The 130,490-nt window shown below is 38.4% G+C and overlaps 5 protein-coding genes across 21 annotated transcripts; 2 read left to right on the top strand and 3 right to left on the bottom strand.

Annotated features, from left to right (window-relative positions):
• Positions 1–9,722: 9,722 nt before the first annotated feature.
• Positions 9,723–26,949, bottom strand: NR1H2 (nuclear receptor subfamily 1 group H member 2). 10 transcript variants are annotated; one of them, XR_005558716.1, is made up of 12 exons: positions 26,787–26,932; positions 25,306–25,441; positions 24,109–24,378; positions 23,637–23,756; positions 21,887–22,156; positions 21,252–21,493; positions 20,784–20,963; positions 19,779–19,878; positions 17,819–18,027; positions 14,965–15,247; positions 11,996–12,086; positions 9,723–10,979 (listed from the first exon to the last, which is right to left on the bottom strand). XR_005558716.1 is itself a non-coding variant. In XM_039360169.1 (10 exons), exons 3-10 carry the CDS (start codon positions 24,146–24,148, stop codon positions 15,101–15,103), a joined length of 1,308 nt encoding a protein of 435 aa, XP_039216103.1. In that variant the 5' UTR covers positions 24,149–24,378; positions 25,306–25,441; positions 26,810–26,949; the 3' UTR covers positions 14,586–15,100. The 10 variants fall into 10 exon arrangements, 8 of the variants coding, with proteins under 8 accessions (XP_039216103.1, XP_039216101.1, XP_039216109.1 ...); XR_005558715.1 differs by having other exon boundaries at positions 9,723–12,086; XM_039360169.1 differs by lacking the exons at positions 9,723–10,979; positions 11,996–12,086 and having other exon boundaries at positions 14,586–15,247; positions 26,810–26,949.
• A 14,955-nt stretch (positions 26,950–41,904) lies between these two features.
• BCL2L12 (BCL2 like 12) lies at positions 41,905–55,186 on the top strand. Of its 3 annotated transcripts, none has more exons than XM_039360199.1 (7): positions 41,905–41,963; positions 43,126–43,344; positions 43,737–44,107; positions 51,151–51,312; positions 51,991–52,097; positions 53,395–53,646; positions 54,361–55,186. In XM_039360199.1, the coding sequence occupies exons 2-7, from the start codon at positions 43,190–43,192 to the stop codon at positions 54,406–54,408; spliced, it is 1,095 nt and encodes a 364-aa protein (XP_039216133.1). In that variant the 5' UTR covers positions 41,905–41,963; positions 43,126–43,189; the 3' UTR covers positions 54,409–55,186. The 3 variants fall into 3 exon arrangements, with proteins under 3 accessions (XP_039216133.1, XP_039216130.1, XP_039216132.1); XM_039360196.1 differs by having other exon boundaries at positions 43,737–44,110; XM_039360198.1 differs by lacking the exon at positions 41,905–41,963 and adding an exon at positions 41,969–42,015 and having other exon boundaries at positions 43,737–44,110.
• A 547-nt stretch (positions 55,187–55,733) lies between these two features.
• Positions 55,734–69,110, top strand: RUVBL2 (RuvB like AAA ATPase 2). The gene is made up of 15 exons (XM_039360195.1): positions 55,734–55,886; positions 58,453–58,501; positions 59,031–59,086; positions 60,010–60,151; positions 60,308–60,437; positions 61,602–61,668; positions 61,809–61,915; positions 62,419–62,512; positions 62,873–62,996; positions 65,051–65,145; positions 65,846–65,964; positions 66,849–66,968; positions 67,128–67,257; positions 68,280–68,394; positions 68,958–69,110. The coding sequence occupies exons 1-15, from the start codon at positions 55,872–55,874 to the stop codon at positions 68,981–68,983; spliced, it is 1,389 nt and encodes a 462-aa protein (XP_039216129.1). The 5' UTR covers positions 55,734–55,871; the 3' UTR covers positions 68,984–69,110.
• A 283-nt stretch (positions 69,111–69,393) lies between these two features.
• On the bottom strand, positions 69,394–87,833 carry LOC120315594 (polynucleotide kinase 3'-phosphatase). Of its 3 annotated transcripts, none has more exons than XM_039360224.1 (18): positions 87,660–87,833; positions 86,507–86,921; positions 85,631–85,770; positions 82,174–82,220; positions 81,587–82,027; positions 80,638–80,717; positions 79,746–79,803; positions 79,551–79,658; positions 78,166–78,237; positions 78,010–78,058; positions 77,487–77,557; positions 76,140–76,232; positions 75,629–75,725; positions 73,880–73,941; positions 73,691–73,800; positions 73,505–73,592; positions 71,043–71,104; positions 69,394–69,709 (listed from the first exon to the last, which is right to left on the bottom strand). In XM_039360224.1, exons 3-18 carry the CDS (start codon positions 85,767–85,769, stop codon positions 69,589–69,591), a joined length of 1,698 nt encoding a protein of 565 aa, XP_039216158.1. In that variant the 5' UTR covers position 85,770; positions 86,507–86,921; positions 87,660–87,833; the 3' UTR covers positions 69,394–69,588. The 3 variants fall into 3 exon arrangements, with proteins under 3 accessions (XP_039216158.1, XP_039216157.1, XP_039216159.1); XM_039360223.1 differs by having other exon boundaries at positions 86,625–86,921; positions 87,660–87,832; XM_039360225.1 differs by lacking the exon at positions 86,507–86,921.
• Positions 87,834–88,420: 587 nt separating this feature from the next.
• Positions 88,421–128,987, bottom strand: TRPM4 (transient receptor potential cation channel subfamily M member 4). 4 transcript variants are annotated; one of them, XM_039360236.1, is made up of 25 exons: positions 128,827–128,987; positions 128,667–128,734; positions 126,752–126,929; positions 126,016–126,196; positions 123,424–123,590; positions 122,832–123,009; positions 120,721–120,785; positions 119,679–119,861; positions 117,650–117,749; positions 115,620–115,735; positions 114,529–114,873; positions 113,418–113,546; positions 110,335–110,464; positions 108,462–108,607; positions 105,928–106,040; positions 105,410–105,508; positions 104,592–104,948; positions 104,296–104,428; positions 102,897–103,071; positions 101,246–101,414; positions 100,223–100,404; positions 99,397–99,529; positions 97,151–97,223; positions 94,852–94,948; positions 88,421–90,726 (listed from the first exon to the last, which is right to left on the bottom strand). In XM_039360236.1, the coding sequence occupies exons 1-25, from the start codon at positions 128,851–128,853 to the stop codon at positions 90,722–90,724; spliced, it is 3,549 nt and encodes a 1,182-aa protein (XP_039216170.1). In that variant the 5' UTR covers positions 128,854–128,987; the 3' UTR covers positions 88,421–90,721. The 4 variants fall into 4 exon arrangements, with proteins under 4 accessions (XP_039216170.1, XP_039216171.1, XP_039216172.1 ...); XM_039360237.1 differs by having other exon boundaries at positions 104,592–104,945; XM_039360238.1 differs by lacking the exon at positions 113,418–113,546.
• Between the last annotated feature and the right edge of the window lie 1,503 nt (positions 128,988–130,490).

Below are 130,490 nucleotides of genomic sequence, written 5' to 3'. Positions count from 1 at the left end.
TTCTGTTTACACTCCTTTTATTTTCTTCCATTTTATTATTGTAAGTTGCCTAGAGTAGTTCCATGGCAAGACAGGTAGCAAATAAATTTAACAAACAAACAAATAAAATAATTATAGCTATAAATTTGGTGGGCTAATTATCGCATTTCAGTGCTCCTGTATGACATCTTTTTGAAAAAGAGGCAAAATTGGCATCATTGGGCACATGCCAAAGCCCATATTTTGCCTCCCTCAGTCTTTGGATATTCTTCTACTTGTGGATCCATATAACCTGGCCCTTGTCTTTCCCTATGGAGAGTAACTGTTTCAGCTATTGAGGGGAAAGAGGTGAGAGATGTGTCGCAGCTCACATCATCCCGCTTAAGGTCTCCAGAACCCACATGAAAGAGGGCAGTCAGAATTTTAGGCAGTACTCAAACAACATCATAAATCACAAAGCTGTAATTCATAAATAAACAAATGGGAAGTACATTTTGAGAAAAGTATAGTGTCAGCTCTTATACTTGCAATATGAAATTTGTCTTTCAGATTTGGATAATCTGAGTGAATTTCTGTAAAGACAATGCTGAGCAATACACTATTTCTTATGTAAACCCCCAGATTGTGAAAAGGCTTCCTTCTTATTTCCCACTTCACACACTTCCTTTTTTTCTCCCCTTTAGGTTTGTATATGCCCATACTTATGCAAAAAAACATAGAACTCAATCATTGTGCCTAACTGGAAGATAAACTGGATTATGTTCTGAAATATTATGTTCTTGAAGGTTATGGATTCAAATTTCTTTATAGTTTTACTGGTTTTTCCAAATCATGCTAAAGATCACTTCATTCTTTTGATTTAGCATACTGTATTAGCCCAGTCAATTGTCATTTATCTAACAAATCTTAAGCAAACCCAGACTTAGTACAATATCTGAATCCAGCTACCATGTGCAGTTTTTTAACAAGTTAGAATTTGTTCTAGTAGATGAGAACCTTTCAATGCTCAGTCATGAAGCATATTGAAAAAATGAATTGTTTTCTCTTGCACTCTAATACATCTTGACTTTTCTTTCTATAAGTCATGCCAGAACTTGTTTTTCAAGAAGAAAGTTCCTTTTGTCAGATTCCATTGCATTGCATTTAATTTATGTAATTCTGCTTTTCCTGTATCCTATGCTGCTCTCCATAGAAAGTTTAGAAGGTGGATGGATTCTATCATTCTATTATCTGATATTCTTTTCCTAAGCTATCCCAAATCACTAGAATACACAAAAATAAACATAAATGTGATTAAGAAAACTAAAACAGTGCTATAAAAATTGGATTTAAAAGATGTGGAAGTTTGGAATTCAAAATCCACAACTAGTTCTGAAATTCAAGGGTGGTCTTGGGAAGAAATTAATTCACTCTAGCATTTAAAATCATGAAAAACTGTAGGTTCCTATAACCTTTTAGCTGGAAAATTAGGATTACACATTTGAGAGAAAATATTACTTTTTCAGAATAATATACATTTGGCAGTTTTCCACAAACATTTAACAGCTGAGATAGTGCTGAATTATATACATTGTCAGAAGTTCAGCCATTATGACAACAAAAACAGAAATATCTAGACATCAAATACTTCCTATATGTTAATGGCCAGGATCCTCTTCTTGTATAGCTGTTTTTGGAAAGCACTTTCCAAATACTGTGATGACTATTAGCTCAGATAGTTTTAAAAGCTGTTGGATAAATTAATAGATTGGTCTATCAATTACTACTTAGCAATTAACAAAAGTGGAGAAGTTGGGATCAGTTGTATAGAAAAGTTATTGTTTTATAATTTAGGGGACTATTAAAAGTGTTTAATATATCTTTTGTATGAGAAATAAAAAGATACTGGATTGGATGGATTGCTCAACTCTTACAGAATTCTTAATTTTTCACACAAAAGGGTATATATCAATATGTCACAGGCATCTATTAGATAATGTCAGTGTGACATTATTGGAAATGTGTAAAAAATCATTTCCAGCCCTCTCGAGGCATTTTTGAATGCCCTGTCAATTTCAAATTGATAATTCTCTCTGGGTTTCCCCTTTGCCCTCATTTCTTTCCTTTTTCCTTTTCCCCTTTTTAGAAGTGATTTGGCTATCTTTTCAAACACCCAAGAACATGCTTTGTGCAGCAAAACTCCCCCCACAAAAAACAGTCACAAAAAATCTGTGTGTGTGTGTGTGTGTGTGTACTGTGATTAAGACATGATATCACTCACTACAGGCTTTAACGTGACTAAGCCACATTTACCCAGAACCTTCAAAATTAAATTTAAAACAAATGCAAAATTTAAGCATGTTCTTGGGAAAGCATGAATGAATTCTTGTATAGTTTGGCTTTCAAATGATCAGAGTGAAATTAAAAATAAATAACAAAACCAAGCCCTTACCTTACTTTATTGCTGGTTTTTTTTTTTTTACAAATAGCATAAAAGTAAAGATTTCAAGCCAGTTGGTCACATGACGACTATCCATGCAGGAGATATGCCGCTCCTGTTCTGACCCCACTTAGCTTTTTTTTTAACCAGCATTGATTGACCAGGGCTGCCACCAACTACAACACACCCTGAATCAACTGATTGGGGGATTAGCTATCACTGTGGCTAATGGTTGCTGCATTCCTATTGCATATTTGTTTATTTCCTTACTCAGTTCATATGTAATAATAGCAATGATAACAATAATAAAATGTTATTTGTTCATTTATATAAAAAGAATGTTATTTGTTCAAATAATCAAGATTTCTCATTTTCCGCATTGGAAATATTGGTACTTGGGCTACTATCATTCTTTTCCAATCCCAGGTTGCAGGCTAGGACAGGGAATTACACTTTCAAGTCTAATTTCCTGGGGGGAAAGAGAAATGTTTTTTAGATAGATATTCAACTATGTATTCTTTGGATATTTCAGGGTTCTGTTTCCATCACTCCCAGCATTATGACCAATAGCTGGAGTGTTAATTAGAGCTCATGGGGGCAACATCTGGAGGGATATCAGGTCAAAAATGGTGCCTCAAAGTAGCAAGCCTTGGGAACAATATGCTTGGTCTCCATAGTAGCAGTTGGTGTACAATAGTTGAACTAATCTCTAGAGAAACAAAATGCTTTTTTAAAAAAAGAACAGAAATGGCAATACTGAGCTCACAAAAGATGGTTTGTTATTGAAGGATTAAAATGTGATTAAAGAATAAAAAGTCCCCCAGATCTGCATTTCTCAACAGTCTCCCTTTTGTTTGGCATTTCGTCCTTTAGCCACCTACACACTTTTATCACACATGACCTGTTATCAAGCCTCCAAGAGATCTTAATCTATTGTGCTCTTCTATAATTAAAATCCCTTTGTACTTCCTTGAACACACAGTATGAATAGATCCAGGCTGCTATATCATGTTTCACTTATTTTGTATTGTATTGGCGAAATATCTAAACCAATATCTAAACCAGTATTAGTAAAGTAGTTGCTAGGATACTGTACTGGATAATTTTAGAAGGAATAGCTTCTTCCATACGTGCCTGCTGAAGAATTTTGCTCTGGTTTGGGGGTCCTTTTTTGTGTTTACATGCATGGAAAGATACATTTCTTAAGATCTGGTCCTTAATTAGGAATGAACAGTATACTTCTGCATGTTGCTTGATTCTTCCCACTTGGCATTTTCTGTTAACAGCAATAGCTAAACAAGCCTTGGGAACCCCTACCATGGTTTGTTTAATATTGTACGTGCACTGGAAATTTTAATCTGTTCTTGGCTTCAGACTTTGACTTATTCTAAAGTGGACAAGCTATGGATCCATTTGGAAGTAATGTTAACCTAGGAATGGAGAACCTAAAGCTTGTGGATTGTAATATAACTTATCTACCATATAGAGACTGTGGTATCAGTACCCAGATTCCTATGAATGCATTTTCCATATGGAACAAAACAAAATGGGATCATTCCTCTGTGTCAAGCATGCACGGTGGCTGTTCTTTCCCATATTTTCCTGGGCCAAATTGTGATTTATTCTATTTCTTGTTTTTCAGTTCTACGTTATGTATATCCTTACCCTATTAAGAGATTGAGTATTAAGTGTAGGTCTTTTGGGGTTTTTTGCATATCTACAAAGTTTATTCTTTAAGACAGAGGTTTTTTTTTTACTAATGACTAAATAGTCATTAGTAAATATCTTACTAACTGGAAACAGTTAATCTTTTGAGTCATCCTTCTGTATCTTTGCTTTTAACATCCCACCTCCAATTCCAGGATTCCTGCTCTATGCTGGCCTTGGAGTCTACCAATAAACTGCTGAGGGCAATGCATTTTCAGGCTACATTGTGAATTAAGTAACCTAAGTAGGAAGCATAAGAACTGAAGACCCACATATCCCAGACATCTGTGCCAAAGAATTCTGATTTTTTTTTTTTAACCTGGAAATACTTCAAGTGATTTACATTAGATCTGGAGTTTTCTTGAACAACAAAGATATTTACCATGTTTGGTTTCTTAGCCTGTGATCCTTGGGTTCCAGCTCCTGGTTCATTCCAAAAGAGGGATGTACCTTGAATAGTTTTTAGTAGTACTGATGTCTTCTGGATGTGATATGCTATATGTTGGCTGGAAATTAGAAGCTGAGAAAGTCGTACACTGATCAATAGATTTGGAGCTATCCATTCAACCAAAATCCAGCACTTCCAGCTTCAAGTTTGGATTTCATTACAACCCATTAAATCCCATTCCTGTGTTACCAAATTCAGGGAACATCGGTGGCTTCTAATGATGAGATCTATTGCCCCTTTTGGAGTTTAGGAATTTCAATAGGGCCATTGACACTGACTTTGTTCAAGGCCATGTAATGGATTGAAATAATGGCTTGGAAAGTCCCTGTTTGTAGAGATGGACAAGGAAGAGGAATGGATGTGGGGGATCCCCTACTTGAGAAAGTACAGTACTTAGGAAAGTAAGAGAGGATTAACAGACTAAAATTAAAAAATGAATTAATAGGCATTGCCACTATAGATGTAAGATGAAATAGAAGCTCTTACAGGATAATGCAATGTATTGCAATGGTGGCTTATTGCCTTGAGGAAGAATCAAAGTGGTCCTAGAAGACAGACTTTTTCTAGTGGTTTGCCAGAGGGGCGGGGGAAAATGAAAATGCCACCTGACTGCCTAGAGCAGTACTGGTGGGAGAATTCTAGGAATTGAGGTCCACACTTCTTAAAGTTCTCAAGGTTGAGAAATACTGCCTTAGAGCTATACCCTAATCTACATTTTTGTTCCATGTTTCTTACAGAATAAAGCTCTAAGGCAAGTATTCGTTCATGATATATAAGCCATGATTGGTTGGGTTCATAGGGTGCTATGCCAAAATAAAACACATTATCACATTTTAGTCTTCCATAGTTCATCCAAAGAAGTGATTCATGTGCCACGAATCTAGTAGCCAAGCCTCACAAATAACTAAGTACACAGTATTTAACTTGAGTGGCAAGAATACACTTAAGTAAAGATGTAGTAAGTGTCTAAAAGGCTGTTCAGTATGAGAGGGGAAAAAAGAGCAAAACTAGAATCATGGTTGAAATCATAGTGGAAATAGAAAAAAAAGTCCTGATGTTTTGGCAAAAACATAGGAGAGTTCCAAATGAAAGGTGATATTAATCTGATTCCCCATTGCAAAATATTTGGAAGTGGCTGAGGCAAAATGATAGAACAATAAAGGTAGTCCTCTATGTACAACAGTTCATTTAGTGACCATTCGAAGTTACAACTGCCCTGAAAAAAGTACCTTATGATCATTTTTCACACTTATGACCAGTGGTCAAAATTAACTGCCATGTATTTATGGTGGTTACAATGACCTAGGATCATGTGATTAAATGCCATGCCATGATTTGATCTATGATTTGATCATGGCATGATTAAAACCAGATAATGCTAGACAAATCTTATTACATTTGACAAAGTGACAAAATAATGGACCAGAGAAATTTACTTGGACTTAAATAAGGCATTTGGTAAAATAGATCACATCCTACTACTTGATAAAATAGCAAAATGTAGGTTAGACACTGTCACCACCAGATGGATTCATAACTGGCTGACGAACTGCCCTCAACATCTAGGCCTTAATGGAACTGCATCTACAAGGCTTTGTCTTAGATCCATTACTCTTCAATATCTTCATCAAAGATTTAGATGAGGGGATAGATGGGGAACTCATCAAATTTGCAGATGACACCAAGTTGGCAGGAATGGCCAACACTCCAGAAGACAGGCTTAAGAAATAGAAGGATCTTGACAGATTTGAAGAATGGGCCCTAGCTAAAAAAAATGAAATTCAATGGTGAAACAATTAAAGTTCTACATTTAGGCAAGAAAAACCTAAATGCACAGGTATAGTATAAGTCAATGGTTCTCAACCTGTGGTCCGGGGATCTCTGAAAGATCATGATGTCTTCACAAAGGGTCTGTGAAGGCTTGAAGAAATGTTATGATTTAAATCTAGAGTTAAATCTTGGTGGTCCATGGCCAAGGTCCATGGCCACAAAAGTATTTAAAGGGGTCTGTAGTGAAGAAAAGGTCGAGAACCACTGGTTTAGGTGATACCTGGCTCAATAGTAACTGTGAGAAGGATCTTGGAGTCCTAGTGGACAATCACTTAAAAATGAGCCAGCAGTGTGCTTCAGCTGCTAAAAAAGTCAACACAGTCCTAGGCTGCATTGACAATAGGATAGAATCAAGATCCTGTGACATCTTAGTACCATTTTATAATGCCTTGGTAAGGCCACACTTGGAATACTGCATCCAGTTTTAGTCACCATGATATAAAAAAAGATATTGAAACTCTAGAAAGAATGCAGAGCAGAGCAACAAAGATGAGTAGGGAGCTGGAGGCTAAAACATAAGAACGATTGTAGGAATTGGGTATGTCTACTTTAATGAAAAGGACTAGGGATGTTCCAATATTTGAGGGGCTACCACAAGGAAGAGAGGAGTCAACCTATTCTCCAAAGCCACCTGAGGGAAGTACAAGAAGCAACAGATGGAAACTAATCAAGGAGAAAAAAAAAAACAATCTAGAACTAAGGAGAAATTTCTGACAGTTAGAACAATTTATCAATTCTAACATCACAATGTTAGAATGACTTGTTATGATGCTCCAACACTGGAGTTTTTAAAGAAGAGATTGGAGAAACATTTTGTCCGAAATGGTATAGAGCAAGGGATTGGACTAAAAGACCTCCAAGGTCCCTTCCAGCTCTGTTATCCTGTATTACTTTTTGCAATCTTCTGACAAGCAAAGTCAAAACGGGAAGCCAGATTCACTTAACAGTGTTACTGACTTAACTACTAGTGAGCCACTTAACAACTGTGGCAAAAAGGTCATAAAAATGGGGCAAAATACACTTAACAATTGCATCACTTAGCAACAGACATTTTGGGCTGAATTGTGATCGCAAATTGAGGGTTACCTGTAAAAATCTCACCAGGAAAACATTCCACATTAAGCATGAACAGATTTGCAAGCAATAGAAGAAAGTTCTTGAATGGATGTTTGTTTCTTGTGGTCATAAGGGAAAGTAGCAAATGAAAGCTCACCCTTAAAGACAAAATGTTCAGTAATTTTCATTTTATTTCTTTCTCCACAGCCTTTGGATCAATTGCAGCTTTCTACTACTACTGATGAGTTCAGCTGACTACGTGACCAAGACGTGGACTTTCCCCAACCAGATTTCTATCACACCGTTCTTCCTAATCAAACAAGTCCTTTTTTCTAACAGAGTTCATCTATTGACAAATATCTACCTGTTTTTCCAGCTCTTGGACATGTCACACACATTTTCCTCCTAACAGAGATTTATTGGTTGGTTTATCCCTCTCCTTGTTTTCTTTGTGTTCGTGGCATCTTCTTCTATAGCCTGTCTGATCTAAATCAAAGTTATTTTCCTTAATCCAGGAATAAGAACTTGAGGACTATGAAATCTGTTTCAATTTTCACAAAATTTTTAAAATCTTACTAAATGAAGTGCAAAAATAGAAAGTGGAATGGTGGATACTGAATCACAGACCAAAATGCTGAATCAGCTTCCAAATTCATTTTTTGATACTGTATGAGAGCTCATGTATAAATAAACTTTCTTTTTTAATTCTTTTAAAAATAATTTTTTTAAAATTAAAATTAAAAAATCTTTTAATTTTTTTTTAAAAATTCAAAATGATTGCTAAAATGATCTTGCTGCTTACTACAAAATTGACCCAGTTAATTTTAAATCCTAGTTTCCAATCTACTCCAATTCATCCCTTCTATATAACAAACTGGAATGTGGCAGTAGCTGCTTAAAACAATGTCTCCCACTGTGAATATTAAATTGGTACAACAGAATGTAATTTGTAAGAAAGGCACGACTACGCTCAAATTTAATTCAAGCCTTGTCTAGAACAAGGCTGTGTATGAAGATTTTCTTTGCAATACCCAACAGATTTCTTATCTTAACCAAGTTATAATTAACAAGCTGATATTCTGCAATGCAAAGCTCCAATGTTTAGCAGGAATCATTTTCAGTTGTAAGAATGACTGTAAGACTCACATAGTCCCCACATGAGTTCCTAGTAAATAAAAATGGCATATGGCTCAGTTGAAACAGTTTAGTTTCCAGGCCTAATTAAAAGGGCTGATTATCCTTATAAAGGCCACATACTACCTTATTAAGCAGGATAGAAAGGTTCTGTTGAAGGTCCTGTTTCCTATAAAGTAAGAGGACTGGTGGTGGACCATAAAGTGCATTTTTAAAGATGTTGTGGAATACGTTGCTGCTGAAGGTACGTTGCTGCTGGAGGTATACTTGACCCACTATCTTTTTATATTTTGCTATCCCCCCCCTTTTTTTCCAGTATATATTTTTTCCAGTAAATTTATTATTGTAATGTGGGTGGAGAATTAATAAAGGTCCAATTCTGTTTTTTACTTTGCCCAGAGTGGATTAGGTTAATATCTCAAAATGTCAAATAAATGAACAAATAAATGAACAAATAAATGTGAAAGCTGTTTCATTTTCCCCAAAACCTCTGAAATCTACTGATTTAGCCCAAATGCAAAAACTGAGGATATCCATAGAAGATAATATACACGATGTAGTTCAGGGTTGAACTGTGGCGTCCTTATTTCCTTGCAGACCTTTTAATTACCTGATAAGGTAAAGTCATCAGTGCTGATGAATATGGGGTCAGCTTAGAAAACCTATCACAGATAATATGTTGCTTTCCCATACCATTTTGTCCATTCTTTACCCCCCCAACCAGACTACAAAGTATAATCTTATTTTATTCTATCTTTCTACATCAGATAACTGAGTCTACAGAGACATATGTTACAATAAATCTAATAAATAAATAAGTCCTAAAGATACCAGGAGATTCTCTTAGTTAACATCACAATGTTAGAATGATTGGCTTATCATCAGTTGCTGCTCTGAATGACCACTATGTTGAGATCATTCAGGTTTACTGAACATGGTCACAATCCTATTTCACGCCTGCAGTTTATTCCATTTTTTTTTCTTATTCTGCCTATTTGCTTTCTGGGGTGGGAGGAGTATAGTTGTACTTCGTTCTCACATGAGTCATTTATTTATTTAAGGAGTAAAATACGGAAAAGTACAACCTGACAGGGAAAATAAAAGATAAAGTGATTGTACAATGAAACAAACCCAGCTTTTGATATGTTGTGGTAATTAAAACAAACTAAACATTTATTTAGTTAAAAAAGTTAATTGATGGAGGGACAGAAGAAAAGACCCATGTGATAACTTTTGGTATCAGCGTAAAATTATTTTAATTAGGCTTTTCATCAAAACTGGGTCATCTGGAAATCTACTTTTTCATGTCATTTTTAAAACAGTGATTTTTCATAAAAGGTTCCCACAAATTGATTAGTTTGAAAGGTTTGACAGCCACAGCAAGATGAGAAATAGGAAAGTGGAAGAAGGTGGGGGGGGGAGTTCTGCAAGGTTTTGAACATGAGTTAATATGATAGCCAGTTTAGTCTAGTGGTTAAGGCACCAGAAGCCAAGAGACCGAGTTCTAATCCTGACTTAGGCCTGAAAAGTAGCTGGGCAACTTTGGGCCAATCATTCTTTCTCAGCCTCACGAAGTTGTTGTAGTGGGGGAAATAGGAGAAGGAAGTAATATTGTGTTCATTGCCTTGAGTTATTTATAAAAATAATAAAGGCAGGAAGTAAATAAATACAATCATCTTTCTGCTCTCTTTGAAACCAGTATGAGATAATTAACTCTGCCAATTCCTTCTGTAATTATAAGCTTTGTTTGAACCAAAACTGAGGATTTCTTTTCAAGTAAAACAAGGGATTACTTGGACTCATCTCAAAAATATTTTACCTTATCCCATCTAATGGCTGTCACCAGAATCACACTTATCATAGCAAGTTTCTTGGTATAACTGCAGCAGTGGCCGGAGTATTTCAAAGATTTTGGAGAGCCCAGAAATAGCATATTAATTTGAATGTTTCCCTGTCAGCAGAGTATCCTACATCAATGTGTTTTATTCACTTCCATTTCGGATATTTGGAGAAATGGAAAAAATAATCAAGTAGTGGGTTAGCAAGCACTTAGAAAGGAACATGATAATGCTAGAAGGCAGCATGGATTTTTCAAAATAGATCATGCCAGATAAATATTTTTATTTAGTTAGTTTTTTAAAAAGTTGACTAATCAGTAAACCAAAGGAATGGTATAGATATTGTATACTTAGACTTCAGCAAGGCATATAATAACGTTGACCACAACTTCCTTCTTGATAAAATAGAACAATATGGGAAGGATGGTTCCATTACCAGATGAATTCATAGTTGGTTGAGCAATCATACCCAATAAAGAAATCTATATCTACATGATGGAAGGTATGTAGTGGGGTATCTCAAGGTCCTGTCTTGGGTTTAGGGCTCTTCAATATTTTCATAAATGACCTAGACAAGAGTATAGAAGGGATGAGGATAGCTAACACTTCAAAAGACAGCTGCAGTTTTCAAAATCCCATGCTATGGAAGGGAAAGAGTGCAAAGAACAGCTACAGAGAGGGTGAGAGGCATGGAGGCTCTGAAGAATGGTAAAAAGAATCGGGTATTGTTTGGCATAAAAAATAAAACCAAGGGGATATTTGACAGCATTTTTCCAATACTTGAAGGACTTTTATAGGGAAGAGGATGTGGATTTATTAATCACAGTACTCAAGGATTGACCAAGAAACAATGCATGGAAGATAAACCAAGGGAAATTCAAATCTAAAATAAGGAAGAATTTTTTTAGTTGTGAAGTCTACAAAGTGATGGAATCACTTGCCTCCAGGAGTTATGGGTTTTCCAACACTGGAGGTTTTTAAGCAAAGGTTGGGTAGCAATTTGTCCAAGCCACTGCCCAAATTGCTCTGAGCAGTGGCTTGCGTTCCCTTCCAATCTTAGGATTCTTGTTCTGTCACAAGTATAATGGTTCAGTAAATAGAAAGATTGAAATTTGGGGGGGGAATCTATTTTAATGGATTAGTTTGATTGCCTCAGATGAAAAATATTGATCTGGTTATTTTGAACACTGAACTGTGCTTTGGATAGGGATTCCTCTCTTGAAATCCATGTGGCCTCAAGCCTGTTGGCTTTTAAGAAGACAGTTGACTTTTTAATTGATTTTTCTTAACTCTTTGGAAGATAACCCAGAATTATTGGCAAGTGGGCAGGCTTAGAAATTAATTACATAAGCAAATGTGTGCAAATAAGCAAATGTGTGCCATTGCCTCCCTCTAAAAGGGTCCTGACAGTAAGGTACTGTCCTGTTATGATGGGAAGAAAAACTTTTGTTGTTTTTAAATAAACATTTTTCCAGGAAGAAAATATTAATAGGGATGTGGCAACATCCCTAGAAGGGGTGGAAGCAGTTTTCCCATCTGGGGGCCTTCAGTGGGTCTGCTACGTCTGTTGGAGACATATCATACCTGTTACAGTTCTCATTTTGAAAGAAATCAGCCCATTGTCTCTTGGTGATTTCCTACTGAATTTCAGCAGCAGGAAGAAACGTGGCAGGCCCTGGGGGTTGCAGAAAAAATGATAGTAAGACCATGTGTGGCCTGCTGACAGTTGATTGCTCAACTTGGTCTAAAAGATAAAGGCAAACATTTTCAATATTTATAAAGGAAAACATTATATTCTAAATTGCTATATTCTTGCTTTTGATAGCCTTTTTCCTGGGTTCAGATATGCTTAACCTGGCTAACAAATTAAGACATTATCCATAATTCACAGTTATACATTTAACACTAGACAAATTTTATTTATTTGTGTTGTGGCAATGAAAGCACTACACTTTAACTGACCTTGTTAATTATCCACTGTGTTAACAACTCTCATGACTTGCAACCATAATGGACAGGAGGCATTACACTCATAGGTGGAAGATTACCTGTATAGTTAGCCCAGAAGAAATTGATTAACTTTATGCAAAACGGTAATTATTTGCATAAAAGGCTTGAACTAAAGCCAACTTGTTTGAGTACTATACTTTATTAAGAAAAGGAACAGAGCTTCCCTGTTTGAAATTCTGGGGTATTTCTTTCCCATTTATTTGGGCAAGGCATATACATTACATTGTACTAATAAACTGCCTCTGCATTTCCTTACAAAGCTGAAGGGGGAAACCCAGTGGCTACAGAATATAACTGGCAATGTAGAGTAGTTAGAAGGTGTGGGTTTTGTACGACCTCTAGTGAACAGTCTTAAAGTTGCACGGAGGAAATCCCCATTTTCCTGACAAGGCTGGGGTTTCCCTGATTGCAAATGGGAAGTTCCAGGCCAGCAGATTTAAAGGCAGCATTGGGCAAATATAATGTTCTGGACCATTCATACTTAACCTGATGTCCTCCATAGGTCTTAGACTCCAACTGAGGATCTAGGAATTATTTATCTGCTTAGTTTTAAAGGCTACTTGCCTACGATATATACTTTTAAAAGAATATAAAACAATGTAAAGCAGAAGAGACTAAACACGTCTGTGCAAAACCTATGGGTAAGGCTCCCAGCTAACCTCCAGAAGGCCTAGGAGAACAGTCTAGTTTTAAAGACTTCAGAAATAACATCAAGCTGACAGCCACAAAGATTTTGGGGGTGGGGTGGGGATACTATTCCAGAGCACAAGAATCATGACTGGGTCTGAATAAATGGCATTGTTTGACAGGACCCAAAGCTCACTAACATAGATTCATATAATGGATACCAGTCTGGTGCCTAGCTCTAAGGACATTTCAATAAACAACCAATTTTATAACATTAAAACCTTTTTGGGGAAACTAATTCAGACTCTCCTTTATATATTCTGCCCTTCCTTCAGAGAACCAGAGAACTATGTAGGATTTTCCCTTCTTTTATGGTATCATCACAATGAACCTGGCTATAGACCTGGCTAAGAGATCATATCTGACCCAAAGCCACTCACTAAATATTTATTAGAATTTATGTAGCCCATAATGTCCAGGAAATGTTGATAAACTAATCCATACTGAGTGCACATTTGAGCCATAACATGAAATACACAGAGATATTCAAGAATGCTAGCTCCCAGTTTTCCTTGGATCACAAAAACCAAAAATTCACTTTGCATGTGGCATTAAATATACAATATATTTTGGCAATGTATGTTTTGTGAACTCAACCCTTTGATATAATAAAACACTGTTAATAACAAGGATAGACAATTGTGTTTTAACTAGGGACTGCATTTTTTTCTTTCGTCATCGCTAAGCAACTACAATTGGGATTGGTAACATGACTGCTAGGTGGGAAATCACATGATCATGACTGGAGCATATGAGCATAACGACCTTTAGTCGTTAAGCGATATAGTCTCTAAGTGAAAAGTCATGTGAATGTCACTTACAATTTTATTTCCACCTTCCCTACTGTATAATATTAACTGCTTGTCACAAATAAAAATACCCAATAGTTGCAAAGCACATGAATAGCAATCATATGGCTGCAGTTATCATTAAATATGGAGATTGGTCACAAAAGTGTTTGTTTTTTTTAGCATTGCCATAACTTTGAATAGTTGCTGTATGAGACAGTCAATAAAGTTGACTGTTTTGGCCTTATAGGGTTGCAAAGGGTATGGAGGACAAACTGGGGGGTTAAGGTGTGCCTCATGAGTATATATTATCTTAAATTTATAAAAAAAACAACAAATTACTCACATAGTTAAAATCCTAATTTTGCTGTCACTAGAATGTTTCAGTGATTCACTCTTGCTTTAGTGCATAGCATGCGACATGGAATCAGCCATGGTGGGGTACTTGTGGGTGCCTGCCTACACACAAACGCGCGCACGCGCGCGCACACACACACACACACACACACACACACTCTTTATGAGTGATGAGTGACCTCAATCAAATATTCTTAAGAACTCTGCTTGCTTTCTCTTCTGACAGAATCCTGGTTTCTTCTTTTTCATCAGCCCCCCCCCCCCAGCATTATAACAATTAACTTACAAGGGAACATTTCTTACACAGGGGTATCAGGAGACCAGTCAGATGCTTCATTTTCATGACCAGTTTATTTCTTCTGGGTATTTGCCCCATACAGCAGGTACTATATATGGCAACCCCTTCTTTTTTCCCACTGTAAAACTCTTCCCTCCTTAAGGAGAAAGAAACAATCCTAGGTTGTCTTGCCACTGGTTGTTAAGGAATCACTGCAGTTGTTAAAAGTTAATGATGCAGGGCACAGCTATTTGCCGTCACAAACAGGAGGGAGTATGGTCTTTGGAAGAAAGTTTTTTTTACAACGCCCCCCTCTTCCCACTCAGAAAGAAGGTGGTGACTGACCTCCCTCCCCTCCACCAAATCTGAAGCAATGGAAGAAAGATGACGACTACATGGGAAGGAGGAGAAAACAAAAGTGCTTAGAAGCTCACTTGACTCAATTCTTTTGGCAGGATCCCAGTCCAACCATTGTAAGGCTTATGCTGAATCCAAAGACTCGCTATGGGGAAGCGTGTCTGCTGGTGCTGCTGGGAGAGGTCAACCTCTTCCCCATTCCATTCAAAATGTCTATTCATGTACGTCCCAAATCTCAGACAGAAGTGGCGGAAGCTTCTTGTCTTGAAGGCGCAAAGCAAAGACCTGCTCTGAGTGCACACTGCTCAAAGTCCTCAGGCTCACCAGCTTCATCAGCATGCGGGGGAACATCAGGTGGTCCTATGGAAGGAAAGGGAGGCAAAAAGAGACCTTGTGAAAGGTGTGATGCCTTTGATCAGAATTGTGTCATTTGAGATTCCAGGGCTATGTGGTCCAGAGCCCTCAAAAACATGCCTTTAAATGTTAGTGTTTGAGAGGAAAACAAACTGGTTAAATACACAGGGAATAAGCATATAAACTACTTTTCATTTTTATATACAGGTAGTCCTCGAATTATGATGGCAGTTGGTACTAGGACTGCAGTCACTAAGTGATGTGGTTGTAAAGCAAAAATTTACGTGACCACACTGCTCGGTGATGGCAATCCAGGCAGTCCCAGTTGCTGTTGTAACCTGAAGACACACAGGACATTAAGCAGGAAGCAGCAGCAGTCCCAGGTAAGGCATTTGGGGTGCCACAGAGGGAGGGGCGGCCCAGTGTGGCTGGGCATGAGTTGGGGAGGGAAGTCCTGTGGAGCGGCGTAAGCAGAGGAAAGATAAGAGGAAGAAGGGCATGGTGTGTACGAACGAAGGGAGGAAGGAGGGTGCAGTGCATGTGAGCAAAAGAGAGGAAGACGAGGACAGAGTGCATGCAAGTGGAGGAGAATGCAGGGGGTGAGAGAGAAGAAATGCTGGGGGAAGACTCACCCAAGCGACTGTGAGCCTCCCTGCTTGATTCCCCGTTGATCTTACTTGTGGCAAAACGGCAGGGAAGATTGCAAATGGAAATCCTATGACTTCAGGACTCTGCAACTGTCCTAAATGCAACTTGGTTGCCAGGCACCCAAATTCTGTTTACATGACCGCAGGGGTAGTACAACACCAAGAACTTCTGGGAACAATTTTAAATCCCTCCGATTTTAAACCCCTTCATTCAGTGTCATGGTTCAGTGCCACAGTAACTTTGAAAGGTTGCTGAACAAATGAACTCTAGGTGAGATGGGCAGCCAAGAAGTCTAATAAATAAATAAATAAATAAACATTAAAGGAAGAATGACTTACAACCATTCATTTAGTGGCCAAAGTTACAACAGCACTGAAAAAAAAGTGAGTCCTGACCATTTTTCACACTTAAAACTACTGCAGCATCCCCATGGTCACGTGATCAAAATTTGGGTGGTTGGCCACTGACATATGATGGCTGCGGTGTCCCTGGGTCATGCGATCACCTTTTGCGACCTTCTGACAAGCAAAGTCAATGGGAAAGTTAGACTTACTTAACAGTCGTGATACAAACTTAACAACTGCAGTGATTCATTTAACAGCTGTGCTGGGAAAAGTGGTAAATTGGAATAAAATTAACTTAAGAACTATGCTGCTTAGCAGTAGAAATTTTGAGCTTCTTTTGGTTGTAAGTCATGGACTACCTGTACTTGTAAGTTGAAAGCGTTTCTACATGAAAATATTACCTATGTTTGACCATGGTCTGTGAAAGAAACATGGTTTACTAAGATACAAAGGAAAAAAGGAACCGGAAGAATTGGGAAGGGGAACAAAGGAGAAATGGGCTTACTCAGGCTCTTAACACTCAGTATCTAGTGAAAGCAGGGCAGAATTGCACAATCCAAAAATGTTTCAGGAAGAAGAATTGTCTCCACACCCTGCCATTCCCAGTCCAACCATTGGAAGCTGTTAGCAACGCTAGGGGCAATATTTCTGAAGGTTGCTATTTTTGTGGTTGCAGGGTGGTGACATCCTCGAATAAAGCAGGAACAAAGCCATTTTTCCATTTGATCAGAATGACAGTTGAACAAGTTTTTAGTTTCAGAGCTAAAGTAAATCTATCAGAGATTTAGCACATTTATTTATTTTTTATTTTAAACTGGCATGGAAGAAAACCATGCCAAAAATTCTGACACTTTGCCATTGATTGTTTGCATTGCAATATTGAGAAAATCTTGGTAAAAAAAAAAAAAAACCCTTCAAGGCTGAAAAAGGCTTGCTTCCACCTTTAAACCCAGCATGTTCAATACATTTTGTGTTGTAACCCTTTAATGTAGTAGTGGGTCTGATCTAGTGTGCTATGCAGTCCCAGCCAACTCTGAAGGAATACGCTTAGAACTGTGGTGGTTACTTGTACTCTTAATGTTAAAGACTAATCTGAAACAAACTTCCTTGGGATTCAGAAAATATATTCTTATGGTTTTATGTCTTCACTTCAAGGACTGTTTCACTCTGCAGTTCCTGCCAGAACAGAAAACTACCCTCTCTCCCTTGCAAACAAAGAATTATCGAGGTGAAAAGGAAAATGGCTAGGTAATACAACCCTCTAGACGTTGAGTTAAACTCCTATCATGCATGCTCAGCATAAAAACAGTCAATGGAGATGAGATATATAGTCCAGCAGATGGAATAAGCTATTAATTTCCCAATCCTGTTCTAAGATTTACTAGGGAAACCCAGAATAATGTTTGCTTAAGGCAACTATGGTCTTTCCAGTCTAAGAAAATCATGAGATTTGCCTTTGGCCTTAGACCAGGAGGAATGTATATTTTTTATCACTTTTCCTCCATCCATGATGATAATCTATCCCCTTTGCTTTATGATTTTGTCCCTCAGCATTCACTGCTGCTCTTTTCCCCAGCCCAGGTACCTGTGGGCGATTGAGGTGGATGTAAGAACTGAGGGCCTCAATGTAGGGCTGCTGCAATGCCTCTACCAGGCCATGGTCCTGCACGTTGGGCCTGTCAGCAGAGAAGATGTTGATCGCAATGAGGAGGGCATATTCGGCATCATCCAGTTGCAACTCTCGCATGGCCCGGGAAAACTCAAATATAGGATTGATGAATTCAACTTGAAGACCTGGTTTTTGGGGTGAGTGGATTGGACAGGGAGAGCAACAAAACATTAGGGAAAAATAGATGTTATCCAACTTTACATGTTCAGACTTCCAAGTGTATTTTTTGTTTGTTTTAGATTTCTATCATACCTCACTTTGACTATATTGCAGGGCTCAAGCTTATGAGTGCTTCAAAGCATAAATGCATAAGAGAAATTAATACTTAGGTTTGAAAATCTTGGCGGGCTATAGATAGATCTGAAGGTTGAAAAGACTCCCCAGAAGATGGCAATGGCAAACCACTCTACAGATGCATCCATAAAATGAGGAGCTAATTCATTATAAGAGTAACTATTTTTAAAAAACAGAAAATAACACTGTACATTCATTAGACAGTGGTATACCCTGAATATAGTTAGTGGCACAAAATAATCTGAAAATCTGGCAGGCAAAATGCCTATCAAAAAAACAAACAAACAAAAAAAAACAGCAAGAGAAATAGGTTGATACAGATTTCCTAAAAAAATTCAGTAATCAGCACAGCTACAAAAAATGTTTTCTCCTTAACTATCCCATCTTGTCTAGCACTGAGATACAATTCTTCAAATAAATTCAGAATGCTGATTGGTTAGTAATAAATAATCTAGATTGGAGGAATTTAAACTATCAACATTTTCAACTAGGCTTGAAAATTAACATACAGTACAACCAAAGCTTGGAAATGCACACTGGAAAGTAACTCTGGCTATAGGCAGAAATAAAATCTGTGAAAACAACAATTTTAAGTTCCTCCAATACAAGTTCATCCAAGTTTTCTTCCAATACAGAAAAAAATCTTTATATAATGTGACATGTAAACAACTGTTCCTTAACAGATGAAGGAAGATAGAAACTAAACCAGAAAGCGTGAACCACTGCACAATAAAGATCCCAGAATCAAGACGAGACATGCAGAAGATACAAAAGACAATCCAAGCTGTTTTCAGGTCATTTAAGTTTCACCTCATAGGTTCACCTTTGCAAAAGCATGATTAGAAACAAATGGAAACTCTCATTAAATATGAAAGCCCAGTAATCTTTATGACACCCTTTTCACTTGAGATGTGAAAGAGGAAATAGGGATAAATCAACCAAAAATATATCACTGGTCTTCCAGGATTTATCCCTTTGGAAATATATTAGTATTCCCAAACATATTTTTGAAAAATAAAATCTACCTCCACCTGGGTAAGAACTTTAAACAAAACACATTTTGGGAAAATGCAAATTATATATTTCTAGACAAAATAGTAATTCTGCTTACTATTCCAAAATATATAGATTTGACTGCAAACTTTGTGCCAGCAGGAAGCTTCTCTGGAATGGTGTGGGAACCAGCATTCACAAATGCTGGGTTCTCAATTCTCCATTTTGTATCTAATGGGAGTCATAATGTGCTAAGTTTTTCAAGAATCCAAATGCCAGAAAAGTAACTGCTAAGATTTTTGCTCTCTGTATGTATATGGGAATGGAGTCTCTAAGTCAGTGATGGCGAACCCTTTAGAGACCGAGTGCCCAAAAACTGGCCCTGCCCGTGCCCCTGCTCTGTCCCACCCTGCCTGCCCGCAGGGCCACTCACCGCCTCCAGAGCCTGTCGCAGATCGCCCAGGCAGCCCAGCAGCACCAATTTTTGGGGAGTAACCTTCACCATTCCACGCTCACTTTTGATTTTTTTTCCCCTCTGTCTGCAGATTTCTTCCCGGCCCCACCCCATCATGATTCACTTTTTACTCACCTGCACGGTGAAAGTCATCCTTGCTGTATGTGAAATCTTTAAGAAATGTAATGCACTGAGTCTCATGATTATAGCGCCGGGCTGTCTCCAGTAACATGATCTAAGAAGACAAGCAAGTGTCAAAGAACAGCTATAGCCCTTCTTTAAGAAACTACCTAACATGCATGGTATGTTTAGGTAGATAACTTTATATGCCATACATGGAAAAGGATATATTTTTTTAAAAGCAAAGAAAAGGAAAGAGAGTTTAGCTTTCCAGAGCATTAATTTCTCTGGAAAGCTAAACACTCTTTCCTTTTCTTTGCTTTTAAAAAAATATATCCTTTTCCATTCTGAGGCTCAAAAAAGCAGAAGCAACACACAATACAGTACATATTGCAATAGTAAAAATAGTGTAACAGCAAGTATCAAAAATAAATACCCACTCTATGTTCTTAGTGAATGTTTTAAAGCACAGCCTAATTTTCACAGACGTCTATATACAACTTCAGAGCTTCATGTTTTAAAATTCTATTTTAAAAACTCTGAATAAATTATTGCTATTTTGCTTTAGGGTCAGGAACTAACGTCTGTGTAATCTGTTTTGGTGCAGCACATATTGTAATAATAGGACTGTTTATACTGTAGTAAAGGAACTCATTTGCCCAACTGATCTAATACTGTGTCTATCAGTGTCTTGCCATCTTGAAGATGTGTGGACTTCAACTCCCAGGATTCTCCAGCCAGCATTTTGGGAGTTGAAGTCCACACATCTTCAAGCTCCCAAGGTTGAAAACGCTGCTCTGTACCAATGACAACAGATTGCAAAAATCCCTTCGGTAGAAAATCTTTTTCATCATTTGTCATCTGGTCCTCTTTTACTGGAACTATTACTGATCCATCTTCTTTGTGCTATTCCAGATTTCACTGAGTTATTACTACCGACATTCTCAGGACAACAGCCCAAACCAACTTAAGATTTTTAGCTCTTACAGCTTTGGAAGAAAAGGAAACATCCTTGCTCACCTCAATGGTAGAAGCCTTTAGCAGAGCAATTTGGTCTTCCCGCGAGAGCTGCAGGAAGCCGGGTACTTGCTTGGCAAAGTCCACAATCTCTTGCACTGAGATGATGGCTAATTCGGTAAAATGGGCAAAGCGCTGCTGGCGGGCTTCCCGGCTGTTGGGGTCACTGCTCATTGGCCAGGGCTGGGAAGTGATGGGAAAAATAAGAGATAAGGGGGAAATAAAAAGGGAATGAGGTTGGTCCAGAGCACTTTATGGCTTATCCAGAATAACAGAGTTGGAAAGGACCTTGGAGGTCTTCTAGGAAACCCTATATTATTTCAGACAAATGTTGTCCAATCTCTTCTTATATGGAAGTCACAGTAAAACCATTAGGACAAGAAAGCTGCTCTAGAAAGCCATTAAGACCATTACTTGCCTTTGCCATAGGCCCTAGCCAAATTTAGGTCTCTTTCTCACACAAACACTTACCGTGACTTTGGGCTGATCGCTAAAGCTCCTCTTGTTGCACTGTTGTTGGGCCGCCACCAACTGCTGGATCATGCCTTCCTGCTGTGGGGTAAGAGGAACTGGCTCAGGCTGGGATAAAGCAGGATCACAGAGCAATGGAGGCACTCGAAGTACTTCATCTCCATCTCTCTCCTCAGCTGGAACCGTATCACCCTCGTGTTTAGAGATCTTCTTCTTGCGGATTTGCTCTTCTGAAAGGACACCTGGAGACAGAGAGGGTCTGGCATGAAATGAGAAGATCTCAAAAGTTCAACAGAGAATTTCAATGCACTTAGCATTCTGAGGAACCATCTTTCTCAACTATGGGATGCACAGCCTAGAAAGATTTATTTTCTGCCTGATTACTGTTTACCCTCAGAGTACAATCCAACTACATCTTATTGACTCAAAATTTTGCACTTTCAGCTTTTTTTTTTTTGATGTTTGTAATTTGACAGTTTCTTGCTGACAAAACTAAGGATGGTTCGGCCTATCAAACATGGGCAATGTTTCTCACTCTTGGCTGTTTGGCTTGGCTATAAGACTTAGTCTTCAGCACCATCTGAGCTTTGCTCTGCATCTCAACAGGCTGTAGTGGCTAAGATTCCACAACTCACATTCTTCTCGCATGCCTGCTTGTCGGCATTTTTTCAACCGGCATTCCTGACACTTCCGGCGCATGTACATGTCCATGTGGCATTGCCCACTGCCCTTGCAGGTGTACTGAGCTCCTTTGATGAGGCTGCGCCGGAAGAAGCCCTTACAGCCCTCACAACTCAGGACATTATAGTGAAAACCCGAGGCCTTGTCCCCGCACACGCTGCAGACTTCATCCCCCAACATCTTGGGGGCAGGTCCCTTTTTGCGTTTGCGGGCTGGCTCCTCAGCTGCAGAGGAAGAGAGAGAAAACCAAAGATAATTACTCTATGAAAAATAGGGGATTCCCTCCACTTTTGATTGCCAAGCACTAATTTCAGTATTTTTAAAGTGCTCACATGACTGGCTATTGCAGAAATAGTGCATTTGGTTTACTCTTTATCCCCTCTACCATCTCTAGTGGTCAATCAGTTGGCAGCATTTTAAAAAAATATGCAACCACGAGCCACAATGGAACATATAAGGCTGACAGGGAAGGGATTGTTTTGTTATGATTACTGTTAAGCTGTCTTTTTCAAACCTGGCAACTTTAAGATGTGTGGACTTCAACTCCCAGAATTCCCTAGTCAGCATATTCCCTGTTGATATCTTATTAGACAAACAGATTTAACCACTCTTCTTCTTCTTTTTCAAGTGGTAGCTAGCTACTAAGTTAGACTCTTTATGTAAACAGCTGTGATCCTGGATCTCCTTCCATTTATTCAATTGTTTGGTACCAAACTAGACAATCTTCAAAAACACTTGTTCAGTTCTCCTAGGCTTTTATATTATGTTGAAAGTGCTTTGATGGTTTTTAGTGGTCTGTGGCTTCTATGTTCCTGTAAAAATATGTGGTTATTATCTGCTTCTTTCAGTTCCCGAACGTCTTGAGTGCAATCTTTATAGCATCTCCATATGTTGCCACATATGAATTATAATTTTTAATAAGGTAATAATGGGCAATCTAGAAATTATAGTAACTGAACTAATTAACCAATTTAATTAAGTATTAATCAATTTTCATTTTTGACCAAACCGATTATTTTTGAGAGTGATGCCTCAACATGAAAAGAGTTTGTGCTTTTGGTCACCCATACCATATAACTACTAGTCATTTCTACTGGATGGAAGAAGAATCAGTTGGGACAGGCTGCATAAGTACTTTACCCCTAAAATAATTCACAGGAGTCTGGCTTATTCTTTCACACAAACTAGTCCTTTTTTTCAAATTTCCATACTGAAAAGCAACATACAAACATTTAAAACATAACAACCCATGGACTTTTGCTCCAAATCCTTACAACACCTATTCAGGCAGTCCTTGATTTATGATTGGTCGTTTGGGAACTGTTTGAAGTTATGACAGACCCTCTCTCCACAACCCCATGACCATACTCAGATGCTCAGCAACATTTACAGCGGTTTACAGCATCTTGCAGTCATGCAACCACATTTTATGCTTTTGCAAAAATTCTCATTTAATTCCAGTTTTCAGCAAAACCGGGCCCATAGTAAACCACTGCTTTACTTAATGGCAGTCACTTAAGGGTCGCTGCAAAAAAAGTTGTAAAATCAGGTCTGTCTTGTGGGTATCCTGATATATGACTATCATAAGTTAAAACTGTGATGGGCATGCTCACTACAGTAGTAACTCGGGCCCACCTGTAATTTCTTTAATAATATTCCCCTTTCTAATATACTTCAGGTTGCTGAATCAATTCTTTTGCTCACCAGTGCTGTGCGTAGAACTTTCGCCATCATCTGTGCAAATTACTTCAATTTTCACTGTGTTCTGGGACTCTGTCTTTGCCACTGACCATTCTTTTTTGACCTGTGAAGTTGGCTCTGTTTCTTTGAAGGAGAAGAAGAAGGAGGTGAGAGGAGGTAGGAGGAGGTAGGAGGTAAGAGGTAGTAAGAAGAAGGAGGAGGAGGAGGAGGAGGAGGAGGAGGAAGAGGAGGAAGAGGAGGAAGAGGAGGAGGAGGAGAAGAAGAAGTAGAAGGAGAAGGAGAAGGAGGAGAAGGAGAAGGAGAAGGAGAAAGAAGAGAAGAAGAAGAAGAAGAAGAAGAAGAAGAAGAAGAAGAAGAAGAAGAAGAAGAAGAAGAAGAAGAAGAAGAAGAAGAAGAAGAAGAAGAAGATTAAACTCTGAAAAGCGTATCCTACTTGTTCAGCAGTGAGCCATCTGGTGGATTTTATTAAGCTTACCTTGTGATAACTGAGGTTCATCAGTGCCTGTTTTGGCCATCTCAGGGCATGAGCCACAGCAGCATTATATAGCTAGCTTTGGAATCAGACAAAAAAACAGTTCCTTCGAGCTCAGCTTCTTAAGTCCTCTTTCATTTCCTTGGGAAAGACAAAAGTCCTACCATTCTCCGTCTTGTTCTGGGAGAAGTACTTTACCTCAAAAGTTGTATTCCCCTGCCTGATAGAAAAAAGTCTCCGTATGCACCCAAGTGCACCCTCAAATAACCAATTCTGCAAATAACATAGGGAAACTATTGTCACATGGATTGAAAGTAGCTACTTTCTGAATTAAAAGAATTAAAAGAAGATAAGCCAGATTTACTGAGAATAGATCAACAGCTCTTATCCATAACCTCCATGGAATATCCATATTTGGAGCAGCACATCAGTGCGTTCTAGTTGCTGGGGGCAATAGCAGAAATGAGTTTTTCTTCATACTCTGCTTGTGATAAGGCCATTTTAGAAATATGTTACTAGATTTCCTTTGCCTTGATATAGCACTCTTCTCTACCAGGGATAGGCAACCTTGGCTCTTTTATGACTTGTGAACTTCAACTCCCAGAATTCCTGAGCCAGCCATGCTGACTTAGGAATTCTGGGAGTTGAAGTCCACGAGTCATAAAAGAGCCAAGGTTGCCTACTCCTGTTCTATGCCAATGATGAGGAAACTGTACTTTCAACTAAATTTCAAAGACCTCAGCAAGTAAGCAAATCACAAACATGGAATGTTTGCCTTTCCCACTGGATTGGAAATGAATGATATAGAAATGGGGGAGAGGGCTGGTGAATATCAAACAGAAAAACAGGAGAGAAATAAAACTTCCACTTACATGTAACTCTGGCTACACCTCTTATTAAGATGGATAAAGTTCACAAGACATAACTATTAATAGATTTTTTCCCCCATGAGGATACAAAAGTGAAAAAAGTCCCTATCTTCATCTTATCTTAACAACTCCTCACATCTTTTATTTTTGCACCTTCCTATGTCAACCCCACCTTTCATCATTTATCCTCTGGCAAAGGCTGCTTCTTTTCCTCCCCTGGCCTTCTTTTCTAAAACTGTTACTGGCCCTCATATAGTTATTTGCTCTACACCAAACATTCCATGAGAACTTTATGCAAAGGAGGGGAAGTTGTCCTTAAACTCTGTCTCACCTTTCCTGCCCCCCCAATAGGGAAAGATATTCAACTAATATACAATCACATAGCAGGGTTTACGGAGGGGGCACAGCAGCAGTTATTAGGAAGGAGGTACAGGTGACCAAATTACTGTATGAAGGTAAAATGTAGCCTGGAACAGAAAGAGAAAGAAGATATCAGCAAATTCCTTCATTGTACACCATAATATAAGATTATGTGAAGGGTAGAAGGCAATTCAACTCACTAATACTTGGTTTTCAGCATGTTGGTAAGGGTTTCTTCTTATATGTTCAGGAGTGTTAAAATAAAGAATGAGTAATCTGTGGTTCAAAGCCACATACAGAGCCTAAAACAGGGGTGTTTTTTTTTTTTTTGCAACCTCAGATCTTCTCAATTATATTACTGATTTTTTTTCCTGCTCTTTCCTGAGATGTGAAACCCATAAAATATTTTTAATGAAGTCTAAAATAAGTTAAAAACATTTTTGAACAGCTAAAAATAACAACAATCCTATCACTCCAAAGTCCTCCCTGCAAAAAGCCAGAAAAAGATTCCAGGTGTAGCCTAGATAATCAATATTCTAAGTAGCTATGACAAAGAAATTTGAGGAAGCAAGTTCACCCCAGAAATATTGTAAAAATCCTTGTACATCCAATTAATGTATTTATTATATTCTTTTGTTACCTTGTGACAAATACTAATGTAATCATGCATCAACCAAATAAACCCTTAAAAATGTAAATTACAATTCCTATTATAAATGCTCCTTTAAAAACAACTCTTCAGGGATTCCTTCTTTAAATCCAAAGGCAATTTAAGCACAGATATTCATAGCTATGATGCCCAGAATTATCTTGACATACAATACTGTCTATATGAAGGCTGATGTAACAGTTTGTGTGAAAGAGAGGTGAAATTAAAATCTGAGATCTCCGGATTTCTAATTTAGCTTATTTTGTAAGGTTTTTTTTTTCCTCCAGTAAGTTCTCAAAGCAAACTTCTGAGGAGACCTGGCATTCCTCCAAACTAACGATCTGCCACTGATTGGAAACGCTGAGGTCTCCTCCCATTTGTTAGTTGCTCTAGCAAACGGTTTAAAGCACTTGATTTTACACCTCTTCACTCGCTCCTGATCCTCTCCTAAAGCAGGGCCAGGATTTCACTTTCCCTATTGGGAAAGTTCCCTGCTCCCCACCCCCTCAACGAGTAGGAGGAATAATTTGGGGATCCTCCCTGCTCAAAAGCCCCAATCCTTTCCAGCCTAGCTCAGAAAACCTTCCCTGGCCCCTCAGGATTTACCCCCAAGAAAACCAACACGGGATGACGGAGTTAACGGCTGTGATTTCTACTCGTCCGCTTAACTGGGGTGCGCGGGGGAGTGCAGCTTTACTTCCCAGATTTGCCCGAAAACCTGCGACGTAGAGAACATGGAGTCGAGCCACTATAATTCCCATTCTCGCTTGATGGATACCACGCGACTTCCCTCTCCCACGTACCATACTTCGAGACCACTCTTTACCTTCTGCTCTCACGGAGTCCCACCACTTGCCTAAACCAGTGAAAACACTTTTTTCGCATACAGAAGCAAGGCGCTTCCGGGAACCCTGAGCAGGCGTCACTTCCTTTTCAACGTGGGAAACCACCCCTTCTCTGGAGGGCGCGTCGTTTTCTTCCTCGGGTCTGCGTTTTCCACCGCACTAGCTGTATCGCGTGGGTTGCACAATACTGACCGGAGGGGGTGGACTTGGGAACCAGGGAAGCTCTTTGTGCTTCCAGAAAAAAAAAGAAGTAGTGCAATTCGGACTCCATTTAGCCACATCACAAGATGCTGATTTGGCAGCCTCATTTATATTGAGTGGCAAGTGCGTGGATTGCACATGCGTTTATTGAAGCAGTCTTAATGATGATTCGCTCTTCAGCCATGGAATGGTTTTGTTTTGTTTTGCGGTCTCTAGATTGCTTTTCACAAATACTTCATACAAGAATAATGCATTAATTAAAGTTCTGTCTTCCTAAGAAGCAAACCTTGAACTTTCTATAGAATCTAAACATTCTAAAACTAAGTCAGATTGAGCTTTTGGATTTTTATTCACATGAATTATATTATACAGTTATGCAATTATGGTTATTTAGGCTCAGATCAAAATTACATCAAACAACTGCAACTATACATATATAATGAGTCTGATATGTCCTATCTTGTACACATTTATAAGTACTATAACACAAATGTTGCAAACTTCGTGGTTCACAGGTGTCTGACTGCTGACAGCTAATTTATCATTCATCTTGATAAATATACATCAATATGATAAATCTTCAGAGACAGTTAAAACCTACAATACAATGGAAACGAGTAAGAAAAATACAGATGGTGAGAGTCAGGAAGACATTAAGGAAGTAAGATAACCATAGAGGTAAAAATAGCTGGGTCTGAGAAAGGAAGAGGAAAGTCATAAAATAGATAAAGTTTTTTTATAGGAAATGGCTAGCCAGAAAGGAAGGTTGAATGGAGAACAGAAAAAAAGGCACATTGTAAAATGGAGATATAAATATATCTGAGTTTAAAAATAACCATAAGAAAATATTTTTTCTTATTCTTATTGTATATGTGAATATGATTTAGTATGTTATCAGGAAATGTGTATAGGTGGACGGAAAGAGTGTAACCTCATACTACCTCAGCCAATGGGGAAAGAGGAGGGCTGTAGCGGCCGGTGATAGGGATGAATAAAAGAAGGAGATATTTTGGGTTAAAACTTTGGAGAGAACTAAGCTTTGAAAGCTTCTCTCCCTGCTTATTGCAATAAACGAAACAAAAGACTTTCACTGTGTCTTGGCTGGTTATTGGTCAGGCGAGCTTGCCTCTGGTCACGAAGGAAAGTAGCCAGGAGCACATAACAGCCTTGGGGGCTCGTCCGGGATTTGCATCCGTTCCATCTTTGGCAGCCGGGGATATTCGAAAGGGGAGTGCGCACCTGGGTAAGTTTTTCCCAGCCCTAAAGTTCGGATTGCCCCTGCTCAAACAAGGAGGAATTGGAGATCCCGAGATGAAAGCCAGGACCCAGTGAAAACCTAAGGGAAAGTCGGCCGACCTAAGGAAGGACTTCAACTCAGCCTGACAGGTAAGATACCAGAGGGGTATCTGTATATCAGAGAGGTGTTAATGGGCAATAAGAGTTTGAAGAGGAGGGACGCCTCCCCGGCCAGTGTGCCGGCCAATAAGGAAAAAGAGGAAAGGTATTTACATTCTGGAATGAACCCCCTTAGGGAGATGGGAATCCCTTAGGGAGAATGTTAAAGTGTTTTAAGTCAATGCTTTAAACAAGGCATTTGAACAAAGGAAGGATGATACATTACAGTATATATTTGGCCTAAGTACATGTTTGGCCAGCCAATAAATTAAATTGGGCTTCTCAGCTTAGCTTGGAGCGATGGGGAATGGATAGGCAGTGGTTAAAGTCTATCAGAAACACTCCTTGTATTTCCCCACTGCCTGGAGAACAAGCTACAAGTGCCCTAAAAGAGTAAAAGTGGAGATTTAAAGTGGAAATGATGTTTAATGGTCTCTGTGTTTGTATTGACTCATTTCTAAAAACCTGGGGGAGGGGAGGGAGAGACCCTCTAATAGTAATATACAAAACAACAAGGTCTTATTCCAAAAGGGAAATTTGGGAAAAAAGCTTCTTGAAAATAAGAATGATTGTTTTGCCTGGGGTGAAGCATTTGGAATTTTTTGTGTCTGGTGTAAAAGCAAGAAAGGGTGAAGAAGGGTAGTTTCTTAGTAATTAGAAGGACAATAGAAGGTGTTAAAAGAATGGAAATAATCAGATGGAAGAAAGAGAGAGAGAGAAAGAAAGGAGCTGGGGGTAAGTTTTATGCCTGGCCAGGATGAAAAGCGAGATCTCTGATCTGCTATTTTGTGCGAAAGAGTTAAGTAGAAAGCTATGTATTTCTTGAGGTTCCTATAGTTTGGAAGGTGACAAGAGAGGAGAAAACCTCTCTCCAAGGGGGGGGGATTGTTCCCCCTAACAGCTTTTGAAATCAGGCAATCTAGGAAAGAATTGCCCAAACTAATAGAAGATCCTATTGAAGTAGGAAAACAGGTTAGAAATTTTTTTAGGACCAATGGAAAGCATGGGAAGGTATTAGGGTACAAATGCAGAAATTAGACAGATGGAAAACTAAAACAATAGAAGGTTTATTAGCAGTAAAAGAGGCTCAGAAAGTATATGCGAAGTGAGAAGAGAGAGATAAACGTAAGATAAAAATCATGGCTCAATTATTGCAAACAGGCCAGTAAAGAAGATGTGGAAGAGTAATCAGGAAATCAGTAAGGCAGGCTGGGGGTGAGGACAGCCAGTTGGCACCAGGGGATATAAATCTCTAGGAGAAAAATTTTCCCCAGTCCTTAAATAAATAATTAAATGTGCCTTTTGTAAGGAGGAAGGACACTGGGAAAATGAGTACCTTAAGAAGAAAGAGGGGAAGGGATAACTATGATAAGTTAATAGAACAGATTCAAAAAGACTTTGATATTTGGACTAACCTACAGCTCTTTTATGGGCAGAATTGCGGTGATTAAAATGAATGTGTTGCCAAAAATCTTATTTTTGTTCCAATGTATACCTATAAAATTAGACAAGAAATTTTTTCAAAATTTGAATAAAATGATGTGTAAATTCATCTGGCAAGGAAAAAGAGCAAGGATTAAATTAAAATTACTACAGGACTCAAAGGAAAGGGGGGGATTTGGTCTTCCAGACTTGGAGAAATATTACCAGGCCGCAGCATTAGTATGGGTAAGAGATTGGATATTACTAAAAAATAGGAGACTATTGTGTCTGGAGGGCCATGACCTACAAATAGGATGGCATGCCATATTATGGGATCATAAATATAAAGTACATAAATATTTTCGAAGTCACTATATTAGGCAAGCTCTTATTGATGTATGGACAAAAATTTGGCAACCAAATTATACCCAAGTACCTAGTTGGATCTCACCGTTAGAAATATATGTACACCCAAAATTTACTCAATTAGACAAGATCATAACATATAAAAATATTTTAGATGAAAGAGGGGAATTGAAATCCAGGAAAACCATCCACGATGAAGGGATAGAATTAGAATGGTGGGCATACCTGCAACTGCAGGCAAGATATCGGAAAGACAAAAAAGAGTTAGGCATTAAATTAGAACCAATAGAATTGGATAAAATAATTTTGGGGTCGGAGGATAAAATGATTAAAAAATTATACTACTATTTGCTAGATCAGGCAACGTACTAGGAACAAGTAAAAGTGACTATGTTGAATTGGAGTAAGGATTTTGGTCTTAATTTTGATCTGCATATATGGCAAGAATTATGGGCAAGAAATAAGAAGCTTACTTTGGCCACCTCTTACAAAGAGAACCTTTACAAAATGTTTTATAGATGGCATCTCCCAACCACTAGATTGTCTAAAATGTATACCAAAGTCTCCCCTAAATGTTGGAAATGTAATTTGAAAAGTGGAACTTACTATCATATGTGGTGGGAATGCACGCGAGCTTGTGATTTTTGGAACAGGATTAAAATATGGTTGGAAGAAATATTAGAGCAAGCGGTAGAACCAAAACCAGAACTCTTTCTATTAGGTTTAACTACGCAAAAACATGACAAAGGCGTATTTTATTTAATGCTACACATTTTAACGGCCTCCAGGCTGGTTTTTGCTCAAAATTGGAGGAACAAGGAAACCCCAACGGAAGAAGAGATCCTGCATAAAATTTTAATATGTGCTGAGATGGACAGGCTTACAATGATTATGAAAGACAAAACGGAACACGAATACTTCGAAATCTGGGGCAAATTTTACCGCTGGTATGAATTAAGAACTGCTCGGACTTCAAACTAATGGTAGAATTAAAAGATATACATAACTGTACATATAATTGTATATATAATTGTATTGTATAAAAGATGAGGTTTATATAGAGGTTAAGAACAATGTATAAAATTTTTTGTACTATGATAGGAACTGATAGAAAAATTCACTCTGGAATGTCATGTTTGTCCATTGTTGTTTTAATTATATTATGAATAAAAATTTAAAAAAAAAAAAAGAAGAAGGAGGGGGAAGAACTAGCAAATTTGGTGAATTTTGAGGATTAGGGGTGTCAGGGGACTAATCTGTTTTTTGGTTCAGCTTTTTAGGAACCCCTAATAAACCTTAAAGGTTGGATCCCTGGAGGAGGAAAGGGTGTACTTGGTGGATTCTGGACCACCAGATTTACCCTGAACTTTTACCTCCAGGAATGCAAATTGGGAAAGGGAAGATTAAGGATCAGGGAATTATGGACATGTAGTAGAAGCAACAATATTTAATCAGCTATGGTCCAGACAGTAGTAAAAGGACCTGAACTTTGTATTGGTTAAAGGGAGCTGCAATTTGGCCAGGAGGTATTTAATTGGTAAATTGGGGATTGTTATTATGGGAAATGAAAGGGAAATAATGGTAAACATTATGGCCTTAAGTGAGGAGGCTCAAAGAAAAGTGAACCCCTCAGTTTGGGCCAAGGAGGGGAATAGGGGAAAGGTTCAAATTAAACCCTTAAAAGTAACTCTTAAATAACCAGGAGAAGCTGTACATCAGAAACAGTATAACATTAAATTGGAAGGAAGAATGGATTTAAAACCCATGGTGGAAGGACTATTGAAGGGGGGTGAAATTTTTGAGCAATCCTTTTAAAAATGTTTAGTTTGTTACTTTTTTTAACCCAAGAATTTCTGCCTTGGAAAAGTAAGAGATGCAGAACGAGGAAGAAGAAAAAAGAAGAAAGAAGAAGAAGAAAAAAAAGGAAAGGGGGGAGGCAGTTTCTGTCTGCATGTTTGTTTGTGTGTATGTATGTTTTTAAAGAACAGAAATTGGGTAAAATTTCCTGACTGTAAGGATAATTAATCAGTGGGATAATTGTCTCCAGAAATTGTGGATGCTTCATTATTGGAGGTTTTTGGGAGGAGGTTAGAAATTGATAGGGTCTGAAATGGATAGAGTTTCCTGTTTCAGTAAGGGATTGGACTAGAGGACCTCTAATGTCCCATCCAACTCTGATATTCTGTTTTTGTATGTGTGGCATGCTTCAGTGATTTTCCTTTGCATTTTAGTTTGGATTTATCCTTAATAATGCATTTGAGGGTATTCTTGTCAAAGGAACAATCTTATGATGTTTTATTTAACATCTGATAAATATGTGTCTTTGGGACTCCTTGCTACTGCAGAAAAGATGATTAATTGCTGCATACTGTGTGTGCACAATTTGTTTTCCTTTTCCTTGGAGCCAAGGAGGGGAAGGGAAATCTTTATAGAAAACCAATTTGGTTTCAGGGTTATAGCCACAGGCTGCAAGGCTGGATTTGAGTTCAAATCCTGCTTTAGCCATGAGGGTTGGCTGAGTGTTTTGGGGCTGATTTATTTTTGTTCAACCCTAGGAGGAAGGTATTGGCAAGCCACTTCTGTAAATGTTAAGGCAATTTTCCTCCTGAGGGCTGTTTCAAGCAAAAGTTTTGTATAAATTTTTACTCTGTCTGGTTTGGTGAGTGGGGGAAGGGGGAGACAATCTTTTGTCTTCTTAGCTATCCTGGCGTTCTTTGATGTGCTGCCACAAGAGTGATTTGAATGTTATTTGTCTGAGACAAAAGGCATTCCAGAAATGTTGGCTCAATGCTAATTGGTGAGCCTATGTGCTTTACCTTTTAGAATCCTGAATGTGTTATTTACAATAGGTTTATTGAGTTATATTTTTGTAACATGGTATCTAATCAGGGTGAAAGGGGGAGGAGAAAGAAAAATGTGACAATTTTTGATAGAGCTTCCATGGACAAGTGTAGTCTATCTGATACAGGACAAATGGGGTTTTTTTTCTTTTCTTTCCTCCCCTTTTAAGCTGTGGAAGCAAATACATTTTTATGTAGCTTCCCAATTTTGTAAGATCTTATTCTGGGAATTATAAAGAAATGGGAAAGCAACTTTTTGACAGAAGAAAGGAAAGAGGGTGTCTAGCAAATAAAGCCCAATTGGTATGAAAGGAGGTAAAATATCTAGAATATATTATAGTTGGGGAAAGGAAAATCGATAGTAAAAGGATTGATAATTTATAAAGTAATTATACAGATTTGGTAACTATAAAGATTTATAATTACCAAACAACAAAAATGGTCTTAAGGGGATTCTGTGGTTATCACAAGGTACTGCAAGAATGGTGATCCAAAAACTATATGAGGGGAAACATTGGGGAATTAAAGCATAGGTAGAAATGTATTTGAAATTCTATGCTACCTTTGGAATTTATGGGATAGCCCAAAGGGTTACAGAGGGATGTTTGATATGTAAAAGGGTTAATAAAGGGTTAAGGCTCCCAAAGGAGGGAGACAAATAGCTAAATGTAGAACAAGTACTGGGGTCTCTGTCTTCTCTTTGACAAGAAGGCTTGGTGGCCCAAACAACTCCTTTGGAATTTCCAGTCCATAAGATCCAGCCGGGACAGTGGGTGCTGAATCGTAAATGGAAGGAGGAACTTCTACAACCAAAGAAAGGAAGTTCCTTATGTTATATCTGCTGTCCGGAGGGCTGAGAAGGGTTGGACTCACTACACATGAGCAAAGGTGGTGACTGGACCTGAAAGAGGGTGGACGGTTATTCCAGGACAAGGACTGAAAGCCACATTTAAAAGGACTTGAATGGGTAGTGGACCAGAACCCCTACCTATTTTGAATATCTTTATTAGAATTTCAGGTGACCCCAGACGAAGAACAAAGATGTTGGTGGTGACTCATCAGAGAAATAAAAGTTTGTTACAAATAAAATGAATAATTAAGTCAGAAGTCATACCATTAGAAACTGAAAATGTAGAATTGTACATTGTAAGAATTAGGTGGTGGATGTGTTACCTCTGTAATAGCTAGTGATTATTGTTATTGTTATTATTGTAATTGTGGATCAATTTGTGGGTGTGAAATACTGTGTAATAATCATGAGGGGTGGATTCTACTTCTAATATTACTGAAGACAACAAACCAGAACAGCCTGGGAAATGAAGGTAAAAATTTGTTTGTGGAATTTGCAGAACAACTGCATAAGGTGTTCAATTTAACCAAATGTTGGGGAAAAGTCAATGTATTTGGACTCACACATATGACAAGATTCCACTTACAACAGGCCCTGTAAACTGTACTCAACTTAAAACAACATACACTAAAAAACAATGTTCTTATGCAGCAAATAGGTTAAGATTGGGATGCTTATGCAGAAAGCAGAATAAGGAGGGTATAGTAAAACAGTTAACAGAATGGATTTGGGGTTGGAGACATATAAATGGAACATTAACTGCAGGATTCACTGAATATTGGAACATTTATAAATGGCCTACAGATAAATGTACAAAGGAAGGGAAAGTATATAGATGTGTAGGAACAACCTTGTGGGCTATGCCTGTGCCACATGGAGGACAATATATGACTATAGCACCAGTTGGATGGGATGGCAATTGGAATGGACCTTTTCCTAAGGGACAGCCAGCAAGAAAAGGTCAATACTGGATATGTGGGTCAAGAGCATATCGAGCATTGCCCCCAAATTGGACTGGAATCTGCTATCCAGGGGTAGTGATACCTGAATTCTTTTTATTAGAAAATGAAAGGGATAATGAAATACAAATCCCCTCATATAAAAAATATAGGGGAAAGAGAGAAATAGCTAAAGCCCCAGAACAAAGTTGGAAGGGTGTATGGTCCACAAATAGAATAATAAAAGAATTACAACCAGTAACCTGGAATTGGTGGACCATAGGAGGATATAGAGGGCTATATACTTTGACCAATGGAATAATAAGATTACAAGTTGTGGTAGAGGTAATAGCTAATCGAACAGCTACAGCTCTAGAATTACTGGCTACTGAGGTAGGACAAATTAGAGAAATTGTAATTCAAAATAGAATGGCTTTAGATTATATATTAGCCTCTGAGGGAGGAGTATGTGGAAAATTTAATTACACTAACTGTTGTTTAAAGGTAGATGATAATCATGAAGCAGAATGGACATTGCAAAAGGAATCAGGAATGTGGCCAAAGCTCCTGAACAAAAGTATGAAAATATGTGGGGTAATTGGAGTTGGTTAACAAATTGGCTTCCCAATTTTGGATGGTTAAAACAAATATTTATAGGACTAGTGTTTATAGTTGTGATATGTATTATGTGTTGTGTTTGTCTCCAATGTTTACCCTGCTGTATTTCATTTTGCACCAAAACATTGAGGTCAATAGCGAGAAACATCTCTGGAGAAGATGTACAGATTCAATTTATGTTATCTAATATAGCCAAAAATGAAGATTCATCAGAGTATACAGAAATACAGGGGGGATTTGATAAATATACATCAATATGATAAATCTTCAGAGACAGTTAAAACCTACAATACAATGGAAACGAGTAAAAAAAATACAGATGGTGAAAGTCAGGAAGACATTAAGGAAGTAAGATAACCATTAGAGGTAAAAATAGCTGGGTCTGAGAAAGGAAGAGGAAAGTCATAAAATAGATAGTTTTTTTATAGGAAATGGCTAGCCAGAAAGGAAGGTTGAATGGAGAACAGAAAAAGAGGCACATTGTAAAATGGAGATATAAATATATCTGAGTTTAAAAATAACCATAAGAAAATATTTTTTCTTATTCTTATTGTATATGTGAATATGATTTAGTATGTTATCAGGAAATGTGTATAGGCGGACGGAAAGAGTGTAACCTCATACTACCTCAGCCAATGGGGAAAGAGGAGGGCTGTAGCGGCCGGTGATAGGGATGAATAAAAGAAGGAGATATTTTGGGTTAAAACTTTGGAGAGAACTAAGCTTTGAAAGCTTCTCTCCCCGCTTATTGCAATAAACGAAACAAAAGACTTTCACTGTGTCTTGGCTGGTTATTGGTCAGGCGAGCTTGCCTCTGGTCACGAAGGAAAGTAGCCAGGAGCACATAACAATCTGATATTCATCAGGGAACATTTTAATAAAGGGCAGAAGCTTCCTTTGTCTCAAATCAGAATAAAATTCACAGTTTAAAAGAATTTGTTGAATAGATAAAATTTCACTTGTCCAGCTGAGCATAAACTTTGTAATATGAGTGTTTTATTAAATATGCATTTTTTAATTGTTGAGACTAAATGTAATGTATATTATAACACAACTAAAAGGAACGTATGCAGCAATTGCTAATGTGTACAGGTAGCCCATGACATACAACAGTTTAGTGACTGTTAAAGTTACAACAGCACTGAAAAATGTGACTTTTTCACAGTTACAACCTTTGCAGTATCCCCATGATCATGTGATCAAAATTCAGATGTTTGCCAACTGATTCATATTTATGACCGTTGCTGTGTCCCAGGGTCACATGATCACCTTTTTTGCGACCTGACAAGTAGAGTTAATGGGGAAACCAGAGTCACTTAACAACTGGATTACTAACTTATCAACTGCAGTGATTTGCTTAACAACTGTGGCAAGAAAGTTTGGAAAATGGGGCAAAACTCAACAAATGTCTTACTTAACAACATAAATTTTGGGCTCAATTGTAGTTGTAAGTCGAGGACTACATGCAATTTAAAATGTAATATACAAATCAGTAGACTTAAACAGGACAAGATTTTCCCTGATGTCTATAGAGATTCTCAATCTTTCAAGGGCAACCATGGATTACACTTAAGCTTTTCAAAAGGCAACTGAACCTTTTTTTTCCCTTGAAAACATTTCGCTTCTCATCCCAAAAGTTTCTCAGTGGAATGATTTGCCTCCCAAACTTGAGTGTGTTCCAGCACTGGAGATTTTAAAGAAGAGATTGAACAACCATTTTTCTGAAATGGTATAGGGCAGTGTTTCTCAACCTTGACAATTTTAAGGCATGTGGACTTCAACTCCCAGAATTCCACAGCCAGCAATGCTGGCTGTGGAATTCTGGGAATTGAAGTCCACATGCCTTAAAATTGTCAAGGTTGAGAAACACTAGTATAGGGTTTCCTGCTTGATCAGTGGGGTGGGCTAGATCTCCCTTCCAACTCTCTTATTCTTTTGAAAAGTACCTTTGGGGTTTTCATTGATGTTGCTGCCATAGATGAAATGTAGATTTTCTTTGTGCATTTTACTGGAGGGAAGTGTTTAGAATGGGAGAATTAATGTAAAATAGTGTACACTATGGCTCTCTCAAAAATCAATTGTCTCTCTTTTCCACATTCTAAAATGAATAGATTAGGATTGCCCAAAGCAAGAAAGTCAAGGAAGGATTTATTCATAGTCTCCTCTGTTGCTTTAGAGTAGTTCCCTTTATTGCTAAAATTGGTTTCTCATTACCATATACCCCAAAACTGTACTATAGCCTCTAAAAGCTATAAAGTATAATTAAACATTGGACTATCTTTAGGGCTGCCCTTAATATTTTGAGGAAATCAAGTTCTGCCTGAAAATAAATCTGCATCTTATATGGGAGTGGAGACAAGTCTGGGAATTTTTTATACATGTTACCTGTTCTAGATCTATTTTAGGGTCTTGACTATAGTTTTAATTTGTTTCCTATGTTAGAATGTCAGGAAACTGTCTTCAGTTTTCAGCACTCATGATCTATATTTTTTGTTTCTGATCATTTTGATCATTTTCTTTTCTCTGGAATTGATTTTAATTTTTCTGAGTACTTCCTGAATTGAGGTTCACAGAACTGGATACAAAACTCACAGTAGGATTCAACTTTGCATCATTAGCCAACTACAAAAATGTATGTCTCCCTGTTTACCAAAATTTCGTCTGTTCCTATTTTGCTCAGTGACAACTAATTGTACTGTCATTGGCGAGATATTTTGTCAGAAACATTCTGGTAATCCAAGAATACAAGGTCAATAGGTTAATTCCCTTACTGATTCCTTCCAAGATATGTATTTCTATAGACTTGGTTAATAGTCTTTATCTCTAAATTGTAGATAAAGTTTAAATTGCATATAATTACCAATATTCCCTTTCACTTGTCCATCGTTTTCTCTAAACATCTGTTACATCTTATACCATCTTAGTCAAAGTTGCTGTGGTATCACATTGTTCAGATAATATCCATCACTTTCTTAGTCACCTTGAATATGAAGTTATCTTTATTGAAAATGAAGAGTTCTGTAATTGGAAGAAAAAGAAATTGTTTAGCCTAACTATTGCCATCTCACTTCTGTAATTAGCATTTCTGTCAAGGACAAATTTCATGCAAGTGTGGGAAACGTACATGGATGGGATGTACTGAAGGAGGGAATAAGGGAGTGTACAGGAATGGCTGTCTGATTTTCATTGGCTAACAAAGTTTATAAAGCAATGCTACTAACTTTCTAAGGTGTGGCATTTCTGGACGTAACTCTGCCAGTGTTCCAAATTGTTTGCCATCCAGCTGTTTTATTTGATCAATTAAAGCACCGTTTCCTCCATTTAGGATTAGACTTTTAATGGTATCTCAAATTTAAATTAAGGGCCAGGAACCTTACAAAAATAATTTAAAAAATAGATTATTTACAACACTAAAACCTTATTTGGCATTTCATCTCAGGTTATATCTAGATAAACATAAAATGGAATATATTAATGGATGCAACTTTAAAAGGTATCAAAGAGCATTGGACAAATACAAACCTAAAAACCTGCAAAGACCTGGCTTTGTGCAGCCATTTGTGTGCAGAGAAGCCCTTTCCTGTTCATACTGAATGATAATTATTGCTTTTACAATTTTCTCAGCTGCTATGCATTTTATATTTTTTGTATATGTTATCACTATCACCTTTTAATGTTGTTAGCCATTTAGGGTCATATATTTTAGAGGGGCAATCATAAAAATCTATGAAATAAATAATTCCATAAAATAGTTCCAGGATCAAAAGAAGTTCTCCTATGACTAACTCTGCACTAGCAAGCATGAGCTTGTGGCACATTGTGGAAGTGGAATCCAAAGTGTGGTTCTTACGGGGAGAATCCTATGTTGCTCAATCCTAGGTGGCTAATAAATATTATTCAGAAAGATATAACCCATCTTTTTAAAAAATCAGTATTCTATACAGGGGAAGTATTTCTTCTTCCCATCCTTTGAAAGCAAGCTGATGGGTGAGAGAGCTGTAAAATTGTCTGTGTCTTCTATGATGCAGCAAAACAGTGTCTCTCGGCCAGGGCAGATTGAAGATGTGTGTACAATAGTGGCCAAAATTGTGGAAATTTTTTTGGAAAAAGTGTACATTTGAGGTTTGATGGCTAATAACACCACTTGTTTTGGAGTAGTACAATAAAGTTATATATCAATGGAAAGATAATTTAATCAAGAATGTAATGCAGCAAAGTTTGTTCAATTATCTGTATTCTATGAAAAGGTATAACCAAATAACCAGAAAAAGGAAGCACAACTTGCTTAAGTTGGTATCAGGTAGCTTTCCTTCGTCTGATTGTAGCCAATGAACATGAGTATTTAGAGAGCCAATCAGGTGTCATCTTGTTTTGGCAATGAGCCAATCAGATCACAGCAGGATTCAGTTATTGATGTCATGTATTGAAGCTGAGAGGAGGACATTTGTCATTGTGTTATGTGATCGCTATCAAGTTGGTTGGAGTTTTTTGTGTTTTTTCATTTAATGAGCTTCTAAAATGTAATAAAATTAAAGTTGACTGGTTGCCCAGAAAGCAATGTAAAATAGTATTATTAAGTCAACAAGGCTACAGTTATAAAGAAATTAGAATAAAAATTGGTGGAAACTTAACCAAAGGTGGCATTTCTAAGTTTCTGAAGAGATATGAGGTGACTCAGTCACTACAAAACCACACTGGTAAAGGCAGGAAAAGATGCACAACAGCAAGTGATAGAAGAATTAAGAGACTGTGTCTATGTGACAGAAGAAAATCATCTGGGTATATACAAGATGAAATGGCACTATGCAGTGTGAAGTTGAATGCAAGGACTGTTTGGCACAGATTGCAGGAATTTGGCCTAAAATCTAGAATTCCACAAAAAAAGCCAATTTTATCTCTCAAAGGTTGAAAAGACTAAACTGGGCTAAAACCCATTACCTGGACAGAGGAACAATGGGACAGTGTTATTTGGAGTGATGAGACCAAGATCTCCCTGTTTGGTAGTGATGGCATAAAATACGTAAGGAGAAGAATCGGAGAAGATTTGCATCCTGATTGCATTACATGTACCGTGAAACACCCAGTCAGTATTATGATCTGGGATTGTATGACATCAAAAGGTGTGGGCAGAATTTGTGTGATTAATGGGAATCTAAATGGCCAAAAATACATTAATGAAATACTTGAGCCCAAACTGAAGCCTTCCGCATATGATATTTTCCAAGACAATGAAGCATTTATATTGCAACAGAATTCAGCTCCATGTCATGTTACTGCTGTGTGCAAAAAGTGGTTTCAAGATAATCATATTCCACTGTTGGAATGGCCTGGGAATAGCCCAGACCTTAACCCAATTGAAAATCTATGGAGCTGACTAAAGAAATGTGTTAGTCAGAAGTGACCCAGCAATAAAACCCAATTAATAGAAGCAATCATTTAATCTTGGTTTCACATTCTAACAGCTGGAGAACTAAAGGACTTGGTTTACTCCATGGGAAGACGATGTAAGACTGTAATTCATGTTAAAGATTACCCAACTAAGTATTAACTGACATGGTGATAATTTTTGTATGTCTCATTTTTTCTACATGTTTCACTTTTCTTCTTTATAACTGCTATTCTAATAGAAAATCCTTCATAAAAGTTATTGCATTACATTACTGATTAAATTATCTTTCCATTTATATATAATTTTATGGCACTATTAAAAAAGTGGTGTTATTAGCCATCAAACCTCAAATATACACTTTTCCCAAACAGTTTCCACAATTTTGGCCACTACTGTACTTCAACTCCCAAAATTGAAATCCGCACTTCTTCAGATTGCAAAAGGCTAGAAAAACTAGAGACAAGATTCAAAATAAATCTTAGCTGGGCATGAAGTTCCCTGAATGGCTTTGTTAGTCAGATTGCATGTCCTATCTCATATGCATCTCTTAACAACAACAACAACAGATTAGGGCACAGCCAAAGATTCCCTTTCCTCCTTATGGAAAAAAGATTGAAAATTAATATAACATATTATTTTAGGATGTCTAAAATACCCTTCAATTACATATTCCACATACTTCCAAACTCAATTAACAGAAGACATCTTTTCTCTTGTGCCATATCAGCCTTTGCATTTAATCAGAAAATCCCATCTATAGACATCTTCAATTCGATTTATTATTTTATCTTCCTGATGGTGAATTTTTTTTAAAAAATTCCCTGATTGCTTCTAGCTGATTCCAGCTTTGACCATTGCAATAGCGACTCAGTTCCTGAGGGGCAATCGGTGGGTGATGGTGGGGGGATTAATCCTAGGGATACAGCGCAGATGGTTTGCATACATCCTTGGCTGCAGCCGTGTACGAGGGTTGCAGACTCCAGGCTCTCAGTCTAGCCTCTTTTCACGGAAGACCGAGGAATGAAAGTTTGTAGAAACTGCAACGTAGCAGCGGAGAACGATGGGCGCATGCGCAGACCGGTAAGGCAAACTTCAAGAGGAACTTTTCTGAAGAAGGTGGGGAGCGTTTCGGGCTGAGTAGATAGACATTTTTTCTACGCTAGTGGATGTGGGTTAAATCTATTCTCCTGGGAAGAGTGATGACTTGGGGATCGTAGTCAATCCTGAAACGGAATTCTTTATCCCAAAGTAGGAAGGGGAGAGGCAAAGTGTGGGAGAAGAGATTCGGGCCGGGAGAGGCAATGAATGAGCCGCGGGAGAAGAAGCTAGAAATACAGGTTTCATCCTGTCTGCTCTTCCCTAGAAATCCCGCCGGACTCATTTCGGTTTGCCTCTTTCAAGAGGTTGCGTTTAAAGTTGAATTTCAGTTTCAGACTGAAACTGAGAACTTAGGGATCTGAAAATCAGAATCGAAAGATTGGATAAAAAAACAACAACACCAGTTCCGGGTATTGTAAATGTGATTTATTGCTGCCGTTTTGAAAGAGTAGGAATTATGGTGACAGGGTTGAATTGTAAAGGAGATTTTAAGAAATAGATGAAGGAGGCAAAAGAAGAGATGTATTGGCTAGAGCAGTGTTTCTCAACCTTGGCAATTTTAAGATACAGGGATGTAGATGGACTTAACTCCCAGAATTCCCTAGCTAGTATGCTGGTTGGGGAATTCTGGGGGTTGAAGTCCACATATCTTAAAGTTGCCAATGTTGAGAAACACAGGATTAGATGGTTGGACTGGAGAGACCTAGGTCCAGATCTCCCATTTGATCACAAAACTGACTAATATGAAAGCTGTGAAGATAAAATCAAACCAAATTATGTTTCCTGCCTTGGTAAAAATACAGGAAATAAATAAAAATCCTAAAAGAAGAATATTATATGTGGAGCAAGGAAGGGTTTTTTTTCCCTACCAACTATTGAAAGTGATTTAAGTGTTGTTAACTGAGTATGTGTATTTGTTTTTGTTTTGCACAGCAATGATTATAGCATGATTTGATTCTGGATCCCACAGGATGGAAGAATAGATATGTTTGACTTCAGGCAGGCAGTTGAATAAGGTTCTTGCAAATTCAGGAGGGAACTCGGGAACATGACTGGTGTGTTAAGGACTGTCCAGGGAAAGAGTGAGAAAATAGGGGCAAGGGATGATGAAAAAAGGTAACCGGCAAAACAAAAGGCTAATACAGTATTTTCTGTCGGTTTATTTCCTTTTTTCTTTCAGAGGTGATGATAGTTTCGAAGAGGAAAGGAGTCTTCTCTGCTTTGAAGTGCATAGTTCTAAGCTCATGGCTGGCAGTCCAGTGCCCCATAGGAGGAAAGTGGTTGAAGAGACACGGCTGGTGTTGGAAGCATTCTTGCAAGGAGCATTAAATAGAGGAGAGGATGGGGCCCCAGGTCATGTGGGCCGTGGCTACCACGACCCCCAAAGTTACATGTCCAGGTAATGGCTTTGCAGTTGAAGATTCGGCTTACTTGCAAAGGAAGGAAATAAATAGAGCGGTATTTTTCAAGCTTGGCAGCTTGACGATGTGTGGGCTTAATACTATATGGCTAGAGGTTTTTCCCCTACCTCAAATATTTAATCTTCCTAGCTTCATTTTTTAAAAATAATTTCCCCACCCTTTTATTATATGTGTTGTTCTGCTGCTCTTCACAAACAGTTTTATCACTTTCAGTTTCCTGAAGTCACTTGGCTTGGCTGCTCTGAGATACCTCTTTCGGAATGAGTGAAGAAATATGTGAAAAAAAAATGACAAAAATCAACCAAGGAGGTTGGGGAATAGAACAACAGATCATGGTTCTCATTTTCAGTGTGCTTTCTTCTGTCCACAGGTCCCCCGTGGAATATTTTCCGGAGTGTCCTGCCTGCAGCCCTGCCCATGAGGGAAGTAACTGTGTGGAAGGGAAAAAACATAACTTCCGCACTAGCATCAAGTACCTGTTGCAGAAGCGGTCCAGTTCTCGAGGACCCTCAGACAATCTGCTCTCCCCTGGAGAATCTTCAAAGAAATCTAAGGCAGGACCTGAGGGGACCCATCGCAAGCGCCATTTCTCCTTCAAGGGCCTCCTGAAGAAGAAGACTGCAGCTGTTTCAGCGGAGATACCTGACGCCAATGCTCTCCCCAGGCGGCCTGACTCTTTGCCTCTCGTCACCTGCTATTGTAAAAAGCAGGCAGCTGAACCAGAAGAGGCCCAAACAACAGGCAGTACAAAGCTTTGCTACTTACTCTGTTTTCTCCTTGTTTCTTTATTATGATGCTCAAGTCTCGCTTGGAAGGATGGATGGGAATTAGATAACGTTATGTTTTATCTTTCCAATGTTCATTTTGAACAAAGATTTGAGTCTGTGCGCCTCCAAGATGATTGCTATGGTCATTATACCACATTGGGCTATAAGTGCTTATTTTTTAATATAATAATAATAATAACAACAACAACAATTGTCAATAAGAAAGACAAAAAAGTCTGGATAGTGGACACGGCAGTGCCTGGAGACAGCAGAATAGACGAGAAAGAACTGGAGAAGATAACAAAATACAAAGACATAGAAATAGAAAGACTGTGGCAAAAGTAAGCAAGAGTAGTACCAATAATCATAGGCTCCTTGGGTGCAATCCCAAAACAACTGGAGCACCACTTGAACACCATTGACATTGACAAATTTGCTATTAGTCAATTGCAAAAGGCGGCCTTACTAGGAACTGCTTCCATCCTGCAACGATATCTGTAATACCATCAAACATCCACATCTGCCTATCCCAAGTCCTGGGTAAGGACTCGATAGGTAGACAAAATGCCAAATCCAGTCTGAACATCTGGCTGACTGTGCAATGATCAATAATAATAATAATAATAATAATAATAGTTGGAAGGGACCTTGGAGGTCATCGAGTCCAACCCCCTGCTCAGGCAGTACTTTCTTGAAGCAATAGGAACTTCCTGCTGCCAGGCTGGATGCAGCCCTCAGGGCCTTCTTAGCCCACTCAGATCAAGGTAGAAGTCCCTCCCACTTTTCATAACCTATTTGAAGGCCAGTTCAGATCATTCTCTGCATATACTCAATTTTTACATTTTTTTTTCACAGAATGATGCACAAAAAAAAGCAGTTTTAAGCCTTTGTATTTGCTTAAGAATTGTAATTCCTCCACCAACCCTAACATTTGAAGTGTTGCCCCCATGACTCAGTGCCCGTAACCCAGCTAGAAAAATTAAGAAATACAGGTAATCCTTGACTTATAACCATTTGTTTAATGATGGTTTAAATTTACAGCAGCTGAAAAAAAGTGACATGACGTTTTCGTACTTATTACATCCTCACAGACATATGCTCAATCTTTGGGTGCCTGGCAATCGGCATATATTTACAATGGTTGCAGCATCCTAGGTCCTGGGATTGTCATTTGCAACCTTCTTAGGGAGCTTCTACAAGCAAAGTCAATGGGGGAAGTCAGGGTTGCTTAATGATCACATTATTCACTTAACAACTTTAGTGATTTGCTTAACCATGGCAAAAAGATTGTAAAATGAAGTACAATTCACTTAACTGTCTTGCTTAGTAACAGAGACTGTGAAGTTCAATTGTGGTTATAAGGCGAGGACTATCTGTAAATAAAATGTATAACCTCTAATATTCTAAAAATCTTTAAAATATTTGTTCTATAGCAAGATTGGATAGGTGCTAATTACGGATATTTCAGGAAATCTTGAGCTACAAGTAATTCTGTCTGTAGACTAAGAATAAAAACAAATTTGATTTACTCCCTAAATTAGGGCACTGATGGAAAGATTTTTGTGGAAGGATCAAATTCTTGGATTGAGGAGGTTATACTTAGGCAATCTTCTCCCTCAATTTCAAGTATATCCTTTCTACCTCTACCTCCTACTGCTTTCCTGGTGAAGCTCGTACTTGGCAATACTAGTAGTAATTAGGCAAATCTGAAGTCATTCAAAAATTCTGAGTATTTCCTAAATGTTGAATTTCCTCCTGACAATATTCATTTAACTTTTTTTTAACCACTAGATTCCCCAAATGATAAGCTATAATGTAAAAATAACATTCCTACTCCAATATTAAGATATTCTTACAATCACTTCCCACCTTAAATATATTTTTATAATAGGATATCCTGCACTCAGGACAGAGTGATCCTTTGTTAAAATAAACATTTATTTTGTTAGATTTAGAACTCAGGCCCATTCAAGAGCTCAAGATAATATATAAGCACATGTTCCTCCTACATTTTTTCCCAACAATAGTTTTATGAATTAGGTTGGGCTGAGAGAGAATGATTGGTCCAAAGTCATCCAGGCAGCTTCTGTAGTTAAGGTGAACTTGAACTGAATCTCTCTCTTTTTTTAAAAATAAATTTTATTGGTTTTTTTAGTTTTTAAAACAAAGTGCTCAAGACACACCGTGGTATTAGGGTAGACAAACATCCAAAACCAAAACATATATACATAATTCAATCAATACATCTAGTATTCCCTCTCCCCCTTAGGTAACATAATTTATTTAAAATAGTCCAATTCTAGCTTAAATTTATTCAACCTATACCTGTTTTTAAAGCTTTAGAAATTTACATTACCATAATCAAATTAGCTTTAAGTACAAACATTATCAATTTGGGTATCCCTTCCAAATATATTCTAATTCCTTGATTTTATCATAAATCTTATTTAATTCTTCTTCCACTAATATCCCTTAGTTAAAATAAAATATTAATCTAACCTATACATATCTAGTCCATCAATTAATCAATCTCTTTAAGCTGACAGAAGAAAATCAAACCTTAAGTTATTTCGATCCATTAAACAGAATTCAAATTACATCCAATTGTCATAACTAATAACATTTGTGATATCAAACAAACAGATCATCTTATTAGATTGACTCAACATTACATAATAATTTTCTTACAAGTAACCCTATCGTCCTAAAAAAGAAAAAAAAACATTCTTAATCAGTTTAATATATATTCCATTAATCATCCCTTTTTCTCTTACTTCTCTGTTCTAGACCTGTCTAATCAATCAATCTCTTTAAGCTGACAAGATAGCATCAAACCTTAAATTATTTCAATTCATTGAACATAAAACAAATCAATCATCTTGTTAAAAATAGTGATTTTCATATAGATAAACTTTATACATCTTCCATTAGTCGCCCGTTTCTCTTACATCTAACTCATAATCTTAGTCCTTAGTCCATTACATAAAACTTTAAATTTCACTTTTTTTCAGTCTTCTTCTGGGTTTCCTCTTACGCCAAGCAGGTTTCCATAGCAAAGCTTCCCTTCCAGCTGATAAGTCTCTCTTTATTGCTTGTAGTATCATTTGGATCAGTGAGAACCGTCTTGACCTCTGCATTGGCCCTCTGATTCTCTTAACCATAAAGTCTTGTTGCTTTAACATTTGAAGTCTCAGACTTTGTTTCTTCTGGTCCTCAGCACCTTATAAGGCAAAATCAATTTCTCTTTATTCTCAGTTGAGTCCTCTTGTGTAATCTGTTTTATAGAAAAATCAAGTGTAGTCTGAAAGTCAATTGTGAAGTTTGAAGGAGAGATTCTGGCTCTTAATTCTGTAGTAAGCTCTTTCATTGTAGCACATATTTCTTCTTTAGCCTCGTAGATCTTTTCCAGAATAAGTTTACAATATAGATTTGAGTGCAACTCCATTTTAAAAATTGTTCAGCTGGATCAAATTATCTTTCTCTTGAAGAACAGTTTGAAGGCCAAAACCATCTCTAAATAGACAAGAGTTACAATATTAGCTTTTAACCAGTAGATGTCCTCAATGAGCTAAAAAAGTCTTTTTCAAAAATCATTCATTTTTTTTCTCCCCCCCCCTTTTTTTTTTCTATTTTTTTCAGGAAAAGGTGGAGGAAGAAATACTCAAAAAAAAAAAAAAAGATACAACAGCATAAACTGATAGTAGAATTCTTAGGGAAAAACTTTTTCTAATACCCCAAAACATATATATATCTAAAAGAACGTAGTCTTTAAAGCTTTGTTCTATCCTTTTGCTCGCCTTTCTTCCCAAGCATGTAGAAGCTGCCTTTCCAAGCCAGGGAAATAATTCCAACAGGGCTCTTACAGGCAAAAAAAAAGCAAAAAGGCATAAAGAGAGAAAGAAAAAAAAAAGATCTCACCCGGATTCACCACGGTGAGTTTTCAAGCTTAGATTTTCTTTGACTTGCGGTTTCTAGTGGCTAGGTGATCGGCCATTTTACTGGCCGATCTTCTCTGTCAGCCCTCAGAGTTGGCCTGGACAGCTGGAGGAGCCGCCACTTCTCCACAGCCAAGCGAAGCCTCTTCAATGGAAGTCGCACCCTCCAGGGCGACTTTAGACCCGCATGCGGGTCTTCTGGCGGAGGGAGGCTAGCCGATGAGGAGACGAGTCTCTTCGTACGACTAGGAGCGGCACAACCCGGAATTGGAAGTCTGAACTGAATCTTTCTATTGCAGTGTTTTTATCCAACACCTGTTTATATAATCTAAAAGATAGGCAGACCTTCCCTTTCCATGCTACTCTAGTTCAGGAATTTAATTCTTATGTTATTGTAACAAGTAAATTCAAAACTGCTTGGAACATTTTACCTCTGTAGCACCAACATGGTATCATCTTCAATATGTATTGTGACATTTGTTTAATCACATACCTCATTGTCACTTGCACTTGCCTTTCTTCCAATTATTTACATTTTCCTCAACATCTCTTGCTTTCTGCATAGAATTCAAAATCTCTGATATTTAAAAGTGAAAATCACCTCTTCCAAATTATCCCCTCCAAATGGAATTTTCTCTTTAAGTTCATCAGAAAAAAATACTATTTTCTCTTACATAATTCTAATTCTAATTGAAATGACTTTTACAATTATTTCTGTATTATCAATTTTCAATCTAGGGTTACAATACTGTTACAAAACTGGCTCTCTAGTCTTCTTCCTGACAGTATACAGTGTTTCCCAAATGTTATATAGTTATTTGACAAATAATCAAGTTACCATAACCTTAGCAGATGGTGATACTTAGCTGGTTTGGTTGATCTCAAAAAGCTAAGATAGGAAAATATTTGGGGGTTATTTTATCTGTTTCTAATGCAAAATTGTATAAAAATAATTATGAAAGGCTGTGGGTCAATATACAAAGAGATTTGAAAAATTGGGAGAAGTTGCAATTATCTCTTTTGGGAAGAATTGCGGCGATCAAAATGAATGTTTTGCCAAAGTTTCTTTTTTTATTTCAAATGATATCTATTTTAAAGAATGAGGTTAATTTAAATGAATGGCGGAAAGGTATTAACAAATTTATCTGGGCAGGGAAAAAACCAAGAGTAAAACTTAAAATTATACAGGACATTCGTGAGAGGGGTGGACTCAAGGTACCGAATTTGAAATTGTATTATGATGCTGTGGTTTTAACATTAATAAGTGATTGGGTTAATTTAACAAATGTAGAAATACTCCTCTTGGAGGGTTGAGATTTACTTTTTGGATGGCATGCCTATTTAATTTTTAATAAAAAGGTTGATAGGGTTTTTAAATCCCATATTATAAGGATTTCTTTACTTCGGGTTTGGAGGAAATATTATAGAAGTGATTTTAAAATTCCATTATGGGCTATATCATGGCATGAGATAGAAGGAATAAGGAGAGGAGTTAAGATGGATAGTGTCTCTTATACACAATTACTTAGATGGGATGGTAAAAATTGGCAGTTAAAATCTTTGGAAGATTTAACACAAGAAAATATTATTTATTCATGGTTCCAGTATAGACAAATAGTGGATAGGTGGAAGATAGATCGTAATGTGGGTTTGCTTAGAGAAGATGAAAATTTGTTAAAACAAATAAAAGATCAAAGACGAACTCACATTAAGAGAATTTATGGGGTGTTAGTAGAATTGGATTCAGAAGCAGAATTAGTCGAAGAATGTATGATTAAATGGGCACAAAATTTTGGTGAACCAGTTCTACTAAATACCTGGGAAATTATTTGGGTGAGGAATGTCAAATTTACACAAGCCCAAAATTTAAGGGAGAATTTTTACAAAATGTTTTATAGATGGCACCTTGATCCACAAAAAATGTCTCGCATGTATCCTGACTTATAGCTTAAATGTTGGAGATGCGGATGTTTGGATGCTACTTACTATCATATCTGGTGGTCGTGTAAAAATATAAAAGCTTTTTGGATTAAGATATGGTGGAATATTCAAAGAATTTTTAGAAGGAGGGTAAAATTTACCCCACAATTGTTTTTGTTAGGTATTGTTACTGATTGTGATACTAAAGAGACCACATTGATGTTAAATTTAATTACAGCAGCAAGGTTGTTAGTAGGGCAATGTTAGAAGAAGGAATCTTTGCCTGCTTTGCAAGAATGGTTTTTTAAAGTTTCTTATTTGGCGGAAATGGCAAAGATTTCGGCTTTTTTGAAGGATCAATCGCAAGAGAAGTATTTTGCAGTATGGAAAAAAATGGATAGATTTTATACAATATAAGTTGGATATAAAAATATTATTTAGTTTTTTAATAACTTATATCTAAAATTTAAAATATCTTATAGACTTTACTTTTTTTTATTTTTACTTTTTACTTTTATTATACTTTCTTTTATCTTTTTCTTTTTTCTTTCTCTTTATTATTTTTCCTTTTAAGTATTTTTCTCTTGGTATTTATGTTTTTCTCTATATATATTATTGTTAATTATTTTATAATTTGTTTAATTAATGTATTTAGATTTATTCATGGTTTATATCTTTTTAAAGATTTTTTGAAGAAATTTTAATTAAGCCTATATTCAGCTCTGGGAAGGTCGGGGGAGGGAATGGGAGGGCTGGGGAGGTTTGGGGAAGGGTTGTTTTGTTTTTGTAAAATTTAAAAAAAAATTTCAATAAAAATGTATTTATTAAAAAAAAAAAAAAGCTAAGATAGGAGCAGACCTGCTTAGTTCTTGATAGTAGCCTATCAGGACATTTCAAGTAAAATAGGAAATAAAAAACATCCCAAAAGTAAGCAATGTAAAAATACTTCCATATTGCTCTATCAAAACTATACAGACTTATTCAGGTATTACTATGAATTGGACTTGATTTGATAGAATCTGTACTTTTATCATGTTAGTACAGTACTGTATTCACCTTTTAATGTTTTACTGTTCATCTTATTTCTGTAACTTCCTTAATAACAGGATTTGATTTTTTTTTTTTGCACCTTGCTTGAATAATTTTGCATTCTTTATTCCAGATGGTGAAGCTGAGGGTGCTGAGTTTTATACTTTGGTTGCTCAGAAACTAGATTACTTGGTGAAACACCAACAACGGGTCAGCCCTACAGCTGCAAAAAGCTCAGTTTCTCCCAAAGATCCAAAGATTACAATTCCCACAGACACAATCTCTGGCAATTCAGGTACTGCATTTTTTTTTCTTGTGTGTTGAAGCTGCCTCATCCAAAAACTCTGGGTTTATAAACAATGATAACACAGAAATCCCTTCTTGATCTCTGAATCAGGTATCTCAGCTTTTTCTGTACTGTATTGTCACCTTCCTGTTTTGATGAGACTTTAATTTTCAAAAATTCCAGCCACCTTTTGGCCAACACATATGGAAGGTACCAGATTAGAGGAAGTACATGTTGGATCATATGGAAGGAAGGATGACTCTAAATTTAAAACAATCTCTCCACCTGAAAAATGAAGCTTAGATGAAACAATTTATCTCCTTTTATAACAATCTTACAAATTTAAACAGATTCCTCTATTTTAAATTAAACTATTAATTTAATTTAATTCAATTTATCTAAATGATTTGGGGGGGAATAGTCTTCCTTTCAGGAATAGGTAGCCACAGGAGGATAGGGATCAAACGATGACAAGAACATTTTGGTATTATCACAAAATGATATGAATAAAATATTTCCATCATATCTTATGATGCATCTGACATTATAAAATTGTACTAGTATTTGTGGAATGATTTTACAACATACATGCCATCACTTTAACATCTATGTGGCTTAAAACTGACGACTGTTCTTTCAGGGAAATATTGTTTATATTTTGGAATCAAAATAATACATTTTTCTCAGTTGCCTTGGAAAAAGGGCCAGAACAATTGGATGAGAAACAGAAAGAACAAATTCTTCAGAAGTTGGTTACCCTTCTAGAAGAGCAGGCTGCTGTCTTCAATAAAAAGGTATATATGCAACAAAGAATTACCGCATAAAGTACTAACATTCAAACTGCAGAACCAGTACTGAGTATTTTGTGGCTGCTGTGTGGAATTAGCCCTATGCCAAAGATATTCCTCCAGGTTTTTTTTTTCTGAATATGTTTTGTAAATCTTAGATTTTTTCCAAGTCTTCAAATAAGCCTTGTTGTCTATGATATTTCTGTTTTGACTGCATTTATTTTTATTATTTATTTATAAAATGTATAGCCTAACCGTCTTATCTCAAAATAACTGGGCAGATTTTTGGAGTAAAGGTTCCTCAGATTTTGTGTTAACAAGTGTATACAAAGTTAACAAGTGTATACAGACTTGCACAGCTGAATCTCCCCACTTGCCTTTCTGTTTTGTGATCTATTGAACTTACTTTTAATTAGGTATGTGGAGTATTGCAGCTTAGGGCATTTCTTTTGGTAATATTTAGGCATTAGTTTCTTTTGGGGCTGTGTCTAAGGAGATTCTCAGTCATCCAGGTCATAGTTATCCCAAAGATGCTTTTTCACAAGGCAGCTGGACTTTCTTGTTTTTCTTTGAAGATGTTTCACTTCTCATCCAAGAAGCTTCTTCAGCTCTGACTGGATGGTGGGAAATGGAAAGATTTATACTCTTGAAGTTCATTTGCATTCTTTTAGCCAGTTGTTAAAGCCACCTGGAGGCTTATCTGTGTCTTCAGGGTCATCTGAGTAGTGCAAATGGATGTGGAGCCTTCTTGTTCATTGTATAATTAGTAAACTTAAATAGATTATGTTTAATATGTTTGCATAATCCTGTATTTTGCTCTGGGAAGTCGGGGGGGGGGGACGGGGTGGATGGGTTGAAGTTTAAGTAGTTCAGATAAAGTAGAAATAGTCTTATTGTATATAATATTAATGTTTTAATTTTGAGAGAGGAACTGCTCCGGCATTTCTCCTGGACCGCATCGAGAGGAGAAGAAGGTGAGAAGTAAGTAGGAAGGTTGAGGTGAAGGAGGAGAGGGGGTGAGTGAAGAAAAAGAGGGAAAGAAGTAAGTTGGTTTGAGGTGGGATGCGGTTTGGAGGGAAATAGGCGGGCAAGACCGAATGTGGTGTGTATCAATTTGTTTTATTTTTTATCTGAAGTATTTGTAAGATTGTTATGTATTGTAAAGTTGAAAATAAAATTTTTTACAAAAAAAAAAGTTCTTTATCGGGGGCACAGTGAATCATTTCTAATTGCAGTTGTCTCTTAAAAAGGTTCCTCTAATATTTGAACTCTTGACATTCATCTCATTTTCTTTCATTGGCAGATTGAAGCTGACCCACTGCTACGTAACACTATTTCCCGCCTCTCCTACCGCAGCTTTACTCACCTGGCTGAAGCCTTCACATCACGTACCCCACCTGGGGTTTCTAGCCCTCAGCTAGCCAAGCTAGCCCTTACTATGGAACTCACAAGGAAAGTGGCTGGCATTAACAGCCACGCAGTACATACCCTCATGGGCTATAGTTTGCAATATATGGATATGTTCATACCTTGGTTGCAGCAGCAAGGTGGCTGGGTATGTGGAGAAACATGTGTTTCCCTGAGTTTTACTTGCTAGGCCAGATTACATTTAAAAGGGGAGCCCAAAAATGAAAAAGAAAAAAATACTGATATTTTGCTCAAAATATAATTAAGATACTTGAGGTTCTAGTTAAATACTTTGGGAAAAACAGTCATCTGTTCTGCAAGTTGTCTGCTTTTGAGGGTTACAAAATTGGAATAAAACACTTATTTAGCTGAAGAATTATACATTGTCTAAAAGCTGCAACTAAAAGCTCATAGAGTACCATAAGAGCATCTTAGTTCTATGCTAGAAGAGAACCTGTATTACATGTATAGTACTTGTGTTCTCTATCCCTGTATTATCAAGTACAATTGTGTTGCTGGATAGCAGCTGACAATTATTTTTTCCTACAAAAAAGGAGAAAAGTTTCATTATTATATTTATATAATTATAAAGGGATATTTTCTTGTGGCTGAGGGACTACATTTTAATATTAAGGGAATAACAGTGATGTAATTACATCACTGCAAATATACTGGGCCATTTTTTTGTCTTCTAAAGCCAGAGGGTCTCCCATACTATATGTCACAATTCTGTCTGTTGTCAGAGTTGGAGCAAGACACAATAGAAAAGGGAGGGAGGGAAGAAAGCAAGCAAGCAAGCAGGGCTTAATGGTGGCATGGAAATGGCTATTCTTTATAATAACATGTTTTTTTTTCTTTATAGGAGAACATTGTAGCCCAGGAGGAGATATTTGACTTGCAACTTGACTAAACAAACCCTTGTGCACCAGTGGCAATGCTCTTATGATGAATCATGTTTGCAGAAGACTGAATGCTGGGTTGAACTGCTAGCACTTAAAGGCCTTTGTGACTTTCCACCTAGGCTAAATCTAAAGGGACTTTTTTTTTAGTAGCCATGACTGGAGCTAATTAAGAATTAGCAGAAATCAACTCTAATCTTCGGTGCTCGGAGTGAATTGCAAAATTTGATCACAGTATGCCAAATTGTTTTGTCAAGTGTTCCTGAAGAAGTATGAAGTAGTTACTTCCTCTAAAACCTGCCAGTTGTCAAAAATATTTCTGAAAGGGCGTTCTTCAGATACCTGCCATCAAAGGCAAGAAAAGTCATGCCCTTGGTGAGAACCCCTGTTCTTCAAGCCCTGAGCAACACTTGATTTTTTTTTCTTTTCACCCAAGATGAACTTTTCTTTCCTCCGATTTTACACTTGAGATTAAATAAATACTCAAATCTTATTTTATTCCTATTTTCCGATGGATAGATGAAATTTTCAGATGTGATATTGTCAATATTTATTGTCTTTGCTTTTGTTCTGAATTTTTTGTTCTGAATTGCTCTGAGAAATGTTGGTTTTGAACAATAATTTCTGACTTGCAGAAAATTAATTTCAGTGGAACTATGATTTATGTTAATATGGGGAGAAAACAAACTTAATATCAAACTCAGGGATATGGGAGTATGTTTGTTTAACAGCAATGACTTCCCTGAAGCACTGTGATTTTTTTAAAATAAAAATTTAAAGATTCTTTTATTTTGGTGTCAAATACTTTTCCTAGCATCTGTTACTTTTCTTTGGGCAAGCCTATTCTTTTGATTTGATGATACATAACCAATTCTCCTTTGGCTGTACTAATGTTCAACTGAAGTCTGGAAGTCCAAGCATAGCCTTAGTGCACCATATTGCAGAAGAAAAGTTAAACTGATGTTATCTAGTGATTTAAAACTCGGGAGATCTTCGAATATAAATGTACATTTATTCAGAACAAAGTGATATGTTCTCCTGAAAGACACCTGAATGATTCCCCCGAAATTCACCTTTCGGTGTATGATTGCCGCTTGCTCCGTTCCTCAACTGATCCGAGACGAGATAAGCAATTCCATTTTTTCATTTTTTTTTCTTCTTCGGTACAAGCAGATCATAAGGCGCTTAGAACAACGTCATTGCTGGGGGCCCCAAGGACGAGCAGGAGGCGCGTTGAACGCAATCGTGCCTGTAAAGGACCAATAAAAGCGTTCAAGGTGCTTCCATAGAGAGGCGATCTAGGGCGGTCGAAAAGCCGCCCGGGAAGACCAAAGTGATCATAGAAGCTCGACTGCAAATTCATCAAGGCACTTCCTGTTTCCGTCTTTTGCTGCCAGGCCTCCCGTGACTTGGAGAAGGCGGAGCGGGCTGGAGCTTAGAAACGGCGCGAGAGGAGGGTTGCAGGAATAGCAGCATGGCAACGGCCGCGGTGAGCAACAGCCTCATTTTCATTCTAGGAAGAGACTCGACTAACCCTCTTTCCCTACCCGAATACACTCCGGGTCTGTGGTCGTCATTGAGCTTCTGATGGACCGAGGCCAGAGTAGCCCCCGTGGGATGCATTAATGTTCCTCCTCATTTGCTCCCTTCTAGAAAACACTAGGCTTCTCCTGCCGGCTCTGATTAAGATGCATTGGATTACAGCTCCCATCATTCACTGCCAGTACACGTGAAGCAGTTGAGCTCGTTGGGAAGACAGCACTTTGGGGACTGGGATACATTTCCATATCGTGTGAATTGCATTTATGTATAACTTTCCTCCTAGAAGTTTACCTAGCTCTGTTTCACCACTTGCTAGTTTGCCCTTTAACTTCGCAAACTAGGCTGGGATTTCTGAAACAATACAACAAGCTTTTTAACGGTGCGCTGACTTCTGTTAATCTGATTTCATTTTGAGTTCACAAAATGTTAACCAAGTTTTGAGACTTAGCAATAGTCTTTGCACAATATGTATAGCTTGACTAAGGTTATCCTTATGAATTTCTGCAAGAGTTTAACAATGGTTTAATGTATAGATTCTGAAGAGGCATTAATTCAGTTACTTGTTTAAGCATGTTGTGTGAATGTAACCTATTGGCTTTTAGGATGGACCACAACTCCCAGAATTCCCTGGTCTGCATACTGGCTGGGGAATTCTGAAAATCCACTCATCTTAAAGTCGTCAAGGTTAAGAAATACTGTTCTAGACTATATATCTACTGCACATTCTCACAACTTCCCTCTTATCCCCTTTCCTGAGTCAGTTATACCACTGCTGCTAGGAGAGAGTTGAGACAGAGTTAATTTGTCTCCCAATGATTCTGATTAGGATTTCTACTTCTCTGTTATCAGAATGGGAAAGTATCCCCCAGCAACATCCAAAACAGTTGTTCAGTAGACATCTGAGAATTCTTTTTGCTCCACCAATTATGGGTCCTGTTAAACAACTGATACACGGTCTGACAATTTTGGGGGAGAAATTGGAATGCTATATAGTATATTGTCAGTTTGATATAATGGTTAAGGCACAGGGCTAGAAATTGGAGGACTATAAGTTCTAGTCTTGCCTTATGTGCAAAATCAGCTAGGTGTTCTTGGCCAGTAACTCTCTTTCAGCCCTAGGAAGCAGGTAATGGCAAATCCACTTTTGTAATCTTGTCAAGAAAACTTGCAGGGACTTGTCTAGGCACTTGCCAGGAGTCAAAAAGTGACTTGGGGGAAAAAATGTCATGTACCTTGCTAAATCACATTTTGAACTATTTAGGAGTAAGGAGTATTAATCTAGATTATCTCTGATACTAAACCACCATGATAATCTAAGCACATTGTTGTTTGCTCTAGCTGTCATGTTTACAAAGTCTTCAGCTTGTGTCCTTTCATTCAGTGATCATTTAAGCTTAAAAATGGATGTAGATCAGTCCTCAAAGTTCTGGCCATTGAAGTACCCCTGTGGTCACGTGATCACAGTCCAGGCACCTGTGTGCTCAGCTTGTGGCAGGAACATGCAGGGATCTGGAGTCATTGATCACAGTTTTCTATCTTCCCTTTGGGCTTCCCACAAGTAAAGTCAGCGGGGAAGGTCAGAAATCATTTCTCACTTTTTCTCCCTCTCACAGCACTTTCCTGTCCTTGTATAGCCTCTCCCAGCCCTCCCTTGGCCTCCTACAACTCAAGCAGAACCTGAGGTGGGCCTCCCCTGCCTTCTGTGACTTGTGTGCAGCCTGTGCTAGCCCTCCCTAGCCTCCCCACTCACACTCCTTACCTGGAACTCATACCTCTTTCCGCTGAGTGATTTGTGTATCTTGGGGTTAGGTGGTATCACCGAGCAATGTAATCACATGATGTCACACTTACAACCACATTGCTTAGCAACACCAATTCCAGTCCCAATTGCCATCATAACCCAATGACTACTTATATGTGCATTCACTCAAATACAACATTTATACAAATGTATGCTATCATTCGTATAGCTACTGTACTGTATTCAATTTTCCAGTCTGACCTCATTCACAGGACAATACTGTTTTCAACTGGTCTTATCTATCTTTGCCCATCTTTCTTTTTCCTCTTTTCTTTCCATGTTCCCATTCCATTTTATTTTGTTCCATCCATTTTGTTTCATTCCATATATATTGATTTTTTTTTATCAAGTGGTTGATTAAGAGTCATGTCTATATATATGTTAGGCACAAACAACCACATCCAGACATGTATACTTTAAGCTAACTAATTATATAATATTCTGTATTTGGAGTGATGTGAGATGATAAGAGAGTTCACATTTGGAATTTCAATACTGTAGCTCATTTTGTGGTTTGGATGCTACAGAGTTAACAATATACATTACTTTATATGAGATGTTTCCAAATGAGATATCTGTTTGGAAAGAAATATAGAAAGCGATCTGTTCTATGTCTATTTAGCTGAAAAATTCAGACCAAAATGTGTTACTTATTTGAGATTTAGGACAGAAAATTTTTGATATATGAACATCATCTTCTCTCTTTTCTCAGGCTACGAAAGTTCCTGAAATTCGCGATGTTACCAGGATTGAACGTATTGGTATGTTTTCATTGCTGCCTCTTCCTAGGATGATTTCCAATTTTACCCCTATGGGTAGTTTATTATTAAATCAATAATTATGGGACAAATCTAATAAATCAATGTGCTGCTGTCTATATCGAAATGGCTGCCAAATCAAAAGCTACTGTAGAGTTAGATGACTTTGTAATTTTGATTCTCATGGTATACAGCAGGGCAGTTAATGCTGAGTTTCAGGACAGATTCTTTTATTTTGACTTCCAAATAAAATGGATAAAACATTATCTCCTTAATTTTGACTGAGGAAAATTAAACATTTTAAATAGATCTTTAAATAGGCTTAATCTACTATCTGCAGAAATCACCTTCCTCCAAATTATCTTCCCAAACTGTCTCCACCTACCTACTTGTGGTTGCCTCATTAACTTTGCAACTGTGGAAATTGCCTTCCCCCCAAAAAAAAATTAAGTAAAGCCTCCAATCAGAAAACTGTCTGCTTCCAGTGTAAAATGTCACCAACCTCTTTTCAAATAATCTTTCATGTTCACAGGAGCCCATTCCCACATTCGAGGACTTGGCTTGGATGATACCTTGGAACCTAGACAGGTACTTGAAAAAGTAATTTCCAGAAAGTTTTTGGATTGATTGAAGTTGGGAGAAGAAGCAGTTTGTTCAAATGAGAGAGTAGAAGAATTGGTGCAATAATTGAGGAGAGAAGTTTAGTGTTTAAATTTAAACAGAGAGAGAACAAAAATTATTAGTCAAATTATTCAGTTAATTGGCTTCACCTATGCGGATGTGTTTTTCAGATAAATGAATTTTATTATAAATAAATTCTCTTTTAAAGATAAAAATATGTGAAACATATATAACTGCTTATTCAGTTAAGAAAAAAGTTGGTAAGTTCTTCAGACCATTGTATTATAGATATCCCATGATTGTTTGGGGGGTGGAGGCAAACTTGGTGTCATAACTTCGAATTTGAATTGTAAGTATCTTTTAGAGGACCTGTCATAACTTCAAATGATCACTAAGTGACTGATCATAAGTCCAAAACTACCAATATTATGATCTGTGTGTGTGGAGTTTTACACACACACACACACATACACACACGGGAGTGAGTTTTTTTGTTATCAAGATAAAGATTGGTCAACTTTGGATTAGTTTTTCTCTGGTCATTTTTATTTACAAGTACAATGTAAGTAACTCACTACTATTTATTACTTTAATGTTTTCCATGAAATTATTCATCTTATCTCTTAACTGTCATAGAAAATAAACAGGATAGATAAAGTTCTTGATTGTAATTTTGCAGTTTACAATACAATCAATATAGGCCTAAATCTGTAACCCATTACATGCAGCATTTGAATAATGTTAAATTATGTATTTTAGGAGAAATTAACAGGTTAAGTGTTAGAGTTTGGGAATGCAAATGTGAGAAATACGCTTTGTGAGGATTGAAATAAAGGAAAAATATCATCTCCCATGTGTCCATTTTTCTCCTCCCCCCCACTTCCTGTTAGGTATCCCAGGGCATGGTAGGACAGTTGGCTGCTCGTCGAGCTGCTGGAGTGATTTTGGAGATGATAAAGGAAGGCAAAATTGCTGGTCGAGCTGTCTTGATTGCTGGCCAGCCAGGCACAGGAAAAACAGCCATTGCCATGGGTAAGGGCAGATTGCTAGAAACCAGCAATGAGTTTCTGATATCTTGAAAGATGATGGGTCTATCAATATGAAAGTTCCTCATTCTGAATTTCTTTTCTTGAATAATTCTGGCTCCATTCTCATTATGTAGTAACTGTACTGTTGTCTCTCTTCTAGGCATGGCCCAGGCACTGGGTCTTGACACTCCTTTTACAGCAATTTCTGGAAGTGAAATTTTCTCTTTGGAGATGAGCAAAACTGAGGCACTAACTCAGGCCTTTCGCCGTTCCATTGGTGTTCGCATCAAGTAAGAAGTTGCCACAAATTTGTATTCTCTGAGAGCGGATTAGGGTCAAGGGCTCCAACAGAAAGGACATTTCTTAAGAGCAGAGAGCTAAACAACATGAGGAAATCAACAGCCAGGTTTCTTACTATGAGGGCAATTCAGAAATAAACCTCCATTTGGTTATCAATGACAGACACTCACAGATACAGAACTTTTATTATATACATTAGAAAATTACATTTCATTACTTTTCAACATAATCGCCATTCAAATTGAGGCACTTGTCATAACGACTTAACAAGGTTTGAAATCCCTTAGTAGTTGCTCGGCGCGAAGTCTGCACTATGGGAGTGTGGATCAAAAACATCTCAATGGAACTACTTCAAAAGTTCTTTCGGTGCGTCTAGCGGTGTGCGGGCAAGCAATATCGTGAACCAACACCACACTGGAAGTGGTGCCATAGAAAATCCCGCCAAATGTGAAGATGCCAAAGGAGCAACGCTAGGGAAGTTCATGGAGTGTGGTTCGACCATCAGTTCTATGAAACGTTACGAAAACTCAGACGAGCCATCCATAACAAGTATCAGGGCATGCTGACTTCTGGTGTGGTGTTAGTTCACGATAATGCTTGCTGACACACCGCTAGATGCACCCAAGAACTTTTGAAGCAGTTCTGTTGGGATGTTTTTAATCAACCCCCCCCCCCCAATAGCCCAGATTTGGCACCGAGCAACTACTACTAAGGCATTTCAAACCTTGTAAGACGTTATGACAAACACTTCTATTTGAATGGCAATTATGTCAAAAACTAATGTAATGCAGTAGTTTTCTAATATATATAATAAAAGTTCTGTATCTGCGAGTGTCTGTCATTGATAATCAAACGGATTATTTCCGAATTGCTCTCGTATTTATATTTATGAAATGTTTATACACTGATTTTAGCTTGTTAGCTGCAATATTTTTTGTGTTGCTTTCAGTGGCATTTTAGCAATTACTGTGATACAATAAAACTAGAGTTATAGCTTTAGCTATTTAAATGGGAAGTAGAAACAAATTAGTAAAAAAAATTCTTGATTGACTTTGAAATTATATTTCCACTTATGCAAAAGGAATCTTTCTGTAGTGAGACATGCTACTATATGTCTTTATTTTTTTAATGACCATTTTAATGCCTTTTTACAGGGAAGAAACAGAGATAATTGAAGGTGAAGTTGTGGAGATTCAAATAGATCGTCCAGCAACTGGAACTGTGAGTTGATGCCAGAGTAGAACAATAGGGGAACGATGGAGTTGACTTGTTCAGTTGCCCAGTACTGGTTGTACTTACAGAAGTATCTTTGTTAAGGCCACGATCACTGGAGAATGTTGATTGCTCCCTTCCTGTTGCAGGGCGCCAAAGTTGGGAAGCTGACCTTGAAAACTACAGAGATGGAGACGATCTATGATTTGGGCACCAAGATGATAGAGTCACTGACCAAGGAGAAAGTACAAGCTGGGTGAGCTCTGGGCAAATAAGAGGAAAACAGTTGTAAGAGAAAGCAACAGACACATGAAATCAAGAGCTTGTACTAGATAAGCAGTGGCAAAGAAATTTTTTATTTGTCTGGTTTCTGGAGAGTGACTTTGTCAAAATCACTCAGTGAATTCATGGTCAAGTACAGACTTGAATGTCAGTCTTTCTGATCTGATGCTTTTAACTCTTCTATGTCCGGTGTTCCAGCTGTCATTGGGATGAGTTGTCATTGCTATCATTGTGGTTAATGGAGATCATACAATGAGAAGTGTGTATATAATAAAGCAAAAAGGATAGCAGACAGAGAACAGAAAATAAGTTTCTCCTTAAAAAAAAATCTTCATTCTTCTTTCAGTTGTGAGTAGAAAAAAGAAATTAACTGATACTTCTGATGTCATAGGAGACATTGAGTTTCTTAATGAAATGCCTTTCATTCAATGTTGAATAGCAGGGCCAATCCAAAGTTACCTCTGTCTGTTTCTACAGGGATGTCATTACTATAGACAAAGCTACAGGAAAGATTACCAAACTAGGACGTTCCTTCACACGGGCCCGGGATTATGATGCAATGGGCTCTCAGGTATTGTCATGAGGCAGAAGGTAAATTTGGGAGAAGCTATAAAGAGACCCAAGGTTCACTATGGGGAGAGGGGACGCAGGGATTGGTACAGCTTTTACAGGCACTGTAGACTCTGGCCAAGATGTGGAGGGTTAGCTTTGATGGCAGAAGGTCTCTAGTTTAGGCTCTGCTAAAGAATCCTGGGAAGCAGGAATCAGAAAATTCTAGGAGAGTAGATAGTGCTGGATTAGTTAGATGCTATAACAGCTTTACATGTATCCATTTTTCAGATACTTTCTGCCTGAGCTCAGAATTAAAGGGTTGGGCTGGGAAGTGGTAAGTTAGGGAGGATTCAAGTTTAACTACATCTGTCTGATTTAGACAAAGTTTGTGCAATGCCCTGATGGAGAGCTGCAAAAACGCAAGGAAGTCGTGCATACAGTCTCACTACATGAAATTGATGTCATCAATAGCCGTACCCAAGGATTTCTGGCACTTTTTTCTGGTAGGAAGGTGGAGTGGGAGGAAATGGAGATTCTGTATCAAAACTCTGGTGTTTGGTATTTTCAGTCAAGGAAGAAGTTATAGTTATTACACTGGATTCAAGATGCTAAGATACCATAGGACAGTGGTGGCAAACCTATGGCACGCATGCCAGAGGCGGCACTCAGAGCCTTCTCTGTGGACATGGGCACCATCACCCCAGCCCCACCTCCCCCTGTGGCCTTCTCCTCACCAACAGCCCCCCCCCAGAGGAGAGTCACCCACAGGCATGGCCCGCGCAGAGCAGTGCAGCGAAGGACATAGCAGCCGGGCAGCAGGGACAAGACTCCACCCTCATGCCCCATCGCACGTAGATGATGCTGCAGGATGCGGGTGGAGGGTGTGGCCGCCATGGTGCTGCAGGGCCACCTGGGCGATCTGCTGCGGTGGGCCCGTAGGGGCAGTAGGTGGCCCTGTGGGCAGGCGGGATAGGGAACAGGGCGATTTTTGGGCACTCGGTGTCTAAAAGGTTTGCCATCACTGCCATAGGATATATACATATGATATATGATATGATATATGATATGATTTATGTATATACAAGATACATAAAGATGTCTTCTCTAAGTGACTTAATGTAGCTTTTCAGTTTATGCCAGTTAGATCACAAATCCTATTATTTTATGGTGGCTGGAGATTGTAGAAGTTGTAATTCACTATAGCTATATGATTGGCAAAAAATGATCAATAAGTTTAATACAGGATAGCAGTTCCTTTATAATTTTTATGTCCTATAGTCCATCACAAATAATAGCATTCCAATATAATGTAAATTTTGAATGGAACAACCTGGGGGGGGAGTTCCATAGCTTATAATTTTTCTAACTTTAAGCCTGTGGAATTTATAGAATATTTATTGTTATTAATCATGTTTTTGGCAGTTTATGTGCAGATGATACAGGATACATAAAGATTGTGATATTTATGTAATGATAATTAATAGTAAGGGTTCAATAACCCAGATAGATTGTGTATTTTAACAAATATTGAAATTATATCTGATAGTTAGATATATGGGAAATGTAAATATGTGATAACAGAGGGTATAATCTTCATCATTTACTCTTTTTCTTTTATTTATTTACCTAAAAGTATTTTGGATAGTATTTTGAGAAATTGTAATTATTGAACCCTTATTAAGTGAGAAAATATCTACCAAGCCGTAAAACAGAACATGGCTTTTGGGGTGGGGTAGGGTGTAATCTTGCATTTCTAAAAAAATGCTTGTTAACATTATTATATTACCATATTTTCCGGCGTATAGGACAGCTCGGCGTATAAGACGACCCCTGACTTCGGCGCTGAGTTGCATGCCTAGAAAGTCGTCTTATACGCCAGAAACTACCGTAATTTCCGGCGTATAAGACGACCCCCAACTTCGGGGCCGATTTGCTTTAGAAAGTCATCTTATGCGCCAGAAAATACGGTAATAATGTTAATAAATTTTAGTATGAAAAGAAGTAAGAAGCAAAGGGTAAATGATTCTTATATATCAATGATGGCAAATCTTTTAGAGATTGAATGCCGAAACTGCAATCCAAAACCCATTTATGTATCATTGGGTGCCGGGTGGGCATAGTCCATTAGGTGGCTGTGGCCAATTGGGTGGGCGTGGCCCATTGGTGAGCGTGGCTGCAGTGGTAATGGCAGATTGGATGGGACTAAAAAGTTCAATCAATCAATTCCAACTTTGCGAGATCTTTTTTTTTCCTGCGAGAAGTTGAAATTGATTGAACCTTTTTTTTTGCACATGGCGGCGGAGGCCTAAAGCGAAAAGGTTTTATAAAACCCAGCTGGAGGCCTAGGACTGGGGCAATGGCGCGCGTGCCCATAGAGAGGGCTCTGCGTGCCATCTGTGGCACGCGTGCCATAGGTTCGCCACCATGGTTATATATTCTCTCCTTTCTACTCTTTGAATTAAAGTGAGGAATTTTTAGATTCCATCTACATATTGAAATGAAAAGTATGGGTAACATTGACTCATGTTTCCTCTCATTTCTGATCCTACATTTTCAGGTGACACAGGAGAAATAAAGTCAGAGGTGCGGGAGCAGATAAATGCAAAGGTAGCAGAGTGGCGAGAAGAAGGCAAAGCTGAGGTGATCCCTGGGGTGAGTTGTACATTTTAGAATGTAGAGTAAATCTCCAGGCCATCTCCCTCATTTTGTAGTCCTTACCAACCATTTATTCAGCAAGCAAACTTAAGGTGTTGAAAAAATAACTTTACAACTAATTTATGATCATTTATGACCTTTATAGTGTCCCTCAGTCACTTGATCATAATTATAATCAGTGCGCATTGTGCTTGACCTGTTTGGAAGGGGGGATGTTTCCATTAACTTGTAAAGCAGAGAGATTGGACAAAAGGGGAGTTCAAGAGAGTAAGCCATTTGTACACCTTAAAAGCAGTGCAGTTGCACCAACAGCAAGTAAAGAGAAAAGGAAATATTACCTACAGAAATCACTTGCTCCCCACCCACAGAACAGAAATATTGGAGAAGAAAGGATTTCAAGAGAGTAAGCTGTTTACACAATAAGAAAGATAATAAGTCCCTTGAGCAGTCAGAAGGGCAGAGGAATGGTTAGTAGACAAACAAAAGCCAAAGGTGTGAAAATGAATACCCTTTTCTCTTTTTAGCCAGAAAGCACAGTGACGGTCATGTAATTCCCCACTTAGTAATCACTTCATTTAGCAGAGGAGTTGCCAGTCCTACTTAGAATCATTAAGTGAGGATTGTTTGTATTTTATTTCTGACTTAAAAGTTTTGGAAAGATAAACCTTCTCCCATATATTTCCTCCCTATTCTATAGGTTCTCTTCATTGATGAAGTCCATATGCTGGATATTGAGTGTTTCTCCTTTCTTAATCGAGCCCTGGAGAGTGACATGGCACCTGTCCTCATCATGGCCACCAATCGTGGCATCACTCGGTTGGTATCAGGCCGAAAGATTTCACTATGGAGAAATGCATTAAAAATCAGCTTCTATAGCTTATGAGTAAATTTTAGATTAGTATTGATAGTATAATAACTCATTTTAGATTTGGTATTGCTATGGTTTAATTAATATTGACTTGTTTATATTATTCTTTTTGTTTTAATTTGCTTATATTTATCTTAAATGGGAGTTAAAGTATTTTATGGATTTGGTTACTTATATAGTTGGGTAACGTTAATTAGAATTTGATTATTATTTTGTAACCCTGTACTCAGCTCTGGGAAGTGGGGGGGAGGGTTAGGGGTGGATGGGTTTTGGGATATTGCATACTGTATAAAACTTTTCAATAAAAAAAATCAGCTTCTACAGTGAACTCTAGGCAGGAGTCTTGTTCTTCTTTGCCCTGCATAATTGGTAGCCTTTGATAGACTCGTTAGGGCTCTGAAATGATTGTAATGCTTATATGATCATTACTCCCTGTTAATGAGATTAAAATTGAAATGCAATGAGATTTTGTTCTGTGCACTGAAGGAAGACAATGAGATATTGATAGACAAAGATACAGTTGAAAGAAAAATTACACATGTACTCTTTGCCAAGCGGAGAGTTGTTATAAAGTATTAGAGATGCTGGATGTTTTTAGTAAAGTCAGCTAAGATTGCACAGAAACTATTATTCTCAAGTAATGACTTTTAATGGGACAATATTAAACAAAGGTGAATATGGTAACAAATGCTGTAGTTTTATTTATATTCACTCAGAAAGGAAAATCTGTTGTCCAAAGATGATCCCTTAGCATTAGATCTACATGCTATTCTTTCTACTGGCTTATTAATCCTGTGGATCCCCTTGTTAATTTCTTTTCCTTGCAATGCAGAATTCGTGGCACCAACTATCAAAGCCCCCATGGCATTCCTATTGACCTGCTGGATCGTATGCTGATTATTTCAACCTCTCCGTACAGTGATAAGGAGACCAAGCAAATATTGAAAATCCGGTGAGAAGTACATTGTATCAGTTTCTACCCTAAAACAATGCTCCTACATATTTCCTGTATCACAGTTGTCCCTTTCCCAACTACACTCTTACAATTGTATATTTTTCTACTTGCGATGAGGCGTTCTGTATGTTGATTATAGTCAGACTTCTCTTTCAGGTGTGAAGAGGAAGATGTTGAGATGAACGAAGATGCCTATACAGTACTAACCCGCATTGGTTTGGAGACTTCCCTCCGCTATGCCATCCAGCTCATCACAGCAGCCAATTTGGTGTGTCGCAAAAGAAAGGTAAGCTCAGACCTTGGTATGGTGCTTCAATGTCTTCTGGAAGAAGAGCCATATCACAATGGACCATGCTATTGCTCAAGATCTTTAGATGGCCCAGACTATCCTACTGTTCTTCTCAACCCTCTCTGCAGTAAAAAAATTAAAAATGGATCAGGCAGGAACCATGGATAGAGTTATATCACTATTTATGGACAGCTTTAAAATGTCCCCAGTATGTTGATAAGATTGAAAGTTTATTAATAAAAAAGAACTGAGAGACATAAAGCAATGACAATTTGAAAATTTGGAGTGTAATTATAATTTTGAGATCTTGATGGTTATATATTGAGTCCAGAAAATTCTTTCCAGCTTGTTTCTTTTACCCAGAGACTCAGACATGTAGAAGGAAATTGCAAATCCATTTGTATTTGTATTGTTTACTCATTGAACTAAAATCTTCATTTTTTCACATGCTTTTTATATTCCTACAAAACTGAAAATCTTATAGGCTTTGGTTTCAATGTCAAAAGAACCAATGTTGAAAATATTTGTGATATCTTCTTGATTGCAATGGCTCCTGAAGTCAAGATTCCCATAAATTTCTTATTTCCCATGTTGGTTGTTCCCATGTTGGTAGTTGTCTCACACCTCCCAGTACTATGGTGCATTATTGCACTTCACATGAAAACAGTGTTGTTTTGGCAACCCTTGTTCATAACATGTCTTCTTCATAGTCATCATTGGGGAAACTTATTTTTTGAAAGGAACCTTTCTTGGCTGTTTTGTGCAAAATTTCAGATTCTCCTTACTCAACACAAATACTGTACATGACATAAAACTATCCATCATCATTAACCTATGGCAATTATTCCATATCTTCACAATAATTACTATATATTTATTCTGACAGTAAATATACCGAGCAGAACAGTTTTCCTGAGCAGAAGAGATGTCTTACTTTAATAGTGGAGTTAGTGAGGGTCCTTTTCATGGGTTGCTGCCTGTGCACCAGAAATACTCACTCTTTCCTTTCATATCCTTAGGGCACAGAAGTTCAGGTTGATGACATCAAGCGTGTATATTCTCTGTTCCTGGATGAGTCACGCTCCACTCAATACATGAAAGAATATCAAGATGCTTTTATGTTTAATGAACTCAGTGAGTAAAATATGAGTGAAGAATAATGAGAGCTCTCCCAGTCCTAAAACCAGTTTCCTCTATAGCAGCCATTTTCCCTAATGGCAACATTTATACACTGTGCTATAATGCTTGGGTTAAAAAAAGCAACATGCTAAATTATGAACTATCTAAGTACATTTTGGCAATATGTTATATGAACTCAAATCGTTCTGTTGAAGTTAAGACTTAACCATCAAGTATACAAATTAATTGCAAACAATTGAGTTCTCTAAATTAAGCCAGGCCACCAAAGGTTAGGACTCCACATCCCATTGTTTGTTCTTTTATAGTAACATGAATGATTTGAGCATGTACCAAGCTTTTCCCATAGCAAAAGACCACGTTATGGTTTGACTCCAGAAAGTGTGAAAGCTGTTAAACAGAATATGAAATGGGAATGTAGAACAAGATGATCCAAGGTGCAGGCTGACAAGTATGGGCCACTTTTGATGCTAGTGCCCTTTATTTGGTCTCCTGTTTATCCCCCAAATCAACTTAGTAATGTTTCTCCATCTTGAAGATGTTTTGTTTTTATTTTTCAGGAGGGGAGACCATGGATACATCATGATAAGGTTTAAATACCCAGATCAGACAGAGTGTGAATTGATATTCCTTTTCTGGTTATTAGTTTTTTGTAAAAATAAAACTGGATTTCCTGAATTTCTGCTTGTTTCAAATTGGAAAGGCAACAAAAATCAGTTTTTATTATTTCAATAATTGTTTCCTGTGTGTCTTTACTGTACTGTAATGGAAATCCATTACAGCATTGCTTATTGCTCTGTAAATATGGTTCTTTTCTCAAACAGATCAGTTAAATTCTGCAAGCTTTTTTTCTGTGACACAACATTCAGACTCTTATAAAAGGATTATATATAATATTTTTATATATTAAACTTGTCTCTTTCTTCCCCCCCCCCCCAACCCATAAAATAGCCCATAATGTTGAGTGGAGAGGCTTATAAGAAAAGACAAAAGCAGTTTGACTTTCAAAACTTTATTTCAGATACCTTCTGGAAAAAAGTCATTATAGGAATGCCTCTGCCCCTTTTAGAATTTCAGGCCAATTACAAAGTTTGACCGCAGAGAGAACTTAGGCACTCCATACATGTGCCTTCTCTGGCAAAGGCAGGACAACAAAACAACCGTGTCCAATATCATGTTGCTGGTTTGATGTCAACCTTCTGAAAACTGCCGGTAAAGTGATTCTAATTTGGAGTCTGTAAACTGAGGCACAAAATTAATCTTGAGAATTTCAGAGAAACCCTCCTCAAGGGATGGCTCCACATACTTGCTCCTGTTAAAAAAAAATAATAATCATTAAGTAGTCCCCAGGGTTGGGAACATTTCTTCTTCTTGTGCCATATCCGTTAACAGATGTTGGCGATCCTGTTTTTATCAGCAGCCGCACAAAAAAGTGCTGCTGAGTTTTGTCCAAACCAGTCCCTTAGATTTTGAAGCCATTTACAGAGTTTTATTTAGCCATGCTATTGGATTTTTTGCAAGGATGGAAAGTGCCTAAGAAAGCAAAAAGTCAATAGTGACAACCCATGACCTATTAGGCCATTCTTCTTTCTAGATGTAATATAGGTTTGCCCTATTTTATATTTCTCCTCCCTTCATGAAAGGTCCAGTGGCATCTATCCCTGCAGGTCAGAGGTGGAACAAAGGGAGCCACTGACTGCAACACACATTTCAGTGTGTTTCAAAGGGCCCTCTCCTTCCAGAGAGAAAGGCTTACCTATCAACTGCTAGTGCAAGGCAAACCCTCCCCCCTCCTCGTGAACCCTCTCTCCAACAAACACCGAAGTTGCTTCCTTGTCCTTCCTCGCCAGCCCTCACCATTAGAGAGAATTTACTTCTGGCCTCAGTGCAAAGCAGCCAATGGCTGATTGGACATAGGGACCAGAGGGAAGCAAGAAAAAGGGTGGGGGGTATGTCCCTCCCATCTCTCCTTGCACCACGCAACCTGTGTATTCTTGGGAAGTATAATTGGAAGGCATGGCACTGAAGAGACTCCCAACTTCCCCAAATTTCATTATCACGGGGTTCATGGATTCTGGCATCCTATATGTTGGCCCATTAGAATTAATTTAGTTCAGTGTTTCTCAACCTTGACAATTTTAAGGCATGTGGACTTCAACTCCCAGAATTCCACAGCCAGCAATGCTGGCTGTGGAATTCTGGGAGTTGAAGTCCACATGCCTTAAAATTGTCAAGGTTGAGAAACACTGATTTAGTTGAATAATTGTTGCCCTATACTTTCCAGCTTCATCCAATTGAAGCTTACAGATATGAGAGTTTTATTTCTTTATAGATAAGTAAAGAAAAGAAAGTTTTATTCTCAGTTAACTCCTTGATTGTTGTTGGAGGGTAATATGCTGACTGTAAACCGCTTAGAGCTGTAAAGTGCTATGAAGCGGTATATAAGTGCTATTGCTATTATATTTGGCAGGGAAAGCCTGTTTGTAACTTAACATCTCGAGAACTGCTAATTAGCTTTTTGAATTCAGCTTTTGGAAAGAACAGCTACTTCTAACTCCCCAACAAAGATAGCTTAGCACTCTGAGAATAAATGCCCAGGAAGGAATAGTTTTCCATTCCTGTTCTCCCTCTTTTCAGAAACTTACTTATAGGTATTCAATACAATGTTATTCACAGGCACATGTTCTTTTTCTGTCATCTCTCGGAACTGAAAAAGAAAAAGCAGAGCATTCTAGTCAGCAGAATATAGTGATGGGAAAAACAAATTGGATAGTATTTAAGTTTCAAAACAAATACAGTACAGGGAGTCTTTGACTTATGACCACAAATAAGTTCAAATTTTGTGTTACTAAATGAGAAAGTTATTAAGTAAATTTTGCCCCACTTTACAATCTTTCTTGCCACAGTTGTTAAGTAAGTCACTGCAGTTAAGTTAGTAACACAGTTGTTAAGTGAATCTGGCTTCCCCATTGACTTTGCTTGTCAGAAGATTGCAAAACATGAACATATGACCCCAGGATACTTGCAACACTCATAAACCAGTTGCCAGGCATCCAAATTCTGATCACATGACCATGGGGATGTTGCAATGATCTGAAATGTGAAAAACTCATAAGTCACTTTTTTCAGTAACGTAACTTCAAACAGTTACTAAGGCTACCTGTAGTCCTCAACTTCCAATTGCAATTGGTACTGGAATCTTCATTGCTAAGGGAGGCACTTGAAAAGTGCCACCACATTGTTTAGTGATGGCAAAACCAGTTGCCACCATTAACCGAGACAACTTCCTGCCTGACTTTTCATAACCAGAAGCTGTGAATGCTTCAACACTGGAAGTTTTTAAGAGACTGGACAATCATTTGTCTGAAATGGTACAGGGTTTCCTGCTTGAGCAGGGGGTTGGACTAGAAGACCTCCAAGGTTCCTTCCAACTCATCATCATCATTATAAATTATCCAAGTCATTGGGGAAACTGCAAGTGTTAGGTAGCTCACATGCAGATAGACAGGTAAGTGGTTGCTCTGGGTGGGGAAGGGTGCAGGGGAGATATGCCGGGTCAAGGAGGGAGCAAGGGGGATGTACAAGGGAAGTGAGGTGAGGCTGGGAGAAGGTGTAAGTGAGATGCAGCAAGGGTTAGGGTGTGCAGGAAGTACAGCAAGTGTTTAAGGGCATTGCATGGATTGGGGAGGGTGTGAGAAGCTGTCAAGCTCAGGGTATGCAGGGGTATGCAAATGGCCAGCATTATGGAGTGTAGATGGGCTGAGGGGTTCCGTAGTTAGGGGAGACTTTATGTAATCTGCAACCTTCCCAATTGGCTTCTCCAGACTTTTTGGGGAAGTTAGCAGGGAAATTTGCAAATGACAATCATTATCATCGAGTCCTGAAACTGGTCGTAAATACAAATCAGTTGCCAAGTGCCCAAAATCATATGATCGCAAGGATGCCTAGAATTCTGAGAATCGGTTGTAACCACTATTTGTTCAGCACCATTGTAACTTTGGTCACTGAATGAATATTATAAATGAGAGGTCCTTGGTGCTCTCTGAGCTTATTTTCTTGCAGATATTTCATTTCCTAAACTAGGTAATATCATGAATGCTAGTTTTAATGTTATCTAGTAACCTAGTTAGTGCTAACCTAATGTTACCTAGTTTGGGTAATGAAACGTCTGCAAGAAAACACGAAAGCTCAGAGAGTACCAAGGACTCCTCATGTCAACCCTGAGCTACAAATGTTCTCCTTTATTGGAATATTATAAATCAAGGACTACTTACTCATTTAGAGAGAGACAGTAGAATATCATTTATCTACAGGGAACACCAGGTACTGATTTGGCTAATGGGATAAATAATTTTTAGGAAGGGCTTTGTCAGGTCTTGTAAGATTCCAGAATCAAATCTTTCACCTTCAAAGACAGAATACTTGCACTAGAAAAAACTGTAAGCTACCAACACTACATTCATTTTTAGGCAAAAATGTGACTTATGGCAAAAAAAATTTCTAGGGATGTAAAACTATTCAGATTCAATGTGGAAAAGATGTGTTGGTCTATCTATATCTGTCAGTGGCTCTTGAAGCACCTTCTTCAAACCTAATAGTGGCACACTTCTAATCTACTTACAAACTCACGTATTTTTGGAGATGCCATAATTTATACATAGCTTGCTACTGCTCTGTGTCAATGGTTCTAGAATTTAGATTCCTGGTTGGATTATAAGAGAAAAGGAGGGAATCCTGCAAGTCCTCAAAAGAGGAGTAGAGAAGGGGACTGAATTCAAAGAAATTTGTTTCCCAATTGAAGAAAGTATATCATGGTATAAGGCAGCAATTTTAAAATGGGTGGACTTTTTAAAATTCTGCCTTTATTATTTTAATAATTCAAGATCGTGAACATGCCTAATACTCCTTTCTTTTCCTAGATTCCCTTTAACAGCAACTCTGTGTGGTGAGTTGAACTCAGAGTAACTGGCCTAAAGGAGGATTAGAACTTAGTTTGCTGGTTTCTAGCTTGGTGCCTCAACCACTAGGCTGAGCTGATTCACTGGGAATTGAAGTTCACCTATCTTAAAATTGCTGAGATTGAGAAACAGTGATCCAAAGTACTTACTCTGTTGTTATGCTTGGCTTGTTCCAATGAGGCAGTAAAAAGAAAGCAGCGGCAGGGAACCCTGGCCTTCTTAGCACATTCAGTGTACCTAGATAAGGGAGCAGCATTTTAATTTCTCAACTTGTCCAATTCTTTTCCATCTTTGGGCTTGCAGCTTAAACATCTGCTAAAGGGCGGAACCTTTACCTGCTTCTTGATTCCAGGTCAGGATTGGTATTATCCACTACTACACTCTTTCCTGCTTGCAGTGATGTTTCACACAATGTCACACATTTCTTCCATGAACCAAGTGTGTCCTGAAGGGGAGAAAGGCAGGATATAAAGGAAGCAAGCAATAAAACATGGTGAGAAGAGTTTTAATCTCCCATTGCTTACCTGGTTGATGTATGCATATCCAACTGAAACCAAATGTCTCTTCAAAAAAGTTGATTTGCCAGCTGGAGTGAAGAAAAATAAAGGGGAGAGGGAGTATAAACAGTGGAGTAAAGCAGAGATTTCTAAAAGTCTAGAGAATTCAAAAAACATCGGCAATACATGCCTTAATATGGGCACACATTTCTTTAAAATGGCATCCATGTTCCTTGCAACATTCACAACTGGCAGTCAAAAGACAAGATAAAAAAATCAAATCCTTACTTTCACAACATGTGCACAAACATAATCACAGTTTCAACACAGTTTCAACCATACTAGACCAAGCCAAATCCAAAAATGCTAGAGAATTCCTGGAAACCTGGCACTCTGACAAACTGGCCATCAATAGACATAAACATCTATATGCCATTCAAAACAGACAATCAACAAGCGAAAAAGGGAACCAAAAGACCAGAACACCTCCGCACCAGCACACTCATATGAACAGAAATTAACACCAACAATCAAGATCAACAATCAAGAAGCAAACAATATCCCAATCAAGAACTGCCAAACAAGTTAACAGTAAATAGCCCAACTAAAGAACCACCAAGACCACTCCCAATAACACTGACAGGGCAAGCCACTAGATCAGTGATGGCGAGCCTTTTAGAGACCAAGTGCCCCCAAACCGCCCCCACCCCATCCCATGTCCCGTTCCCCACCCCACCCCAACTGCCCACAGGACCACCCACCGCCTTCATGGCCCACCACAGATTGCCCAGGAGGCCCAGCAGCGCCATGGTGACCACACCCTCTGCCTGTGCCCCACAGCATCATCTGCACACGACAGGGCGCGAGGGTGGAGTCTTGTCCCCGCTGCCCGGCTGCCATGTCTTGGCTGTGCTGCTCCGCATGGGCTGCGCCTGGGGATGACTGTCCTCCAGGGGAGCTGCTGGTGAGGAGGGGGCTGTGGGGGGAGGCAGGCCTGGGGCGATGGCATGTGTGCCCACAGAGAGGGCTCTGAGTGCCGCTTCTGGCACATGTGCCATAGGATTGCCACCACTGCACTGGATTATAAAATGAGAGCAAAGCCCACTCCCTATTAGCACTGATGATGTTACCTAGCCCCGATAATGTCTGCCAGAAAACAATCAAGCTCAGAGAGCACCAAGGACCCCTCACTTCAACCCTGAACTACAAATATTTTCTTATCTGGTAGGGCTATGTAACATTCCAGATTCCCACCAGAAAAAAAAGATCCACACTGGATGTAAGGCTCATTGTGGAAATGAATTTTCCAGTAGCTTTAAGAACTTGCTAATAGTATGCATCTCACATCAGTTCCAATCACCATTTCTCTTTTGAAACAGGATTACTGCATTTCTTTATTTTTAAACCTCGAAAAGAAAATTTATTTTTCAGAATATTCCTCATCTACAGCACAAACCTCTTCTGAGGAGCAGATTATCTCATGTTCCTGGCTAATCAAAGGGGGGGGGGAAGCTTAAAGAAGTATTTTATACAACACATTAACTCATGATTAAATGAACTATGGTTTATTGAATTCCAGGCTTCATGCTGCACTCTAACTAGCCAACTACTTGTTAAACAAACGTACACAAAGCCCATCAAATGGCTGTGATTGAAACTAGTTCTGGGCTCACCACTTGACCATATGGAAATCTAGCAGATGACAAGACTAAAAGTTCAGAGAACTTGAAGGCTTCACGTTTTGCAGGCTCCTGAGATGCAAAGATGATCACTCACCAGCAGGGAAACCAACAGCCACAACCAACTCTGAGGAAGATGGGATCAGGCAAGCACTGGGGGGATCATACAGTTGAGCTTTAGGATCCACTGCCCGCTAGGTTAGGGGGTAAAGAGAAAAGTAGTGTTTTAATACTAAAATATAAATTTGAAACCTGGATTTGCCCTGCAAATCTTGATTGTGCCTAATTTTTTTACCTGTTCTCCTAATTTTGCAGCTTATTAGATTTTACTGGGCCCAGTATCATTAATGTTAAAAACCACATATTTTTCAAGAAGCAGAGTATTAATATAACGTGAACGTAAAAGAACATAGTTTAAAATAATGCCTAGTTTGTGAAACAGAACAGCATTTCTCTTGTCGTTTTCAATGACTTTATTATTTTAACCTGGTGCAACTTCTAGATCAGGGGTTTTACTTTTTATGATAAAACAATAAATAATATAAAAAGATAACAAATAAATAAATGCTGGAAGAGAAGCTAGTTTAAAAGACAGAAAAGTGACTCACAGGGTCAAAGTCAGGAAGTGCAAATGGTGCCTGTTTCCAACCCAGGAAATATTCTTCAGGCGTGTGGAAGGGAAGCCCAGCATTCAAAGCAAACTGTGTGAATAAGCAGGATAGCTTTTAATGCCGAGGAAGCAGTTTTCTGGCTTCCTGAAGATATGTGTGCTCAAATCCAAGTACATCCAGTTTGCCTCTGATCCTGTTCATTTTGCATCACTTGTTTCTAGGTTTGCTGAAAATCTGAACCTGGAACCAGATCTGAGATAATGCATATAACCTTTCGCCTTCAAAGATTTCACTACTGACACATTATCTTTCTTTTTACAAACTAAGAGATAGTACCTTGTTTTAAAAGAAAAAGGTTCAGACTGGCTGCCAAATTTCTTACTAAAGCTATTCTTTTTAGTTTCAGAAGTTTGTAATTTTTGATGCAAAAAATAATTGTTGTAGCTCTTAAAGCAGTGCTGGGAGAATCTGTGGGTCTTGGCATAATGCTGATCTGAGCAGCTCCAGAGTCATAGGATTCTTGTTCATACGTGAAAGTGAGTAAATTGAAAGGAATAATGCAGATGTAAAGACTACCCACTCATAGTTGTGTATTCTCTGCTGGTGCTATTCTAGCTCTGGCTGTGGAGAAATGCATATCCATGCAGCTTTTCTGCATTTGTTCCCAGCAATAAACTCCTGCAAATTCCTCTTTTTCACTGTTTAGACTGCCAAATCCTTCCGAGACCTCTAATTATCTTTCTTTGCCCCTAGAAATTTAATTAACATTATAGCCCTGTTTAGCTTAATTATGACTTCTATAATTTAGAGTAAATATTTTGAACTTTAGCAATTCTTACATTCAAACAAAGAAATGATCACATATATAATTCTGGCTCAGCTTTCCTATTTATTATAGGATATATTAGAGATTTAAAGAGAGGAAAATAAAATGAGAGAGGTAAAAATATCTCTTCCAATTTTACTGGAAAATTATTAAAAACTGCCTAACATGCTTAGAAAAAGCAGCCAGCATTTTTTGAATTTTTTTTTAAAGTTGGGTTTATTTTATCTCAGGGGAAAAAAATAAATGTATAAACTCTGAATCTGACTGAAAGCAGAAAGGGAAACTTACTGTCACACTGAATCCTGCATACATAGTCCTTGTGTCAAACTATCATATCAGAGACAACTAAAGACTAAAGAACCTATCAATCATCCTGAAAGCTGGATTAAAAACAAAAGAAACAGTAGAGATACATGTGCTCTCAAATTGATTATATTTTGATCTCAAAAGTTCAAAATGATTAATCCTCAGACAAGAAAGACTGTAAGATGTATGAAGGAGTAGGTTTTCCCTCTTACCAGACGGTCACTGCAAGAAAAATCTTTCTTCTTCTGCCCAGGGGCCCAGTTTGCTGGACGTCCAGCAGCATCTATGAATGAGAAGAAAGATATGAACACATCCATTACCATGAGATGGGAAACTGATCCCTAGGATATCAATAATAACTTTAAAAACTGGGCTTTGACTGTGAAGGCCTAGAAATATTATTGGCTAGGACAACAAAAGTAGATTCTGGGAGTGAGACAAATCTACTCTTCTACTGTTATATCAAATGGCCTTCCTGGTGGCAGAACTCACCCTGGTGGCACATGGTTAGAATGTAGTATTGCTAGCTAACTTTGCCCACAGCCATGAGTTCAATCCTGACGGGCTCAAGGTTGACTCAATCTTCTATCCTTCTGAGGTTGGTAAAATGAGGACCCAGATTATTGGGGGCAATATGCTAATATTGTAAACCACCCAGAGAGTGCTGTAAAGCACTATGGGGCTGTTATATAAGTCTGTGTGCTATCCCTATTGCTTCCTTTGCGCTTGACTCACCTCCTACATAGACACTGTCTTGCAAAGACACTTCTAAGCCACCATTTGCCTTGAAAGAAAGGGGAGAGAGAGAAAAAGGGAAAATCCAGACATGGAATGGCAGACTATGCTTTTGCTCTTCCCAGCCCTCTCCATTCACACACCCTCTTTTAGTACCTTTTTGCACAGATAATCCCACATGCCAAGGACAGGTTTGCGGTACATTCCTGAATGGGTTGCCACAAAGACCTGCAGAGAAAGGGAGATAATAAAAATGAATACTCCAATTGGTCCTGGATCCCATCCTTCTCTCAAAAGCTGATTCTTACTTTTAGCAATACTATTTTGACTTGGATTGAATCTTATGATAAATATTCCTTAATTATAATTAATAATATAATTAATTAATAATTACTAGTCTACTCCCAACTGATCAATTCCTCACAGGTGGCATAGGTGAACGAGGAGCTGGAACATTTCTGCAGGATTACCCATCTGGGATACCTGATTCATCTTTTATCACCTCAAAATGACAGTGGAGCTGTAGCAATTGTAAGAGACTACAAGCGGGCAAAGAGCAAACAGATACAACGTTTGAAGAGAACGAGCAAAGCAGCCATTCATTTTAACTGAGGGTCAATGGCTATTATTATTTCCTTCCTTCCTTCCTTCCTTCCTTCCTTCCTTCCTTCCTTCCTTCCTTCCTTCCTTCCTTCCTTCCTTCCTTCCTTCCTTCCTTCCTTCTTCCCCTCCCCTCCCTTGTTGCAACCAAAATAAAGGCTGTATAAGAACATAATTTGGAGAGATAAGAAACCTTCCCCGATTTGTCAAATATAATTTTATATAAAAACCTACTTTCTACTTGAAAATATTTGTGGTATAGTTTTCCTTTAAATCCTAATGGATTCACAAGACAATTTAATAAAATAAAATAAAAACTATACTACTAAAGTTATATACTAGAAGAAAAGCATGTGACTAGTATGAATAACATGCAAAATAAAACATACAAAAATTAGCTGAATAATGGTTATTTATTACCTTTAAACTTTCTCTCAAATAGAATAGCGTTCCCTAACTTACACTCCCATGTCAAATATTTCAAATGATGGGCGTTGCAAATTCAGCCCATCTAAAAAGGACAGCAAACGAGACAATATAATGTAAATGTTATAATTTGCTGCTTGAATTCCTAATTACAGAAAACAAAGCAAACCTCTCTTCCTAGAAATCACTACAATTTAGGCACTACAACCTAGAAACACTTAATGCTCTCCTATCTTTTCCTTCTGGGTCCAAATCTTGACATTTTACTGAAACCATATTTTCTTTTCCACATTTTCTATATTCTATGTGCCATGATATGCAACATAACAATTATTTAACTGCTGTTAGCTGCCAAAAGTTGTCGTGATGAGATGAGCAGCCATAAAATTGGAAAATGAAAAAAATATTTCATAAGACTAACTGGACTTTGCCACAGACATCCAAAGCCACTTCTGATCAACCTGCTTATTTTGCCGAGCAACCTGGGTGAGATACTGTTTCTCCTACCCACTCACCTGCAACAAGACACCCAATTGCTCAATCACTGCTTCTACTTTAGCTTTGAAAACTTCGGGCCTAAGGCGCCCACGGCCAATGCTCAGTTGATTGGTGAAGATCACAAGCTGCCAATGAGATGGAAAAGAAGGGATTACTTACAGTGAGAAGAGGGTAACAGAGAGAAAATGGATTTGAGACAAGAAGGGCCATACCTTGTATCCTTCACTCTGAAGTTGCTTCAGCTTGTGAGGTACTTCAGGGTACAGGATCCTGCAAATCAGGGAAAAAGTTAAGGCTGCTCTCTATATGCTCATGCTATTACCATCACTAGAAATATGTAATCCTTAATAAAGAAATGGCACTCCAAATTCCACTTTTAGTCCTTCACTCTGCAAAAATGCTCTCACACAGTATTTGATCTTTCCTAATGCAAACATAATTAATCCCCATTCTTCAATTTTGTTTTTAATATTCTATCTGACTTGAAGGAACTCCAGGTGATGTAATTCCCTTCTTCCTTCATTTACACCAATGAAAATGCTGGCATGTTAGGTCAGGGCTAGAGAATGAGATAGGCTTAAGTCTTCCAGTGGCTTCAAAGCTGGCTGAGGACTTCATGCCAATTTTCCCTGGCAGGACACTAGTGACTTCAGTGGCCTGATGATATTTACATGGCTGCCTTTTAATAAATATATTCTCTGGTGATCAATCATCATGACAATCAAACTAAAGTATTAAAAATACAAAATAAATGCAAATTAAAACTTTCCTTCTAATAACAACACAGATGAAGAATCTGGATTTCCTTTACAACAGCCTTCCCAATGTAAAGGACTGTAATTTCATTTTATAGTTCAAAAAATTTGGAGGGAATCAGTTTGGAGAGAGTGACTTATACCCTTTCCCTTTCCCTTGTTCCAAGGAGCTCAAGGTACAACAACCGGCTGCCCTTCTTCATCAGGCATCATCTCCACAGCAGATTCCACAGGTTTCAAAGAAAATAGTTTCAAATCTAGCACTCTTCACCTAAATGAATTTCCACACCAACTAACTGGCTGTCTAGAAACCTGTTCCCCCTTCTACATCCCTTAGCTCTGTACTTACCTCCAGTCATCAGGATTTATAGGAAACACTTTTCCAGATTGTGTTGTGATAAGGGTTCCATCCAGATCAAATCCTGCCACCTGGGTGAAAACCATCCAATAAGCCTCACATCAAAACTGACCAGCCATCCAAAATCAGCACCACTTTGCCTGGTTTTTTATTCATATATTTCTTTATTACATTTATCTCATCTTTCATTCAGGTGCCCATGGCAGCACATATAATGTTCATCTCTTCCATTTTCAATGTACCAACTCTTATGAGGTAGGTTGGGCTCAGAGAGACAGAGAAAGAGCGACTGGCCTAAAGTCACCCAATGGTTCCGTAGATTTTTCAGGAATTTCTTCAGACCTTACCAAAACAGGACATTACTTGCCAGACCTGGTGATTATGAGATCATTGCAAGATATTCTTTTAACAATAAGAATCACCCAAATACACAAATTCCCTAAACTGCCTCTAATTATGATAGTATAGTAATAATTGAAATTGGAGCTGTCTCCAATAGAAATATATATATTGTTTTGATCAATGGAACTTGCAACTAAATATTATATGGGGTCCTTGATGCTTGCTGAGCTCAGTTATATTCTTCTACGTATTTCATTACCCAAGTAGGTAACATCATCAATGCTAGCAAGAATTCCAAAGTTCAACTCTGAGCTACAAATATTCTTGTCTATTTGTAAATACTTTGTTAACTCCTTAATCTATGCATTATTCCTCTGCATTTGTAAACAAAGAGCAAAACCACAATAAACTGTTTTACTCTGTTGTTAAAGATAGATTTCCACTGTATTTATATAGCTCTGGACCAGTTACATAAATCTTTACTTTATATTTCAAAGAACTAGACAGAAGGTAGAAATAGTCTTTTTTTTCTTGAGCAACACCCAAATAAGCAGTATTCTTGAAGCTGCATTTCAAAAGAATAGGCAAGGAGACTTACTTTAGTACTTGGTGCTATTCCTTTTTTGGTGAAGACCAGCAGCTTGCCATGGTTCTCCCAGGAATCACACAGCTGGGGGGCCGGCTTTGAAAGAGGCTTTTGAGGAGAAGACTGTGCCTGTGCTGCCTGCGCTGCCGTCTCTTGCAGTTGCCTCAGTTTCTCAGTTATAAATGAGTCATCATCATCCTCTTCTTCAGAAGGACAGGAAACTTTGAGACGTTTGATTGTATGGGCCTTGCAATCTTCTTCTGTCTTCTTTGGAGCCTGCTTGCTGCAGAAGAATTCCAGTGGGTTTTTCTTTGCAGAGTTATCATCTTGTTCAAAGCGGATGCAATAAGGATATAGTCCGTTCACCAGGCACAGAGTCTCTCCTTCTTGGAGTGTTGTGCTGTCTCCACAATGCAGGTGTATCTCTTCCACAGATGTGGGATTTATGCCTCGCTGCCAACACATAATATGAGAACGTCATGCATAGTCAGTTGGCTCTTATACCTAGGAGGATGGTTAATTTTGAAACTGCCCCTTCTTCTGTACAAGAAGATCCCTTTGGAATCAAACAGGATACTCTAAAGTTTTCCCCAACTCACCTGTGTGACTCGAACTGACCGGTAGGCATAATTTGCCAGCAACTCCACTATGAGAACAGAGAAAGAGAAGATGGTTAATTTTCAGGATTGTGCAAAATATTTCAATGCTAAAGTTTTTTGATACTGAAACTATTCAGTTCAACTTTCCCAGAAATGTTCCAACTAATCTTACAGTGTGCTTCAAAGCTGGGTCAAGATACATTTATGAATGAAGGTGGATAGACGTGTCCCAGGATAATGTTGGAGGATCCAATCTGGGTCAGTCACTGGGACCAGCGGTTTTGTCTTCTGAGCTTCTGGACTCGTGCTGGAGCCCCCATCCTCTCAGGGAACTCCTTTCTAGCAGAGTGTATGCTGTTTTGTGTGTGATATTTATAGTGCCTGTTGTGTTGATGGCTGGCTTTTAATTTGTTGGGTGTTGTTTGCTTATGCCGCTCAGCCCTTGCCTTTTAAATACTTGATAGGCTGCATTCCTATTACTAACGAGAGGCCTGTTTCCCAGGCTTCAATCACTTCCCTGGCTGTTTTTGTGCTTGCTCATCCAACAATCTTAGTAGCTGCAAAATTGAATGTGTGTCCTTGTTCAAGATTGGATCCTGCAAGATACTTTTCAAAATTACTGTTCAATGTATAAAGCAATTCAGGAAGAATATATATATACATAAGACAAGACCAAAAAACCTCAAGTGATAGTATTTTTTTTTTAAAAAAAGAAAAGAATGGTAACCAGGTAGGGGAAGAATGGAATAGAGAGAAATAAACAAAAGGAAAGAGAAATGTGGAGAATAAAGGAAGGGAACAAGAGCAAAACAAAGGCTATTTACTTCATTTACTCAACCTTTGGAATCTTTAGTAACCCTGACCTCAGTTTTACCTCTATCATCTCCTCTTTAACAAAACAAGTGGCTAACTAGTTAACCACCACGGTGTCTGCATATATCCAAAAGTGCATAGAGGATCTCTCTGTCCTTGAAAGCATTGTTGTGAGGGTGAATGAAAAACTGTGGCTGACTTATGAGGTCTGCAAAATGCTGAAAAGCATGGAATGTGGCTTTTAAATCCGGCGGCATGCTGGCACTTAGAACAGCCAGAACAAATTTAAAAAGTGCCATAAAAGATGCAAAGCAAGCCCATTGCCAGAAAATTCAGAACTTTTTTCAGGATCCAACAAACACCAGGTGAATGTGACAAGGAATCCAGGTCATTTCAGATTATAAGGTGGCTCTATTGAGATGCAAGGACGACACGGACTTCCTAAATGAGCTGAATACATTTTTTGGAAGATTTGAGGCATCAAACAGCACTCCTGCTAGGAAAGCTGTGCCCCATCCTAACGAGCAAGTGCTTAGCTTTGATGTCACCTCTGTCCAAAAAACACTGCGGAAAGTTAATATTCAGAAAGCAGCAGACCCAGATAATATCCCTGGACGTGTTCTTACGGAATGCGCAGATGAGCTGACTTATGTTCTCGCAGATATTTTTAATCTCTCATGGCAGCAGGCAGTGGTCACATCATGTTTTAAGATGGCCATCATCTTGCCAGTGCCAAAAAAGTCCACAATTACAGGCCTCAATGATTACCGTCCAGTTGCACTGACATCCATCATTATGAAATGCTTTGAGAAGCTGATAAAAGACATTATTGTATCTAGCCTCCCACCAGATTTTTACCCCCTTCAGTTTGCTTACCAACCAAATTGCTCTACGGAGGATGCTATTTCTTCTGTTCTCCATCTGAGCTTGAGGCACTTAAGAGGAAAGAAATACTTGTGTGTTTGTTGCTTGTCGACTTCAGTTTAGCATTTAACACATTTCCCAGCATCTAGTAGATAAACTGGGCCTTTTAGGCTTAAACACTCCTTTGTGCAACTGGATTCTTGATTTTCTTACCAACAGGCCCCAATATGTGCGAGCTGGAACAAATATTTCTAATACCATTTTCTTGACACAGGTTCTCCTCAGGGCTGCGTCCTAAGTCTGCTGCTGTTCACCCATGACTGTAGTGCTAGATTTGCCACCAACCATATTGTGAAGTTCGCAGATGACACAACAGTAGTGGGCCTTATTCAGGATGACAATGAGGGTGCTTACTTACCGCAAGGAGGTTGAGGGTTTGGTGAGCTGGTGTAAGGAAAATAGTCTAGTTTTAAATACTGGAAAAATCAAAGAGATCATTGTTGATTTCAGAAAAGGAAGGCACAGCCTCACTTCTCTGTGCATTAATAATTGACTTGTGGAGATGGTTACCAGCATCAAATTCCTGGGTGCAGTTAACAAGTAGGCTGGCTTGGTCACTCAACAGTGAGATACTGGTGAAGCGGGCACAGCAGCACCTGCATTTTCTGCGTCGCATGAGAAAAGCACATCTTCCTTCCCCGATCCTTACCACTTTCTACAGAGGGACGATCGAGAGCATCCTACCATACAGCATCACAGTTTGGTTTAGAAGCATCACTTCTTCAGACAGGAAGGTGGTGCAGAGAGTGGTGACAATGGTTAAAAAGATCATTGGCAGTTCCCTCCCTCCCATCCAGGACATAGCATATAAGCGTTGCTTGAGCAGGGTCTGCAAGATTGTCTGGGACATTACACATCCTCTTTATGACCTGTTTTCCTTGTTACCTTGTACGAGGAGGCTCCGTGGTATCCGAAGCAGAACATCCAGATTCAGCCATAGCTTTGTTCCATACAGTATTAACCTTGTGAACTCTAAAACTTCCTCCTTTCGTTATGTATTCAAAATGGACAATGATTAATATTTATATGTTACTTGTATGTAAGAGTGTAGGTCTGTATATATGTTGTATATAGTATGTTTTAAATGTGTGTTATGTATGTGTACACTTGAGAGCAAGCAACTAAATTTCATTTTTAATGTGTGCTGTTGTGCCCACAGGAAAAAAATGACAATAAAGGTTATCTGAATATGAAACACTGATGAAATTTGTATTGTATACGAAAAAATAGCCAAGATAACAGAAAATATTAAAGCTTTTGGATTTCTAAAAGATAAAAAACATAGGAGAAAGATGCAAGCTTCTGTAACAGCACAGAGAATTGAATCTTAGCTAAATTTTAACATGGTTTATACAGAATACCAATTCTTTTCCAATTGCAATATTACACAGGGAGAATTCAAAAATGGTACAACTTCAGCCACTCCAAATGTTATGACAGTCAGTGAACTAACTGGGGAAGAAGAAGAAAACTTCTACAAATACCACACAAAACAGCCCAAAGCACACACTTTGTTAGAGAGAAGTTCCCTGAAGAGGAGCTCCAGTACAAGTCCAAAAGCTCAGAAGACAAAACCGCTGGTCTTGGTTACCAACCCAGATAGGATCCTGCAACATTATCTTGGGACACATATATTTGCCTTCATTTGTAAGAAAAAAATGCTCCTGAAGGCTTTGTAATAACAATGATATCTTTTCAAAAAAAGAGAAAACCTACAGACCTTGCGTTCGAGAACATTTCTTATCAGTGACAAGGGTTTCTGGACCCCTTCCTAGAACTACAGTCACACCATCAGGCAGAAGAACTGGATCATGTCGCTTATCTTGGCTGATGAGAAAGCACTGCATACTGGTGAGCATTCTGCAAGCAACAAAAGACATTTGGCTTCCAAGCAACATAGTGTGATGCTTAGTTTTCCATGATCCCCTATATAGCAAATCCCACTGAAAGCATGCAACAAATACATCCTACACTATGAACCTGTGTTGAACTTTGGGAACAGGTTAAGAAGTTGTTGCATGAAGAGAAAGAGCTAAATTTATAAAGTATTGTTCTCAGAGGCTTTAAATCAGTGTTTTTCAACCTTGGCAACTTGAAGATATGTAGAATTCAACTCCCAGAATTCCCTAGCCAACATGGCTGCCTGAATTCCAGGAGTTCAAAACTCTCATCTTCAAAATATCAAAGAAATTTTTTGCACTTATGATTCCTTCCCACTTTTATAAAAACTATGGAGGATCCCAAAACACTTTTGTTTGTATGGGGCATATTTATCCATTTTTATCCTAATAAAAATTTAAATCAGTGCATTTACAGAATATTTATTGAATCATGTAAAAATATAAAACTCATGGGATGTTAACATAAAGTATTTTTCACAAAAACCGCTATTTAAAAAAATAAATAAAAATGATTGCTTTAAATATTTGCAAATATTTTCAATAGCTGGTGAATCATTTTGATTTCACAGACCCGTAAAGAGTCTTGGGGAAGTCCAAGAGTCCTCAAGCCACACTTAAAAAGCATATTTCTAAACGATCTAAAATTCTGGGTAGCAGCCAAGGAAAGACGGAAGAAAAGGAAATAATTCAACAACCTGGACTGGGATTATATCCGCCTACGCGTGTAGAAAGGTCTTTTTATGAAAGGGAGGGTAAAACCGCCTTTCAGATTCTGTCGCCCACATGAAGTGGGAAGCAAAAGTTCCACCTTACCAAGGCTCCTAACTAAAAGGGACCATAGCACTCTTATTCTGCATCCGCAGAAACATGAAGAGGTAGCTGAGACGTTATTCCAGAATAAGAAGTCCGAAAGGCGGAACAACACCTTCCACCGATCCGAGTAGGAAGTGAACTTCATCCGCCCTCGGACGAGACAGTTTATGTAGCTTTCATCCGAAATACTCTCTTTTCTGTAGAGATAGGAAACTAGAGACAGACACACTATCTACAGGGAGAGGAGAAAACGAAAGCCATCCAATTTCGATGTTCTAAGGATGCAGAGTCATAAAGCTGGAAGAGAAAAAATCCGCTTTTAGAGGGAGATTGCCCATTAGTCTCTAAGGCTGCAGCCCGGCACACCTTTGCCCAGGAGAAATCCGCACTGTGTGTGCACAAAAACGGAATGCCACATCCTCTTTCAGAATTCAACCCTTCCTGATTCATTCTGTATAGGGAGAAACGATCTGTCTGTCTGTCTATCTGTCTATCTATCTATCTCCATCCATTTCCGCAGGGAATGATTCTACATCGCTAGAATCTTCTGATTTTTTTCCCCACCGTACGTACAAACGCAGGTGTGGGAAAACAAGAGATTGCATGCAGTCGTTGATTGAATCGCCAACACAGATTGCAGGGTAAAGATTAAAACTCCTTTATTCTCATGTGTTCTTGCTGCCATCAACACAGCAGCCCGCCCTCCCCGCCATCAATATCCCTCAACCTGGTGCTCTCCAGATAAAATTACAGTTCCAATCACTGGTGGGGAAGTCTGGTATTGTTCTCCAACGCATCTGGGGGGAGGGCACCAAGTGAAGAAGGAAAGCGTACCTAGCCACGATGGAGAAGGAAAAGACACTGATTATTCAATTGTGCTCACAATGATGTAGTTAGAAACTGCTTGTAGGGATAGATCATCATTGAAAAAAATCTATCTGTGGGATTGCTAGGATTCAAAAACGATTTGATGGCATATAATGGTTTTAAAAAGCTGCCCATCGAGTAGCGACAAATCACCCTCCCCAGACACACCTTACGCTGCGGCAAAGATCGGCCTAGTCAAATGGTTTTCTTGGCGGCTCATCCAGCCCAAGTTCGGTGCTGACAGATCCGCAGAAGCAACAGCCTCATACTCCACGGAATGGTTGGCGGCAGACCAGCCGACTTTGCATTTTAAATGAAGCACGGTCACAATTTGGACCAAGTCGGAAATAGTATACGACTCTTTTCCTATCTCTACGGTAACCCGGTACTTCGATTAGGCCCTCTTCCGGGGTAGACGAGAAGAACTGGAAATGAGTTCCGGAAACTTTGGTTCCCTTTCAAGTTGTTCCATGGGAATGAAGGGGCTCCTGTCACAAAAGGATATGTAATTTGCCAGAAATGGTCTGCGTCATTCTGAAAGGATAACCGGTAAAATAGCCTGTAATCTTTTTTAAACTTGATGCTGTTACAAACAAAAAGACGTTCAACATGGGAAGGAGTGGGACAGGAGGGCTTAAATCTGTAAAGTGAAAATTAGCATGTTGATCATGTCACTCTAACAATCTGGAATTTTAGTGTAACTGTATAGCATATTAACTGGGGAATTCTGGGAACTGAAGTCCACATTTTTTTAAATTCTTGAGGGTGAGAAACACTGAGGCATGCCTTTCTTTCTGCCCTTTTTGGTGATATGTGATTAGATTCCATGCTAAGGTCGTTCTAAATCTGAAGCAATTTACTTTATGGGGGGGAATTTCATGGGGATGATGGTCAGAAATTATTGTACAAAAAGATTTGAAGGTTTCTGGATTAAAAAAAATCTTAACTTTTAATGAAATACATTTAATTATATTATAAATTATCACATGATTAATAGCACTAATTTCCTTCTGTTTATTACAATTCCAGACATATACATTTTAACACTTTTATTACATACTTCTAGCAATGTTAGAAGAAATAACATTAATTTAGCCATAAAATTGATTTGATATAAATGGCTTGATTTGTAAATACACTTTCAGTAACCATTTGGTTCACAAACCAGTTCACAGTTTAAAAATCCTAAAAAGACTGAAGATTAACATTGAAAACTCAATGCTATAATTATTCTCTTGAACAAATTTTATTTTCTAAAAATATAATATTCTGCAATGATATTATTATCTGTAACTGACCATAACTACTGCTTTCTCCCCTTGGTAATCTCCAGAGTCCTGGGAAGACACCCATGATTAAAAACAAAGCTAAGAATCAATATTCCATTAAGAGAGCAGCAGATTTTTTGACTTCAGGTCAGGGCATATCAAATATGATGGAGAGCTGTGATCCTCTTTGATAGGACTGATTGCTGGATTTAACAAACAAACTTTAAAACAGCTTTGGAAATGGGCAGGAAGTAGCAGAGTTCAAAATTATTGTCTTCATAAAGCTGCTCCTAACATAGCCAGGAGGAAATATATGTCCTGATATCATGTATATTGATTTCTCAATGAAATTAAACACATTTGAAACAATTTTAACTTGAGAATAGTGCAATAACCCCTTGCTCACTTAACTTTGCCTAGCCATGGCTATTTTTAGTTTTCTGTCTGAAAGACATCTAATGTATACTGTTATACGTTTTTTTAACAAATAAAAAAGTAGAATTTGTTTTACTGACCAGACATCACCTATGTTAAAAGTACTAAGAGGGGAATTCAGATTAGATACTGAGCACTGCTACCTTTTTGTCTGTTTGCATATAAAGGATTTTTGTGCAGGTTGAAATGGATACAATATTATTTGTATCTCCCAGAACTGAATAGGTTAATCAAAAATATTGGGTGATCTTTTTTTTTAACCGTAGAATCCTAATCTTCCAGTAATATATACTTTTAAATTATAAACCAACCAGGTTTTCTTCTGAAGCAAGACACAAAAGTAATTTACTTGATTAAGAGTGTATCTTGCAAGTGTCAACCATTCTGTTATCTGTGAATCCCAGCCTGTAGAAATGGTAGAGGTATCATCAGTTAGAAAAGTTCTAGTTTCTACATATTATTATATTAGAAAATGGTATGACACATGACTTCACTCACTCACTGTTCTTGTACAGTAGCAAGTTCATGGCCCCTTGGCTGGTTGGAAGATAACTAGGAATGAGATGTCAAGCAAACATGCACTTGAGAAATTAATGTCAGCCTGGATTGCCCATGGGAAGACTTATGGAGCTAATTATCTTAAGAATACAGAAGCTGTTTTGTAATAAGTCATACCATTGCATTATCTATTTTCAACGATAATAGCTTTAGGGCTTTCAGGCAAGAAAACTTTTCTGTCTCCTGCTACATCAAGATTCTTTTGACAGGAATGCCATGAACTGGGCCTTCTGCATATGAGGTATGGGCTTTCATTAATTCCTAATTATTCCTTTAAGACATGGTATGTCTTACCAGTCCCATTAATATTATGCCAGGTATATCCAGATTTCCCTCAAAAGCTCTGACGACCATACTGGAACCACAATTTCTCACTAAGTTATATCAGGAATCATGGGAAAACCACAGTATGGTCAATAAAAAAAACATTTTCCTAAACACCCCAGAAAAAACTAGTATCATTTGGTTTACATCATATTACTTCTTGTAGAACTTTGAGGAGCTCAATATAATTGTGGCCATCAAAAGATTGCCCATCTCAGTGGTTACACAAATATATATAGCAATAGTACTTATATGCCATTCCATATAACAGCACTCTCTGAATGGTTTACAACACTCTGGGACTTCCATTTTACCGACTGCAGACAAAATTAGCAGATGATTCAGGTATCAATATAAGTATAGGACAGGATGGTTATCTATTGTTTTAATTGTCCACATTACTTTCATTCTCATTGAAATCCTGTGAGGTAGATAATTGATATTTCCAGTGAAGGGAACTAAAGTCAGACGTTAGGGTACTTGTAACTGAAATGAAACATGATCCTGCATTCTCTTAATTATTTCCTGCTGAAGCCTCATTTTAATTCTCTGAGGCACTAGGTGTGGAGACACTTTGGGGATTTTGTCAACAGCAGCAGCTGACACTTCTTCTTCACTGTCTTTTTTCATGTGCCATGGAAAAGTTCAGTCTGTAAGAAGAGAGATCAGCAAAAGACATGAACTCCTGTGCTATTCTGTTACATCCAGATAATCTATTAGGGGGCAGTGTATTCTCATCAGTCTAACCAAGTTGTAGGTGAGATTACCATTAGTTATACAGGTAGTCCTCAATTTATACAGTTCATTTAATGACTTTTCAAAATTACGTGGCACTGAGAAAAGGGACGTTTGGCCATTTTTCACATAATCATTGCAGCATCCCTATGGTCACATGATCAAAGTTTGGCAACTGACTCATATTACAATGGTTGAAGTGTCCCAGCATAATGTGATCATCTTTTGCAATGTTCTGACAAGCAAAGTCAATGAGGAAGACAAATTCATTTAACAACCGTGTTGCTTAGTTAACAATTGTAATGATTCACTTAACAATTGCAGCAAAAAAGGTCATAAAATAGGGTAAACTCAATAACTGTTTCACTTAGCAACAGAAATTTTGAGCTCAGTTGTGCTCATAACACTGTTGGGGAGTGTTTTTCCAAAATAGAACACTACCTTCAACAGTGGGATTTTCTTCAGCAGAGGAATTTGATTTTTCTCTTCCACACTTGGCAACTAGCCTGATTGTTAACAACCCCTTTCCACCCCTCCAAGTGATGCTACTTGGCCTTTACCAAAAGAACTTGTGAAAGAAATAAAAAGGACCAAGAAGACATGGGATGCCATTGTACCTAATGGTTGTTCCCTTCAGGAACTTTAGTAATCTAGCTGTAATTTATAAGTCTCATAAATAAATTTGTCACATTCTTCTAATGGAACTCAGATTGTCCAGTGGTACTAACTAGACCAGTGGTTCTCAACCTGTGGGTCGGAACCCCATTTGGGGTCGAATTACCATTTCACGGGGATTGCCAAACAACGCAGTCCGCCATTTTTTCCCCCTTTTCCTTAGCTGTGCTACTCCCTTTTATTCTATTGGCTTTTGGTGGTGACCAAAACTGGATGCAGTATTCAAAGTGTGGCCTTACCAAGGCATTGTAAAGTGGTATTAATACTTCATGTGATCTTGATTCTATCCCTCTGTTAATGCAGCCCAGCACTGAGTTGGCTATTTTCTTGAATAGAGTCTAATTCTATTGGCTTTCAAAAGCCAATAGGAATTGTCCAGGCTGTCTCTGCCCTGCTGAGCCCATCAAAAGTCCCATTCTGCAAACGGTGCTGCACCAGTTGAGTAGTCCTCGACTTACAACCGGTTGAGTAGTCCTCGACTTACGACTGGTTGGGGGTCGCGGCATTAAAAAGGTTGAGAACCACTGAACTAGACAATCTAGTTAATCAAGAGTGCATGCTGTCTACCTCCACACAGCCGTTGCTGTGTTCCTTTTCACCACTACCTACATCCATCTTTGTTTTGCAAAGGCAAACAGATAAGCCCCAATTGCAAAGGCAGATACATAAGATCCAGTGCAGATGTAGTTAACTAAAAAAGGGAGATGCTTTTCTTAAACCTGTATTTCAAGCTCTATTGAACATAAAGTCAAGAATGTGAATTGTGATAGTATAGAAATTAAGTAAATAAATAACATCAGTTGAATGTACAATTAAAGCACTGTTGTTTTTTTTAAAAAAAGTATAATTGCTTTTTTAAAATGGTAACACTTTTCTGGAGATGAAGAGCAGATAGAAGTAAAACTATCTCTAAATCAATACTATGCAAATCTAGAAATTTCAGAACCACTGAAAAGTTCTTCAGTGGGAATCCTATAACAGAAAAATGTTTATTCATGTTTCAAGGAATGCCATGGCAGTAATAATAATAATAATAATAATAATAATAATAAAGTTGGAAGGGACCTTGGAGGTCATCTAGTCCAACCCCCTGCTCAGGCAGGAAACCCTATACCGGGGTAGGCAACCTTGGCTCTTTTATGACTCGTGGACTTCAACTCCCAGAATTCCTGAGCCAGCATGGCTCAGCTTGGAAACCTCTCCCTTTCCCCTCAGCATGGCTGGCTCAGGAATTCTGGGAGTTGAAGTCCACGAGTCATAAAAGAGCCAAGGTTGCCTACCCCTGCCCTATACCATTTCGGACAAATGGCTGTCCAGTCTCTTCTTAAAAACTTCCAGTGTTGGAGCATTCACCACTTCTGGAGGCAGGTTGTTCCACTGGTTAATTGTTCTAACTGTCAGGAAGTTTCTCCTTAGTTCTAGGTTGCTTCTCTCCTTGATTAGTTTCCATCTGTTGCTTCTTGTCCTGCCTTCAGATGCCTTGGAAAATAACTTAACTCCCTCTTCTTTGTGGCAGCCCCTGAGATATTGGAATACTGCTATCATGTCCCCCCTTGTCCTTCTCTTCATTAAACTAGACATACCCAATTCCAGCAGCCTTTCCTTATATGCTTTAGCCTCCAGTTCCCTAATCATCTTTGTTGCTCTTCTCTGTACTCTTTCTATAGTCTCAACATCTTTTTTACATCGTGGTGACCAAAACTGGATGCAGTATTCAAAGTGTGGCCTTACCAAGGCATTGTAAAGTGGTATTAATACTTCATGTCATCTTGATTCTATCCCTCTGTTAATGCAGCCCAGCACTGAGTTGGCTTTTTTGGCAGCTGCAGCACACTGCTGGCTCATATTCAAGTGATTGTCCACTAGGACTCCGAGATTCCTCTCATAGTTACTACTATTGAGCAAGGTACCTCCTACTATACCTGTACATTTGGTTTTTCTTGCCTAAATGTAGTACCTTACTTTTTTCACCATTGAATTTCATTTTGTTAGATAGCACCCAGTGTTCAAGTCTGTCCAGGTCCTCCTGTATCTTGAGCCTGTCTTCTGGAGTGTTGACTATTCCTGCCAGCTTGGTGTCATCCGCAAATTTGATGAGTTCCCAATCTATCCCTTCGTCCAAATCGTTGATGAAGATGTTGAAGATCACTGGGCCTAGAACAGAGCCCTGGGGCACCCCATTACACACTTACACCCTCCATGTAGATGCAGTTCCATTGGGGACCACATGCTGAGTACGGCTGGTCAGCCAGCTATGAATCCATCTGGTGGTGATGCTGTCTAACCCACATTTTTCTATCTTATCGAGTAGTAGGTTGTGATCTACTTTATCAAATGCCTTACTGAAGTCCAAATAAATTATACTCACAGCATTCCTCTGATCCACTAATTTGTCACTTGATCAAAGAATGCAATAAGGTTTGTCTGGCATGATCTGTTTTTGACAAACCCATGTTGGCTATTAATAGTGATTTTGTTTGCCTCGTAGCACCCCAACCTCCAGATTATTTTTCCCCATTCTTTTCTTGCAAGAGCTGTGAAAAAAGACTACTTCAGATGGGGAGTTCTAACCTCTCCGTGTTCACAATGAGGGTGTGGGAAGATCCATAGTGGTTCTTTAGCACCATCAGAATTCATAGAATTAATTATGGTATAAAGATTCACCAAAAAAGCTATGTAGGAGGTGGCCCAAAAGAAGGTGTAAATCATGTAGATCTATAGCTACTGTGACACATCTTTCCTAAGAAGGCTGATAATGAAAAGATAAAGAATGCAAATAAATATAATGACATCAAGTGAAGATATTGGAACAACATAGCCTAACCAAACAAAAGAAAAAAAGTTGCTGTTAATAGTTGCTGTCTATTTGTTGGTCTAAGTATGATGGAACTTTGGAATAAGGTGGTTACTTCAGCTCTGGATTTCACCACCCTTACCAGTAAGGAAGCTTTCCAGAGAAATGTATTATTGAACCCAACTTATTTTGTATATCTTCAGAGGACAGTGAAAACAAACATCTGGGCTTCTAATTTTCTTGCAAGAGATTCTGTTACATGGTAGCCTCATTAAATCTAGAGAGGCCTTGGAGTATTCTTCTTCAATTTTTTTGCCTTCTAGATGAAAATATGAAAAGGCACTAAGTATCCCCATGTCTATGAAGATTTTGTTCAATAATCTGCCAATTCTTCTGTAGTTCTTTCCCCATAAGAAATAGTAGTAGAGTCGTAGAGTTTGCATGTAGTACATGCAAACATGCACATTGAGAGATCTGCATGGATAAATGTTATCTTGTACTCAGAATAATGCTCATCTATCCATTAATTATACATATCCTTAAGAATTTCTGAATTTTCCTGTCTACTTACCTTTTTTCTTAATAGGAGGAACTTGTTTTCCTTTTGCTATGTCACTCTGGGCCAAGATATCTACTATCCAAGACAAGGCACTGGTACAATACTCCATCTAATGGGAGTAAATACAAGAAACATATTTGGAAAGTAGTGTTTTTGAAGGTTTATGGGAGTAGTAGTCATACTACGCCATATTGTGATTTCCTTGTTGGCTTAGCATACCAGTGTGGCTTTTTAAAAAATAAAACATTGTTAAAATGAGTTGTGATTTCCTTAGCCTATTTAATAAAAAAATACCATTTTAGAAGAGAAATCTGTGGCTGGTGAACTACAACATCCAATAGCTCTGGTTGGTATGGGTGCTGGAAAGGAAAAGTCAACATATTGAAGGCCAAAGGCTCCCCATTCCTGAATTTTATAGAATAGGAATAGGAATAGAATCTTGGAGGTCTAGTCCAACCCCCTGCTCAAGCAGGAGATCCTATACCATTTCAGTCTCTTCTTAAAAACCTCCAGTGATGGAGCGCCCACAATTTCTGAAGGCAAGCTATACTGGTTAATTGTCCTCACTGTTAGGAAATTCCAGGTTGCTTCTCTCTTTGTTTAGTTTCCAACCATTGTTTCTTGTCCTGCCCTCTGGTGCTTTGTGGCAGCCCTCTTCTTTGTGGCAGCCCCTCAAATACTAGAACACTGCCAGTGCTTTTTTTTAAAAAAAAAAAAAAAAGGTGCCGGAACTCACACATGTCATACAACCCACCTTGCCTACCCTACAAGGTTCCATCCAAAAAAGGTCCGGAACTCCATTCTGGGCGTTCTATGACAAAAAAAGCCCTGAACACTGCTATTATGTCACCCGTTTCTGCTTTTCTTTAGACTAGCCAAACCCAAGTCTTGCAGCCATTCTTCATATGTTTTAGTCTCTAGGCCTTTGATCATTTTAGCTGCTCTTCTCTGAACTTTTTCCAAACTCTTAACATCCTTTTTGTGATATGGTGACCAAAATTGGTTGCAGTATTCCAGTGTGGTCTTACTAGGGTTTTATAAAGCGGTACTAATACTGTGCATGATCTTGATTCTATGCCTGTTTATACAACCCAGGATTGTATTAGCTTTTTTTGGCTGTGACTGCACACTGCTGGCTCATAGTCAAGTGATCGTCCACTAGGACTCCAAGGTCCCTCTCACAGTTGCTGTTTTTGAGTGAGGTCTCGCCTAATCTGTACTTACACTTTTGATTTTTTTTCCTGCTTAAATGTAAAACTTTGCTTTTATCCACATTAAAATTCATTTTGTTGGATAGGGCCCATTGTTCAAGTTTTGTCAAAATCTTTTTGGATCCTGAGCTTGTCTTCTAGGTGTTGGCTATTCCTGCCAGTTTAGTATCGCCTGCATATTTGATGAGTTCCCCTTCTATTCCCTCATCTAAGTCATTTATGAAGATATTAAAGAGGACTGGGCCTAAGACAGCCTTGTGATATCCCACTACTTACTTCTCTCCATGAGGACTACTCACTGATATGGTTTGTCAGCCAGCTACAGATCCATCTGGTGGTGATGTTGTCTATCCCACTTTTTCTAGTTTACTAAGCAGCATGTTATGGTCTACTTCGTCAAATGCCTTACTGAAACCTAAGTATACTGTGTCCACAACGTTGGTCTGTAGTTTCCTGGGTCTGTTTTTTTTCCCCTTTCTTGAAGATGGGAACCACATCAGCCCTTTCCCAATCCTCAGGTACTTTTCTTGCAAGAGCTGTGAAAAAAGACTACTTGGGCCAGCCTTTTTCTGAGTAATTTTTCCCTGTTTTCATGAGGTGCAGCCCATCCCTTGTCAAGAATCTTTCGCGTAGGACATGCAGTCCATTGTTTAGGAAAGCAACGTTTTCTTGGTGACACCAACTTTTTAGCCAGTGGTTTATTTCTAGAATTCTTTTTTTCCCCTCAATGGGTGTTGGCTTTTCACTGGGAGTACTGATGAGAATACCACTTGTGTTCCTATCTCCTTAACTATTGCCTAGTTGCTTATAGTCTCTCAATATTGTACTCCGGTTCTTTGTTGTGTCATTTGTCTCAATGTGAAGGAAGAGGAAAGGGTACTAATCTGTGGGTCTAATTATTGGTTAGGTTCTCAGCCACATCTTTGATTTTTGCTCCAGGGAGACAACATACCTCCCTAGATTGTATGACAGTACCTTTTCATTTACTGCTGCTACTTTTCACCTTAGCTGCTAATGCAAAGCGCTTGTCCTATCAGTTCCCAAAAGATTCCATTTTCCTCCCATTTCCCATTCCAAAGGATTCATTACTGTTCCCATACCTGCATCTCAAGGGTCTTCAGACGTCGCTCTGATTCTTTGATATCAGAAAGCTGCTTTAAAACCTGATCGACTCTGCAGAGTTAGAGGTGTGAGGCAGTTAGAAAAAAAGAAAACATTCAGCCTTTTTCTTCCTCTGTAGGGGCACGAGACAATCTTTTATCCTCTCTGATAGTTCCCTATATTTGATTCCAAAGCTCTCATTTTCCCCCACATAAGGATACTAGAAGTGTTTCAATAAACTTTGGGAAACCTGCTCTAATCCCATCTAGACAAAAATATTGCATTTTAGGAATTTGTAGGCAGGCTTGTTTTTTACTTTCTCCTGGAAGGAAGGATGAACACTTTCCAAAGCATATCTCAGTATTGAATATAGAAATTGGTTTATGCATGCATTAATGTCAACAGTTCATACTTATAGCCATTGAAGTGAACAGGATAAACTAGTAATAGCTAATATAAATCCCATGGCTTATAGTGGGTTTTCCTAAATATGGGAATTTTCATACCATATCAGTAACACAGGCAAGGCGAAGAAAGTGTTCTTACTTCACAGGAGAAAGCACCACCCAAAGTCTGCAAGGCTACAGCCTCCAATCCTGCACACACACACACACACACACCACACTTGCAACAACTCTGTGATGATTCTGAATGTAACCTAAGGCAGAGGTCCCCAACCTTTTTGGCAACAGGGACCGGTTTCACGGAAGACAATTTCTCCGTGGACGGGGGGGGGGAGGTTTCAGGATGATTTATTATATTTATTCTAAATTTTCTAAATAAACAAATAAATAATGCATTATATTTCTATTATTATTACATTGTATTAGATTAGACCAGTGACTTTCTGCTTTTAAGAAAGTGGGAAGGAAAAGAGGCAATCCTAAACTCAAACTTCCAGCAAAACAAACCAAAGACCCAGCATGTTGAGGAAGTGCTGCGAAAACTATACAAAAAGAGTGGGGGGAGCCTTGGAAAAGGTGTAGATGAGACAGAGATTCCCTTGGAGACACAAGCAGAAACTCCCTCTCCCCAAGAAACAAATTAAACCACAAAAAGCAGGCAGGAAATTGCCAAAACAAGAGCACCTGGAGTACCATCAAAACAAAAGCAAAAAAACTCAGTAGTCTTAGAAAAGGTACAAACAAGAAAGAGATTCCCTTGGACACAGTGCTTAAAGTGAAAGGTAGCTTCTCCTTGCCCCTATTTACATCCTGAGAAAGCACCTTCACAAACACATACTTGGGGGGGGGAAACCCCTCCAACGAGGTTTTGGGGAAGCCCCCCAGTTACAAGCTGGGCTGGAGCGTGATTGCCTTGCAAATTTGGCATTAAGAGAGCAGGAGCTTAGCTGGGTGCCGGAAGGGAGGAAAGTGAGGAAGAAAAAGTAGCAGGAGGGAGAGGAAGCAGGAAGTGGAGGAGGATGAAGAAGAGAGAATACATGAAGCAGGAGGAGGAAGGACGCTGACCTCAGAAGTTTCAAGCCAGTTGCAAGCGCCTTTGCACTGAGTAAGCCGCCTTCTGCCCTGCCACTCTCCCGCCCCTGACCAGACCCCTGCAGACTCGCTGCATTCCTCCAGCTGCACAGCCCGGTTCCTAACTGGCCACGGACCGGTACCATTCCTCAGACCAGGGGTTGGGGACCCCTGGCCTAAGGCACTCCCCAGAAAAGTTGGACTGCATTTTACCACTAATGTTAATTTTAGGAATAGTTGATCAATAAATAGGGAAGATTCTCCAGATGTGGCACCATTAGAAACTCTTTGTTCTCATTTCCCAAGCAATATCTCTGGAAGAAGCTACCCAAAATATCTGAAAGAAATCAAGTTTAGGAAATCTGTCTATAATGTGCTTTTCTTCTGCACCAACTAAAGAAGGGTATGAAATTTGATCTCAAATTTCAGCGCAAATTGATTAGATCTGCACATTCTGGTCAAACTGTGTGATTCTAAATGCACATATTTTAGATTTTGCATTTCTTTGCATTTGATGAAATATTTGTGATTCAATACATTTTAAAATTCACATTTTGAAATTAAATTATTAAATTGCACTTTTAAGAAAATATTAAAATATCTATTTTAATGCAATTTTCACGCATTTTTTAAAAAGTTCAGTATGAAAAAAACATATCTTAATTAACAGAAAACTGATTCAAATTGGACTTAAATTGATCAGTCCTTCCCTAATCTCAACTTATGTCCTCTTCTTTTTTTCTTTATTGTCTTATATTCCCCAGTCTTACTTTTGGGAGGTTCTCCGGAGTCTCTCAGTGTCACTGTCACGTTTCTGTCGTGCCTGGGTTACTAAGTAATTTTCTTTCTGTACCGATTCCCACGTCAGTAGTCGCCTGTTTTGGATCTCGGAGAGTTCTAGCACTATCCAAAATAGATTAATTTTTGGTTCATAAACTGTTAATGATTCAGGAGTCATTTTAGTAAACAGCTACCTGCAAGTCTATCCATTATTGGTGAAAAAAAGTGATTCCTCGCCATTTGATGTGAAATACAAGTCACTTGCCAAGAGATCAGATAGTTATAAATTGGAAATAATTCTGAAGTTCTTGAAACCATAATCTCTCTCATCTCAGTAAACCTTACTAATGATTCTCACAGAGGGAGAATCTTGCTTGGAAGAAGTGGAAAACTTGGGAAGCAGCCAAAAGTTGGATAACACATTAGGTGCAGAATGAAGGAGATAATGATTGATAATGACATAGAGTTAGAATTAATCCTTCTTGATATTCACAAAGAGCTGATGTAGAACAGTGATTTCAGCATTATACTTGGAATGTGGAGGCCCAGCTCCCTCAACTAGAGAATTTACTATATAATGCTGAACTAGTTACTTGCTCCTCCTCTGTAAATCTACCTTGTGGAGATGAACTTAGAAAAGGCTCATTTATGCCACCTTGAGCTTTCAGGTGAATGGCAAAATATAAAGACAACGAGTGAATGAATGACCTTGAACATCCTTCCCATGTCTGATGTTCTCTAGATTGGTTAACACTGCAAGAGTTCCAGCATTCTTAGGCAGGTTATCTCTAGCCCATAATTACTTTTAGCACTCACAGAAGTCATGTCTCTTTGCCGATTGCACCTTGCGGATATGACGCTTGAAGAGGAGATGTAGGTGGCTGATCAAGATGAAGGGTGGAGCTAATGCAGGCCGGCTATGATACTCCAAGATAAGGTTGTAACGCTGGGATTTCCAGTAGATATCACTGTTGCCTTGCACTTTGGAGAACGTGTAACTATTAGAAGGGGAAATAATATGTTAGTCTCACCTTTCTCCAAATTGGGGGAGTCAGCTTCAAACTGAATGGCTGATCCCTCAGCCAGCACACAATCATAGGCAGCATATGGATGGAAAAGAAACATGAGCCAACATAGGCTGTTTTTCTGCATTTCCTGTTTTACAGGAAAATCTCTATTCCCAACTCTTTCGCTCCTCAAATAATGCGTATTTTCACTCTTGATTCCAAACTGAATGCTGACTCTTACTTTTTCCTTATGCTCAAAAAAGGAACCTTCATTTTAGTTCTGTTTTGTTTTACAATAGTGTATTTATCAGGACTGTAACTAGCCCAAAGATCTTGGAACTCAACAAAAGAACTGGGGACCACTCTATTTAATCAGCACAATTAAGGGTAGGCTAAAGGAAATGTGGGCGTTCAGCTCTCCTGCCCCATCAACATGGGCTTTATATTTGCTTAGCAGCAAATATTTTTCAGCTGCACAAAGCTGAAAAACAGCTTTCCCCTGAACTTGAACCATGGAAGAATTTATAAAAAATATTGTGAATGTATTTTCATAGATATCTAACACTGCCAAATGTGAAGCATGATCATATAGTTAGTTCAACTGAGCTTATTCTTCAAATATTTTCTTTGAAAATATTTTGTTGAAAACTGAACTTGAACTGGCTAAAATAGATACAATCTAAATTACTTTTGAAAAGTATAATGTTGCATTGAACTAGAATTTTATTCCAGATTTTTTTTTAATTTTTTTTATTGTAGAGCTTTGTGTAAGGTTTTTTTTTTTTTTAGATTTTTTTTAATCCTTCCTTGCTGGAATTGGAGGTATTGATACCTGAACATTGCAATCAGCAAATTGAGGAGCAGAATATTGGCTACCAACAGGAAGATCACCAGGAGAATGAGCACCAGCCAGTTAGCATAGGTATTGGTACAAGGGTTCGCGTCCTCCATCAAGATGGCTAAAGGGTCATAAGTGCAATTCGAGGCTGTGATCTGGGCAGCTAGGGAAGAATACAAAGGAAAAAATGAGATGAAATTTATAGAATGTGGAAGAAAGAGTGCACAGAAGTCTTGCATAGGATTGTTTTAGTCCTAGGTAGTTTAGTGTTTACCTTTCTCCAGATTTGGTTTTTTTCAGTTCTTTGGGTTTACAGATTATTGGGCTTACAATTCTCATCAGTCCTTGACCCTGGCTGTATTGGTTGGGACTGATGGGAGTTGTAGCCTAGAAGTTTTGGAGTGGCTCAGGTTTTGAAAGGCTGTTCTGGAATAAAAAGTAAAACCCTAAAAATTATCTACTGGATCCGATTAGCCTGCTGAATGCAGAATCCCATTCCTATCAGTGGCCATCCAAAACTTTACACAAGCTATAAGTATAAAGTACCTATAAAAAACCCCTTCATAAAAGTGACATTGTCTCTCCTTATTTGCCAACTAGCATTTGATATTTTGAAATATATTGCTAAGTTTGTATAAAAATACTGTATGAAGGCCTGGTGGGAAGAAAAAAATAAAAACTTTAAAAATATTTCCATTTATTTTAAGTTTTTACAGCTCTAAGCTTGCAAAGACTACTAAATTGTCATGGCCAATAGCTCTTATCCAATCTCATTTTAAGGTAATCTAAATAATAGGTCAATGTTTTATAGTTAACAGATTCCTTATATGCATATCCTTATATTTCCATTGTTTTTTTTAAATCAACACTTTCAATATTTCAATTGTCTTGCTTTTTATATTTTTCATTCTAGACTATCTCTGTCATATATTTAGAAATTAGCTTAATCACCATGGTAACCAGATATTCCATATAAGTGAGGGAGCAGAAGAAAGATGAAAAATTCTATCTTTTTTCTGCATTCAGCACAGCACAGAAACCAAATCAAATGAGTCTTTGTAAATTAGTAATAGTAGTAAAGTTGGAAGGGACCTTGGAGGTCATCTAGTCCAACCCCCTGCTCGGGCAGGAAACCCTACACCATTTCGGACAAATGGCTGTCCAGTCTCTTCTTAAAAACTTCCAGTGTTGGAGCATTTACTGCTTCTGGAGGCAAGCTGTTCCACTGATTAATTGTTCTCACTGTCAGGAAGTTTCTCCTTAGTTCTAGGTTGCTTCTCTCCTTGATTAGTTTCCACCCGTTGCTTCTTGTCCTGCCTTCAGGTGCTTTGGAAAATAGCTTAATTCCCTCTTCTTTATGGCAGCCCCTGAGATATTGGAATACTGCTATCATGTCCCCCCTTGTCCTTCTCTTCGTTAAACTAGACATACCCAATTCTCGCAACCGTTCCTTATATGTTTTAGCCTCCAGTCCCCTAATCATCTTTGTTGCTTTATAAGAAATAAAGTAGTTGTTTAACAATCCTCAGCTGGTAATTGCCTATTTGATGCTTTATCCATAAGCCTGCACTACGTTTTCTAATGTTTCAGCAATCCAAAGTGGATGAAAACCAGAGAAGTCAGCAAGCACTCCCAAAATACACACCATCAATTTCAGTGAGTGGGATCTGTCCAAAAATTTGCAAATAAGGTCGGTAGAAAACACGTCGAAATATCCAAGGGATTCTTCGATCATGGGGGAGAAGGAGACCCTCAGTCGTGACCCCATAGGCTACCAACCATACCCCAAGGAAGAAGAGAAAGAGAAATACATCCTTCATCTAGGAAGAGAAAAAGAAGAGGAAAAAAAGGAGATTATGCCATCCAACTTACCTAGAGACAACTCTAGGTTTTTTCAACCAAATAAAAGCAACAAGATAAAACATTAAAACAGGCATTTCCAGTCTTAAATCTTGCAGCCCCACAAGATCATAAACTTTTAACATTATTATGTGATTTTTTTAAGTCATATGTTATATTATTAATATTATTAAATTTATCTGCTGCCCTATCCTATCATGGGCTGCTCTAGGCAGATTACAATAATAAAAAACAAAAAATAAAAAGGAAGTTTAAACAAAGCAAAAGTAAAATAATATAACAATAAAAAATAAAAATTATATATTTTATATGCAGCCCAAGATGATTCCTCTTCACTCAGTGCAGCTCAGGCAAGCAAAAAGTTTGGAAATGCCTGCATTAAAACATGAAAATAATAAATATTAACATTAAAATTAGCATAAAATTAACAAAGAGAGCAAGATGCACATGGGAAGGAGGTGGAGTCTTATCAGCAAGTTAATCACCTCCAGTATGCCGTGCTCCAGCAGAGCCAGGTTTTCAGACTTTTTTGAAAGGCCAAGATAGTGGGGGCAGATCTTATCGGGGGGAGGGACATGATGTCCCAGAGGGTGGGAAGAATAGGCTTTTCTTCTGGACCCAGCCATCCAGAATTCCTTGACCAACAAGGTCCTCAGCATGCCTCTTCTGCCAACATAGGTGAGGTGGGCCAATTAATTGCCATGTTGAAAGATAGCTTATTCTCCTATATCAGCGGTTCTCAACCTGTGGGTCGCGACCCCATTTGGGGTTGAATGACCATTTTACGGGGGTCGCCAAACAACGCAATCCGCCATTTTTTCCCTCGGGGCGGCGCCGCACATGCATGCTGTGCATGGGGGCGGCGCCGTGCATGCGGGCCGTGCGTGGGGGGCACTACGCATGCACGCCGTGCGTGGGAGGTGCCGCACATGCGTGCCGTGCGTGGGGGCTGCGCGGCACGTCCTTATGACCGGGGTCGCCGTATAAAAAGGTTGAGAACCACTGTCCTGTATTAAGCCCAATGGCTTTTGTCATTGCTATTGCTGTTTCATTTGCACTCTGGCTTATATTTTTTGGGGACAGCCTTTGTTCATTCTTAAACAAACAAACAAAAAATTGTCCTGCATATTCAACAATCTTGTTTCTGTACATTATTCTATGTGCATTAAAATGCACCTTCTCACCATCCTGCCAATGATAATCATCTTGGGTCCCAACTGTTTGTTGACTGCAAAGATGTGGATGAGACGAAGGGTGAAGATCATGAAATCCAGGCACAGAATGGTGCGTCCTGATTCATATGACGAAGGAAACAGCCTGTGATATAGACAGTGGTGTAAAGAAAAAAAGAAAGCAATTCTAAAGTATACAAACCATTCCTTTTTATCTTCAGCAGTATTAACCTCTCTTTTGAGCTCACTCAAAAACTTCAGAATAAATGAATAGTGCTGAAATCGCTACAGTATAGAAGGGCACTTACCTGCACACTAGTCCTATCATGAAGAGTAGCAGGGCTGTGATATCAAACTGATTCCATGTGTCCAGGAAGTACCGACGTATTCTCTGCAACAAAGGACGGGAACCCACAAAACATCCTTGACGGACCTCTTCACAGACCAGTGTGAAGACCCAGATGTACAGGACTATCTCAGTGCTAGATGGACCTTTGGGAGGTGGAGGGTCAAAATCCAGCAGCAAGACGTAGGAGAAGAGGAAGAGGAAGAGCAAGTACATCACCACATTGCCCAGGAATGCTGTCACAGGTGCCACCCAAAATTGATGCCACCGTCGTAACCAGAGTTGTCGAACAGAAAGAGGGGAGGGAGGTTCCAAACTTCTGAGTCAAGAAATGAAAAAGAAAAGGAGAAATGTTTGAATTCCACTGATAAATTAACTCTATTACTTTGGGTAATTAATTCATTAAATAAAGGCTTATATATTTGCATATGAATAAATGTTTGTGAGCAACTTCAAAATGTCTCTTCTGAAAAGGGGTAGTTTAAAATAAACAAGTGTGCTTTTTAAACAAAATTTAATATCCACCAATTCCTAGGCAGTGGGGAATGCTGGAAGTTGAAGTTCATCTAAATTTCAAGGGCCACAGTTTCCACTTTCTTGGTTTTAATTACTTTTTGACAAAATCTGGATATTCGCAGGGAGGGAAAATAAAGCTAGAATATCCTGAAGAGATTGAGGCTGCTCATTACTCCCACTGCATCAACAGCTTTAATTTATGATATACCATGCTTCCATCCTCCCACAGGCCCATGTTCCCAAGATGAGGACCATTCCCCCTACTCAGACAATATGTCTCCGATGGTACTTTTCACATCTGTATCAAGACTGTCCAGTTCAAACTGTTCCAAGGAATCCAGCCGCAGATCATCATCCATACTCCTGTTAAAGATCATATTATAGATCAGAATGACCACCTGACCACATTTTAAATGCAGATGCTAAAATTTAGCCATAAAATTTAATGCTAGAAATTAAATTTACTGCTAGAAATTCCAGGGACAAGGATTTAAAATTTGAATTTATTTGTTCCACTTGTTCTGGCAGGTGGATTAAATTGTCCTCTGGCAGGTCAATTGCAGGTTTTGAAAAGTCTGCTCAAAAGAGAGTGATTGCTTCAGAGTTAAGGAAAGTATATCCATTCATATTCTGTTATATAAAGGAACACCCACCCCTTTGATAGTCAGAAATTGCAGTTACTAAATAACTACAGTAACAACACTGTACGCTACCACCAATGCACAGCTCCTCCCTCTCTGCCACACTACTGTGTAAATCAAACCATGCCCAGTAGCACCCACCTGAATGTAATGAGCTCAGTAAAGATGAGAGGAGGGCAAAAAAATGTGAGAAGAAGCTTCCAGACAGAGGTACTTCGGTCCATTTCTCCCCACCAGTTTTGGGTGAGCAGGGACTTTTAGAAAAACACAAGAGAAAGACAGCACTGAAAAATACTGAGACTAGCCATAATGTCAGAACTGTATGTAATTCAATAATTAGCTTAAGAAGATGCTTATTAATATTTGTAGTAGTTAGTTTCTCCCATAGTCAAAGCATGTTAACTGAGTGAAAGGCGGGGGTACACCAGTGGTGGAATTCAGCCAGTTTACACCACTTTGGTAGAACCGGTGGCTAATTTTTTGTTGCCCAGGCCCAGAATGGACTTCCGGAAGCAGCATCCACACAGAGAACCAGTTGCTCACATATTTGAATCCCACCACTGGGGTATACTCATTAAAACTAATAGAGGCGTTTTGTATGCCTATTGGTTTATTTTTGAATAAGGGCCTTCAAAGTAGCACAATGGTCTATTGTGCTATGTCCTTTTTGAAACCCTGCCTGATTTGAAGAAAAAGTTTTATTTCTCCTTCCCAGTCTTCTAGTTTTAGAAAATGTCTGACCTAGAACTTAGAAGAAATATCTAGCAGATTAATAGGGTGGTACTGTAATTAGCAGGTTCCTTCTAGTTGCCCTTTTAAGTGATTGATATATTATACTTTGTTTCTAGTCGGGAGATTCAACTCATGTTTTATCTATTTCTAAGAAGAATCTAGTCAGGATGGGGATCCATCAGGAATCATTAATCTTGTCTGTCACTGGAAGAATCATCCTCTGCAGGAGCTTTTTCGAGGTTGAAATAAGTTGTTTACATTCAGATTTTGAGACACCTGGCCATCTGGAAGCATGCTTAATTTGGTAGAGACTGTTGCTAGTTCAGTATGTATAATGGAGGCAAAATATTGGTTGAAATTTGGACTAACTACATGAAGCATGGTGTGTGTGTAAATGCCATTAGCCACAATTTCCAAAATTTCCTCTCATTTTTAAGCTGCCAAGTTCCCTCTATTGATCTCTATAATATGGTTTTATAATATGTTATAATTTTACTTACTGCTCTATTGCTATGTTATTCTATTTTATACCTTTTCTATGTTATGACCTCTGGTTGTAATGATTTTATTTACTTACATTCCACTATCCTCACCCTAACATTATTAGCATTCCGTATAGTGCTTGTGCCCTCCAGTTTATAAATCTAAGCATGCAGAACCTAAGGACACCCAACTCATAGTTATCGTAGGAAGTAGGTTCATCCTAAGCCTGGAGCTTCCTCAAATAATTGGTAGAATGAATCCAGGATTCAGAGTATTGTAGAACTGGAAAAACCTCAACAGTAATTTAGTTTATTGCTTCAGCATAATCAAACATTATAGCATATCTAGTAAATTACCCATCCAATTTTGATTTAAAAACCTCTAATGAAAAAAAACTCCACTGCCTGAAGTAGCTTGCTCCACATGCCACCAGATTATTTTAATGTCCAACTGTTATCTTCTTTCTGTATTGTGAAATTGTTGGATTACAGTTTTCTTCATATCTTGCCTAGAATGGCCATCTAAGTGATATTCCTACAAATATTTGAAGAGAGCAATCATGGCAGGCTTCAAACATCTATCTCTATTCAAGCCTAGTTTTGTTGAAATCTATTTCTCAGGCATTGATCTTACCCTCTTTGCTGCCTTCATTTGGACAATCAAATACATATAGGTAATTGTCCCTTAATGACTGCCCTGTTTAGTGTCTTTTTGTTGCAAGAGTGCTGAAAAAGTAATTTTGTGACCACTTTTTGCACTTACAACCATCTCTTTGTCCCTGCAGTGACTTGATCAAGATTTGGGCACTTTGCAATCAGCACATGTTTATGACCATCACATTGTCCCATGGTTACATTATAGCCATTTGCGTACTTCACAGCTGATTTCAACAAGCAGAGTCAACAGAGAAGCGGACAGTAAAATTGCTAGTCACATGATATCTCACTTAAACAACCCACGATGACTCACAATGACCACGGTAAAACTGAGGTTGCAAGTCTGTTATGATCACATGATATCTCATCTAACAACCTTGTCATTTAATGAGGAAGTTGCCAGTCCCAATTGTGGTTGTTATGTAAGGAATACTGTAGCTCCTGCTCTCCTGTAATGGCTAGCCTGCAGTTTTCGGCTGTATAATATTTTGTTTGGTTTTCTAAAGCGATAGTTTTCCCAGTGTTATATAAATGTTATTCCATGAAAGCTTGATCCTAGGCAGATAATTTCTAATAAGTACAACCCCACTATTGTGTTATTTGGTATAGGAACCTATGGTCCTCTGCAAGCCTTTTTGCACCATTAGTTATTCACCAACTTCTGGAGGCCATAATTCCCTGCTGAACACTATGTTTAAGAAGTCCAAGGGGACATAATCCATATCCAGATTAAATACAAGATGGAATCAAGAGATAATATTCATCCTTAAAAACTCAGTTCAGTGAATCAATGTGTGGCCATACCTGCACACCATCCTGTGCAAAAAAGAGGCGGGCATCAGCCTGGTGAGCCAGATGGAGGATAGTGGCTCCACCCCAGAGGTGGGAACAGCGCACCAGTAGTTTGTAGGCCCGTGGTTCACTATTACGGTAACACTCACTGAATACTCCTAGAATTGTGGAGTTAAAAGGGAGGAGAGAGATATTTGAGTATAAAAAAGTCAAGGCATTATAAACATTTGCACAATTTACAACTCTTCTTAATTTAAAGAACCATTAATAATACAGCAAGATTAACATTAATACAAAGACTCAAAGACTTCCAAACAACCAAACCATCAGTTTGCCAAGACTTTGCAACTCATGACCACATTAATTTGTAATAATTCTGAGCTGTCTTTGGATCTTTCCTATAATCATACTGATAATCATATTGTTAAAATCATGTGCAAATCTATCCTTTTGCTAGTCTAGAGCTTACAGAGAATATCAGAGGTTTTCCGCTTTGCTCCTAAATAGGTCTGAAATCAATTGTCCTTTGTATTTACTAAGATGTTCTGCATGCTAACAAGAACTGTTTGAATCTTCCAGTCCACAAAAATATAAAATCATTGTCCCATAATACTCCAATACACACATTCCTGTATATTTGTCTACATTTGCTCACAACTATCTAAGAAACTTAGAAATGAGAGCAATGGAAGATTAATTATAAAAAGAACAAATATTCCTGAATATGGCAGCTCCATGATAATATTGGAATTATCTTAAACTCAAAAACTATTGTCAAGTAGATAATTTGACACCAAAGCTTCATTCAAAAAGTTCTACGAGTAGTTTTTCATTAAACAACTGTAAGTAACTGCAAACATGACATCAAACCTTCACATACAAGTTCTTTCAAATGGTGAAAGTAAGAAAATGAATAAGTTGTAAAAATGCTATGCTTTCCCTCTTTTCAGAAAAAAAATGAATACCTAAAGCTAAGTCAGGATGTGGGATGGCAAAAAATTGCTCCTATGGAAAACATCCATTTGTTAGAGTGCCCATATGTTGCAAAAGGTTTTTTTTTTTTAAACAGTACACATGATAGGGGGCTAAGAAACACTAGATTTGAGATGGAGCTGCTTGGACATCATCCTACCAGTCAGAAAATAGGGCCTTCTATTGGTGGATTGAAAAAGTGTGCAAAATGCTTTTCTTCGTTCTCACCAATTCCATAACTGGTCCACTTACATCAGTTTTACAAATTAGTGGAGACTGTCAAAATTTAATCATCCAAAACCAGCTAGTAAATCTATATTTGAGTAATAAAGGATTTGAAATCTGTTTCAGCTAAATGCTAAACTACAATTTTCAGGAAAACTTGGGAACCTATCACTGGGTTTCTCCATAAAGTGTTTCATTTCATGAATATTACAACCTACTTTTTTTCCTTCTCCTTATAACTTTTTCTTTTTCCTATATTCCCCTGTATGAAGAAGTGCTTGTTGTATTATGCCAATAATCTCTTCCACTTTCCATTAACATTGATTCCACCCTATAATATCTATGCCTGTTGTTATGGGGATAGTAGGTCAGTATATCTAGACTGGTTGGTCTTGACCAGGGGTAGGCAACCTCGGCTCTTTTATGACTAGGAATTCTGGGAGTTGAAGTCCATGAGTCATAAAAGAGCCAAGGTTGCCTACCCCGGTCTAGACCTGTGTTTTTCAATCTCAGAAATTTTAATGTATGTGGAATTCAACTGAATTTTGGAAGTTAAAGTCCAAACATCTTAAAGTTATTGAGTTTGAGATACACTGATCGAGATAAATATCTTCAGTTATGTAAAAAAAATCAGCCCTCTTTCCCTTAAGCAATCATGTCTCCCCTCACCCCTTTTATCATATCTCACCTATGGCCAAATTTTCAAAGTGCATTGCTAAATCCTTCATGGCTGCCACTTCCTCTGTTTCTGTCTCTAGATGTGAAAGTTCCCGCAGTATTTGTGCTGCTGCCAGTGCCCCAGCCACGGCATCAGGAGCCTGGGTTGAAAGAAAAAGCAAATTACCCGAGCAATTGGCAGATTTGCATGGGTTTGTAACCCATCGGTGTGATAGAAACAGCATATGTTCCAAAATATCTTCTTGCCATGTATTTTTTTCTAACTATGTTTACAGAAAATGTTTTGGGCAATTGTGACATCCTTGCATTGTGGAATACTGTTTGTTTCAAAGCTGTGGTGCATGTAAAATACTTTTTAGAAGAAATGCACAATAGCTACTTGCAAAAAGAAAGAAAAACAAGCCAAAAAATTAATCAACACTGTAAAGCTGATCAAGATTTCAAAAATTGAGCAATATTAGGTCTTATTTAATTGTGAAACAGACTAAATAACAGTCAAAATACCAAAGAAACAGTTGGAGGCACTTGCCTCCAATCTTTTCTTTCTTCAAGAACTTTATTTCTTTTCTGTAAAATAAACTGCAACAAATGCTGAGAGAGAGAAAAAGATTATTCGAGTTTTCCTATAATTGCAGACAGGAAACTGGGTAAAAATAATGAGGCAAATAGACCAGCAACAGAACTCTGCCACCGCAATGCTACTAGTCATCAAAACACATTGTTCTTGTGGCATCTTCTATTCCTTTGACAATTACAATGTGTTTTTGTTTTATATGCACTTGCTTACTGAGCAGTCATTTCAGTTTGGAAAATTATCACTACTGCAAAACCTCATACATCCTGCCGTAGAACATTTCTGTTAAGAAGCATAGACAAGATTGGCATAGAAGATAAGTCCTTGACTTTCATTCTAAGTGTATTCTTCTGCTTTCTCCCATATCCCATTTAGTCCACTCCCCAGAAGGCAACTAGATGAGAGCCCCAGAGTCATAATTAAAGTAGACACATTTTTAAGGGTAAGAGCAGCCGAATTAATTCACTGGGAAATAGGCTTTTTCTCTTTTCCTCTGTACCATTTCTGCATTTGACTTATTCCCTCACCCTCTGACTACTCTTGATGATAGAGTTACAGAAGCCCCTTTTTAAAGAGAGAGAGAGAGGAAGGAAAGGAGGGAATTAGGAATGTTTCTCTGAATTGGTTACACTCATTTACATATCTACACTCGACAATGTTAAAGGCTTGGATGAGTGTTGAGAAGAGATTTGTCAACAATTATTTTGGAGCTGTAGGATAGGGAGTTTTCCATTGCTGGAAACATCTACCTCATCCTCCTTGTTTTCTGGCTTCTGGATTAAACACTCTCCCTTCTGTTGCCAAGATGTCTCATCATTATCCATTCCCATCCATCCCCAGTCATTCCATTCCTATCCATTTTATTCCACCTGCACTATGACAATTGTGGGTGGGCTTGTTTTCTTGCTTTGCTCACTGCAAAAAGCAAATGTAGCATGAGAAGAATGACTGCCAAGCCTATATCCTTCTAGCCACAATATCCACATGCCCCATTAACCATTTTGGGACATTTTTAAATGGATGACCCAGTGACATTGATTTTGTCTCAACCCTAGCCAACAGAAGCAGCTTAAAGTTGTCTTAAAGTTGTTCCACTTTTATTGTAGCACTTTCTCTCTTCTCCTGGTATGTAATATGGCTTTTGGTATGGATGTTATCTAGGATGCTTAATCAACAGTGTAGTTGATGATGTGGCCAAAGTTAAGATCTCCTCAGCTCCTATTGACTGCTAGAATGATCTCCTCCTCTAACCATTGGGTGTTATTCTCCAGGGTCATTTTTGTTTGAGCTGCTGGAGAAACCAGACACGTAGCTTCATAATGGATTCTGCCCCTAATGCTTGCCTGATGCTTTTCAAAATACTTGTGAGATCTTATGTAGGATCTTTATATACATGGGTTTAGTGTCTCTGGAGATTCTCAATCATCCAGGTCATGGTTGTTCAAAAAGTGTCTTTTCCAAAAGGCAACTGGACTTTCTTGGGGTTTTTTCTTGAAAATGTTTCACTTCTTTAAGAAGCTTCAGAACTGAAAAAGTTCAGTTGCCTTTTGGAAAAGCACTTTTGGTACATGGGTTTAGTATTTTTTGAAAGAGCACTAGACCTGTGTCCAGTAGTCTTGCACTGTACCAGAAAGTCAACTTAAACTGGGAACTGGCTTCTGCTACCTACATACTGTTGCCACCAATAAGTGTGTTCAGTGAATTTTTATTACAGTATAGACCAGCAAACCAGTAAGTGAGTTAACAGATTTTCTTCTGCTTCTGCTGACAAAGGATTTCACTATTTTTATTGCTTTAGGGAAGGATAGTACTGTTATTTTACCTATTCTGTGGCAGCTGTTGGTGTTATCACTTGGTGCTGCATTACTTTGCAATACTAATTGAGGAAAGAACATGTTTGATATTGATTGGCCCTTTTGTTTTACCCTTAGCAAGCTCACAAGTCACAAGTGCAGAACACGCTTATGAGGAGGGAGAGAAGTTTACCAGATAGATTGTAAGAGCTTCCGTTGCTTCATTTCCTGCTCTTTCTCCATATTTGCAATCTGCCAGATAGACTTATATTTAAATATGAGTTTAATGTCCTTTTAAATGAATACTAAACTCATGTTCAGAAATAAACTGATTGACAGGTCACTGGCATAGTGTCTGTTAATCAGGCAACTTGACTGTTGACCAACCATGACCTCCACGGCATCTGCCTACAGTCCTAATATCATCCTACCTTCTGTTAAAGAAAGCCCACCAATTATTTTGCTTAACTACTTTTGAATTTAAATTAGATGGAAAGTACTGATGTGATTACCTAAACAATACAGAGCTCAGCCATCAAGAGAGCTCAATTTATGCCAGCACACTTTTTCCCCCAACTTGAAGTAATTTTTTTTGCTTTTTTACTGTAAGAAAGGGCACCTGGGCAACCAGGTTCTGGGATGGCAGAGGAATTCATTCATATCATTCTCTCTATCCATTTGCAACATAATGTTGCTACTCTGTATGAGACATTGCCAAATACAGACCATTTCCCAGAAATAAATTGCCATCTCTTTTCGATTCAGCAACACTGCCCAGATAAATAGATCAGTCCATGGGTTTGGTGACAGCTTATTTTGGTATGTGGAATCTCCATTAGGTAATAATCCTTTTTTCTAGGCAGAGAAGACATCTTGATTAACACAAGAAAGGAAACATTCAAAAGACACACATTCTTATCTTAAGTTGTTTCATACATTAATCAAAATTCATAATCAAAACTGAAACAAAAGCCAAAATTTACTCTTAGCAACATCAGAAATCCATAGAGATTTTTTTTGCAAATTTAATATGTTCCAAATCTGTCAAGCATTAAAGCTGTTTGTAAAACATTGTCTGTTTCTTTTCAAAACATTTCCCCATAATGAAACTGGAAACTATTTTAAAAATTCACAAAATTTGATATTAAGAATTTGTTTCAGCCACATCAAGCATTGTGAATTATACAGTCTTGAACTTCTACTATTACTAAAGATAAGTTTATAAAATAGATATATTTTTCAATTTTTTAAAATCAGTAATTATTTAATAATTACTTGGAATAATAATGCAGCATCATAAGTGATTTTGGAAACAATGCATGTAATTTAAGTTCAAAGTGTTAAATGCAGCCAGGATAAGCCAGCCCTTTTAGGAGCATTTTCATTCTTTTGCTGATAGGAAGAATGTTGTAGGGGGGAAATTAACTGGAAAGATTTCTTGAAATTGACACTTAGGGAACCACAAAGGTTCCTTTCCCATTTTAAAATTATTTTATTTAAAATGCTCCCCTCTTCTAAAGAGAAATAGGCTTAAAGCAGCAACTATAAGAGAAACATATTTATTTAGTTTATCTCCCACTTTCCCTCAGAGAGTCAAGCTGAGAAATGCACATGTTATCCTCACAACAACAACAAAGCTGTGAGATAAGCTGGGCTGAGAGAGACAACTAGTGAACTGCATGGTTGAACAGAGTTCAGGAATCTTGGTCTTTCTGTTTTCAGTCCAATATCTTAACAACTACTGTAGAGTCCCTTGCTCCTTCCAGTTTTCAAAATATCCTACTTCTCTTCATGTATTCCCTTCCTAATCGAACGTACACAGAATATTACCACTTACCCCTATCCCTCTGTGGCCAGTAGGGTATAATCCTGCATAAAAAGGAGCACATACATTCCCTAGTAGTTCATGCAGAATAAGAGCCACATGAGATAAATGGCAATCAGGCAAAGATCGTTCCAGCAGCAAGTCTTCAGGAGGGGTGGGTGGCTCAGAGCCTGTCCCTTGGCATCGCTCCAAAAGCTGGTAGAGCAGTGAGACCTTGGGGGACCCAGCATACAGCTTTTCTAATTTTCTCCATGTCAGGAACTGTCCTATATCCAAACCATTCTCCACAAAGAGGCGCACTAAGTCAGTTCGATTACCTAGCAAGGCATCACACATTGGATTCTCCAGCAGGCTGGGCTGCAAGAAACGAAACAGGAAGACTAAGAATAAAATATTTATGTTTCAAGAGAATAGATGTTTGCCACTACTTAGAGATCAAAATTGGGTCCTTCATTAGATAAAGTGTGATAATAGCAACTTGCAGGGTTTTGGTTACAATAAGCTATTCTTCCATGACTGCTCTCTTCTATTGGAGAGCAATCTTTTCACACATCACTTAATAGGCTGTTCCTTCAGCTGTGCTGGAGGACATTATTCTATCATCAGGACTTGAGATAAATTTAGCCAGTTCTGTTTCTGGGTACCATTCCATCCTTCACCTTAGGCAACAACATTTGTTGATGCAGCCTTGATGATCATTGGCAGTGTCATTCTCAAAATCAGTAAGACTTTTGACAGAACAATCATCACACTTTAACCATCCTGGAAAGGTTTGGGGCTGGACAATGGCCATATTCTGCCTCTCAAATAAAGATTCACCTTGTATAGCCTATTATCATTTCTATATTCTGCTTCTTCCCAAATAATTTGTGGCTAGTCTTCAACTCATTTCTTTCTTCCTTGTTACATAATATAGCCTCATCACCCCAGCATAAATTTGGGAAAGAATCCAAGAATCCCTCCATAGAATGGGCAGAGACCTTCAAGTTTTATACACTTAAAATAACTTAATTCAAGGTTATTCTTCTCTATTCCACGTTCCTCGCACACTTTTTTTATGTTCCAGAAAAGGATTAAAAGCTAAAACAAATCTGCCAACCCACCTCCCAGAGAATGTCCCCACGGAACAATTCTGTGCTGGCAATGTCCACCCGATTCCAGGCTACAGCCAGACGTAGCTCATCCAGATAACAGGTGGCCTTGCTTGATCGCTTACATACTGCCAGGAGGAGAGAGAAGAAGTATAATCATCATTGTTCACAGTTCTGTTTTAATTTAAATGTCAGTTCATGGCTCACTATGAATAAAATAGCTACTGCACTTTTAAGGCATTTATAGGTAGTTCTTGACTTACAACCTTACAATGCTTAGTTATGGAGTCAGGGATAATTACAACCCAGTTCTGAAATTCCAACAGCCACTCCCTCACAGTCACATGACCACACTGACTTGCATTTTTGGTTGTTTGCAGCATCCCGCAGTCACATTATAACATGTTATCTTTTTCTTAAAAACTGGTAACTGGTAAAAACATTGTTTTCTATGGTCCTTACTGAACAACTGGTTTGCTTAGTAACCACTGCATTCGCTTATCAGTTGTCGCAAAAAAGGTTGTAAAATTAGGTTGGTCAATTATGACCCCAATGAGCAGGTTTCATTAGGATCATAAGCTGAGGATTATCTATATCTTCAGTGAGAAACAGATAGAAATAGGTGCCTGCATCTGATGTAATCTATGCATGACATCACCTCCAAGATTTCCTTTTTTCATTGCTAGTACAGTCTCTAAATCTCCCACTGTCAAAGGTGCGTCATAATAACTAGTCACTGTCTAGTCATTTAGGAATGTCTAACCATGCTGTTGAAATCATGATAGGATGTTACGCCAGATTGATTTCCATGGGTTCATATGATGCTATCTCATCAATTAATCTCAAATGAAGTAGGGACTTCATACCTGGGAGTTGAGAAAATTGTATTCTAAGACAGCCATAAAGATGTTTACATATTTAGGAGCCACGCGTGTTCATGGCTGTGCCACTATTTGCAAATACATAGAGTTGCCAGGGAGATTTCTTATGGAGTTCAATCTTCTTAGGATGTTTATGATATCTCTTATGTAATTGGGAAAAGCAATTCTGAGAACTGGAATTTAGTGAATCCAGCAATGAAATCCTTTGGGGATAAAAAACTAAAAAAACTCATGTCTAAATATTCCATATAATGTTAACTTCTATTATATTAAAATAAAAAGACACAGTTACTGTTTCTCATGATCTTAAAAAAACATAACTAACTGGGACTGAATTTGTTTATTTAAAAGGATGGGTAATCATATTTTTTTTACCAAAGCCCCCAATTTACCTGATCCAGTCATATGCCAAATAGTATGTGGAGATGGGCATGGCGCATTCCTTTATCTGAATGCTTTCTGCATATGGTCAGCTTAGAATCTACAGTAGCTTCATGCCAGAACAGAGTACACAGAATGAAGCTCACAATCATTTCCCCTGATTTAAAATTAAAAGGAATAGAATCTTATCTGACTAAAAAAAATCTTATTAAAAATCATAGGTTTTTGTGATCTTCCCACAAAAGCTTAGGTCTTTTAATAAAATGCGTTAGTTGGATTTTGTGTCATCTTACTTAGACTAATATTGCTCTCTTCCTTGAGTGAGTTATAACTTGCTTTTCTTTTTAAATATATATTTAAATATATAAAATATTATTTACTATATTTTGTTTTTATTTATAACTGAAGATGGTATCTATAAGATGTCTTCATGGGGTCTGAATTCTGAAATATGGGATATATATACTGTTTTTTTAAAGATAGAGAAGGTTTGATAAAAATGGGAAATCAAACTCAACAGCTAACTAACAAGGTCTGGCATTATGTTAAGCTAATACATTATAGAAACACACACATCAATAGAACTAAGTCTTCTATGAATTCAGTTATTCAATGAGATTCCAGCCATAAAATTGCTGAAAGTTTTGGGGGTTTGGTGATGTAAGTTTTTTCCTAATTTCAATGTAATCTAATGGTGTCCATCGTTTGAGACTGCACATTTTTGTCCATTGCTACTATGCGAAAAAGCTGCCCATCGTTGATTAGTGTTGAACTAATTACCTTTCACTAGAGCTTTAAGCAGGACAGTCTCGAATTCTTCCAAACCTTCTTGGTCTGAATAGACAGTCACCAATTCCCTCAGATTCCCAATGCTTTCCGCCTGACAAGAAGACATGAAGAGAGGTCAATACATTTATCTTGGAAAAATCATACAGACACAGAGAGAGAGAGAGGGGGGGGAGGGAGGGAGAGAGAGAGAGAGAGAGAGAGAGAGAGAGAGACAGACAGACAGACAGACAGACAGACAGACATTTCTTCAGAGCCAATAACTTTTGGACTTTTGAGTTCTGAAATGTAGTCGAGAGCAGGGCTTTTCAACCTTTTCACAGATTGTAACACTTTTAGGACATGACAATATTTGAGTACCACCAGTGCTTAGCATGTTGTCAAAACTTGATGACTAAAAAAAAAGAGGGGGGGATTTTGGGTTTTACTGATTAGATTCATTTGTTGTTATAGAAATGGCTAGTTTATTGTAATATGGAAAAGTAAAAAGTTAAGGTTCAATGTAATGCTTCCTTCTACTGCAACAGAGGAAGTATGTTCTTTTTCCCTTCTCCCCTTCACTTTTCCCTCCCTTTTCTTCCCCACTATGTCCTATTATTTGCTTTTGTATTTTTGTATTTTATTTTATAATCTAATAAAATATTACAAATGTAAAAAAAGGAAAAAAGTACTAGTTTTAATTGCTTCGGTGGTTGTTCCTTTGCTGAATCACTTTCCCTTTGCACTGACAAATATATGATGAATTTATCCATGTTTATTAATATGCACCACTACCAGCTAGCTCGGGGGTCTTCAAACTTGGCACTTTTAAGACTTGTAGACCAGCTCCCAGAATTCCTCAGCCATCATGGCTGGTTGAGGAATTCTGGGAGTTGAAGTCCACAGGTCTTAAAGTTGCTAAGTTGGTAGACCCCTGAGCTAGCTAGTCAGACCTTCTTCCTCTCTCCCTCTCCTCTTCTTCCTCCCTGTCTTCTGAGCTCTCCTTCCACAGTGTAGTAAGAATGCACCTCCCCCTAATCCCTTCCCTGTATCCTTAAAGAAACAGAAACCAAGTGCAAAACAAGAAAGGCTCACAAAAACCTCCCACAATAAAGAAACACATAAACTCTGGGTTTTTTTTCTTTAAGCTGACTCAGGGGTATCACGTATCATAATGTTGCAACCCAAGACTGAAAGGCTCTGGTAATTGCGAAAAGCTTTAGCCTTAAATTAAGCCTGTTTACCTTCAAAGAAAACTTTCTAAAAGCCATAGAAAGACTCAAGATAAGGGGGTAAAACTAATTACATTTGTTTAAAGGGATTAAACCTATGGAAAGCAACATTTTTGACTCATTGTTAGCCTTTCTGAAACAGACTAAAATATTCCAATAACCAAAGCAGATAAACCGAGGCTCTGAATTACAAAACGCTGTAAAAACTGCACAAAAATCCTTATGGTAACCCAATCAAACTGCCAGCTGATCCAAAACTAAATAAACCCACCTCCTTTCCAATATGCTTGTCTCCCGGCTTTTCATTTCATCAGAGCTGATTGCATTCTCCTGGCTGGAGAAAACGAACCAGGGGAGCTTTTCTTTCAGCAACAGCTGCTGCTTCTTCCCTGTCTCTTTTCCTCCCTGCCTGCTGAGCTCTCCTTCCACAGCTTCATCTCCGTCCCCTTCTCTTTCCCTGTTGTCTTTCCCCCCCCCCTTTCCTGCCAAAACCACCTGCTTTTATAGCCTCTCCTCTCCTCCCCCCTTTTTCTTCAGTTCACCTCCAGCTCCCTGCTGTTTTCGGAATCAGATGAAGCTCTGCCAGAGTTCTTGGGGCTTCTGTCAAGCCCCGACAGTCCTGCCGCTGCAGTTGCCTCTCCCTCAGGCTTGGGTCGCTTCGGCTCATTCCCTTCTCCAACTACACTTCTCTAGGATGGTCGTATACCACCTGCCATGTGCCAAAATACTACAGGTGGTACATGCACCACTGGTTGAAAAGCTCTGGTCTAGAGCAGAAGAAAATAGGAATGCAGTTTTGATCTAGATCTTACCTGCTCAGCCAACTCCTCCAAGTCATTGTCTGGGAATTTTCCCTGCATTTTCTTCATTGCCAGAGTTTTCAGGGACTCCCCAGGTTGTGTCTCTTCCAACAATTCAGCCAAGCAGTCTGCTGCTCCCCCAGATCCAGCTAGGAGAAGACAGGGAATGGAGGCATGCACCGCCTCCGATACACGCTTAGGAAATGAACAAGACAGAAGCAACTGGTATGAGTAGTGTGCGCTTCAGGAAGGAACCACAAAGCCAGCCTTCCCCAATCCAGTGTTTCATCTTTTCCCATCATCTCCAACCAGCTTCATCATCCCCAACCATTCCTCATTGTCTTTCTCTTCATCTTTGACCTCTGCGTTTTTATTTGTTCATGTCTGATCAGGTTCACTGCTGTTCTTAACTCCCATGACCTCAGATCTTTAACTCTCTCCTTTCATTGTTATTGTCCCACATATCTTTACACACTCAAAACCTGGATATATTTTTCCCCTCACACTTTCTTCCATAAGGATAATTATTTGCTATCACACATTTCATGATCTTTCTCTCCATCTCTGGATTTGTTTCCAGAATGCCTTGTCCATTTTCTATTTTCAGAATCTTTCATTTTTTTTAACACAAATGAATTGCATCATAAGTTTTACTCATCTCCCCCCCCCATATTCCATATTCTATGCATAAGAAGACCAAAGTTTCCATCTTGGTCTATTCCTTTCTTCAATTCTGTGTTTGTTCTTTGTCTTCCTAAGCCACAGCAATTTAGGTAACTGCAACTTTGGACTTAATGATCTTATTATTGCTTTCTCCTGAAATTAATTTTTTTCTCTCTCCCAATTTTATGGAGCACTCTTTCACTGGAAAAAGGGTTACATTCCTTCACATCCAAATGTGATAACTTAACCCTGTTATCCTTGGAGTGGAACTATGGACCACTTCCCTAAAGTCTGATTTCTATTTCTGTTCAAGAAAATTCAAGAAAAAAATCTATTTCTATTTCTGTTCAAGAACTCTTCATCTTCTTCCACAATACCTCAATTCCTTTACCTTGAATATGGCTGAGTCCCCACTGATGAGCAGCAGCAACACAGGAATCTCAATGCTCCCTTCACCTATAGAGTGGAAGAATGGCAAAATGGGGAAAATTAATTAAGGGAACAATGGCCAGACCAAGTCCAAGTAAAATGATGTTGGAAGACCAAATGTAAACTTTTTTGCTATCACTCTGAGAAGAAACTAAGGCCAAGATAATGATCTCCTCAAACTAAGTTTGAATCGTAATACATGATAAAAATACATCATATTGTAGGAAAGTGATTTGTTCCATTGCTTTTTACTGGGGTGCTTTTTTCCTACTTTTCCTACTTTTCAGTCTTGCCTAGACTCCCAAAGATGCTTTTTTTTTCTAGGAAGCAACTGGACTTTCCTGTGTTTCTTTTGAAGATATTTTTCTTCTCGTCCAAGAAACTTCTTCTAGTCAGAATTGAAGAAGCTTCTTGGATGAGAAGCGAAACATCTTCAAAAGAAACACAAGAAGGTCCAGTTGCCTCCTGGAAAAAAAAAGCACCTTTGGGACAACCATACCTGGATGACTGAGAACCTCCATAGATGTTTAGCTATGCACTTTGGGATGAACACCCTTCGAATGGTGAAAGAGTATGAATGGATTTCCAGAATATATTGCAGACTACAGGAACTGTTTGTGCTTCAGTTGAGATTCAGATAGCACAGCCTCATCCCCAACAGCCTGTGCCTATTTTCAGCAGTGAAGGGACACAGGGCAGAAAACATTCTGCAGCTAGAAAGTTACACACACATTTGCACTACTCCTGTGACCTTGAGGACACAGGTAAACCCTCCAAGTGGCCTCAACGACTTTCTAAAAGAATGCAAATGACCATCTGTCTGCAAGCACTATAAATCCTTCCCCTCCCCATCATCTAGTCAGAGCTGAAGAAGCTTCTTGCATGAAATGTAAAACATCTTCAAAAGAAACACAAGGAAGTCCAGTTGCCTCCTGAAAAAAAAAAGCACCTTTGGGACAACCATATCTGGATGACTGAGAACCTCCATAGATTTTCTGGAGGCTCTTGTGTAAGTGATGGTGCGATGGATCATCTCTTGGACAGAGTGATGGCTCAGTGGTTAAGACGCTGGGTTTGTCAGCTAGAAAGCCTAGAGCCCAGGTTTGAGACCCAAGCATCATGCAACAAAGTGAGTGCCCATCTTCACTTAGCAACTGCCCACTTAGCAGTTTGAAAGCATGCAAATTCAAATAAATAAATAGGTACCGGGGGAGGAAACAGTTCTCCATGACGTCAACCTGACCACATGACCACAGAAACGTCTTTGGCTAGCACTGTCTCAAGAGCCTTGAAACAGAGATGAGCCTGGCCTCCTGTAGTCAGCAATAACTAGCAGATAAAATCTGCAGGGGCTCCTTTCATTTCCTCATGTAAGTATTATCCTGGTTCAAACCTGCCTAGCTTTTCAAGATCAGTGCAGAAGAAAAGAAATTTCTGTGAAGAAAAGTTAACCAGGGGCATAGAGGAAGAGGAAAGTGATCCACAGAATTCTGAGTAAATATGGATTAACCAGTATAGCTCTCTGGTTATGGTCCAGCTTGGGAGTAATTATTGGAATTACTTTTTATTATTTAAGTGCAAAGTGTCTGTAATGAGGCTTGCCAGAACATTGTATTTCTTAAAGAATCGGAGGAAAGAGGGTCATTTGATCAAAAGGAGAGATAAACTGTTGTTGTAGACACAGTGGAGTCAGCAAGAAGGTTAGAGTTAGAGACTTATAAAACAGGAGGGGTTTCTTCTCATAAAGTAAAGATGCAAAAATGAAGGAAATAGAATCAGAGGAGAGCATCAAAGTTGTGAGTCTGGATGGACCCTCATCTCCAGGCAGGCACCCCTGAACACAGAGCTTATTTTTCACCCTGAGAAAGCTAGCTCTTTGGCCTCATTTTAAGGGGTGTAATCCAAATATATTAAGTTGCAATTTAGATTTAGCTATCCAAGGATTATAGAAGCTGAAGTCAGACCCATCTGGAAGCAAGAAAATACTATTAGTCTGTTGCAGGGAGCATGATAAACAGGATAACTTCCTGTTCCATGTTTTATGTTCCTGTCTACATGGAATAAGTTCCTCACCTCCAGCTCCCACTTTCTGTTGGGCAATATAGCGTTCCAAATGGGCTCGGAAGATGGCCTCTCCCCCTGCTCGGCCCAGTGTCCCATTGTCCACCAAGAAGAAGGCAGAATGGTTGGCGTCTAGAGGGCAGAAAGGACTCGCAGGATTTGTCCTGGGGTAACGTGCTGGGAAGGAACCCTTTGGAATAAGAAAAGAAGTAAATTAATCAAACAGGGTAAAGACAGGCATTATTGTCTTTTGTCACTTTGAGCTAAATTAGGAACTCAACTTTTGAGAGATCAAGAATTAAGTGGCAACCTGGGAGATATAGAACATACAGTGCAAGGCTAACAAAATAGATAAAGCCAGCACTATAATAGTTAACTGAATTAGTTTAATCAAATTATTTAAATACAGTTAAAGTAACTCACTCTTCATGTATTATTTTCCTATTTTTTATATTAAACTTGAGTGGGGGCTCTTATGGATGATGTCTATAGGTTCCAGGAGGTGTCTATGTTGTCTATCCCACCTCAATCTGTAACTCTGTGTTAAACTTCCCAGGCTTAATTCATCATCTCTGTTAGCATTTCCCTTCTGCAACCCTCCTACCTTGGGGTTGACAAGACAATGGTGCTCTTCAACGATACCCCATGGAGCAATGCCCATTGCTACAACATGAGTGCTGCGGTTCGTACTGGCCATAGCGTGGTCTCTCACCGCTTCCCCCACATACCGGCCCACACCAGCTTGAAGACCGCTTGTCATAATCCAGGCACCTATGTAGGAGTAATAAATACAGTAAGAGTTATAGTACATAAGTGTATTGGCCATTTACGGTATTTCAGTGTTTGGAAATCATATGAATATTGAACTGAAGTTAAGTATTAACTTAAGTTAACTTATTAAATTAAGTGTTATTCAGGTTTTTTAAAAAAGAGACAGTTTAAGAAATCATGTTGAAAAACATGATCAAACTTTGTAGAATCCTAAGCCAAGCTATCAGAATTATGCCTGAATATTTCCCTTATTACTATCACTCAGCTAGATCTATTATAGTAGCCCATGCGATTGAGAAATGGCCATGCGTGACCATTAAACAAACTGCAACCTGAACCCTGTTGCAGTATAAACTCTTATCTCAAAAAGGTACCCATTAAAGGATCAATCAAGTTAAAACCAGCCTTCTCAGCATCCACCCATCCATAGACCCAGCACTACCTTTTCAAATATGATTGCTGATTCACAACCAGAAACACGTCAGCATTTTTTTTTTTTTAAAAAAAGGCACCCTTAAGGAAGGGAGAATTTGTCCACGTAAGTGTGTTCCCTGCTGAATAAACACACCCTCCCTCCACACCTTTTTTTACTCATGCAATAGGTTGTATCAGAAAAGTCTTAGTCAAACATATACAATTTGCCAACCATGGACAAAGGTTTCAATATTTCCACCACCACCCTATCTTGTTAGTAGATGTAGATTAAACAGACATAATTCACCACCCAACAAACTGAAGACTTTAGTAAATGTTACCAGCAGTATATACAGTTCTCAAATTCTGTATTATGCAATGCCTTAGAACTTGATTTTTGTTCATTTTTTAATTTATCTCTACTCACAAAAGTCTCTTTTTGTAAATCCAATATAAGAAAGCTATCCACCTCATTCCTTTAGTTTGTTGTTAGCATATCCATTGAATTATTAAGACATCAGTTAATTTTATTTATATATCCAGTGTAGCACTTTTTTGCAGGTATATTCTTATAGTCTATCATATTTAAATCCACTTTCAGATCAATTTCAATTTTGTCCTTTGAAACTTTTTCCTCTTCCATAATATCTTTTAAAGATAGTCTATATATAATGGTGACATTCTTAAAATTAACTTCTGGGTCCATTGTTCAAAATATCCTTAAGTATTTTGTTCCATTCTGCATTAGTAAGTCAAATTTAAATGTTCTTCCCCTTTAATTGCAATTGTTAGTTTCTTTGCATTTCCTTTAGTATTCAACCTTCCCATCCTATCATTTTTTCTGAAATTCAAAATAACAGCACTTTCCCACAGAAAAGATTCTTTTAAGTAATTTCAAAATCTTATTTCAAAGCCATCCGGACCCTTATTGCAATAGCAACTTTGCAAAGTCAACATTCTAATCACCTTCTGGCTGTGTCTAAAACAAGATTTTAAATCCTTAAATTTGTATTTCAAAACTTCTTTTGCTAAAATATGAGGGGAGTTCACCCAGTGCTATAAAACTTATCTTTCTGAAAGTTTCTAATAGCTGCAAAACAGTTAACCAGCAGTTTCAAATGTGATTAAAAAACTATGTAGCAGAACAGATCGAGTCAAATTTGTACAACATTGTAACTATACTACTATAAAACATGCTAGATATTCCTATTCTTTTTATATACAAGAAATCTAAACTGAGAAGCATGTTTACTTAGTTTTACCTAGTTGCTATGTAATATGCACACATATCTTTCAATGACTTTACATCCAAGAAATCCTTTCTTACCCAACTGTTTCAAGGGTAAAGATACTCTAACACACTCAATCGTCATTATTCAAATTATCCCACATCAAACTGTTGGTTTCCCAACCCTCCGTTCAAAAGCTTCATTCCCTTGTTCTACAGCAGTGTTCTCAACCTGTGGGTCGGGACCCCATGTGGGGTCGAACGACCATTTCACGGGGGTCGCCAAACAACGCAGTCTGCCATTTTTTTCCCCCTTTTCCTTAGCTGTGCTACTCCCTTTTATTCTATTGGCTTTTGAAAGCTAATAGAATAGACCAGGGGTAGGCAACCTCGGCTCTTTTATGACTCATGGACTTCAACTCCCAGAATTCCTGAGCCAGCATAGCTAGCTCAGGAATTCTAGGAGTTGAAGTCCATGAGTCATAAAAGAGCCGAGGTTGCCTACCCCTGGAATAGACTCTCTTGAACAGAGTCTAATTCTATTGGCTTTCAAAAGCCAATAGGAATTGTCCAGGCTGTCTCTGCCTTGCTGAGCCCACCAAAAGTCCCATTCTGCAAACGGTGTTGCACCAGTTGAGTAGTCCTCGACTTACGACCGGTTGAGTAGTCCTCGACTTACGACCGGTTGGGGGGTCGTGGCATTAAAAAGGTTGAGAACCACTGTTCTACAGTGATGTTTTAAAACAGTTATTAAAATTAAAACAAACCACAGAAAGAGATTACCTGTGCTCTGAGCTGCTTTAACCAGCCCCTTTCTCAGCACATCTTTGAGCCAAGTCCTTACGGGTCCCTCACCTTCGCCTCCCACCACTGATACCACCAAGTTGGGATGTGGGATTTTCCAGTGATGGGTTACTAAAGCATAGGCATTTGCAGGATCAGTTGAGTCGGAGAGGCGAATGAACTGCAAGGGAGAAAAAAAGGATGAGACCAAAGAGACTACAAACCCTGAATAGCTTTATCTATATTAGAGTCATCCGTGTTTTGTTACACTTTAGGCATCTTACTCTCTGGACTCATCGTCTTTCTCTTCATGTAGCTGTTGCCCGATATGGCCCATTTTGAGAGACTTTTCCATGTGATGCTTTATAAGAGTCTGGAGTATTTATCTGCAAAGGGAGTCAGTATGGCAATGATTGCTATGAGCACTCATTCAAACAGCTACCTAGAAAGTGGCCAGTTCAATAGCCAGCTAGAAGATATGGTCAATAAAAGAGTAAATTTGGCAGGAAGAAACAAGGAGGGGAATTATGGATCTTCATCTTGTTTCAGACCCGTGTCCTTCTTAGTGCTCCTGCTTTATCCTCCAATATACTATCATTAGGTCATCCCTGACTACATATGTCCTCCTTGTCATTGCATTTAAGACTGGGAAATAGTTGCTTTGTCTTTAGAGCCACAGTCTCTTGCCATAATCTTGACTTCATCCTCTGGAATTCTTGTCCTATCACAAGCTCACCTTGCTCGGTCTACGACCAGTGCCTACAAATTCCACCTCTCCATACGCATCAGTTGGCCTCTCTGTCGTGTGTTGCGCTGAGTCCCATTTGCTGACAATGGCTGCTCCAAAGGCATCTTCTATGGCTACTGATGTATGTTTTTTACGAGGACTGCCACACTGACAGAAATTGGAAGCACTGTGAAACAAAATGATGTGGATTAGAATAAGGTTGCACCTGTAACTCCAAGGCCCAGTATAACAACATGAGGGCAATGAGCGGTTTAGAAATCTGAAGTATAAATAAATAAATATATATCTTTTATATAATTTAATACTCTGAAGTGAGGGTTTTTTTGAGGGGGATGCTCCTTTGGGTCAATGTTGACTCTTGGCAACTGTACAGACCAGTCAATGCAATTTTCTTGGCAAGATTTTGGAACTGGTTTGCCATTGCCTTCTTATTAAGGCTGAGAAAGAGTGATTGGCCTAAGCTTAGACAGCTGGCTTTGGGCCAAAAATAGGACTAATTAAAACTCACAATCTCCTGATAATCTAATGTCTTAATTACTATACGAAACTGGTTTCCCAGTTTACTCTGTAATTCAGTAATGTTTAGATATAGGTAATTCCTAGCAACAGTTGGGGGGAGAAACATATATATAAAGGAAAAGTTCTGGAACAAATGCACTATTTAATCAATCTGCACTGAGTTACTTATTTTTACTAGGTGTAGTCGTGTGTTCAACTTTGAGTGTGGCCTGAAGAAGGATATAGAACAAATCAATGGTTCTGTAGATGTTTGGCTTTAGTTCCTATTATCTCTGGTTACTGGCCAAAATGGCTGGGATTGAAGGAACTTGGAGCCAACAATTTGTGAAGGTCAACAGATCCCTCATTCTTGAGATAAGCAAACTGAAAGAGATTCAGGAAGGACAAAGAATTTGAGGAATTTGGAAATGTGAAGGAACAATCTATGCTTAACTTCAGAAAATGAAGACTCTGAGGTGATCATAATCAGAAAGTGATATTTGGCCTAAGAACAATAAAAGAAATGACAGCACACAAAATACATATTTTGGGAGCTATGCAATATAAAGGTGTTTATAAGATAGGATAATTGTTGCCAAATACAAATACTTCTGAACGTTACTACTATCTTTCAGAGGTGTTCATGCATTTTGAAATGTAATTCTACAACTTCAAAAAGAGAAGGGATGGAGTTAAAGCAGCAGAACAAAGAGAGAAATGATATAGAGTCATGGATGAACCCAAAAAAAGGTACTGGAAATTGAAGTCCTGGGAGAGTGGACAGTGGGTAGGAGACAGAACAAAGAGAGAGCAAAGCAGAGGGAATCTGTGCGGAGGGCTTGTTTAGAAACAGAATTTTATTATCAAAAGAGAAGATAAAAAGATGCCTTTCCACATACCCATTTAAAAATTGATAGGGTTTAATTTGCATCTTGTTTCTGTATAAACAAAAATCATTCTCCACATCATCTGACTAAAGCTGATTATTTGAAAAGCCAATACAAAGATTCAGGCCACATACAACTCTACCTTCCAAAATAGAGGGATGGCCAAGAAAATAGCAGCTACTGTAACATTCTCTCCCAATCCACTAGCCAGATCCTGAGGCAATGCTTCAGTTGCAAAGATGACTAAATCAATGGTGAGAAAGAGAAAATAGCTGGAATAAAGCATGGCACAGAGGATGCCCTGCATACATTGAGCCAAAATGTTCTGCCCAGAGGTTAGCAGTGGTGAAATGTAAAATATGGTTAGTGTGAGTGAAGCTTAGGCCTCACATAGGGATCAGAGTACAGATTTGAGAGATGAATTAGAAACGCTAAACTGTAAATGAGCCTCAGAGGAAGCTAGAAGTGCCTGCTTACATATATCTCAAGCAGCAGAAAAAAAATCAAGCTTTACTCACCCTGTATCACTAGGTTGCTCAATGAAAGTTGTGCAGACTTTTTTCTTGAAATATTTGGGGATCCATGCCTGGAAATAAATCACAGTTATGAAACTGTCAGCATCTTTCAGGGGTTTAGGTAACCCACCACACAGCAAACATCTGATTGAAGACCCAATACCTGATCCGTTTGGTCGGAAGTGGCCATGGAGCAGAGCAATCAGTCACGGCCACAGAGTGGTTGGAGCAGAAGTCCCAAACCACAGTGCATACTGACTAATCCACTGTGCATAAGTAAGAAAACAAGCAGGAAGAACAGTCAAAATCCAGCCTCTGGGTAGCAGCACCACACCCTATACAGGAACTTGTTGAACTGGATAAGCACCACCCAGTGGGTAAAATTAAGTTCCCCAAGAGCTAGATTTTCAACAGTTATCTGTCTAGCAGGATTATTGGTGGGTCTGTGTGTTTGTCAGGCTGTGTGCACTGAGATGTTCACAATGAAATCTACTCTAGTGTCCTCTGAATGTTATCCAGTTCATATGCCATCTGGTACTGTCTTTAATTTTCATATTCATAATAGGAGGAGGAAAGGAGCATTAGGTATGCTCACTTGCCTTGAGTTATTTATAAAAATAATAAGGGTGGGATAAAAAAAATCTAAAAAAACATGTTAATCAGCTTCTTTCTGTATAGACAACAGATGTGCTTGAAAGTCTGGAAGTGCCCCCCCCTGCATTTAAAATAATCAAATCCTGTAATTTGCTTTAATTGGATATGGTGTGTTAAGCTATTAATGGGTGGAGAACTGAGGTGAGTTGGTTTATTTTGGAGGTTTTCTCTCCTTTTGCTGTCATTTTTAATTCCTTTGAAGGTGGAAGGTATTTTCAGCATATCACATTGTTATTGCAAATGGAAAAGGAGGACAGTAAAAGCTTTATAGCAAGGGTTGGGTTTTATTTATTTATTTAATAAATTACAATATTTCTCAACCTGGCAGTTGTAAGATATGTGAACTTCCTCAGCCAGCACCTTGCTTGCTTTACGTGATCTATCTATCTATCTATCTATCTATCTATCTATCTATCTATCTATCTATCTATCTATCTATCTATCTATCTATCTATCCAGTGCTTTTTTTGTAAAAAAAAAAAAAAGACTCACACATGTCATATAATCTGCCATGCCTACCCTACAAGGTTCCATCCAAAAAAGGTGCTGGAACTCCGTTCTGGGCATTCTATGACAAAAAAAGCCATCTATCTATCTATCTATCTATCTATCTATCTATCTATCTATCTATCTATCTATCTATCTATCTATCTATCATATCTATCTACCTACCTATCATTCTTTTTCCTTCCTTCTTTCCTTCTCTCATCCTCTTTTTCCTTCTGTTTCATCCTTTTTCTTCTTCTTCTCCTCCTCCTCCTCCTTCTCTTCTTTCATCTTTTTTCTTCCTAATCAAGCATTGACCTTATGCATACATACCTATTTAAATGAATAGATATGCAAACAAGAAATAACTGCTATGTAATTTGAGAACACAGTTCCTCATAATTTTGAAAGTTGTAAACAGGTGTCCAGTTCACTTTGATTTCTGATACAGTCCCTTTGCAATGTCAACTGGGAAGTTCTTAGTTTTCCTTCTTCAAATTCTGTAGTTTTTGTTATGTCCTGAGCCTGTGCAAGCAGGCTCGGGGCATTGCGGACAGTCCCGGACAGGTGCAAGCTGCCCGGGACCAGACAGGCTGTCGCCAGTACATGTGCGCATGCGCAGGTGCTGGCGCGCCAAAAGTAACAGATTGACCCGGGAAAGGCCTATAAAAGGAGGCCGAGAGTTTT

The sequence above is a fragment of the Crotalus tigris genome, unplaced genomic scaffold (genome assembly GCF_016545835.1).
Source record: "Crotalus tigris isolate CLP2741 ecotype Arizona unplaced genomic scaffold, ASM1654583v1 scf7180000019161.1078591, whole genome shotgun sequence".
In the NCBI taxonomy this organism is placed as follows: Eukaryota; Metazoa; Chordata; class Lepidosauria; order Squamata; family Viperidae; genus Crotalus; species Crotalus tigris.
Note: the sequence above shows the minus strand (reverse complement) of the source record. Positions and strands in the feature narration are given on the sequence as shown.

What these genes read in the sequence shown, in the direction of transcription:
- NR1H2 (XM_039360169.1), bottom strand. Translation starts at nt 24,148, where the DNA reads ATGGCCAAAACAGGCACTGATGAACCTCAGTTATCACAAG. An exon ending in GCGATCAGCCCAAAGTCACG is followed by an intron (nt 20,964 to 21,251) that starts GTAAGTGTTTGT and finishes ATCACTTCCCAG; the next exon opens with CCCTGGCCAATGAGCAGTGA. An exon ending in GGATGACTTTCACCGTGCAG is followed by an intron (nt 18,028 to 19,778) that starts GTGAGTAAAAAG and finishes CCCAAAAACCAG; the next exon opens with GTCTTCAAGTTGAATTCATC.
- TRPM4 (XM_039360236.1), bottom strand. Translation starts at nt 128,853, where the DNA reads ATGGCCACTTCCGACCAAACGGATCAG. An exon ending in TAAAGCAGCTCAGAGCACAG is followed by an intron (nt 123,591 to 126,015) that starts GTAATCTCTTTC and finishes ACTCCTACATAG; the next exon opens with GTGCCTGGATTATGACAAGC. An exon ending in ACAGAAAGTGGGAGCTGGAG is followed by an intron (nt 120,786 to 122,831) that starts GTGAGGAACTTA and finishes TCCACTCTATAG; the next exon opens with GTGAAGGGAGCATTGAGATT.
- BCL2L12 (XM_039360196.1), top strand. Translation starts at nt 43,190, where the DNA reads ATGGCTGGCAGTCCAGTGCCCCATAGGAGGAAAGTGGTTGAAGAGACA. An exon ending in CCCCAAAGTTACATGTCCAG is followed by an intron (nt 43,345 to 43,736) that starts GTAATGGCTTTG and finishes TTCTGTCCACAG; the next exon opens with GTCCCCCGTGGAATATTTTC. An exon ending in AGAGGCCCAAACAACAGGCA is followed by an intron (nt 44,111 to 51,150) that starts GTACAAAGCTTT and finishes TCTTTATTCCAG; the next exon opens with ATGGTGAAGCTGAGGGTGCT.
- RUVBL2 (XM_039360195.1), top strand. An exon ending in AAAAACAGCCATTGCCATGG is followed by an intron (nt 60,152 to 60,307) that starts GTAAGGGCAGAT and finishes TCTCTCTTCTAG; the next exon opens with GCATGGCCCAGGCACTGGGT. An exon ending in ACCAATCGTGGCATCACTCG is followed by an intron (nt 65,965 to 66,848) that starts GTTGGTATCAGG and finishes CTTGCAATGCAG; the next exon opens with AATTCGTGGCACCAACTATC.
- LOC120315594 (XM_039360224.1), bottom strand. Translation starts at nt 85,769, where the DNA reads ATGCTCACCAGTATGCAGTGCTTTCTCATCAGCCAAGATAAGCGACAT. An exon ending in GAAATGTTCTCGAACGCAAG is followed by an intron (nt 82,221 to 85,630) that starts GTCTGTAGGTTT and finishes CTGTTCTCATAG; the next exon opens with TGGAGTTGCTGGCAAATTAT. An exon ending in GGTCAGTTCGAGTCACACAG is followed by an intron (nt 82,028 to 82,173) that starts GTGAGTTGGGGA and finishes ATGTGTTGGCAG; the next exon opens with CGAGGCATAAATCCCACATC.